The sequence below is a fragment of the Maylandia zebra genome, linkage group LG13 (genome assembly GCF_041146795.1).
Source record: "Maylandia zebra isolate NMK-2024a linkage group LG13, Mzebra_GT3a, whole genome shotgun sequence".
Classification (NCBI taxonomy): Eukaryota; Metazoa; Chordata; class Actinopteri; order Cichliformes; family Cichlidae; genus Maylandia; species Maylandia zebra.
In genome coordinates, this window is record NC_135179.1 from 35,841,038 (window position 1) to 35,985,216 (window position 144,179).

A 144,179-nucleotide genomic window follows, 5' to 3' on the forward strand; every position below is an offset into this window, starting at 1 on the left:
CATTCCGGAACTCTGAACATTCCGGAATTCCGAACATTCCGGAACCTTGGTGCATTCCGGAACCTTGGTGCATTCCGGAACTCTGAACATTCCGGAATTCCGAACATTACAGAATTCCGAACATTCCGGAACCTTGGTGCATTCCGGAACCTTGGTGCATTCCGGAACTCTGAACATTCCGGAACCTTGGTGCATTCCGGAACTCTGAACATTCCGGAATTCCGAACATTCCGGAACCTTGGTGCATTCCGGAACCTTGGTGCATTCCGGAACTCTGAACATTCCGGAATTCCGAACATTCCGGAACCTTGGTGCATTCCCGAACCTTGGTGCATTCCGGAACTCTGAACATTCCGGAACCTTGGTGCATTCCGGAACTCTGAACATTCCGGAATTCCGAACATTCCGGAACCTTGGTGCATTCCCGAACCTTGGTGCATTCCGGAACTCTGAACATTCCGGAACCTTGGTGCATTCCGGAACTCTGAACATTCCGGAACTCTGAACATTCCGGAACTCTGAACATTCCGGAATTCCGAACATTCCGGAACCTTGGTGCATTCCGGAACTCTGAACATTCCGGAATTCCGAACATTCCGGAACCTTGGTGCATTCCGGAACCTTGGTGCATTCCGGAACTCTGAACATTCCGGAATTCCGAACATTCCGGAACCTTGGTGCATTCCGGAACCTTGGTGCATTCCGGAACTCTGAACATTCCGGAATTCCGAACATTCCGGAATTCCGAACATTCCGGAACCTTGGTGCATTCCGGAACCTTGGTGCATTCCGGAACTCTGAACATTCCGGAACCTTGGTGCATTCCGGAACTCTGAACATTCCGGAATTCCGAACATTCCGGAACCTTGGTGCATTCCGGAACCTTGGTGCATTCCGGAACTCTGAACATTCCGGAATTCCGAACATTCCGGAACCTTGGTGCATTCCGGAACTCTGAACATTCCGGAATTCCGAACATTCCGGAACCTTGGTGCATTCCGGAACCTTGGTGCATTCCGGAACTCTGAACATTCCGGAATTCCGAACATTCCGGAATTCCGAACATTCCGGAACGTTGGTGCATTCCGGAACTCTGAACATTAAGGAATTCCGAACATTCCGGAACCTTGGTGCATTCCGGAACCTTGGTGCATTCCGGAACTCTGAACATTCCGGAACTCTGAACATTCCGGAATGTTCGGAATTCCGGAATGTTCGGAATTCCGGAATGTTCAGAGTTCCGGAATGCATCAAGGTTCCGGAATGCACCAAGGTTCCGGAATGTTCGGAATTCCGGAATGTTCAGAGTTCCGGAATGCACCAAGGTTCCGGAATGTTCGGAATTCCGTAATGTACCAAGGTTCCGGAATGTTCTGAATTCTGGAATGCACCAAGGTTCCGGAATGCACCAAGGTTCCGGAATGTTCGGAATTCCGGAATGTTCAGAGTTCCGGAATGCACCAAGGTTCCGGAATGTTCGGAATTCCGGAATGTACCAAGGTTCCGGAATGTTCGGAATTCTGGAATGTTCGGAATTCCGGAATGTTCAGAGTTCCGGAATGCACCAAGGTTCCGGAATGCACCAAGGGTCCGGAATGTTCGGAATTCCGGAATGTTCAGAGTTCCGGAATGCACCAAGGTTCCGGAATATACCAAGGTTCCGGAATGTTCGGAATTCCGGAATGTTCAGAGTTCCGGAATGCACCAACGTTCCGGAAAGTTCGGAATTCCGGAATGTTCAGAGTTCCGGAATGTTCAGAGTTCCGGAATGCACCAAGGTTCCGGAATGTTCGGAATTCCGGAATGTTCAGAGTTCCGGAATGCACCAAGGTTCCGGAATGTTCAGAGTTCCGGAATGCACCAAGGTTCCGGAATGCACCAAGGTTCCGGAATGTTCGGAATTCCGGAATGTTCAGAGTTCCGGAATGCACCAAGGTTCCGGAATGTTCGGAATTCCGGAATGTTCAGAGTTCCGGAATGTTCAGAGTTCCGGAATGTTCAGAGTTCCGGAATGCACCAAGGTTCCGGAATGTTCAGAGTTCCGGAATGCACCAAGGTTCCGGAATGCACCAAGGTTCCGGAATGTTCGGAATTCCGGAATGTTCAGAGTTCCGGAATGCAGCAAGGTTCCGGAATGCACCAAGGTTCCGGAATGTTCGGAATTCCGGAATGTTCAGAGTTCCGGAATGCAGCAAGTTTCCGGAATGCACCAAGGTTCCGGAATGTTCGGAATTCCGGAGTGTTCACAGTTCCGGAATGCACCAAGGTTCCGGAATGTTCGGAATTCCGGAATGCACCAAGGTTCTGGAATGTTCGGAATTCCGGAATGTTCAGAGTTCCGGAATGTTCAGAGTTCCGGAATGTTCAGAGTTCCAGAATGCACCAAGGTTCCGGAATGTTCGGAATTCCGGAATGTTCAGAGTTCCAGAATGCAGCAAGGTTCCGGAATGCACCAAGGTTCCGGAATGTTCGGAATTCCGGAATGTTCAGAGTTCCGGAATGTTCAGAGTTCCGGAATGTTCAGAGTTCCGGAATGCACCAAGGTTCGGGAATGCACCAAGGTTCCGGAATGTTCGGAATTCCGGAATGTTCAGAGTTCCGGAATGCACCAAGGTTCCGGAATGTTCAGACTTCCGGAATGTTCGGAATTCCGGAATGTTCAGAGTTCCGGAATGCACCAAGGTTCCGGAATGTTCGGAATTCCGGAATGTTCGGAATTCCGGAATGTTCAGAGTTCCGGAATGCACCAAGGTTCCGGAATGTTCGGAATTCCGGAATGTTCGGAATTCCGGAATGTTCAGAGTTCCGGAATGCACCAAGGTTCCGGAATGTTCGGAATTCCGGAATGTTCAGAGTTCCGGAATGCACCAAGGTTCCGGAATGTTCGGAATTCTGGAATGTTCGGAATTCCGGAATGTTCGAAATTCCGGAATGTTCAGAGTTCCGGAATGCACCAAGGTTCCGGAATGTTCGGAATTCCGGAATGTTCGGAATTCTGGAATGTTCAGAGTTCCGGAATGCACCAAGGTTCCGGAATGTTCGGAATTCCGGAATGTTCAGAGTTCCGGAATGCACCAAGGTTCCGGAATGTTCGGAATTCCGGAATGCACCAAGGTTCCGGAATGCACCAAGGTTCCGGAATGTTCGGAATTCCGGAATGTTCAGAGTTCCGGAATGTTCAGAGTTCCGGAATGCACCAAGGTTCCGGAATGCACCAAGGTTCCGGAATGTTCGGAATTCCGGAATGTTCAGAGTTCCGGAATGCACCAAGGTTCCGGAATGCACCAAGGTTCCGGAATGTTCGGAATTCCGGAATGTTCAGAGTTCCGGAATGCACCAAGGTTCCGGAATGTTCGGAATTCCGGAATGTTCAGAGTTCTTGGTGCATTCCAGAACTCTGAACATTCCGGAATTCCGAACATTCCGGAATTCCGAACATTCCGGAACCTTGGTGCATTCCGGAACTCTGAACATTCCGGAATTCCGAACATTCCGGAATTCCGAACATTCCGGAACCTTGGTGCATTCCGGAACTCTGAATATTCCGGAACCTTGGTACATTCCGGAATTCCGAACATTCCGGAACCTTGGTGCATTCCGGAACTCTGAACATTCCGGAACTCTGAACATTCCGGAATTCCGAACATTCCGGAACCTTGGTGCATTCCGGAACCTTGGTGCATTCCGGAACTCTGAACATTCCGGAATTCCGAACATTCCGGAATTCCGAACATTCCGGAACCTTGGTGCATTCCGGAACTCTGAACATTCCGGAATTCCGAATATTCCGGAACCTTGGTGCATTCCGGAACTCTGAACATTCCGGAATTCCGAACATTCCGGAATTCCGAACATTCCGGAACCTTGGTGCATTCCGGAACTCTGAACATTCCGGAATTCCGAACATTCCGGAACCTCGGTGCATTCCGGAACTCTGAACATTCCGGAACTCTGAACATTCCGGAACTCTGAACATTCCGGAACCTTGGTGCATTCCGGAACTCTGAACATTCCGGAATTCCGAACATTCCGGAACCTTGGTGCATTCCGGAATTCCGAACATTCCGGAATTCCGAACATTCCGGAATTCCGAACATTCCGGAACCTTGGTACATTCCGGAATTCCGAACATTCCGGAACCTTGGTGCATTCCGGAACTCTGAACATTCCGGAATTCCGAACATTCCGGAATTCCGAACATTCCGGAACCTTGGTGCATTCCGGAACCTTGGTGCATTCCAGGATTCTGAACATTCAGGAACCTTGGTACATTCCGGAATTCCGAACATTCCGGAACCTTGGTGCATTCCGGAACTCTGAACATCCCGGAATTCCGAACATTCCGGAATTCCGAACATTCCGGAACCTTGGTGCATTCCGGAACCTTGGTACATTCCGGAATTCCGAACATTCCGGAACCTTGGTGCATTCCGGAACTCTGAACATTCCGGAATTCCGAACATTCCGGAACCTTGGTGCATTCCGGAACCTTGGTGCATTCCGGAACTCTGAACATTCCGGAATTCCGAACATTCCGGAATTCCGAACATTCCGGAACCTTGGTGCATTCCGGAACTCTGAACATTCCGGAACTCCGAACATTCCGGAATTCCGAACATTCCGGAACCTTGGTGCATTCCGGAACCTTGGTGCATTCCGGAACTCTGAACATTCCGGAATTCCGAACATTCCGGAATTCCGAACATTCCGGAACCTTGGTGCATTCCGGAACGCTGAACATTCCGGAACTCCGAACATTCCGGAATTCCGAACATTCCGGAACCTTGGTGCATTCCGGAACTCTGAACATTCCGGAATTCCGAACATTCCGGAACCTTGGCGCATTCCCGAACCTTGGTGCATTCCAGAACTCTGAACATTCCGGAATTCCGAACATTCCGGAATTCCGAACATTCCGGAACCTTGGTGCATTCCGGAACTGAACATTCCGGAATTCCGAACATTCCGGAATTCCAGAGTTCCGGAATGCATCAAGGTTCCGGAATATTCGGAATTCCGGAATGTTCAGAGTTCCGGAATGCACCAAGGTTCCGGAATGTTCGGAATTCTGGAATGTTCGGAATTCCGGAATGTTCGAAATTCCGGAATGTTCAGAGTTCCGGAATGCACCAAGGTTCCGGAATGTTCGGAATTCCGGAATGTTCGGAATTCCGGAATGTTCAGAGTTCCGGAATGCACCAAGGTTCCGGAATGTTCGGAATTCCGGAATGTTCAGAGTTCCGGAATGCACCAAGGTTCCGGAATGTTCGGAATTCCGGAATGCACCAAGGTTCCGGAATGCACCAAGGTTCCGGAATGTTCGGAATTCCGGAATGTTCAGAGTTCCGGAATGTTCAGAGTTCCGGAATGCACCAAGGTTCCGGAATGCACCAAGGTTCCGGAATGTTCGGAATTCCGGAATGTTCAGAGTTCCGGAATGCACCAAGGTTCCGGAATGCACCAAGATTCCGGAATGTTCGGAATTCCGGAATGTTCAGAGTTCCGGAATGCACCAAGGTTCCGGAATGTTCGGAATTCCGGAATGTTCAGAGTTCCGGAATGCACCAAGGTTCCGGAATGTTCGGAATTCCGGAATGTTCAGAGTTCCGGAATGCACCAAGGTTCCGGAATGTTCGGAATTCCGGAATGCACCAAGGTTCCGGAATGTTCGGAATTCCGGAATGTTCAGAGTTCCAGAATGCACCAAGGTTCCGGAATGTTCAGAGTCGTCATCATACACGGGCAAGCGCGGCAAACAGGCGTCATCTTACACAGGCAGGCGCGGGAAACAGTGGTAATCTTACACGGGCAGGCGCAGGAAACAGGCATTATCTTACACGGGCAGGCGCAGGAAACAGGCGTTTTCTTACACGGAAACAGGCGTTATCTTACACGGGCAGGCGCGGCAAACAGGCGTTATCTTACACGGGCAGGCGCGGGAAACAGGCGCTGTCTTGCACGGGCAGGCGCGGGAAACAGGCGTTGTCGTACACGGGCAGGCGCACCAAAAAGGCGTTATCTGACACCGGCAGGAGCGGGAAACAGTCGTTATCTTACACGGAAACAGTCGTTATGTTACACGGGCAGGCGCGGGAAACAGGCGTTATCTTACATGGCCAGGCACGGGAAACAGGCGTTTTCTTACACGGAAACAGGCGTTATCTTACACGGGCAGGCGCGGCAAACAGGCGTTATCTTACACGGGCAGGCGCGGGAAACAGGCGCTGTCTTGCACGGGCAGGCGCGGGAAACAGGCGTTGTCGTACACGGGCAGGCGCACCAAAAAGGCGTTATCTGACACCGGCAGGAGTGGGAAACAGTCGTTATCATACACGGAAACAGTCGTTATGTTACACGGGCAGGCGCGGGAAACAGGCGTTATCTTACATGGCCAGGCACGGGAAACAGGCGTTAACTTGCATGGAAACAGGCGTTATCTTACACGGAAACAGGCGTTATCTTACACGGGCAGGCACGGGAAACAGGCGTTATCGTACACGGGCAGTCGCAGCAAAAGAGTGTTATCTGAAAAGGGCAGGCGCGGGAAACAGGCGTTATCTTATAAGGGCAGGCGCGGGAAACAGCCGTTATCTTACACGGAAACAGGCGTTATCTTACACGGAAACAGTCGTCATCATACACGGGCAGGCGCGGGAAACAGGCGTTATCTTGCACGGGCAGGCGCGGCAAACAGGCGTTATCTGACACAGGCAGGCGCGGGAAACAGTCGTTATCTTACACGGAAACAGTCGTCATCATACACGGGCAGGCGCGGGAAACAGGCGTTATCTTGCACGGGCAGGCGCGGCAAACAGGCGTTATCTGACACAGGCAGGCGCGGGAAACAGTCGTTATCTTACACGGAAAAAGGCGTCATCTTACACGGGCAGGCGCGGGAAACAGTCGTTAACTTACACGGGCAGGCGCGTCAAACAGGCGTTAACTTACACGGGCAGGCGCGGGAAACAGGCTTTATCTTACACGGGCAGGCGCGGGAAACAGGCGTTATCTTACACGGAAACAGGCGTTATCTTTCACGGGCAGGCGCGGGAAGCAGGCGTTATCTTACAAGGCCAGGCGCCGGAAACAGGCGTTATCTTACACGGAAACAGTTGTTATCTTACACGGGCAGGCGCAGCAAAAAGGCGTTATCCGACAAGGGCAGGCGCGGGAAGCAGGCTTTATCTTACACGGAAACAGGCTTTATCTTACACCGGCAGGCGCGGGAAACAGTAATGTGGATGGCATGAGCCAGCAACGCAGGGCCTGGTGAAATGAGGATGGTATCAGCCAGCAGCACAGGCCCTGTTGTGGTGAATATGGCCTCACAGGGAGCTGAAACTGGAAACCTAAACTGGGTAAACTAATAAGACAAACCAGAAACGAGGATGCAGGGAGGTCCGGGGAAATACATACGGTGAGACGCAGGGAGACCGAGGGCAAACAACACAGACGAACCAGCAACTACCATGACAGAAGACACAACTTAAATACACTCAGAGAACACAGGGAGATTACACACAGGTGGGGAACACAGCTGGGAATGATTACGTGACGAGAGTAGGGAGACAAACTGAAAACACTCACATAAGACGCAGACCTTCACAATAAAACAGGAAAGACATACACGCATTGACACAACACACCAACTTAACACAGACTGGGGGACACAGAACATAGGAACATGAACCATGAAACAGAAGAGTACAAACACCCAAGGTAACCAAAACCACAGAATACTAATAAACTAAACATAAACACGGAGTCGCAGACTCCGGATCATGACAGGACCCCCCCCCCCCCCCCCCACCTCAAATGCTGGCTCCAGACAGCACAACAAGAAACAAAACAGCAAGAAAAAAACAGAAAACAACCCGACCAGGGCGGGCGGCGGGGGTCCAGGACGGAGGGCTCGAGGCAAAACAAAACAGGAGCACCAGAAGGTCAAAAGACAAAAAGAAAAACAAAACACGAGTCCAAAACCAAAAAAACCAATGAAACGAAACACACCATAGCCCAAGAGTCCAAAACAGAAGAGTTCAGGGGGCCGGCCAGGGGGCCGACAGCACAGGAGTCCAAGACAGAAGAGCTCAACGGCGGCGACGTGGACACAGTTCGGGAGGCCGACCGTGCGGAAGGCAACGGCGACAGCGCTGGTCCGGGGGCTGGCCGTGCGGAAGGCAACGGCGGCTGCTCAGGCGAAGAGGGTCCGGGGGCCGCCCACGACGGCGATGGCGCCCGGCCAGTGGCCTAGCCAGCGGTCTAGAAAACGGCCGTTTAGCTCCAGACCCAAACGAAGCTGGGCCAGGCGAGGCTGAAGGCACGGAGGCTGGGCCAGATTCGGCGGAAGACTCTGCGGCTGGACCAGACTCGGCGGAAGACTCTGCAGCTGGACCAGACAAGGCGGAAGACTCTGCGGCTGGACCAGACGAGGCGGAAGATTCTGCGGCTGGACCAGGCGAGGATGATGAAGCTGCAGCAGGCGAGGAGGATGATGAAGCTGCAGCAGGCGAGGATGATGATGAAGCTGCAGCAGGCGAGGTTGATGAAGCCGCAGCCGGCGGCTGGACGGGCTCCTCGGGCCCCCCAGCTGATGAGGCAGGAAGCTGGACAGACTCCTCGAGCCCTCCAGCTGACGAGGCAGGAAGCAAGGGCCGGAGCGGTCCCTCGGACCCTCCAGCGGAGACAGGAGACGAAGGCCGGAGCGGTCCCTCGGACCCTCCAGCGGAAACAGGAGACGAAGGCCGGAGCGGTCCCTCGGACCCTCCAGCGGAGACTAGAGACGAAGGCCGGAGCGGTCCCTCGGACCCTCCAGCGGAGACTAGAGACGAAGACCGGAGCGGTCCAACGGACCCTCCAGCAGAGGTCATCACTAAGCCAGCAGTCATGGAGGCCACTAGCTGACACAAAGGCGACTGGCGATGCACTGAGCACTGGCTCTGCCCAGGCAACGCTGACATGGTGCAGTTCTCAGGTGGCTGCTTAAACTTCAGGGGTCCAGAATTAGCTGGGGACTGAGACCTAGCCTCTGGGGAAGCCCTGGAGCAGCAAACTTTGCCAATGGTGGCTAAACTATGAAAAGCACCTTGAGTTGAAATTAGACTTTCTCCCTGCATGGAGTGAATGAGTGAAACTGGTAATACTGGAGCCAGAGCTACGGGTAGCGGGGGCACTGGAGCTACTGGGGCCTGAGCTACAGGCGGCACTGGAGCTACGGGGGCCTGAGCTACTGGCGGCACTGGAGCTACGGGGGCCTGCGCTACAGGCGGCACTGGAGCTACTGGAGACTGAACTGAAAGGGACACGGGTGGCTCTGGAGACTGAACTGAAAGGGACACGGGTGGCTCTGGAGACCGAACTGAAAGGGACACGGGTGGCTCTGGAGGCTGAACTGAGGGTGACTCTGGAGGCTGAACTGAGGGTGACTCTGGAGGCTGAGCTGAGGATGACTCTGGAGGCTGAGCTGAGGGTGACTCTGGAGGCTGAGCTGAGGGTGACACTGGAAACTGAACTGAGTTTCCAGTGTCACCTTCAGCTCAGGACAGCAAAAAAAAAAAAAAAGAAAAAAAAAAAAAGATGGCGCCGATTATGGCAGCCTCGTCACGAGCTCCCCCAAGCAACAGCTTTTTTCTGTGTTTAATTTTACTTTTCCTTCATTTTTTCGCGAGTAGCACATGTCTCCTTGTGTACGACCGACAAACCTTACTGGACATAAAAGACGGTCTTTCTTATATCTTTCCGGAGTTCAAGTTTTGCAACACAGACGCTCCGTTTGCAGACCCCCCATTCATATCACCTGAGACGCCTTTGTTCTCTGGCCCTGGAGGCCGCAAACGCCGATGCAGAGGGAGAAGATCTGGCGTTCTGGTTCGACTGAGACGGCGCACTAACAGACCACCATTACCCAGTTTATTACTGGCTAATGTGCAGTCTCTGGAGAACAAGCTGTGCGAGCTTCGGGCACGGATCTCATTCCAGCGAGAGATGCGGGACTGCTGCGTGATCTGCCTCACAGAAACCTGGCTATCGGACAAGGTACCAGACTCCGCAATACAACTACCGGGGTTCTCCGTGCATCGCGCGGACAGGTCACAGGATCTTACTGGGAAAAGCAGAGGCGGTGGTGTGTGTTTCATGATCAACAACAGCTGGTGTGATTATGCGAACGTGCACCCGGTCAAATCCTTCTGCTCACCGGACCTGGAGTACCTGATGATTAAGTGCCGGCCATTCTGGCTACCGAGGGAATTTACAGCAGTGATTATTACAGCTGTTTACATTCCCCCACAAGCCGACACTGACCGAGCACTCAGGGAACTGTACAGCGCGATCAGCAGCGAGGAAACCGCACACCCAGAGGCAGCATTTATCACAGCCGGAGACTTTAATAAGGGAAACCTGAAGAAAGTCTCACCCAAACTCCACCAACACATCCATTTTAACACTCGTGGAGATGTCGTCCCATCCAGAACAGTTAAATCCTTCCCAAATCAAAAACCCTGGATTAACAGAGATGTTCGCGCGGCACTGGCGGCACGGAGCACCGCCTTTGCCTCCGCGAACACATTGGACTACAAACACACACATTACCAACTCCGGAAGAGGATCAAAGCAGCCAAACGTGAGTACAGGGACAGGGTGGAGCAACAGTTTGACAACCCTCAGAGTATGTGGCAGGGACTAAACACGATCACAGACTTTAGAGGGAAAACCAGCACACCGCAGACCACGGCCTCTCTGTGTGAGGATCTAAACGTATTCTACGCTAGATTCGACACAGCGAACACCATGAGACCGGACAGTGTGCGCACCGCGGATGACGTCAGTGCGCACACTGTGTCTGAGGAGGATGTGCGGAAGTGCTTCAGGAAGGTGAACGCACGCAAAGCTACAGGTCCGGACGGGATTCCCGGCCGCGTCCTCAAGTCATGCGCGGCTCAGCTGGCTGGAGTGTTCACACACATCTTCAACCTTTCCCTCTCTCTGTCTGTAGTCCCAGCCTGCTTCAAAATGGCCACCGTCGTCCCTGTACCCAAATCCTCCACCATCTCCTCATTGAACGACTGGCGACCTGTAGCCCTGACTCCCATCATTAGCAAATGTTTCGAGAAGCTGGTCAGGGACTTCATCTGCTCTGCACTACCCGACTCACTGGACCCTCTACAGTTCGCATACTGCCACAACAGGTCCACTGATGATGCCATAGCCCTGACACTACACACTGCCCTGTCACACCTGGAGAAGAGAGACACGTATGTGAGAATGCTGTTTGTAGATTACAGCTCAGCATTCAATACCATCGTTCCCTCGAAGCTGGACAGGAAACTGCAGGATCTAGGACTGAGTAGCTCCCTCTGCAGCTGGATCCTTAGCTTCCTCTCTGACAGATGCCAAGTGGTCAGACTGGGCAGTATCACCTCATCCCCCATCACACTGAACACTGGTGCTCCACAGGGGTGTGTACTGAGCCCTCTCCTATACTCACTCTACACCTACGACTGCACAGCCACTAACAACTCCAACATCATTGTGAAGTTTGCGGACGACACTACAGTGGTGGGTCTTATCACCAATGGTGATGAGACGGCTTACAGGGAGGAGGTCAGCGCCCTGACCCACTGGTGTCAAGACAACCATCTCACCCTCAACGTCGCAAAGACAAAGGAGTTGATAGTGGACTTCCGGAGGTGCAGAGAAGTACACACCCCCATCACCATCAACGGCGCTGCTGTGGAGAGAGTGAGCAGCTTCCGGTTCCTTGGTGTACATCTGGCTGAGGATCTTACGTGGTCAGTACACACAAACAAAGCAGTGAAGAAGGCGCAGCAGCGCCTCTTCTTTCTCAGGAGACTGAAAAGATTCGGCATGAGCCCCCGCATCCTCAGGACCTTCTATCACTGTGCCATTGAGAGCATCCTCACTGGATGCATCACCACCTGGTATGGCAACAGCACCGCCTACAACTGCAAAGCTCTCCAGAGAGTAGTGCGGTGCTCTGAACGGATAATTGGAGGTGAGCTTCCCTCCCTCCAAGACATCTACAGGAAGCGGTGCCTGAGGAAAGCGGGGAGGATCATCAAGGACTCCAGTCACCCCAGCCATAAACTGTTCAGACTACTTCCATCAGGAAGGAGGTTCTGCAGCATCCGGTCCCGTACCAGCAGACTGAGAGATAGCTTCTTCCACCAGGCCATCAGACTGCTGAACACGTCATAGACACCTCACCTTCACTACTGGAACTTTAACATTATGCACTCCATACTGTACAGTAATGCCACTGTTTTGCACATGTCTCAACTCTGTATATTTTTATATATTTTATTTATTGTTTACTCTATTTAATTTGTAAAATATGTGTACACACACACACACACGTAGAAAAATATTTAGTATACACATCCAGAAATGCATATACTATTATATATTATACATATATTTATTAGTTTCAGATGTAGCCATTCTTGTATTTTGCTTGTTTACATTATTGTATTCTGCACAACTCTGTTGCTTGTGAAGCTCGCACACAAGAATTTCACTCACATGTGCTGTACCAATGTACCTGAGAGTGGCTGCGGGGGAGCTAACCGAGCTGAGAGTGGCTGCGGGGGAGCTAACCGAGCTGAGAGAACAGAGTGTGTCTGAGGGGCGGGTAACTGGGCTGCCGGTAGCTGCACAGGCGATAAGCAGGTCGCGTTGACATCCGCCACACAAAACACAGCCCCTGAATGAACAGTCACAAAGTCTGGAAAAGACACAGAGTCCTCACTCACCACAGCCGTGGAAATTAGAAGTCCGAACATCCGGCTGTGGGGTGGCGCACCGGCGGCGTGATTTGCGTTTCCTCCCCGCAGACAGCTCCGACGGGCCGGGCAAGATCACATCCGGCGAGTCGGGCAGCGAGGCAGGAGCGGCTGAGAGAAGGTGGGGTGTGTGCCGGAGAAAAGCCTGAACGGTCGGAAGAAGAGAAGTTAGAAGCTTTTGCAGGCCGGAAAAGAGCCATTGTAGCCGACTTTCCACGGCGCGGCGAAGCTCCTCTGGAGGGTACTCAAGCCACAGCCCGAGGAGAATCTCCACGTTATATGTAACGTCGTCCCGGAGCTCCTCGGACGGATTTACTGCCGCTGGGTACATGGTGGCTGGTTCGTGAAGTAGGCATCACAGGCCCTGATGTAATGCGGATGGCCTCAGCCAAAAGCACAGTCCCTGGTTTGGTTAAGGTGGCCTCACAGGAAACACTGGCAGTGGTGTAAGCTGGATGGCCTCAGCCAACACCACTGGCCCCGGTGTAATGTGGATGGTTTCGGACAGCAAAACAGGCCCGGGTGTGGTGATTATGGTCTCACAGGGAGCACTAGCCGTGGTGTAATGTGGATGGCATCAGCCAGTAGCACAGGCCTTTGTATATTGTGGATGGGATCAGCCTCCAAGACAGGCACTGGTGAAATGTAGTTGGCCTCAGCCAGTAGAAAAGGCCCTGTTTTAATGTTGATGGCCTCATCTAATAACACTGTCCTTGGTGAAATATGGATGGTATTGGTCAGCATCACACACCCTGGTGTAGTGTGAATGGCCTTTGCCAACACCACTGGCACTGGTGAAATGTGCATGATATCCAGCACCACACGCCCAGGTTTAATGTGGTTGGCATCAACGAGAAGAAGAGGTCCTGGTGGCGTGAAGATTCTCTCAAGGGAAGCACTGTCCCTGGTGTAACTTATCCACATTACACCAGGCTTCTACCGGCCTGTGATACCGGTAGAAGCCGGCATCAAAGGCCCAGGTGTAATGTGGATTGCATCAACAAGCAGCAGAGGCCCTGGTTGGGTGAAGATGGCCTCACAGGATGCACTGTCCCTGGTGTAATGTGGATGGTAGAAGCCGTCATCACAAGCCCTGGTGTAATGTGTATGGCCTCAGCCCACAGCAAAAGCCCTGGTGTGGTGAAGATGGCCTCACTGTCCCTGGTGAAATGTGGATGTATAAGCCGGCATCACAGGCCCTTGTGTAATGTGGATGTCCTCGGCCAACACAACTATTGAATGGCCCTGGTGTAATGTGGATGGTAGAAGTCGGCATCACAGGCCCTGATGTAATGCGTATGGCCTCAGCCAAAAGCACAGTCCCTGGTTTGGTTAAGATGGCCTCACAGGAAGCGCTGTCTCTGGTGTAATGTGAATGGCCTTAGCCAACATCACTGGCCCGGGGAAATGTGCATGATATCGGTCAGCACCACAGGCACAGGTGTAATGTGGATGGCATGACCAAGCAACGCAGGCCCTGGTGAAATGAGGATGGCCTCAGCCAGAAACAAAGGCCCTGGTGTTGTGAAGATGGCCTGACAGGGAGCACTGGCCCTGGTTTAATGTGGATGGCATCAGGCAGTAGCACAGGCCTTGTATATTGTCGATGGGATCAGGCACCAATACAGGCCCTGGTGATATGTAGTCGGCCTCAGCAATAACCACACCCTGGTGTAATGTAAATGTCCTAAGCCAGTAGCAATGGCCCTGGTGTAATGTGAATGACCTTAGCCAACACCACTGGCCCTGGTGAAATGTGCATGATATCGGTCAGCACCACAGGCCCAGGCGTAATGTGGATGGCATCAATGAGCAGCAGAGGCCCTGGTGGGGTGAAGATGGCCTCAGCCAGTAGCACAGGCCCTGTTGTTATGTGGATGGCATGAGCCAGCAATGCAGGCCCTTGTGAAATGTGGATGGCCTCATCTAACAACACTGTCCCTGGTGAAATATGGATGGTATTGGTCAGCACCACTGGCCCTGGTGTAATGTGAATGGCCTTAGCCAAATCCACTGCCCCTGGTGTAATGTGGATGGCATCAGCCAGTATCACATGCCCTTGTGTATTGTGGATATCGTCAGCCAGCAAAACAAGCACTGGTGAAATGTAGTTGGCCTCAACCAGTAGCACAGTCCCTGGTTTAATGTGGATGGCATGACCAAGCAACGCAGGCCCTGGTGAAATGAGGATGGCCTCAGCCAGCAACAGAGGCCCTGGTTTTGTGAAGATGGCCTCACAGGGAGCACTGGCCCTGGTTTAATGTGGATGGCATCAGGCAGTAGCACAGGCCTTTGTATATTGTCGATGGGATCAGGCACCAATACAGGCCCTGGTGATATGTAGTTGGCCTCAGCCATGACCACACCTGGTGTAATGTAAATGTCCTAAGCCAGTAGCAAAGGCCCTGGTGTAATGTGAATGACCTTAGCCAACACCACTGGCCCTGGTGAAATGTGCATGATATCGGTCAGCACCACAGGCCCAGGCGTAATGTGGATGGCATCAACGAGCAGCAGAGGCCCTGGTGGTTTGAAGATGGCCTCAAAGCAAGCACTGTCCCTGGTGTAATGTGGATGGTAGAAGTCGGCATCACAGGCCCTGATGTAATGCGGATGGCCTCAGCCAAAAGCACAGTCCCTGGTTTGGTTAAGATGGCCTCACAGGAAGCACTGTCTCTGGTGTAATGTGAATGGCCTTAGCCAACACCACTGGCCCTGGGAAATGTGCATGATATCGATCAGCACCACAGGCCCAGGTGTAATGTGGATTGCCTCATCCAACAACACTGGCCCTGGTGAAATGTGGATGGTTTTGGACAGCACCACATGCGCTGGTATAATGTGGATGGCATCAACGACTAGCACAGGCCCTGGTGAAATGTATTTGGCCTGAGCCAGTAGCACAGGCCCTGTTGTTATGTGGATGGCATGAGCCAGCAATGCAGGCCCTTGTGAAATGTGGATGGCCTCATCTAACAACACTGTCCCTGGTGAAATATGGATGGTATTGGTCAGCACCACTGGCCCTGGTGAAATGTGAATGGCCTTAGCCAACACCACTGGCCCTGGTTTAATGTGGATGGCATCAGGCAGTAGCACATGCCCTTGTGTATTGTGGATGTCGTCAGCCAGCAACACAAGCACTGGTGAAATGTAGTTGGCCTCACCCAGTAGCACAGGCCTTGGTGTAATGTGGATGGCCTCATCTAACAACACTGTCCCTGGTGAAATATGGATGGTATTGGTCAGCACCACTGGCCCTGGTGAAATGTGAATGGCCTTAGCCAACACCACTGGCCCTGGTTCAATGTGGATGGCATCAGGCAGTAGCACAGGCCTTTGTATATTGTCGATGGGATCAGGCACCAATACAGGCCCTGGTGATATGTAGTTGGCCTCAGCCATGACCACACCCTGGTGTAATGTAAATGTCCTAAGCCAGTAGCAAAGGCCCTGGTGTAATGTGAATGACCTTAGCCAACACCACTGGCCCTGGTGAAATGTGCAAGATATTGGTCAGCACCACAGGCCCAGGCGTAATGTGGATGGCATCAACGAGCAGCAGAGGCCCTGGTGGGGTGAAGATGGCCCCAAAGCAAGCACTCTCCCTGGTGTAATGTGGATGGTAGAAGTCGGCATCACAGGCCCTGATGTAATGCGGATGGCCTCAGCCAAAAGCACAGTCCCTGGTTTGGTTAAGATGGCCTCACAGGAAGCACTGTCTCTGGTGTAATGTGAATGGCCTTAGCCAACACCACTGGCCATGGGAAATGTGCATGATATCGATCAGCACCACAGGCCCAGGTGTAATGTGGATGGCCTCATCCAACAACACTGACCGTGGTGAAACGTGGATGGTTTTGGACAGCACCACTTGCGCTGGTATAATGTGGATGGCATCAACGACTAGCACAGGCCCTGGTGAAATGTAGTTGGCCTCAGCCAGTAGCACAGGCCCTGTTGTTATGTGGATGGCATGAGCCAGCAATGCAGGCCCTTGTGAAATGTGGATGGCCTCATCTAACAACACTGTCCCTGGTGAAATATGGATGGTATTGGTCAGCACCACTGGCCCTGGTGTAATGTGAATGGCCTTAGCCAACACCACTGCCCCTGGTGTAATGTGGATGGCATCAGCCAGTATCACATGCCCTTGTGTATTGTGGATATCGTCAGCCAGCAACACAAGCACTGGTGAAATGTAGTTGGCCTCAACCAGTAGCACAGTCCCTGGTGTAATGTGGATGGCATGACCAAGCAACGCAGGCCCTGGTGAAATGAGGATGGCCTCAGCCAGCAACAAAGGCCCTGGTGTGGTGAAGATGTCCTCACAGGGAGCACTGGCCCTGGTTTAATGTGGATGGCATCAGCCAGTAGCACAGGCCTTTGTATATTGTCGATGGGATCAGGCACCAATACAGGCCCTGGTGATATGTAGTTGGCCTCAGCCATGACCACACCCTGGTGTAATGTAAATGTCCTAAGCCAGTAGCAAAGGCCCTGGTGTAATGTGAATGACCTTAGCCAACACCACTGGCCCTGGTGAAATGTGCATGATATCGGTCAGCACCACAGGCCCAGGCGTAATGTGGATGGCATCAACGAGCAGCAGAGGCCCTGGTGGTTTGAAGATGGCCTCAAAGCAAGCACTGTCCCTGGTGTAATGTGGATGGTAGAAGTCGGCATCACAGGCCCTGATGTAATGCGGATGGCCTCAGCCAAAAGCACAGTCCCTGGTTTGGTTAAGATGGCCTCACAGGAAGCACTGTCTCTGGTGTAATGTGAATGGCCTTAGCCAACACCACTGGCCCTGGGAAATGTGCATGATATCGATCAGCACCACAGGCCCAGGTGTAATGTGGATTGCCTCATCCAACAACACTGGCCGTGGTGAAATGTGGATGGTTTTGGACAGCACCACTTGCGCTGGTATAATGTGGATGGCATCAACGACTAGCACAGGCCCTGGTGAAATGTATTTGGCCTCAGCCAGTAGCACAGGCCCTGTTGTTATGTGGATGGCATGAGCCAGCAATGCAGGCACTTGTGAAATGTGGATGGCCTCATCTAACAACACTGTCCCTGGTGAAATATGGATGGTATTGGTCAGCACCACTGGCCCTGGTGTAATGTGGATGGCATCAGCCAGTATCACATGCCCTTGTGTATTGTGGATGTCGTCAGCCAGCAACACAAGCCCTGGTGAAATGTAGTTGGCCTCACCCAGTAGCACAGGCCCTGGTGTAATGTGGATGGCCTCATCTAACAACACTGTCCCTGGTGAAATATGGATGGTATTGGTCAGCACCACTGGCCCTGGTGAAATGTGAATGGCCTTAGCCAACACCACTGGCCCTGGGAAATGTGCATGATATCGGTCAGCACCACATGCCCAGGCGTAATGTGGATGGCATCAACGAGCAGCAGAGGCCCTGGTGGGGTGAAGATGGCCTCAAAGGAAGCACTGTCCCTGGTGTAATGTGGATGGTAGAAGTCGGCATCACAGGCCCTGATGTAATGCGGATGGCCTCAGCCAAAAGCACAGTCCCTGGTTTGGTTAAGATGGCCTCACAGGAAGCGCTGTCTCTGGCGTAATGTGAATGGCCTTAGCCAACATCACTGGCCCAGGGAAATGTGCATGATATCGGTCAGCACCACAGGCCCAGGTGTAATGTGGATGGCATGACCAAGCAACGCAGGCCCTGGTGTAATGTGGATGGCATCAGCAAGTATCACATGCCCTTGTGTATTGTGGATGTCGTCAGCCAGCAGCACAAGCACTGGTGAAATGTAGTTGGCCTCACCCAGTAGCACAGGCCCAGGTGTAATGTGGATGGCATGACCAAGCAACGCAAGCCCTGGTGAAATAAGGATGGCCTCAGCCAGCAACAAAGGCCCTGGTTTTTTGAAGATGGCCTCATAGGGAGCACTGGCCCTGGTTTAATGTGGATGGCATCAGCCAGTAGCACAGGCCTTGGTTTGGTTAAGATGGCCTCACAGGAAGCACTGTCTCTGGTGTAATGTGAATGGCCTTAGCCAACACCACTGGCACTGGGAAATGTGCATGATATCGGTCAGCACCACAGGCCCAGGTGTAATGTGGATGGCCTCATCCAACAACACTGGCCGTGGTGAAATGTGGATGGTTTTGGACAGCACCACTTGTGCTGGTATAATGTGGATGGCATCAACGACTAGCACAGGCCCTGGTGAAATGTAGTTGGCCTCAGCCAGTAGCACAGGCCCTGTTGTTATGTGGATGGCATGAGCCAGCAATGCAGGCCCTTGTGAAATGTGGATGGCCTCATCTAACAACACTCTCCCTGGTGAAATATGGATTGGTCAGCACCACGGACCCTGGTGTAATGTGAATGGCCTTAGGCAACACCACTGCCCCTGGTGTAATGTTGATGGCATCAGCCAGTATCACATGCCCTTGTGTATTGTGGATGTCGTCAGCCAGCAACACAAGCACTGGTGAAATGTAGTTGGCCTCACCCAGTAGCACAGTCCCTGGTGTAATGTGGATGGCATGACCAAGCAACGCAGGCCGTGGTGAAATGAGGATGGCCTCAGCCAGCAACAAAGGCCCTGGTGTGGTTAAGATGGCCTCACAGGAAGCACTGTCTCTGGTGTAATGTGGATGGCCTCATCTAACAACACTTTCCCTGGTGAAATATGGATGGTATTGGTCAGCACCACTGGCCCTGGGAAATGTGCATGATATCGTTCAGCACCACAGGCCCACGTGTAATGTGGATGGCATGACCAAGCAACGCAGGCCCTGGTGAAATGAGGATGGCCTCAGCCAGCAACAAAGGCCCTGGTGTTGTGAAGATGGCCTGACAGGGAGCACTGGCCCTGGTTTAATGTGGATGGCATCAGGCAGTAGCACAGGCCCTGTTGTTAGGTGGATGGCATGAGCCAGCAATGCAGGCCCTTGTGAAATGTGGATGGCCTCATCTAACAACACTGTCCCTGGTTAAATATGGATGGTATTGATCAGCACCACTGGCCATGTTGTAATGTGGATGGCATCAGCCAGTATCACATGCCCTTGTGTATTGTGGATGTCGTCAGCCAGCAACACAAGCCCTGGTGAAATGTAGTTGGCCTCACCCAGTAGCACAGGCCCTGGTGTAATGTGGATGGCCTCATCTAACAACCCTGTCCCTGGTGAAATATGGATGGTATTGGTCAGCACCACTGGCCCTGGTGAAATGTGAATGGCCTTAGCCAACACCACTGGCCCTGGGAAATGTGCATGATATCGGTCAGCACCACAGGCCCAGGTGTAATGTGGATGGCATGACCAAGCAACGCAGGCCCTGGTGAAATGAGGATGGCCTCAGCCAGCAACAAAGGCCCTGGTTTTGTGAAGATGGCTGGGAAAACAGGTTTTGCAGCTGTTTGAGCTAAGATTTCCAAGTTATTCACATAATGAAAACCTATACTTTGTTTCGGTCGAGTTCCCCATTCAAATGCATGTAACAGTGAGAAACGCACTGTCTTGGCGAAAGAAAGCGTTTTTGTATAACTTCATATAAATAGCTGTAACTTTTGATAGAAGACTCAGACAAACATGTTTATGGCTTTATCTTATAGAACTCAAGGTCTCCGTGCTGGGAAAACAGGTTTTGCAGCTGTTTGAGCTAAGATTTCCAAGTTATTCACATAATGAAAACCTATACTTTATTTCGGTCGAGTTCCCCATTCAAATGCATGTAACAGTGAGAAACGCACTGTCTTGGCAAAAGAAAGCGTTTTTGTACAACTTCATAGAAATAGCTGTAACTTTTGATAGAAGACTCAGACAAACATGTTTATGGCTTTATCTTATAGAACTCAAGGTCTCCGTGCTGGGAAAACAGGTTTTGCAGCTGTTTGAGCTAAGATTTCCAAGTTATTCACATAATGAAAACCTATACTTTGTTTCGGTCGACTTCCCCATTCAAAATGCATGTAACAGTGAGAAACGCACTGTCTTGGCGAAAGAAAACGTTTTTGTACAACTTCATAGAAATAGCTGTAACTTTTGATAGAAGACTCGGATACACATGTTTATGGCTTTATCTTATAGAACTCAAGGTCTCCGTGCTGGGCAAACAGGTTTTGCAGCTGTTTGAGCTAAGATTTCCAAGTTATTCACATAATGAAAACCTATACTTTGTTTCGGTCGAGTTTCCAATGTAACAGTGAGAAACGCACTGTCTTGGCGAAAGAAAGCGTTTTTGTACAACTTCATATGAATAGCTGTAACTTTTGATAGAAGACTCGGATACACATGTTTATGGCTTTATCTTATAGAACTCAAGGTCTCCGTGCTGGGCAAACAGGTTTTGCAGCTGTTTGAGCTAAGATTTCCAAGTTATTCACATAATGAAAACCTATACTTTGTTTCGGTCGAGTTTCCAATGTAACAGTGAGAAACGCACTGTCTTGGCGAAAGAAAGCGTTTTTGTACAACTTCATATGAATAGCTGTAACTTTTGATAGAAGACTCGGATACACATGTTTATGGCTTTATCTTATAGAGCTCAAGGTTCCCGTGCTGGGAAAACAGGTTTTGCAGCTGTTTGAGCTAAGATTTCCAAGTTATTCACATAATGAAAACCTATACTTTGTTTCGGTCGAGTTCCCCATTCAAATGCATGTAACAGTGAGAAACGCACTGTCTTGGCGAAAGAAAACGTTTTTGTACAACTTCATAGAAATAGCTGTAACTTTTGATAGAAGACTCAGACAAACATGTTTATGGCTTATATATTATAGAACTCAAGGTCTCCGTGCTGGGAAAACAGGTTTTGCAGCTGTTTGAGCTAAGATTTCCAAGTCATTCACATAATGAAAACCTATACTTTGTTTCGGTCGAGTTCCCCATTCAAAATGCATGTAACAGTGAGAAACGCACTGTCTTGGCGAAAGAAAACGTTTTTGTACAACTTCATAGAAATAGCTGTAACTTTTGATAGAAGACTCAGACAAACATGTTTATGGCTTATATATTATAGAACTCAAGGTCTCCGTGCTGGGAAAACAGGTTTTGCAGCTGTTTGAGCTAAGATTTCCAAGTTATTCACATAATGAAAACCTATACTTTGTTTCGGTCGAGTTCCCCATTCAAATGCATGTAACAGTGAGAAACGCACTGTCTTGGCGAAAGAAAGCGTTTTTGTACAACTTCATATGAATAGCTGTAACTTTTGATAGAAGACTCGGATACACATGTTTATGGCTTTATCTTATAGAGCTCAAGGTTCCCGTGCTGGGAAAACAGGTTTTGCAGCTGTTTGAGCTAAGATTTCCAAGTTATTCACATAATGAAAACCTATACTTTGTTTCGGTCGAGTTCCCCATTCAAATGCATGTAACAGTGAGAAACGCACTGTCTTGGCGAAAGAAAACGTTTTTGTACAACTTCATATAAATAGCTGTAACTTTTGATAGAAGACTCAGACAAACATGTTTATGGCTTTATCTTATAGAACTCAAGGTTCCCGTGCTGGGAAAACAGGTTTTGCAGCTGTTTGAGCTAAGATTTCCAAGTTATTCACATAATGAAAACCTATACTTTGTTTCGGTCGAGTTCCCCATTCAAATGCATGTAACAGTGAGAAACGCACTGTCTTGGCGAAAGAAAGCGTTTTTGTACAACTTCATTTAAATAGCTGTAACTTTTGATAGAAGACTCAGACAAACATGTTTATGGCTTATATATTATAGAACTCAAGGTCTCCGTGCTGGGAAAACAGGTTTTGCAGCTGTTTGAGCTAAGATTTCCAAGTTATTCACATAATGAAAACCTATACTTTGTTTCGGTCGAGTTCCCCATTCAAAATGCATGTAACAGTGAGAAACGCACTGTCTTGGCGAAAGAAAACGTTTTTGTACAACTTCATATAAATAGCTGTAACTTTTGATAGAAGACTCAGACAAACATGTTTATGGCTTTATCTTATAGAACTCAAGGTCTCCGTGCTGGGAAAACAGGTTTTGCAGCTGTTTGAGCTAAGATTTCCAAGTTATTCACATAATGAAAACCTATACTTTGTTTCGGTCGAGTTCCCCATTCAAATGCATGTAACAGTGAGAAACGCACTGTCTTGGCGAAAGAAAGCGTTTTTGTACAACTTCATATGAATAGCTGTAACTTTTGATAGAAGACTCGGATACACATGTTTATGGCTTTATCTTATAGAGCTCAAGGTTCCCGTGCTGGGAAAACAGGTTTTGCAGCTGTTTGAGCTAAGATTTCCAAGTTATTCACATAATGAAAACCTATACTTTGTTTCGGTCGAGTTCCCCATTCAAATGCATGTAACAGTGAGAAACGCACTGTCTTGGCGAAAGAAAACGTTTTTGTACAACTTCATATAAATAGCTGTAACTTTTGATAGAAGACTCGGATACACATGTTTATGGCTTTATCTTATAGAACTCAAGGTTCCCGTGCTGGGAAAACAGGTTTTGCAGCTGTTTGAGCTAAGATTTCCAAGTTATTCACATAATGAAAACCTATACTTTGTTTCGGTCGAGTTCCCCATTCAAATGCATGTAACAGTGAGAAACGCACTGTCTTGGCGAAAGAAAGCGTTTTTGTACAACTTCATATAAATAGCTGTAACTTTTGATAGAAGACTCGGATACACATGTTTATGGCTTTATCTTATAGAACTCAAGGTCTCCGTGCTGGGAAAACAGGTTTTGCAGCTGTTTGAGCTAAGATTTCCAAGTTATTCACATAATGAAAACCTATACTTTGTTTCGGTGGAGTTCCCCATTCAAATGCATGTAACAGTGAGAAACGCACTGTCTTGGCGAAAGAAAGCGTTTTTGTACAACTTCATATGAATAGCTGTAACTTTTGATAGAAGACTCGGATACACATGTTTATGGCTTTATCTTATAGAGCTCAAGGTTCCCGTGCTGGGAAAACAGGTTTTGCAGCTGTTTGAGCTAAGATTTCCAAGTTATTCACATAATGAAAACCTATACTTTGTTTCGGTCGAGTTCCCCATTCAAATGCATGTAACAGTGAGAAACGCACTGTCTTGGCGAAAGAAAGCTTTTTTGTACAACTTCATATAAATAGCTGTAACTTTTGATAGAAGACTCAGACAAACATGTTTATGGCTTTATCTTATAGAACTCAAGGTTCCCGTGCTGGGAAAACAGGTTTTGCAGCTGTTTGAGCTAAGATTTCCAAGTTATTCACATAATGAAAACCTATACTTTGTTTCGGTGGAGTTCCCCATTCAAATGCATGTAACAGTGAGAAACGCACTGTCTTGGCGAAAGAAAGCGTTTTTGTACAACTTCATATAAATAGCTGTAACTTTTGATAGAAGACTCGGATACACATGTTTATGGCTTTATCTTATAGAACTCAAGGTTCCCGTGCTGGGAAAACAGGTTTTGCAGCTGTTTGAGCTAAGATTTCCAAGTTATTCACATAATGAAAACCTATACTTTGTTTCGGTCGAGTTCCCCATTCAAATGCATGTAACAGTGAGAAACGCACTGTCTTGGCGAAAGAAAGCTATTTTGTACAACTTCATATAAATAGCTGTAACTTTTGATAGAAGACTCGGATACACATGTTTATGGCTTTATCTTATAGAACTCAAGGTTCCCGTGCTGGGAAAACAGGTTTTGCAGCTGTTTGAGCTAAGATTTCCAAGTTATTCACATAGTGAAAACCTATACTTTGTTTCGGTCGAGTTCCCCATTCAAATGCATGTAACAGTGAGAAACGCACTGTCTTGGCGAAAGAAAGCGTTTTTGTACAACTTCATATAAATAGCTGTAACTTTTGATAGAAGACTCAGACAAACATGTTTATGGCTTTATCTTATAGAACTCAAGGTCTCCGTGCTGGGAAAACAGGTTTTGCAGCTGTTTGAGCTAAGATTTCCAAGTTATTCACATAATGAAAACCTATACTTTGTTTCGGTCGAGTTCCCCATTCAAATGCATGTAACAGTGAGAAACGCACTGTCTTGGCGAAAGAAAGCGTTTTTGTACAACTTCATATGAATAGCTGTAACTTTTGATAGAAGACTCGGATACACATGTTTATGGCTTTATCTTATAGAGCTCAAGGTTCCCGTGCTGGGAAAACAGGTTTTGCAGCTGTTTGAGCTAAGATTTCCAAGTTATTCACATAATGAAAACCTATACTTTGTTTCGGTCGAGTTCCCCATTCAAATGCATGTAACAGTGAGAAACGCACTGTCTTGGCGAAAGAAAGCGTTTTTGTACAACTTCATTTAAATAGCTGTAACTTTTGATAGAAGACTCGGATACACATGTTTATGGCTTTATCTTATAGAACTCAAGGTCTCCGTGCTGGGCAAACAGGTTTTGCAGCTGTTTGAGCTAAGATTTCCAAGTTATTCACATAATGAAAACCTATACTTTGTTTCGGTCGAGTTTCCAATGTAACAGTGAGAAACGCACTGTCTTGGCGAAAGAAAGCGTTTTTGTACAACTTCATATAAATAGCTGTAACTTTTGATAGAAGACTCAGACAAACATGTTTATGGCTTTATCTTATAGAACTCAAGGTCTCCGTGCTGGGAAAACAGGTTTTGCAGCTGTTTGAGCTAAGATTTCCAAGTTATTCACATAATGAAAACCTATACTTTGTTTCGGTCGAGTTCCCCATTCAAATGCATGTAACAGTGAGAAACGCACTGTCTTGGCGAAAGAAAGCGTTTTTGTACAACTTCATATAAATAGCTGTAACTTTTGATAGAAGACTCAGACAAACATGTTTATGGCTTTATCTTATAGAACTCAAGGTCTCCGTGCTGGGAAAACAGGTTTTGCAGCTGTTTGAGCTAAGATTTCCAAGTTATTCACATAATGAAAACCTATACTTTGTTTCGGTCGAGTTCCCCATTCAAATGCATGTAACAGTGAGAAACGCACTGTCTTGGCGAAAGAAAGCGTTTTTGTACAACTTCATATAAATAGCTGTAACTTTTGATAGAAGACTCAGACAAACATGTTTATGGCTTTATCTTATAGAACTCAAGGTCTCCGTGCTGGGAAAACAGGTTTTGCAGCTGTTTGAGCTAAGATTTCCAAGTTATTCACATAATGAAAACCTATACTTTGTTTCGGTCGAGTTCCCCATTCAAATGTAACAGTGAGAAACGCACTGTCTTGGCGAAAGAAAGCGTTTTTGTACAACTTCATATAAATAGCTGTAACTTTTGATAGAAGACTCAGATACACATGTTTATGGCTTTATCTTATAGAACTCAAGGTCTCCGTGCTGGGAAAACAGGTTTTGCAGCTGTTTGAGCTAAGATTTCCAAGTTATTCACATAATGAAAACCTATACTTTGTTTCGGTGGAGTTCCCCATTCAAATGCATGTAACAGTGAGAAACGCACTGTCTTGGCGAAAGAAAGCGTTTTTGTACAACTTCATATAAATAGCTGTAACTTTTGATAGAAGACTCAGACAAACATGTTTATGGCTTTATCTTATAGAACTCAAGGTTCCCGTGCTGGGAAAACAGGTTTTGCAGCTGTTTGAGCTAAGATTTCCAAGTTATTCACATAATGAAAACCTATACTTTGTTTCGGTCGAGTTCCCCATTCAAATGCATGTAACAGTGAGAAACGCACTGTCTTGGCGAAAGAAAGCGTTTTTGTACAACTTCATTTAAATAGCTGTAACTTTTGATAGAAGACTCGGATACACATGTTTATGGCTTTATCTTATAGAACTCAAGGTTCCCGTGCTGGGAAAACAGGTTTTGCAGCTGTTTGAGCTAAGATTTCCAAGTTATTCACATAATGAAAACCTATACTTTGTTTCGGTCGAGTTCCCCATTCAAATGCATGTAACAGTGAGAAACGCACTGTCTTGGCGAAAGAAAGCGTTTTTGTACAACTTCATATAAATAGCTGTAACTTTTGATAGAAGACTCGGATACACATGTTTATGGCTTTATCTTATAGAACTCAAGGTTCCCGTGCTGGGAAAACAGGTTTTGCAGCTGTTTGAGCTAAGATTTCCAAGTTATTCACATAATGAAAACCTATACTTTGTTTCGGTCGAGTTCCCCATTCAAATGCATGTAACAGTGAGAAACGCACTGTCTTGGCGAAAGAAAGCGTTTTTGTACAACTTCATATAAATAGCTGTAACTTTTGATAGAAGACTCAGACAAACATGTTTATGGCTTTATCTTATAGAACTCAAGGTTCCCGTGCTGGGAAAACAGGTTTTGCAGCTGTTTGAGCTAAGATTTCCAAGTTATTCACATAATGAAAACCTATACTTTGTTTCGGTCGAGTTCCCCATTCAAATGCATGTAACAGTGAGAAACGCACTGTCTTGGCGAAAGAAAGCGTTTTTGTACAACTTCATATAAATAGCTGTAACTTTTGATAGAAGACTCAGACAAACATGTTTATGGCTTTATCTTATAGAACTCAAGGTTCCCGTGCTGGGAAAACAGGTTTTGCAGCTGTTTGAGCTAAGATTTCCAAGTTATTCACATAATGAAAACCTATACTTTGTTTCGGTCGAGTTCCCCATTCAAATGCATGTAACAGTGAGAAACGCACTGTCTTGGCGAAAGAAAGCGTTTTTGTACAACTTCATTTAAATAGGTGTAACTTTTGATAGAAGACTCGGATACACATGTTTATGGCTTTATCTTATAGAACTCAAGGTCTCCGTGCTGGGCAAACAGGTTTTGCAGCTGTTTGAGCTAAGATTTCCAAGTTATTCACATAATGAAAACCTATACTTTGTTTCGGTGGAGTTCCCCATTCAAATGAATGTAACAGTGAGAAACGCACTGTCTTGGCGAAAGAAAGCGTTTTTGTACAACTTCATATAAATAGCTGTAACTTTTGATAGAAGACTCAGACAAACATGTTTATGGCTTTATCTTATAGAACTCAAGGTCTCCGTGCTGGGAAAACAGGTTTTGCAGCTGTTTGAGCTAAGATTTCCAAGTTATTCACATAATGAAAACCTATACTTTGTTTCGGTGGAGTTCCCCATTCAAATGCATGTAACAGTGAGAAACGCACTGTCTTGGCGAAAGAAAGCGTTTTTGTACAACTTCATATGAATAGCTGTAACTTTTGATAGAAGACTCGGATACACATGTTTATGGCTTTATCTTATAGAGCTCAAGGTTCCCGTGCTGGGAAAACAGGTTTTGCAGCTGTTTGAGCTAAGATTTCCAAGTTATTCACATAATGAAAACCTATACTTTGTTTCGGTCGAGTTCCCCATTCAAATGCATGTAACAGTGAGAAACGCACTGTCTTGGCGAAAGAAAGCGTTTTTGTACAACTTCATATAAATAGCTGTAACTTTTGATAGAAGACTCAGACAAACATGTTTATGGCTTTATCTTATAGAACTCAAGGTCTCCGTGCTGGGAAAACAGGTTTTGCAGCTGTTTGAGCTAAGATTTCCAAGTTATTCACATAATGAAAACCTATACTTTGTTTCGGTCGAGTTCCCCATTCAAATGCATGTAACAGTGAGAAACGCACTGTCTTGGCGAAAGAAAGCGTTTTTGTACAACTTCATATGAATAGCTGTAACTTTTGATAGAAGACTCGGATACACATGTTTATGGCTTTATCTTATAGAGCTCAAGGTTCCCGTGCTGGGAAAACAGGTTTTGCAGCTGTTTGAGCTAAGATTTCCAAGTTATTCACATAATGAAAACCTATACTTTGTTTCGGTCGAGTTCCCCATTCAAATGCATGTAACAGTGAGAAACGCACTGTCTTGGCGAAAGAAAGCGTTTTTGTACAACTTCATTTAAATAGCTGTAACTTTTGATAGAAGACTCGGATACACATGTTTATGGCTTTATCTTATAGAACTCAAGGTCTCCGTGCTGGGCAAACAGGTTTTGCAGCTGTTTGAGCTAAGATTTCCAAGTTATTCACATAATGAAAACCTATACTTTGTTTCGGTCGAGTTCCCCATTCAAATGCATGTAACAGTGAGAAACGCACTGTCTTGGCGAAAGAAAACGTTTTTGTACAACTTCATATAAATAGCTGTAACTTTTGATAGAAGACTCAGACAAACATGTTTATGGCTTTATCTTATAGAACTCAAGGTTCCCGTGCTGGGAAAACAGGTTTTGCAGCTGTTTGAGCTAAGATTTCCAAGTTATTCACATAATGAAAACCTATACTTTGTTTCGGTCGAGTTCCCCATTCAAATGCATGTAACAGTGAGAAACGCACTGTCTTGGCGAAAGAAAGCGTTTTTGTACAACTTCATATGAATAGCTGTAACTTTTGATAGAAGACTCGGATACACATGTTTATGGCTTTATCTTATAGAGCTCAAGGTTCCCGTGCTGGGAAAACAGGTTTTGCAGCTGTTTGAGCTAAGATTTCCAAGTTATTCACATAATGAAAACCTATACTTTGTTTCGGTCGAGTTCCCCATTCAAATGCATGTAACAGTGAGAAACGCACTGTCTTGGCGAAAGAAAGCGTTTTTGTACAACTTCATATAAATAGCTGTAACTTTTGATAGAAGACTCGGATACACATGTTTATGGCTTTATCTTATAGAACTCAAGGTTCCCGTGCTGGGAAACCAGGTTTTGCAGCTGTTTGAGCTAAGATTTCCAAGTTATTCACATAATGAAAACCTATACTTTGTTTCGGTGGAGTTCCCCATTCAAATGCATGTAACAGTGAGAAACGCACTGTCTTGGCGAAAGAAAGCGTTTTTGTACAACTTCATATAAATAGCTGTAACTTTTGATAGAAGACTCGGATACACATGTTTATGGCTTTATCTTATAGAACTCAAGGTTCCCGTGCTGGGAAAACAGGTTTTGCAGCTGTTTGAGCTAAGATTTCCAAGTTATTCACATAATGAAAACCTATACTTTGTTTCGGTCGAGTTCCCCATTCAAATGCATGTAACAGTGAGAAACGCACTGTCTTGGCGAAAGAAAGCGTTTTTGTACAACTTCATATAAATAGCTGTAACTTTTGATAGAAGACTCGGATACACATGTTTATGGCTTTATCTTATAGAACTCAAGGTTCCCGTGCTGGGAAACCAGGTTTTGCAGCTGTTTGAGCTAAGATTTCCAAGTTATTCACATAATGAAAACCTATACTTTGTTTCGGTGGAGTTCCCCATTCAAATGAATGTAACAGTGAGAAACGCACTGTCTTGGCGAAAGAAAACGTTTTTGTACAACTTCATATAAATAGCTGTAACTTTTGATAGAAGACTCAGACAAACATGTTTATGGCTTTATCTTATAGAACTCAAGGTTCCCGTGCTGGGAAAACAGGTTTTGCAGCTGTTTGAGCTAAGATTTCCAAGTTATTCACATAATGAAAACCTATACTTTGTTTCGGTCGAGTTCCCCATTCAAATGCATGTAACAGTGAGAAACGCACTGTCTTGGCGAAAGAAAGCGTTTTTGTACAACTTCATATAAATAGCTGTAACTTTTGATAGAAGACTCAGACAAACATGTTTATGGCTTTATCTTATAGAACTCAAGGTCTCCATGCTGGGAAAACAGGTTTTGCAGCTGTTTGAGCTAAGATTTCCAAGTTATTCACATAATGAAAACCTATACTTTGTTTCGGTCGAGTTCCCCATTCAAATGCATGTAACAGTGAGAAACGCACTGTCTTGGCGAAAGAAAGCGTTTTTGTACAACTTCATTTAAATAGCTGTAACTTTTGATAGAAGACTCGGATACACATGTTTATGGCTTTATCTTATAGAGCTCAAGGTTCCCGTGCTGGGAAAACAGGTTTTGCAGCTGTTTGAGCTAAGATTTCCAAGTTATTCACATAATGAAAACCTATACTTTGTTTCGGTCGAGTTCCCCATTCAAATGCATGTAACAGTGAGAAACGCACTGTCTTGGCGAAAGAAAGCGTTTTTGTACAACTTCATATGAATAGCTGTAACTTTTGATAGAAGACTCGGATACACATGTTTATGGCTTTATCTTATAGAGCTCAAGGTTCCCGTGCTGGGAAAACAGGTTTTGCAGCTGTTTGAGCTAAGATTTCCAAGTTATTCACATAATGAAAACCTATACTTTGTTTCGGTCGAGTTCCCCATTCAAATGCATGTAACAGTGAGAAACGCACTGTCTTGGCGAAAGAAAGCGTTTTTGTACAACTTCATATAAATAGCTGTAACTTTTGATAGAAGACTCGGATACACATGTTTATGGCTTTATCTTATAGAACTCAAGGTTCCCGTGCTGGGAAAACAGGTTTTGCAGCTGTTTGAGCTAAGATTTCCAAGTTATTCACATAATGAAAACCTATACTTTGTTTCGGTGGAGTTCCCCATTCAAATGCATGTAACAGTGAGAAACGCACTGTCTTGGCGAAAGAAAACGTTTTTGTACAACTTCATATAAATAGCTGTAACTTTTGATAGAAGACTCAGACAAACATGTTTATGGCTTTATCTTATAGAACTCAAGGTCTCCGTGCTGGGCAAACAGGTTTTGCAGCTGTTTGAGCTAAGATTTCCAAGTTATTCACATAATGAAAACCTATACTTTGTTTCGGTGGAGTTCCCCATTCAAATGCATGTAACAGTGAGAAACGCACTGTCTTGGCGAAAGAAAGCGTTTTTGTACAACTTCATTTAAATAGCTGTAACTTTTGATAGAAGACTCGGATACACATGTTTATGGCTTTATCTTATAGAACTCAAGGTTCCTGTGCTGGGAAAACAGGTTTTGCAGCTGTTTGAGCTAAGATTTCCAAGTTATTCACATAATGAAAACCTATACTTTGTTTCGGTCGAGTTCCCCATTCAAATGCATGTAACAGTGAGAAACGCACTGTCTTGGCGAAAGAAAGCGTTTTTGTACAACTTCATATGAATAGCTGTAACTTTTGATAGAAGACTCGGATACACATGTTTATGGCTTTATCTTATAGAGCTCAAGGTTCCCGTGCTGGGAAAACAGGTTTTGCAGCTGTTTGAGCTAAGATTTCCAAGTTATTCACATAATGAAAACCTATACTTTGTTTCGGTCGAGTTCCCCATTCAAATGCATGTAACAGTGAGAAACGCACTGTCTTGGCGAAAGAAAACGTTTTTGTACAACTTCATATAAATAGCTGTAACTTTTGATAGAAGACTCAGACAAACATGTTTATGGCTTTATCTTATAGAACTCAAGGTTCCCGTGCTGGGAAAACAGGTTTTGCAGCTGTTTGAGCTAAGATTTCCAAGTTATTCACATAATGAAAACCTATACTTTGTTTCGGTCGAGTTCCCCATTCAAATGCATGTAACAGTGAGAAACGCACTGTCTTGGCGAAAGAAAGCGTTTTTGTACAACTTCATTTAAATAGGTGTAACTTTTGATAGAAGACTCGGATACACATGTTTATGGCTTTATCTTATAGAACTCAAGGTCTCCGTGCTGGGAAAACAGGTTTTGCAGCTGTTTGAGCTAAGATTTCCAAGTTATTCACATAATGAAAACCTATACTTTGTTTCGGTCGAGTTCCCCATTCAAATGCATGTAACAGTGAGAAACGCACTGTCTTGGCGAAAGAAAGCGTTTTTGTACAACTTCATATGAATAGCTGTAACTTTTGATAGAAGACTCGGATACACATGTTTATGGCTTTATCTTATAGAGCTCAAGGTTCCCGTGCTGGGAAAACAGGTTTTGCAGCTGTTTGAGCTAAGATTTCCAAGTTATTCACATAATGAAAACCTATACTTTGTTTCAGTCGAGTTCCCCATTCAAATGCATGTAACAGTGAGAAACGCACTGTCTTGGCGAAAGAAAGCGTTTTTGTACAACTTCATATAAATAGCTGTAACTTTTGATAGAAGACTCGGATACACATGTTTATGGCTTTATCTTATAGAACTCAAGGTTCCCGTGCTGGGAAACCAGGTTTTGCAGCTGTTTGAGCTAAGATTTCCAAGTTATTCACATAATGAAAACCTATACTTTGTTTCGGTGGAGTTCCCCATTCAAATGCATGTAACAGTGAGAAACGCACTGTCTTGGCGAAAGAAAACGTTTTTGTACAACTTCATATAAATAGCTGTAACTTTTGATAGAAGACTCAGACAAACATGTTTATGGCTTTATCTTATAGAACTCAAGGTCTCCGTGCTGGGCAAACAGGTTTTGCAGCTGTTTGAGCTAAGATTTCCAAGTTATTCACATAATGAAAACCTATACTTTGTTTCGGTGGAGTTCCCCATTCAAATGCATGTAACAGTGAGAAACGCACTGTCTTGGCGAAAGAAAGCGTTTTTGTACAACTTCATTTAAATAGCTGTAACTTTTGATAGAAGACTCGGATACACATGTTTATGGCTTTATCTTATAGAACTCAAGGTTCCCGTGCTGGGAAAACAGGTTTTGCAGCTGTTTGAGCTAAGATTTCCAAGTTATTCACATAATGAAAACCTATACTTTGTTTCGGTCGAGTTCCCCATTCAAATGCATGTAACAGTGAGAAACGCACTGTCTTGGCGAAAGAAAGCGTTTTTGTACAACTTCATATGAATAGCTGTAACTTTTGATAGAAGACTCGGATACACATGTTTATGGCTTTATCTTATAGAGCTCAAGGTTCCCGTGCTGGGAAAACAGGTTTTGCAGCTGTTTGAGCTAAGATTTCCAAGTTATTCACATAATGAAAACCTATACTTTGTTTCGGTGGAGTTCCCCATTCAAATGCATGTAACAGTGAGAAACGCACTGTCTTGGCGAAAGAAAACGTTTTTGTACAACTTCATATAAATAGCTGTAACTTTTGATAGAAGACTCAGACAAACATGTTTATGGCTTTATCTTATAGAACTCAAGGTTCCCGTGCTGGGAAAACAGGTTTTGCAGCTGTTTGAGCTAAGATTTCCAAGTTATTCACATAATGAAAACCTATACTTTGTTTCGGTCGAGTTCCCCATTCAAATGCATGTAACAGTGAGAAACGCACTGTCTTGGCGAAAGAAAGCGTTTTTGTACAACTTCATATAAATAGCTGTAACTTTTGATAGAAGACTCGGATACACATGTTTATGGCTTTATCTTATAGAACTCAAGGTTCCCGTGCTGGGAAAACAGGTTTTGCAGCTGTTTGAGCTAAGATTTCCAAGTTATTCACATAGTGAAAACCTATACTTTGTTTCGGTCGAGTTCCCCATTCAAATGCATGTAACAGTGAGAAACGCACTGTCTTGGCGAAAGAAAGCGTTTTTGTACAACTTCATATAAATAGCTGTAACTTTTGATAGAAGACTCGGATACACATGTTTATGGCTTTATCTTATAGAACTCAAGGTTCCCGTGCTGGGAAACCAGGTTTTGCAGCTGTTTGAGCTAAGATTTCCAAGTTATTCACATAATGAAAACCTATACTTTGTTTCGGTGGAGTTCCCCATTCAAATGCATGTAACAGTGAGAAACGCACTGTCTTGGCGAAAGAAAGCGTTTTTGTACAACTTCATATGAATAGCTGTAACTTTTGATAGAAGACTCGGATACACATGTTTATGGCTTTATCTTATAGAGCTCAAGGTTCCCGTGCTGGGAAAACAGGTTTTGCAGCTGTTTGAGCTAAGATTTCCAAGTTATTCACATAATGAAAACCTATACTTTGTTTCAGTCGAGTTCCCCATTCAAATGCATGTAACAGTGAGAAACGCACTGTCTTGGCGAAAGAAAGCGTTTTTGTACAACTTCATATAAATAGCTGTAACTTTTGATAGAAGACTCGGATACACATGTTTATGGCTTTATCTTATAGAACTCAAGGTTCCCGTGCTGGGAAAACAGGTTTTGCAGCTGTTTGAGCTAAGATTTCCAAGTTATTCACATAATGAAAACCTATACTTTGTTTCGGTCGAGTTCCCCATTCAAATGCATGTAACAATGAGAAACGCACTGTCTTGGCGAAAGAAAGCGTTTTTGTACAACTTCATATAAATAGCTGTAACTTTTGATAGAAGACTCAGACAAACATGTTTATGGCTTTATCTTATAGAACTCAAGGTCTCCGTGCTGGGCAAACAGGTTTTGCAGCTGTTTGAGCTAAGATTTCCAAGTTATTCACATAATGAAAACCTATACTTTGTTTCGGTGGAGTTCCCCATTCAAATGCATGTAACAGTGAGAAACGCACTGTCTTGGCGAAAGAAAGCGTTTTTGTACAACTTCATTTAAATAGCTGTAACTTTTGATAGAAGACTCGGATACACATGTTTATGGCTTTATCTTATAGAACTCAAGGTTCCCGTGCTGGGAAAACAGGTTTTGCAGCTGTTTGAGCTAAGATTTCCAAGTTATTCACATAATGAAAACCTATACTTTGTTTCGGTCGAGTTCCCCATTCAAATGCATGTAACAGTGAGAAACGCACTGTCTTGGCGAAAGAAAGCGTTTTTGTACAACTTCATATGAATAGCTGTAACTTTTGATAGAAGACTCGGATACACATGTTTATGGCTTTATCTTATAGAGCTCAAGGTTCCCGTGCTGGGAAAACAGGTTTTGCAGCTGTTTGAGCTAAGATTTCCAAGTTATTCACATAATGAAAACCTATACTTTGTTTCGGTCGAGTTCCCCATTCAAATGCATGTAACAGTGAGAAACGCACTGTCTTGGCGAAAGAAAACGTTTTTGTACAACTTCATATAAATAGCTGTAACTTTTGATAGAAGACTCAGACAAACATGTTTATGGCTTTATCTTATAGAACTCAAGGTTCCCGTGCTGGGAAAACAGGTTTTGCAGCTGTTTGAGCTAAGATTTCCAAGTTATTCACATAATGAAAACCTATACTTTGTTTCGGTCGAGTTCCCCATTCAAATGCATGTAACAGTGAGAAACGCACTGTCTTGGCGAAAGAAAGCGTTTTTGTACAACTTCATATAAATAGCTGTAACTTTTGATAGAAGACTCGGATACACATGTTTATGGCTTTATCTTATAGAACTCAAGGTTCCCGTGCTGGGAAAACAGGTTTTGCAGCTGTTTGAGCTAAGATTTCCAAGTTATTCACATAGTGAAAACCTATACTTTGTTTCGGTCGAGTTCCCCATTCAAATGCATGTAACAGTGAGAAACGCACTGTCTTGGCGAAAGAAAGCGTTTTTGTACAACTTCATATAAATAGCTGTAACTTTTGATAGAAGACTCGGATACACATGTTTATGGCTTTATCTTATAGAACTCAAGGTTCCCGTGCTGGGAAACCAGGTTTTGCAGCTGTTTGAGCTAAGATTTCCAAGTTATTCACATAATGAAAACCTATACTTTGTTTCGGTGGAGTTCCCCATTCAAATGCATGTAACAGTGAGAAACGCACTGTCTTGGCGAAAGAAAGCGTTTTTGTACAACTTCATATGAATAGCTGTAACTTTTGATAGAAGACTCGGATACACATGTTTATGGCTTTATCTTATAGAGCTCAAGGTTCCCGTGCTGGGAAAACAGGTTTTGCAGCTGTTTGAGCTAAGATTTCCAAGTTATTCACATAATGAAAACCTATACTTTGTTTCAGTCGAGTTCCCCATTCAAATGCATGTAACAGTGAGAAACGCACTGTCTTGGCGAAAGAAAGCGTTTTTGTACAACTTCATATAAATAGCTGTAACTTTTGATAGAAGACTCGGATACACATGTTTATGGCTTTATCTTATAGAACTCAAGGTTCCCGTGCTGGGAAACCAGGTTTTGCAGCTGTTTGAGCTAAGATTTCCAAGTTATTCACATAATGAAAACCTATACTTTGTTTCGGTGGAGTTCCCCATTCAAATGAATGTAACAGTGAGAAACGCACTGTCTTGGCGAAAGAAAGCGTTTTTGTACAACTTCATATAAATAGCTGTAACTTTTGATAGAAGACTCAGACAAACATGTTTATGGCTTTATCTTATAGAACTCAAGGTCTCCGTGCTGGGAAAACAGGTTTTGCAGCTGTTTGAGCTAAGATTTCCAAGTTATTCACATAATGAAAACCTATACTTTGTTTCGGTGGAGTTCCCCATTCAAATGCATGTAACAGTGAGAAACGCACTGTCTTGGCGAAAGAAAGCGTTTTTGTACAACTTCATTTAAATAGCTGTAACTTTTGATAGAAGACTCGGATACACATGTTTATGGCTTTATCTTATAGAACTCAAGGTTCCCGTGCTGGGAAAACAGGTTTTGCAGCTGTTTGAGCTAAGATTTCCAAGTTATTCACATAATGAAAACCTATACTTTGTTTCGGTCGAGTTCCCCATTCAAATGCATGTAACAGTGAGAAACGCACTGTCTTGGCGAAAGAAAGCGTTTTTGTACAACTTCATATGAATAGCTGTAACTTTTGATAGAAGACTCAGACAAACATGTTTATGGCTTTATCTTATAGAACTCAAGGTTCCCGTGCTGGGAAAACAGGTTTTGCAGCTGTTTGAGCTAAGATTTCCAAGTTATTCACATAATGAAAACCTATACTTTGTTTCGGTCGAGTTCCCCATTCAAATGCATGTAACAGTGAGAAACGCACTGTCTTGGCGAAAGAAAGCGTTTTTGTACAACTTCATATAAATAGCTGTAACTTTTGATAGAAGACTCGGATACACATGTTTATGGCTTTATCTTATAGAACTCAAGGTTCCCGTGCTGGGAAAACAGGTTTTGCAGCTGTTTGAGCTAAGATTTCCAAGTTATTCACATAATGAAAACCTATACTTTGTTTCGGTCGAGTTCCCCATTCAAATGCATGTAACAGTGAGAAACGCACTGTCTTGGCGAAAGAAAGCGTTTTTGTACAACTTCATATAAATAGCTGTAACTTTTGATAGAAGACTCGGATACACATGTTTATGGCTTTATCTTATAGAACTCAAGGTTCCCGTGCTGGGAAACCAGGTTTTGCAGCTGTTTGAGCTAAGATTTCCAAGTTATTCACATAATGAAAACCTATACTTTGTTTCGGTGGAGTTCCCCATTCAAATGCATGTAACAGTGAGAAACGCACTGTCTTGGCGAAAGAAAGCGTTTTTGTACAACTTCATATGAATAGCTGTAACTTTTGATAGAAGACTCGGATACACATGTTTATGGCTTTATCTTATAGAGCTCAAGGTTCCCGTGCTGGGAAAACAGGTTTTGCAGCTGTTTGAGCTAAGATTTCCAAGTTATTCACATAATGAAAACCTATACTTTGTTTCAGTCGAGTTCCCCATTCAAATGCATGTAACAGTGAGAAACGCACTGTCTTGGCGAAAGAAAGCGTTTTTGTACAACTTCATATAAATAGCTGTAACTTTTGATAGAAGACTCGGATACACATGTTTATGGCTTTATCTTATAGAACTCAAGGTTCCCGTGCTGGGAAAACAGGTTTTGCAGCTGTTTGAGCTAAGATTTCCAAGTTATTCACATAGTGAAAACCTATACTTTGTTTCGGTCGAGTTCCCCATTCAAATGCATGTAACAGTGAGAAACGCACTGTCTTGGCGAAAGAAAGCGTTTTTGTACAACTTCATATAAATAGCTGTAACTTTTGATAGAAGACTCGGATACACATGTTTATGGCTTTATCTTATAGAACTCAAGGTTCCCGTGCTGGGAAACCAGGTTTTGCAGCTGTTTGAGCTAAGATTTCCAAGTTATTCACATAATGAAAACCTATACTTTGTTTCGGTGGAGTTCCCCATTCAAATGCATGTAACAGTGAGAAACGCACTGTCTTGGCGAAAGAAAGCGTTTTTGTACAACTTCATATGAATAGCTGTAACTTTTGATAGAAGACTCGGATACACATGTTTATGGCTTTATCTTATAGAGCTCAAGGTTCCCGTGCTGGGAAAACAGGTTTTGCAGCTGTTTGAGCTAAGATTTCCAAGTTATTCACATAATGAAAACCTATACTTTGTTTCAGTCGAGTTCCCCATTCAAATGCATGTAACAGTGAGAAACGCACTGTCTTGGCGAAAGAAAGCGTTTTTGTACAACTTCATATAAATAGCTGTAACTTTTGATAGAAGACTCGGATACACATGTTTATGGCTTTATCTTATAGAACTCAAGGTTCCCGTGCTGGGAAACCAGGTTTTGCAGCTGTTTGAGCTAAGATTTCCAAGTTATTCACATAATGAAAACCTATACTTTGTTTCGGTGGAGTTCCCCATTCAAATGAATGTAACAGTGAGAAACGCACTGTCTTGGCGAAAGAAAACGTTTTTGTACAACTTCATATAAATAGCTGTAACTTTTGATAGAAGACTCAGACAAACATGTTTATGGCTTTATCTTATAGAACTCAAGGTCTCCGTGCTGGGAAAACAGGTTTTGCAGCTGTTTGAGCTAAGATTTCCAAGTTATTCACATAATGAAAACCTATACTTTGTTTCGGTGGAGTTCCCCATTCAAATGCATGTAACAGTGAGAAACGCACTGTCTTGGCGAAAGAAAGCGTTTTTGTACAACTTCATTTAAATAGCTGTAACTTTTGATAGAAGACTCGGATACACATGTTTATGGCTTTATCTTATAGAACTCAAGGTTCCCGTGCTGGGAAAACAGGTTTTGCAGCTGTTTGAGCTAAGATTTCCAAGTTATTCACATAATGAAAACCTATACTTTGTTTCGGTCGAGTTCCCCATTCAAATGCATGTAACAGTGAGAAACGCACTGTCTTGGCGAAAGAAAGCGTTTTTGTACAACTTCATATGAATAGCTGTAACTTTTGATAGAAGACTCAGACAAACATGTTTATGGCTTTATCTTATAGAACTCAAGGTTCCCGTGCTGGGAAAACAGGTTTTGCAGCTGTTTGAGCTAAGATTTCCAAGTTATTCACATAATGAAAACCTATACTTTGTTTCGGTCGAGTTCCCCATTCAAATGCATGTAACAGTGAGAAACGCACTGTCTTGGCGAAAGAAAGCGTTTTTGTACAACTTCATATAAATAGCTGTAACTTTTGATAGAAGACTCGGATACACATGTTTATGGCTTTATCTTATAGAACTCAAGGTTCCCGTGCTGGGAAAACAGGTTTTGCAGCTGTTTGAGCTAAGATTTCCAAGTTATTCACATAATGAAAACCTATACTTTGTTTCGGTCGAGTTCCCCATTCAAATGCATGTAACAGTGAGAAACGCACTGTCTTGGCGAAAGAAAGCGTTTTTGTACAACTTCATATAAATAGCTGTAACTTTTGATAGAAGACTCGGATACACATGTTTATGGCTTTATCTTATAGAACTCAAGGTTCCCGTGCTGGGAAACCAGGTTTTGCAGCTGTTTGAGCTAAGATTTCCAAGTTATTCACATAATGAAAACCTATACTTTGTTTCGGTGGAGTTCCCCATTCAAATGCATGTAACAGTGAGAAACGCACTGTCTTGGCGAAAGAAAGCGTTTTTGTACAACTTCATATGAATAGCTGTAACTTTTGATAGAAGACTCGGATACACATGTTTATGGCTTTATCTTATAGAGCTCAAGGTTCCCGTGCTGGGAAAACAGGTTTTGCAGCTGTTTGAGCTAAGATTTCCAAGTTATTCACATAATGAAAACCTATACTTTGTTTCAGTCGAGTTCCCCATTCAAATGCATGTAACAGTGAGAAACGCACTGTCTTGGCGAAAGAAAGCGTTTTTGTACAACTTCATATAAATAGCTGTAACTTTTGATAGAAGACTCGGATACACATGTTTATGGCTTTATCTTATAGAACTCAAGGTTCCCGTGCTGGGAAACCAGGTTTTGCAGCTGTTTGAGCTAAGATTTCCAAGTTATTCACATAATGAAAACCTATACTTTGTTTCGGTGGAGTTCCCCATTCAAATGAATGTAACAGTGAGAAACGCACTGTCTTGGCGAAAGAAAACGTTTTTGTACAACTTCATATAAATAGCTGTAACTTTTGATAGAAGACTCAGACAAACATGTTTATGGCTTTATCTTATAGAACTCAAGGTCTCCGTGCTGGGAAAACAGGTTTTGCAGCTGTTTGAGCTAAGATTTCCAAGTTATTCACATAATGAAAACCTATACTTTGTTTCGGTGGAGTTCCCCATTCAAATGCATGTAACAGTGAGAAACGCACTGTCTTGGCGAAAGAAAGCGTTTTTGTACAACTTCATTTAAATAGCTGTAACTTTTGATAGAAGACTCGGATACACATGTTTATGGCTTTATCTTATAGAACTCAAGGTTCCCGTGCTGGGAAAACAGGTTTTGCAGCTGTTTGAGCTAAGATTTCCAAGTTATTCACATAATGAAAACCTATACTTTGTTTCGGTCGAGTTCCCCATTCAAATGCATGTAACAATGAGAAACGCACTGTCTTGGCGAAAGAAAGCGTTTTTGTACAACTTCATATAAATAGCTGTAACTTTTGATAGAAGACTCAGACAAACATGTTTATGGCTTTATCTTATAGAACTCAAGGTCTCCGTGCTGGGAAAACAGGTTTTGCAGCTGTTTGAGCTAAGATTTCCAAGTTATTCACATAATGAAAACCTATACTTTGTTTCGGTCGAGTTCCCCATTCAAATGCATGTAACAGTGAGAAACGCACTGTCTTGGCGAAAGAAAGCGTTTTTGTACAACTTCATTTAAATAGCTGTAACTTTTGATAGAAGACTCGGATACACATGTTTATGGCTTTATCTTATAGAACTCAAGGTTCCCGTGCTGGGAAAACAGGTTTTGCAGCTGTTTGAGCTAAGATTTCCAAGTTATTCACATAATGAAAACCTATACTTTGTTTCGGTCGAGTTCCCCATTCAAATGCATGTAACAGTGAGAAACGCACTGTCTTGGCGAAAGAAAGCGTTTTTGTACAACTTCATATGAATAGCTGTAACTTTTGATAGAAGACTCGGATACACATGTTTATGGCTTTATCTTATAGAGCTCAAGGTTCCCGTGCTGGGAAAACAGGTTTTGCAGCTGTTTGAGCTAAGATTTCCAAGTTATTCACATAATGAAAACCTATACTTTGTTTCGGTCGAGTTCCCCATTCAAATGCATGTAACAGTGAGAAACGCACTGTCTTGGCGAAAGAAAGCGTTTTTGTACAACTTCATATAAATAGCTGTAACTTTTGATAGAAGACTCAGACAAACATGTTTATGGCTTTATCTTATAGAACTCAAGGTTCCCGTGCTGGGAAAACAGGTTTTGCAGCTGTTTGAGCTAAGATTTCCAAGTTATTCACATAATGAAAACCTATACTTTGTTTCGGTCGAGTTCCCCATTCAAATGCATGTAACAGTGAGAAACGCACTGTCTTGGCGAAAGAAAGCGTTTTTGTACAACTTCATATAAATAGCTGTAACTTTTGATAGAAGACTCGGATACACATGTTTATGGCTTTATCTTATAGAACTCAAGGTTCCCGTGCTGGGAAAACAGGTTTTGCAGCTGTTTGAGCTAAGATTTCCAAGTTATTCACATAATGAAAACCTATACTTTGTTTCGGTCGAGTTCCCCATTCAAATGCATGTAACAGTGAGAAACGCACTGTCTTGGCGAAAGAAAGCGTTTTTGTACAACTTCATATAAATAGCTGTAACTTTTGATAGAAGACTCGGATACACATGTTTATGGCTTTATCTTATAGAACTCAAGGTTCCCGTGCTGGGAAACCAGGTTTTGCAGCTGTTTGAGCTAAGATTTCCAAGTTATTCACATAATGAAAACCTATACTTTGTTTCGGTGGAGTTCCCCATTCAAATGCATGTAACAGTGAGAAACGCACTGTCTTGGCGAAAGAAAGCGTTTTTGTACAACTTCATATGAATAGCTGTAACTTTTGATAGAAGACTCGGATACACATGTTTATGGCTTTATCTTATAGAGCTCAAGGTTCCCGTGCTGGGAAAACAGGTTTTGCAGCTGTTTGAGCTAAGATTTCCAAGTTATTCACATAATGAAAACCTATACTTTGTTTCAGTCGAGTTCCCCATTCAAATGCATGTAACAGTGAGAAACGCACTGTCTTGGCGAAAGAAAGCGTTTTTGTACAACTTCATATAAATAGCTGTAACTTTTGATAGAAGACTCGGATACACATGTTTATGGCTTTATCTTATAGAACTCAAGGTTCCCGTGCTGGGAAACCAGGTTTTGCAGCTGTTTGAGCTAAGATTTCCAAGTTATTCACATAATGAAAACCTATACTTTGTTTCGGTGGAGTTCCCCATTCAAATGAATGTAACAGTGAGAAACGCACTGTCTTGGCGAAAGAAAACGTTTTTGTACAACTTCATATAAATAGCTGTAACTTTTGATAGAAGACTCAGACAAACATGTTTATGGCTTTATCTTATAGAACTCAAGGTCTCCGTGCTGGGAAAACAGGTTTTGCAGCTGTTTGAGCTAAGATTTCCAAGTTATTCACATAATGAAAACCTATACTTTGTTTCGGTGGAGTTCCCCATTCAAATGCATGTAACAGTGAGAAACGCACTGTCTTGGCGAAAGAAAGCGTTTTTGTACAACTTCATTTAAATAGCTGTAACTTTTGATAGAAGACTCGGATACACATGTTTATGGCTTTATCTTATAGAACTCAAGGTTCCCGTGCTGGGAAAACAGGTTTTGCAGCTGTTTGAGCTAAGATTTCCAAGTTATTCACATAATGAAAACCTATACTTTGTTTCGGTCGAGTTCCCCATTCAAATGCATGTAACAGTGAGAAACGCACTGTCTTGGCGAAAGAAAGCGTTTTTGTACAACTTCATATGAATAGCTGTAACTTTTGATAGAAGACTCAGACAAACATGTTTATGGCTTTATCTTATAGAACTCAAGGTTCCCGTGCTGGGAAAACAGGTTTTGCAGCTGTTTGAGCTAAGATTTCCAAGTTATTCACATAATGAAAACCTATACTTTGTTTCGGTCGAGTTCCCCATTCAAATGCATGTAACAGTGAGAAACGCACTGTCTTGGCGAAAGAAAGCGTTTTTGTACAACTTCATTTAAATAGGTGTAACTTTTGATAGAAGACTCGGATACACATGTTTATGGCTTTATCTTATAGAACTCAAGGTCTCCGTGCTGGGCAAACAGGTTTTGCAGCTGTTTGAGCTAAGATTTCCAAGTTATTCACATAATGAAAACCTATACTTTGTTTCGGTGGAGTTCCCCATTCAAATGCATGTAACAGTGAGAAACGCACTGTCTTGGCGAAAGAAAGCTATTTTGTACAACTTCATATAAATAGCTGTAACTTTTGATAGAAGACTCGGATACACATGTTTATGGCTTTATCTTATAGAACTCAAGGTTCCCGTGCTGGGAAAACAGGTTTTGCAGCTGTTTGAGCTAAGATTTCCAAGTTATTCACATAGTGAAAACCTATACTTTGTTTCGGTCGAGTTCCCCATTCAAATGCATGTAACAGTGAGAAACGCACTGTCTTGGCGAAAGAAAGCGTTTTTGTACAACTTCATATAAATAGCTGTAACTTTTGATAGAAGACTCGGATACACATGTTTATGGCTTTATCTTATAGAACTCAAGGTCTCCGTGCTGGGAAAACAGGTTTTGCAGCTGTTTGAGCTAAGATTTCCAAGTTATTCACATAATGAAAACCTATACTTTGTTTCGGTGGAGTTCCCCATTCAAATGCATGTAACAGTGAGAAACGCACTGTCTTGGCGAAAGAAAGCGTTTTTGTACAACTTCATATGAATAGCTGTAACTTTTGATAGAAGACTCGGATACACATGTTTATGGCTTTATCTTATAGAGCTCAAGGTTCCCGTGCTGGGAAAACAGGTTTTGCAGCTGTTTGAGCTAAGATTTCCAAGTTATTCACATAATGAAAACCTATACTTTGTTTCGGTCGAGTTCCCCATTCAAATGCATGTAACAGTGAGAAACGCACTGTCTTGGCGAAAGAAAGCGTTTTTGTACAACTTCATATAAATAGCTGTAACTTTTGATAGAAGACTCAGACAAACATGTTTATGGCTTTATCTTATAGAACTCAAGGTTCCCGTGCTGGGAAAACAGGTTTTGCAGCTGTTTGAGCTAAGATTTCCAAGTTATTCACATAATGAAAACCTATACTTTGTTTCGGTCGAGTTCCCCATTCAAATGCATGTAACAGTGAGAAACGCACTGTCTTGGCGAAAGAAAGCGTTTTTGTACAACTTCATATAAATAGCTGTAACTTTTGATAGAAGACTCGGATACACATGTTTATGGCTTTATCTTATAGAACTCAAGGTTCCCGTGCTGGGAAAACAGGTTTTGCAGCTGTTTGAGCTAAGATTTCCAAGTTATTCACATAATGAAAACCTATACTTTGTTTCGGTGGAGTTCCCCATTCAAATGCATGTAACAGTGAGAAACGCACTGTCTTGGCGAAAGAAAGCGTTTTTGTACAACTTCATATAAATAGCTGTAACTTTTGATAGAAGACTCGGATACACATGTTTATGGCTTTATCTTATAGAACTCAAGGTTCCCGTGCTGGGAAAACAGGTTTTGCAGCTGTTTGAGCTAAGATTTCCAAGTTATTCACATAATGAAAACCTATACTTTGTTTCGGTCGAGTTCCCCATTCAAATGCATGTAACAGTGAGAAACGCACTGTCTTGGCGAAAGAAAGCGTTTTTGTACAACTTCATATAAATAGCTGTAACTTTTGATAGAAGACTCAGACAAACATGTTTATGGCTTTATCTTATAGAACTCAAGGTCTCCGTGCTGGGAAAACAGGTTTTGCAGCTGTTTGAGCTAAGATTTCCAAGTTATTCACATAATGAAAACCTATACTTTGTTTCGGTCGAGTTCCCCATTCAAATGCATGTAACAGTGAGAAACGCACTGTCTTGGCGAAAGAAAGCGTTTTTGTACAACTTCATATGAATAGCTGTAACTTTTGATAGAAGACTCGGATACACATGTTTATGGCTTTATCTTATAGAGCTCAAGGTCTCCGTGCTGGGCAAACAGGTTTTGCAGCTGTTTGAGCTAAGATTTCCAAGTTATTCACATAATGAAAACCTATACTTTGTTTCGGTGGAGTTCCCCATTCAAATGCATGTAACAGTGAGAAACGCACTGTCTTGGCGAAAGAAAGCGTTTTTGTACAACTTCATATAAATAGCTGTAACTTTTGATAGAAGACTCGGATACACATGTTTATGGCTTTATCTTATAGAACTCAAGGTTCCCGTGCTGGGAAAACAGGTTTTGCAGCTGTTTGAGCTAAGATTTCCAAGTTATTCACATAATGAAAACCTATACTTTGTTTCGGTGGAGTTCCCCATTCAAATGAATGTAACAGTGAGAAACGCACTGTCTTGGCGAAAGAAAGCGTTTTTGTACAACTTCATATGAATAGCTGTAACTTTTGATAGAAGACTCGGATACACATGTTTATGGCTTTATCTTATAGAACTCAAGGTTCCCGTGCTGGGAAAACAGGTTTTGCAGCTGTTTGAGCTAAGATTTCCAAGTTATTCACATAATGAAAACCTATACTTTGTTTCGGTGGAGTTCCCCATTCAAATGCATGTAACAGTGAGAAACGCACTGTCTTGGCGAAAGAAAGCGTTTTTGTACAACTTCATATAAATAGCTGTAACTTTTGATAGAAGACTCGGATACACATGTTTATGGCTTTATCTTATAGAACTCAAGGTTCCCGTGCTGGGAAAACAGGTTTTGCAGCTGTTTGAGCTAAGATTTCCAAGTTATTCACATAATGAAAACCTATACTTTGTTTCGGTCGAGTTCCCCATTCAAATGCATGTAACAGTGAGAAACGCACTGTCTTGGCGAAAGAAAGCGTTTTTGTACAACTTCATATAAATAGCTGTAACTTTTGATAGAAGACTCAGACAAACATGTTTATGGCTTTATCTTATAGAACTCAAGGTCTCCGTGCTGGGAAAACAGGTTTTGCAGCTGTTTGAGCTAAGATTTCCAAGTTATTCACATAATGAAAACCTATACTTTGTTTCGGTCGAGTTCCCCATTCAAATGCATGTAACAGTGAGAAACGCACTGTCTTGGCGAAAGAAAGCGTTTTTGTACAACTTCATATGAATAGCTGTAACTTTTGATAGAAGACTCGGATACACATGTTTATGGCTTTATCTTATAGAGCTCAAGGTCTCCGTGCTGGGAAAACAGGTTTTGCAGCTGTTTGAGCTAAGATTTCCAAGTTATTCACATAATGAAAACCTATACTTTGTTTCGGTGGAGTTCCCCATTCAAATGCATGTAACAGTGAGAAACGCACTGTCTTGGCGAAAGAAAGCGTTTTTGTACAACTTCATATAAATAGCTGTAACTTTTGATAGAAGACTCGGATACACATGTTTATGGCTTTATCTTATAGAACTCAAGGTTCCCGTGCTGGGAAAACAGGTTTTGCAGCTGTTTGAGCTAAGATTTCCAAGTTATTCACATAATGAAAACCTATACTTTGTTTCGGTGGAGTTCCCCATTCAAATGAATGTAACAGTGAGAAACGCACTGTCTTGGCGAAAGAAAGCGTTTTTGTACAACTTCATATGAATAGCTGTAACTTTTGATAGAAGACTCGGATACACATGTTTATGGCTTTATCTTATAGAGCTCAAGGTTCCCGTGCTGGGAAAACAGGTTTTGCAGCTGTTTGAGCTAAGATTTCCAAGTTATTCACATAATGAAAACCTATACTTTGTTTCGGTCGAGTTCCCCATTCAAATGCATGTAACAGTGAGAAACGCACTGTCTTGGCGAAAGAAAGCTATTTTGTACAACTTCATTTAAATAGCTGTAACTTTTGATAGAAGACTCGGATACACATGTTTATGGCTTTATCTTATAGAACTCAAGGTTCCCGTGCTGGGAAACCAGGTTTTGCAGCTGTTTGAGCTAAGATTTCCAAGTTATTCACATAATGAAAACCTATACTTTGTTTCGGTCGAGTTCCCCATTCAAATGCATGTAACAGTGAGAAACGCACTGTCTTGGCGAAAGAAAACGTTTTTGTACAACTTCATATAAATAGCTGTAACTTTTGATAGAAGACTCAGACAAACATGTTTATGGCTTTATCTTATAGAACTCAAGGTTCCCGTGCTGGGAAAACAGGTTTTGCAGCTGTTTGAGCTAAGATTTCCAAGTTATTCACATAATGAAAACCTATACTTTGTTTCGGTCGAGTTCCCCATTCAAATGCATGTAACAGTGAGAAACGCACTGTCTTGGCGAAAGAAAGCGTTTTTGTACAACTTCATATGAATAGCTGTAACTTTTGATAGAAGACTCGGATACACATGTTTATGGCTTTATCTTATAGAGCTCAAGGTTCCCGTGCTGGGAAAACAGGTTTTGCAGCTGTTTGAGCTAAGATTTCCAAGTTATTCACATAATGAAAACCTATACTTTGTTTCAGTCGAGTTCCCCATTCAAATGCATGTAACAGTGAGAAACGCACTGTCTTGGCGAAAGAAAGCGTTTTTGTACAACTTCATATAAATAGCTGTAACTTTTGATAGAAGACTCGGATACACATGTTTATGGCTTTATCTTATAGAACTCAAGGTTCCCGTGCTGGGAAACCAGGTTTTGCAGCTGTTTGAGCTAAGATTTCCAAGTTATTCACATAATGAAAACCTATACTTTGTTTCGGTGGAGTTCCCCATTCAAATGCATGTAACAGTGAGAAACGCACTGTCTTGGCGAAAGAAAGCGTTTTTGTACAACTTCATATGAATAGCTGTAACTTTTGATAGAAGACTCGGATACACATGTTTATGGCTTTATCTTATAGAGCTCAAGGTTCCCGTGCTGGGAAAACAGGTTTTGCAGCTGTTTGAGCTAAGATTTCCAAGTTATTCACATAATGAAAACCTATACTTTGTTTCAGTCGAGTTCCCCATTCAAATGCATGTAACAGTGAGAAACGCACTGTCTTGGCGAAAGAAAGCGTTTTTGTACAACTTCATATAAATAGCTGTAACTTTTGATAGAAGACTCGGATACACATGTTTATGGCTTTATCTTATAGAACTCAAGGTTCCCGTGCTGGGAAACCAGGTTTTGCAGCTGTTTGAGCTAAGATTTCCAAGTTATTCACATAATGAAAACCTATACTTTGTTTCGGTGGAGTTCCCCATTCAAATGAATGTAACAGTGAGAAACGCACTGTCTTGGCGAAAGAAAACGTTTTTGTACAACTTCATATAAATAGCTGTAACTTTTGATAGAAGACTCAGACAAACATGTTTATGGCTTTATCTTATAGAACTCAAGGTTCCCGTGCTGGGAAAACAGGTTTTGCAGCTGTTTGAGCTAAGATTTCCAAGTTATTCACATAATGAAAACCTATACTTTGTTTCGGTCGAGTTCCCCATTCAAATGCATGTAACAATGAGAAACGCACTGTCTTGGCGAAAGAAAGCGTTTTTGTACAACTTCATATAAATAGCTGTAACTTTTGATAGAAGACTCAGACAAACATGTTTATGGCTTTATCTTATAGAACTCAAGGTCTCCATGCTGGGAAAACAGGTTTTGCAGCTGGTTGAGCTAAGATTTCCAAGTTATTCACATAATGAAAACCTATACTTTGTTTCGGTCGAGTTCCCCATTCAAATGCATGTAACAGTGAGAAACGCACTGTCTTGGCGAAAGAAAGCGTTTTTGTACAACTTCATTTAAATAGCTGTAACTTTTGATAGAAGACTCGGATACACATGTTTATGGATTTATCTTATAGAGCTCAAGGTTCCCGTGCTGGGAAAACAGGTTTTGCAGCTGTTTGAGCTAAGATTTCCAAGTTATTCACATAATGAAAACCTATACTTTGTTTCGGTCGAGTTCCCCATTCAAATGCATGTAACAGTGAGAAACGCACTGTCTTGGCGAAAGAAAGCGTTTTTGTACAACTTCATATGAATAGCTGTAACTTTTGATAGAAGACTCGGATACACATGTTTATGGCTTTATCTTATAGAGCTCAAGGTTCCCGTGCTGGGAAAACAGGTTTTGCAGCTGTTTGAGCTAAGATTTCCAAGTTATTCACATAATGAAAACCTATACTTTGTTTCAGTCGAGTTCCCCATTCAAATGCATGTAACAGTGAGAAACGCACTGTCTTGGCGAAAGAAAGCGTTTTTGTACAACTTCATATAAATAGCTGTAACTTTTGATAGAAGACTCGGATACACATGTTTATGGCTTTATCTTATAGAACTCAAGGTTCCCGTGCTGGGAAACCAGGTTTTGCAGCTGTTTGAGCTAAGATTTCCAAGTTATTCACATAATGAAAACCTATACTTTGTTTCGGTGGAGTTCCCCATTCAAATGCATGTAACAGTGAGAAACGCACTGTCTTGGCGAAAGAAAGCGTTTTTGTACAACTTCATATGAATAGCTGTAACTTTTGATAGAAGACTCGGATACACATGTTTATGGCTTTATCTTATAGAGCTCAAGGTTCCCGTGCTGGGAAAACAGGTTTTGCAGCTGTTTGAGCTAAGATTTCCAAGTTATTCACATAATGAAAACCTATACTTTGTTTCAGTCGAGTTCCCCATTCAAATGCATGTAACAGTGAGAAACGCACTGTCTTGGCGAAAGAAAGCGTTTTTGTACAACTTCATATAAATAGCTGTAACTTTTGATAGAAGACTCGGATACACATGTTTATGGCTTTATCTTATAGAACTCAAGGTTCCCGTGCTGGGAAACCAGGTTTTGCAGCTGTTTGAGCTAAGATTTCCAAGTTATTCACATAATGAAAACCTATACTTTGTTTCGGTGGAGTTCCCCATTCAAATGAATGTAACAGTGAGAAACGCACTGTCTTGGCGAAAGAAAACGTTTTTGTACAACTTCATATAAATAGCTGTAACTTTTGATAGAAGACTCAGACAAACATGTTTATGGCTTTATCTTATAGAACTCAAGGTTCCCGTGCTGGGAAAACAGGTTTTGCAGCTGTTTGAGCTAAGATTTCCAAGTTATTCACATAATGAAAACCTATACTTTGTTTCGGTGGAGTTCCCCATTCAAATGCATGTAACAGTGAGAAACGCACTGTCTTGGCGAAAGAAAGCGTTTTTGTACAACTTCATATGAATAGCTGTAACTTTTGATAGAAGACTCGGATACACATGTTTATGGCTTTATCTTATAGAGCTCAAGGTTCCCGTGCTGGGAAAACAGGTTTTGCAGCTGTTTGAGCTAAGATTTCCAAGTTATTCACATAATGAAAACCTATACTTTGTTTCGGTGGAGTTCCCCATTCAAATGCATGTAACAGTGAGAAACGCACTGTCTTGGCGAAAGAAAGCGTTTTTGTACAACTTCATATGAATAGCTGTAACTTTTGATAGAAGACTCGGATACACATGTTTATGGCTTTATCTTATAGAACTCAAGGTTCCCGTGCTGGGAAACCAGGTTTTGCAGCTGTTTGAGCTAAGATTTCCAAGTTATTCACATAATGAAAACCTATACTTTGTTTCGGTGGAGTTCCCCATTCAAATGCATGTAACAGTGAGAAACGCACTGTCTTGGCGAAAGAAAGCGTTTTTGTACAACTTCATATGAATAGCTGTAACTTTTGATAGAAGACTCGGATACACATGTTTATGGCTTTATCTTATAGAGCTCAAGGTTCCCGTGCTGGGAAAACAGGTTTTGCAGCTGTTTGAGCTAAGATTTCCAAGTTATTCACATAATGAAAACCTATACTTTGTTTCAGTCGAGTTCCCCATTCAAATGCATGTAACAGTGAGAAACGCACTGTCTTGGCGAAAGAAAGCGTTTTTGTACAACTTCATATAAATAGCTGTAACTTTTGATAGAAGACTCGGATACACATGTTTATGGCTTTATCTTATAGAACTCAAGGTTCCCGTGCTGGGAAACCAGGTTTTGCAGCTGTTTGAGCTAAGATTTCCAAGTTATTCACATAATGAAAACCTATACTTTGTTTCGGTGGAGTTCCCCATTCAAATGAATGTAACAGTGAGAAACGCACTGTCTTGGCGAAAGAAAACGTTTTTGTACAACTTCATATAAATAGCTGTAACTTTTGATAGAAGACTCAGACAAACATGTTTATGGCTTTATCTTATAGAACTCAAGGTTCCCGTGCTGGGAAAACAGGTTTTGCAGCTGTTTGAGCTAAGATTTCCAAGTTATTCACATAATGAAAACCTATACTTTGTTTCGGTCGAGTTCCCCATTCAAATGCATGTAACAATGAGAAACGCACTGTCTTGGCGAAAGAAAGCGTTTTTGTACAACTTCATATAAATAGCTGTAACTTTTGATAGAAGACTCAGACAAACATGTTTATGGCTTTATCTTATAGAACTCAAGGTCTCCATGCTGGGAAAACAGGTTTTGCAGCTGGTTGAGCTAAGATTTCCAAGTTATTCACATAATGAAAACCTATACTTTGTTTCGGTCGAGTTCCCCATTCAAATGCATGTAACAGTGAGAAACGCACTGTCTTGGCGAAAGAAAGCGTTTTTGTACAACTTCATTTAAATAGCTGTAACTTTTGATAGAAGACTCGGATACACATGTTTATGGCTTTATCTTATAGAGCTCAAGGTTCCCGTGCTGGGAAAACAGGTTTTGCAGCTGTTTGAGCTAAGATTTCCAAGTTATTCACATAATGAAAACCTATACTTTGTTTCGGTCGAGTTCCCCATTCAAATGCATGTAACAGTGAGAAACGCACTGTCTTGGCGAAAGAAAGCGTTTTTGTACAACTTCATATGAATAGCTGTAACTTTTGATAGAAGACTCGGATACACATGTTTATGGCTTTATCTTATAGAGCTCAAGGTTCCCGTGCTGGGAAAACAGGTTTTGCAGCTGTTTGAGCTAAGATTTCCAAGTTATTCACATAATGAAAACCTATACTTTGTTTCAGTCGAGTTCCCCATTCAAATGCATGTAACAGTGAGAAACGCACTGTCTTGGCGAAAGAAAGCGTTTTTGTACAACTTCATATAAATAGCTGTAACTTTTGATAGAAGACTCGGATACACATGTTTATGGCTTTATCTTATAGAACTCAAGGTTCCCGTGCTGGGAAACCAGGTTTTGCAGCTGTTTGAGCTAAGATTTCCAAGTTATTCACATAATGAAAACCTATACTTTGTTTCGGTGGAGTTCCCCATTCAAATGCATGTAACAGTGAGAAACGCACTGTCTTGGCGAAAGAAAGCGTTTTTGTACAACTTCATATGAATAGCTGTAACTTTTGATAGAAGACTCGGATACACATGTTTATGGCTTTATCTTATAGAGCTCAAGGTTCCCGTGCTGGGAAAACAGGTTTTGCAGCTGTTTGAGCTAAGATTTCCAAGTTATTCACATAATGAAAACCTATACTTTGTTTCAGTCGAGTTCCCCATTCAAATGCATGTAACAGTGAGAAACGCACTGTCTTGGCGAAAGAAAGCGTTTTTGTACAACTTCATATAAATAGCTGTAACTTTTGATAGAAGACTCGGATACACATGTTTATGGCTTTATCTTATAGAACTCAAGGTTCCCGTGCTGGGAAACCAGGTTTTGCAGCTGTTTGAGCTAAGATTTCCAAGTTATTCACATAATGAAAACCTATACTTTGTTTCGGTGGAGTTCCCCATTCAAATGAATGTAACAGTGAGAAACGCACTGTCTTGGCGAAAGAAAACGTTTTTGTACAACTTCATATAAATAGCTGTAACTTTTGATAGAAGACTCAGACAAACATGTTTATGGCTTTATCTTATAGAACTCAAGGTCTCCATGCTGGGAAAACAGGTTTTGCAGCTGGTTGAGCTAAGATTTCCAAGTTATTCACATAATGAAAACCTATACTTTGTTTCGGTGGAGTTCCCCATTCAAATGCATGTAACAGTGAGAAACGCACTGTCTTGGCGAAAGAAAGCGTTTTTGTACAACTTCATATGAATAGCTGTAACTTTTGATAGAAGACTCGGATACACATGTTTATGGCTTTATCTTATAGAGCTCAAGGTTCCCGTGCTGGGAAAACAGGTTTTGCAGCTGTTTGAGCTAAGATTTCCAAGTTATTCACATAATGAAAACCTATACTTTGTTTCGGTGGAGTTCCCCATTCAAATGCATGTAACAGTGAGAAACGCACTGTCTTGGCGAAAGAAAGCGTTTTTGTACAACTTCATATGAATAGCTGTAACTTTTGATAGAAGACTCGGATACACATGTTTATGGCTTTATCTTATAGAGCTCAAGGTCTCCGTGCTGGGCAAACAGGTTTTGCAGCTGTTTGAGCTAAGATTTCCAAGTTATTCACATAATGAAAACCTATACTTTGTTTCGGTCGAGTTCCCCATTCAAATGCATGTAACAGTGAGAAACGCACTGTCTTGGCGAAAGAAAGCGTTTTTGTACAACTTCATATAAATAGCTGTAACTTTTGATAGAAGACTCGGATACACATGTTTATGGCTTTATCTTATAGAACTCAAGGTCTCCGTGCTGGGAAAACAGGTTTTGCAGCTGTTTGAGCTAAGATTTCCAAGTTATTCACATAATGAAAACCTATACTTTGTTTCGGTGGAGTTCCCCATTCAAATGCATGTAACAGTGAGAAACGCACTGTCTTGGCGAAAGAAAGCGTTTTTGTACAACTTCATATAAATAGCTGTAACTTTTGATAGAAGACTCGGATACACATGTTTATGGCTTTATCTTATAGAACTCAAGGTTCCCGTGCTGGGAAAACAGGTTTTGCAGCTGTTTGAGCTAAGATTTCCAAGTTATTCACATAATGAAAACCTATACTTTGTTTCGGTGGAGTTCCCCATTCAAATGAATGTAACAGTGAGAAACGCACTGTCTTGGCGAAAGAAAGCGTTTTTGTACAACTTCATATAAATAGCTGTAACTTTTGATAGAAGACTCAGACAAACATGTTTATGGCTTTATCTTATAGAACTCAAGGTCTCCGTGCTGGGAAAACAGGTTTTGCAGCTGTTTGAGCTAAGATTTCCAAGTTATTCACATAATGAAAACCTATACTTTGTTTCGGTGGAGTTCCCCATTCAAATGCATGTAACAGTGAGAAACGCACTGTCTTGGCGAAAGAAAGCGTTTTTGTACAACTTCATTTAAATAGCTGTAACTTTTGATAGAAGACTCGGATACACATGTTTATGGCTTTATCTTATAGAACTCAAGGTCTCCGTGCTGGGCAAACAGGTTTTGCAGCTGTTTGAGCTAAGATTTCCAAGTTATTCACATAATGAAAACCTATACTTTGTTTCGGTCGAGTTCCCCATTCAAATGCATGTAACAGTGAGAAACGCACTGTCTTGGCGAAAGAAAGCTATTTTGTACAACTTCATATAAATAGCTGTAACTTTTGATAGAAGACTCGGATACACATGTTTATGGCTTTATCTTATAGAACTCAAGGTTCCCGTGCTGGGCAAACAGGTTTTGCAGCTGTTTGAGCTAAGATTTCCAAGTTATTCACATAATGAAAACCTATACTTTGTTTCGGTGGAGTTCCCCATTCAAATGAATGTAACAGTGAGAAACGCACTGTCTTGGCGAAAGAAAGCGTTTTTGTACAACTTCATATGAATAGCTGTAACTTTTGATAGAAGACTCGGATACACATGTTTATGGCTTTATCTTATAGAACTCAAGGTTCCCGTGCTGGGAAAACAGGTTTTGCAGCTGTTTGAGCTAAGATTTCCAAGTTATTCACATAATGAAAACCTATACTTTGTTTCGGTCGAGTTCCCCATTCAAATGAATGTAACAGTGAGAAACGCACTGTCTTGGCGAAAGAAAGCGTTTTTGTACAACTTCATATGAATAGCTGTAACTTTTGATAGAAGACTCGGATACACATGTTTATGGCTTTATCTTATAGAGCTCAAGGTTCCCGTGCTGGGAAAACAGGTTTTGCAGCTGTTTGAGCTAAGATTTCCAAGTTATTCACATAATGAAAACCTATACTTTGTTTCGGTCGAGTTCCCCATTCAAATGCATGTAACAGTGAGAAACGCACTGTCTTGGCGAAAGAAAGCGTTTTTGTACAACTTCATTTAAATAGCTGTAACTTTTGATAGAAGACTCGGATACACATGTTTATGGCTTTATCTTATAGAACTCAAGGTCTCCGTGCTGGGAAAACAGGTTTTGCAGCTGTTTGAGCTAAGATTTCCAAGTTATTCACATAATGAAAACCTATACTTTGTTTCGGTCGAGTTCCCCATTCAAATGCATGTAACAGTGAGAAACGCACTGTCTTGGCGAAAGAAAGCTATTTTGTACAACTTCATATAAATAGCTGTAACTTTTGATAGAAGACTCGGATACACATGTTTATGGCTTTATCTTATAGAACTCAAGGTCTCCGTGCTGGGAAAACAGGTTTTGCAGCTGTTTGAGCTAAGATTTCCAAGTTATTCACATAATGAAAACCTATACTTTGTTTCGGTGGAGTTCCCCATTCAAATGCATGTAACAGTGAGAAACGCACTGTCTTGGCGAAAGAAAGCGTTTTTGTACAACTTCATATAAATAGCTGTAACTTTTGATAGAAGACTCGGATACACATGTTTATGGCTTTATCTTATAGAACTCAAGGTTCCCGTGCTGGGAAAACAGGTTTTGCAGCTGTTTGAGCTAAGATTTCCAAGTTATTCACATAATGAAAACCTATACTTTGTTTCGGTGGAGTTCCCCATTCAAATGAATGTAACAGTGAGAAACGCACTGTCTTGGCGAAAGAAAGCGTTTTTGTACAACTTCATATAAATAGCTGTAACTTTTGATAGAAGACTCAGACAAACATGTTTATGGCTTTATCTTATAGAACTCAAGGTCTCCGTGCTGGGAAAACAGGTTTTGCAGCTGTTTGAGCTAAGATTTCCAAGTTATTCACATAATGAAAACCTATACTTTGTTTCGGTCGAGTTCCCCATTCAAATGCATGTAACAGTGAGAAACACAGTGTCTTGGCGAAAGAAAGCTATTTTGTACAACTTCATATAAATAGCTGTAACTTTTGATAGAAGACTCAGACAAACATGTTTATGGCTTTATCTTATAGAACTCAAGGTTCCCGTGCTGGGAAAACAGGTTTTGCAGCTGTTTGAGCTAAGATTTCCAAGTTATTCACATAATGAAAACCTATACTTTGTTTCGGTCGAGTTCCCCATTCAAATGCATGTAACAGTGAGAAACGCACTGTCTTGGCGAAAGAAAGCGTTTTTGTACAACTTCATATAAATAGCTGTAACTTTTGATAGAAGACTCGGATACACATGTTTATGGCTTTATCTTATAGAACTCAAGGTTCCCGTGCTGGGAAAACAGGTTTTGCAGCTGTTTGAGCTAAGATTTCCAAGTTATTCACATAATGAAAACCTATACTTTGTTTCGGTGGAGTTCCCCATTCAAATGCATGTAACAGTGAGAAACGCACTGTCTTGGCGAAAGAAAGCGTTTTTGTACAACTTCATATAAATAGCTGTAACTTTTGATAGAAGACTCAGACAAACATGTTTATGGCTTTATCTTATAGAACTCAATGTTCCCGTGCTGGGAAAACAGGTTTTGCAGCTGTTTGAGCTAAGATTTCCAAGTTATTCACATAATGAAAACCTATACTTTGTTTCGGTGGAGTTCCCCATTCAAATGCATGTAACAGTGAGAAACGCACTGTCTTGGCGAAAGAAAGCGTTTTTGTATAACTTCATATAAACAGCTGTAACTTTTGATAGAAGACTCACACAAACATGTTTATGGCTTTATCTTATAGAACTCAAGGTCTCCGTGCTGGGAAAACAGGTTTTGCAGCTGTTTGAGCTAAGATTTCCAAGTTATTCACATAATGAAAACCTATACTTTGTTTCGGTGGAGTTCCCCATTCAAATGCATGTAACAGTGAGAAACGCACTGTCTTGGCGAAAGAAAGCGTTTTTGTACAACTTCATATAAATAGCTGTAACTTTTGATAGAAGACTCGGATACACATGTTTATGGCTTTATCTTATAGAACTCAAGGTCTCCGTGCTGGGCAAACAGGTTTTGCAGCTGTTTGAGCTAAGATTTCCAAGTTATTCACATAATGAAAACCTATACTTTGTTTCGGTGGAGTTCCCCATTCAAATGCATGTAACAGTGAGAAACGCACTGTCTTGGCGAAAGAAAGCGTTTTTGTACAACTTCATATAAATAGCTGTAACTTTTGATAGAAGACTCAGACAAACATGTTTATGGCTTTATCTTATAGAACTCAAGGTCTCCGTGCTGGGAAAACAGGTTTTGCAGCTGTTTGAGCTAAGATTTCCAAGTTATTCACATAATGAAAACCTATACTTTGTTTTGGTGGAGTTCCCCATTCAAATGCATGTAACAGTGAGAAACGCACTGTCTTGGCGAAAGAAAGCGTTTTTGTACAACTTCATATAAATAGCTGTAACTTTTGATAGAAGACTCAGACAAACATGTTTATGGCTTTATCTTATAGAACTCAAGGTCTCCGTGCTGGGAAAACAGGTTTTGCAGCTGTTTGAGCTAAGATTTCCAAGTTATTCACATAATGAAAACCTATACTTTGTTTCGGTCGAGTTCCCCATTCAAATGCATGTAACAGTGAGAAACGCACTGTCTTGGCGAAAGAAAGCGTTTTTGTACAACTTCATATGAATAGCTGTAACTTTTGATAGAAGACTCGGATACACATGTTTATGGCTTTATCTTATAGAGCTCAAGGTTCCCGTGCTGGGAAAACAGGTTTTGCAGCTGTTTGAGCTAAGATTTCCAAGTTATTCACATAATGAAAACCTATACTTTGTTTCGGTCGAGTTCCCCATTCAAATGCATGTAACAGTGAGAAACGCACTGTCTTGGCGAAAGAAAGCGTTTTTGTACAACTTCATTTAAATAGCTGTAACTTTTGATAGAAGACTCGGATACACATGTTTATGGCTTTATCTTATAGAACTCAAGGTTCCCGTGCTGGGAAAACAGGTTTTGCAGCTGTTTGAGCTAAGATTTCCAAGTTATTCACATAATGAAAACCTATACTTTGTTTCGGTCGAGTTCCCCATTCAAATGAATGTAACAGTGAGAAACGCACTGTCTTGGCGAAAGAAAGCGTTTTTGTACAACTTCATATGAATAGCTGTAACTTTTGATAGAAGACTCGGATACACATGTTTATGGCTTTATCTTATAGAGCTCAAGGTTCCCGTGCTGGGAAAACAGGTTTTGCAGCTGTTTGAGCTAAGATTTCCAAGTTATTCACATAATGAAAACCTATACTTTGTTTCGGTCGAGTTCCCCATTCAAATGCATGTAACAGTGAGAAACGCACTGTCTTGGCGAAAGAAAGCGTTTTTGTACAACTTCATTTAAATAGCTGTAACTTTTGATAGAAGACTCGGATACACATGTTTATGGCTTTATCTTATAGAACTCAAGGTCTCCGTGCTGGGAAAACAGGTTTTGCAGCTGTTTGAGCTAAGATTTCCAAGTTATTCACATAATGAAAACCTATACTTTGTTTCGGTCGAGTTCCCCATTCAAATGCATGTAACAGTGAGAAACGCACTGTCTTGGCGAAAGAAAGCTATTTTGTACAACTTCATATAAATAGCTGTAACTTTTGATAGAAGACTCGGATACACATGTTTATGGCTTTATCTTATAGAACTCAAGGTCTCCGTGCTGGGAAAACAGGTTTTGCAGCTGTTTGAGCTAAGATTTCCAAGTTATTCACATAATGAAAACCTATACTTTGTTTCGGTGGAGTTCCCCATTCAAATGCATGTAACAGTGAGAAACGCACTGTCTTGGCGAAAGAAAGCGTTTTTGTACAACTTCATATAAATAGCTGTAACTTTTGATAGAAGACTCGGATACACATGTTTATGGCTTTATCTTATAGAACTCAAGGTTCCCGTGCTGGGAAAACAGGTTTTGCAGCTGTTTGAGCTAAGATTTCCAAGTTATTCACATAATGAAAACCTATACTTTGTTTCGGTGGAGTTCCCCATTCAAATGAATGTAACAGTGAGAAACGCACTGTCTTGGCGAAAGAAAGCGTTTTTGTACAACTTCATATAAATAGCTGTAACTTTTGATAGAAGACTCAGACAAACATGTTTATGGCTTTATCTTATAGAACTCAAGGTCTCCGTGCTGGGAAAACAGGTTTTGCAGCTGTTTGAGCTAAGATTTCCAAGTTATTCACATAATGAAAACCTATACTTTGTTTCGGTCGAGTTCCCCATTCAAATGCATGTAACAGTGAGAAACGCACTGTCTTGGCGAAAGAAAGCTATTTTGTACAACTTCATATAAATAGCTGTAACTTTTGATAGAAGACTCGGATACACATGTTTATGGCTTTATCTTATAGAACTCAAGGTTCCCGTGCTGGGCAAACAGGTTTTGCAGCTGTTTGAGCTAAGATTTCCAAGTTATTCACATAATGAAAACCTATACTTTGTTTTGGTGGAGTTCCCCATTCAAATGCATGTAACAGTGAGAAACGCACTGTCTTGGCGAAAGAAAGCGTTTTTGTACAACTTCATATGAATAGCTGTAACTTTTGATAGAAGACTCAGACAAACATGTTTATGGCTTTATCTTATAGAACTCAAGGTCTCCGTGCTGGGAAAACAGGTTTTGCAGCTGTTTGAGCTAAGATTTCCAAGTTATTCACATAATGAAAACCTATACTTTGTTTCGGTCGAGTTCCCCTTTCAAATGCATGTAACAGTGAGAAACGCACTGTCTTGGCGAAAGAAAGCGTTTTTGTACAACTTCATATAAATAGCTGTAACTTTTGATAGAAGACTCGGATACACATGTTTATGGCTTTATCTTATAGAGCTCAAGGTTCCCGTGCTGGGCAAACAGGTTTTGCAGCTGTTTGAGCTAAGATTTCCAAGTTATTCACATAATGAAAACCTATACTTTGTTTCGGTCGAGTTCCCCATTCAAATGCATGTAACAGTGAGAAACACAGTGTCTTGGCGAAAGAAAGCTATTTTGTACAACTTCATATAAATAGCTGTAACTTTTGATAGAAGACTCAGACAAACATGTTTATGGCTTTATCTTATAGAACTCAAGGTTCCCGTGCTGGGAAAACAGGTTTTGCAGCTGTTTGAGCTAAGATTTCCAAGTTATTCACATAATGAAAACCTATACTTTGTTTCGGTCGAGTTCCCCATTCAAATGCATGTAACAGTGAGAAACGCACTGTCTTGGCGAAAGAAAGCGTTTTTGTACAACTTCATATAAATAGCTGTAACTTTTGATAGAAGACTCGGATACACATGTTTATGGCTTTATCTTATAGAACTCAAGGTTCCCGTGCTGGGAAAACAGGTTTTGCAGCTGTTTGAGCTAAGATTTCCAAGTTATTCACATAATGAAAACCTATACTTTGTTTCGGTGGAGTTCCCCATTCAAATGCATGTAACAGTGAGAAACGCACTGTCTTGGCGAAAGAAAGCGTTTTTGTACAACTTCATATAAATAGCTGTAACTTTTGATAGAAGACTCAGACAAACATGTTTATGGCTTTATCTTATAGAACTCAATGTTCCCGTGCTGGGAAAACAGGTTTTGCAGCTGTTTGAGCTAAGATTTCCAAGTTATTCACATAATGAAAACCTATACTTTGTTTCGGTGGAGTTCCCCATTCAAATGCATGTAACAGTGAGAAACGCACTGTCTTGGCGAAAGAAAGCGTTTTTGTATAACTTCATATAAACAGCTGTAACTTTTGATAGAAGACTCACACAAACATGTTTATGGCTTTATCTTATAGAACTCAAGGTCTCCGTGCTGGGAAAACAGGTTTTGCAGCTGTTTGAGCTAAGATTTCCAAGTTATTCACATAATGAAAACCTATACTTTGTTTCGGTGGAGTTCCCCATTCAAATGCATGTAACAGTGAGAAACGCACTGTCTTGGCGAAAGAAAGCGTTTTTGTACAACTTCATATAAATAGCTGTAACTTTTGATAGAAGACTCGGATACACATGTTTATGGCTTTATCTTATAGAACTCAAGGTCTCCGTGCTGGGCAAACAGGTTTTGCAGCTGTTTGAGCTAAGATTTCCAAGTTATTCACATAATGAAAACCTATACTTTGTTTCGGTGGAGTTCCCCATTCAAATGCATGTAACAGTGAGAAACGCACTGTCTTGGCGAAAGAAAGCGTTTTTGTACAACTTCATATGAATAGCTGTAACTTTTGATAGAAGACTCGGATACACATGTTTATGGCTTTATCTTATAGAGCTCAAGGTACCCGTGCTGGGAAAACAGGTTTTGCAGCTGTTTGAGCTAAGATTTCCAAGTTATTCACATAATGAAAACCTATACTTTGTTTCGGTCGAGTTCCCCATTCAAATGCATGTAACAGTGAGAAACGCACTGTCTTGGCGAAAGAAAGCGTTTTTGTACAACTTCATATAAATAGCTGTAACTTTTGATAGAAGACTCAGACAAACACGTTTATGGCTTTATCTTATAGAACTCAATGTTCCCGTGCTGGGAAAACAGGTTTTGCAGCTGTTTGAGCTAAGATTTCCAAGTTATTCACATAATGAAAACCTATACTTTGTTTCGGTCGAGTTCCCCATTCAAATGCATGTAACAGTGAGAAACGCACTGTCTTGGCGAAAGAAAGCGTTTTTGTATAACTTCATATAAATAGCTGTAACTTTTGATAGAAGACTCACACAAACATGTTTATGGCTTTATCTTATAGAACTCAAGGTCTCCGTGCTGGGAAAACAGGTTTTGCAGCTGTTTGAGCTAAGATTTCCAAGTTATTCACATAATGAAAACCTATACTTTGTTTTGGTGGAGTTCCCCATTCAAATGCATGTAACAGTGAGAAACGCACTGTCTTGGCGAAAGAAAGCGTTTTTGTACAACTTCATATAAATAGCTGTAACTTTTGATAGAAGACTCAGACAAACATGTTTATGGCTTTATCTTATAGAACTCAAAGTCTCCGTGCTGGGAAAACAGGTTTTGCAGCTGTTTGAGCTAAGATTTCCAAGTTATTCACATAATGAAAACCTACACTTTGTTTCGGTCGAGTTCCCCATTCAAATGCATGTAACAGTGAGAAACGCACTGTCTTGGCGAAAGAAAGCGTTTTTGTACAACTTCATATGAATAGCTGTAACTTTTGATAGAAGACTCGGATACACATGTTTATGGCTTTATCTTATAGAACTCAAGGTTCCCGTGCTGGGAAAACAGGTTTTGCAGCTGTTTGAGCTAAGATTTCCAAGTTATTCACATAATGAAAACCTATACTTTGTTTCGGTCGAGTTCCCCATTCAAATGCATGTAACAGTGAGAAACGCACTGTCTTGGCGAAAGAAAGCGTTTTTGTACAACTTCATTTAAATAGCTGTAACTTTTGATAGAAGACTCGGATACACATGTTTATGGCTTTATCTTATAGAACTCAAGGTCTCCGTGCTGGGCAAACAGGTTTTGCAGCTGTTTGAGCTAAGATTTCCAAGTTATTCACATAATGAAAACCTATACTTTGTTTCGGTCGAGTTCCCCATTCAAATGCATGCAACAGTGAGAAACGCACTGTCTTGGCGAAAGAAAGCTATTTTGTACAACTTCATATAAATAGCTGTAACTTTTGATAGAAGACTCGGATACACATGTTTATGGCTTTATCTTATAGAACTCAAGGTTCCCGTGCTGGGCAAACAGGTTTTGCAGCTGTTTGAGCTAAGATTTCCAAGTTATTCACATAATGAAAACCTATACTTTGTTTCGGTGGAGTTCCCCATTCAAATGAATGTAACAGTGAGAAACGCACTGTCTTGGCGAAAGAAAGCGTTTTTGTACAACTTCATATGAATAGCTGTAACTTTTGATAGAAGACTCGGATACACATGTTTATGGCTTTATCTTATAGAACTCAAGGTTCCCGTGCTGGGAAAACAGGTTTTGCAGCTGTTTGAGCTAAGATTTCCAAGTTATTCACATAATGAAAACCTATACTTTGTTTCGGTCGAGTTCCCCATTCAAATGAATGTAACAGTGAGAAACGCACTGTCTTGGCGAAAGAAAGCGTTTTTGTACAACTTCATATGAATAGCTGTAACTTTTGATAGAAGACTCGGATACACATGTTTATGGCTTTATCTTATAGAGCTCAAGGTTCCCGTGCTGGGAAAACAGGTTTTGCAGCTGTTTGAGCTAAGATTTCCAAGTTATTCACATAATGAAAACCTATACTTTGTTTCGGTCGAGTTCCCCATTCAAATGCATGTAACAGTGAGAAACGCACTGTCTTGGCGAAAGAAAGCGTTTTTGTACAACTTCATTTAAATAGCTGTAACTTTTGATAGAAGACTCGGATACACATGTTTATGGCTTTATCTTATAGAACTCAAGGTCTCCGTGCTGGGAAAACAGGTTTTGCAGCTGTTTGAGCTAAGATTTCCAAGTTATTCACATAATGAAAACCTATACTTTGTTTCGGTCGAGTTCCCCATTCAAATGCATGTAACAGTGAGAAACGCACTGTCTTGGCGAAAGAAAGCTATTTTGTACAACTTCATATAAATAGCTGTAACTTTTGATAGAAGACTCGGATACACATGTTTATGGCTTTATCTTATAGAACTCAAGGTCTCCGTGCTGGGAAAACAGGTTTTGCAGCTGTTTGAGCTAAGATTTCCAAGTTATTCACATAATGAAAACCTATACTTTGTTTCGGTGGAGTTCCCCATTCAAATGCATGTAACAGTGAGAAACGCACTGTCTTGGCGAAAGAAAGCGTTTTTGTACAACTTCATATAAATAGCTGTAACTTTTGATAGAAGACTCGGATACACATGTTTATGGCTTTATCTTATAGAACTCAAGGTTCCCGTGCTGGGAAAACAGGTTTTGCAGCTGTTTGAGCTAAGATTTCCAAGTTATTCACATAATGAAAACCTATACTTTGTTTCGGTGGAGTTCCCCATTCAAATGAATGTAACAGTGAGAAACGCACTGTCTTGGCGAAAGAAAGCGTTTTTGTACAACTTCATATAAATAGCTGTAACTTTTGATAGAAGACTCAGACAAACATGTTTATGGCTTTATCTTATAGAACTCAAGGTCTCCGTGCTGGGAAAACAGGTTTTGCAGCTGTTTGAGCTAAGATTTCCAAGTTATTCACATAATGAAAACCTATACTTTGTTTCGGTCGAGTTCCCCATTCAAATGCATGTAACAGTGAGAAACGCACTGTCTTGGCGAAAGAAAGCTATTTTGTACAACTTCATATAAATAGCTGTAACTTTTGATAGAAGACTCGGATACACATGTTTATGGCTTTATCTTATAGAACTCAAGGTCTCCGTGCTGGGAAAACAGGTTTTGCAGCTGTTTGAGCTAAGATTTCCAAGTTATTCACATAATGAAAACCTATACTTTGTTTCGGTGGAGTTCCCCATTCAAATGCATGTAACAGTGAGAAACGCACTGTCTTGGCGAAAGAAAGCGTTTTTGTACAACTTCATATAAATAGCTGTAACTTTTGATAGAAGACTCGGATACACATGTTTATGGCTTTATCTTATAGAACTCAAGGTTCCCGTGCTGGGAAAACAGGTTTTGCAGCTGTTTGAGCTAAGATTTCCAAGTTATTCACATAATGAAAACCTATACTTTGTTTCGGTGGAGTTCCCCATTCAAATGAATGTAACAGTGAGAAACGCACTGTCTTGGCGAAAGAAAGCGTTTTTGTACAACTTCATATAAATAGCTGTAACTTTTGATAGAAGACTCAGACAAACATGTTTATGGCTTTATCTTATAGAACTCAAGGTCTCCGTGCTGGGAAAACAGGTTTTGCAGCTGTTTGAGCTAAGATTTCCAAGTTATTCACATAATGAAAACCTATACTTTGTTTCGGTCGAGTTCCCCATTCAAATGCATGTAACAGTGAGAAACGCACTGTCTTGGCGAAAGAAAGCTATTTTGTACAACTTCATATAAATAGCTGTAACTTTTGATAGAAGACTCGGATACACATGTTTATGGCTTTATCTTATAGAACTCAAGGTTCCCGTGCTGGGCAAACAGGTTTTGCAGCTGTTTGAGCTAAGATTTCCAAGTTATTCACATAATGAAAACCTATACTTTGTTTTGGTGGAGTTCCCCATTCAAATGCATGTAACAGTGAGAAACGCACTGTCTTGGCGAAAGAAAGCGTTTTTGTACAACTTCATATGAATAGCTGTAACTTTTGATAGAAGACTCAGACAAACATGTTTATGGCTTTATCTTATAGAACTCAAGGTCTCCGTGCTGGGAAAACAGGTTTTGCAGCTGTTTGAGCTAAGATTTCCAAGTTATTCACATAATGAAAACCTATACTTTGTTTCGGTCGAGTTCCCCTTTCAAATGCATGTAACAGTGAGAAACGCACTGTCTTGGCGAAAGAAAGCGTTTTTGTACAACTTCATATAAATAGCTGTAACTTTTGATAGAAGACTCGGATACACATGTTTATGGCTTTATCTTATAGAGCTCAAGGTTCCCGTGCTGGGCAAACAGGTTTTGCAGCTGTTTGAGCTAAGATTTCCAAGTTATTCACATAATGAAAACCTATACTTTGTTTCGGTCGAGTTCCCCATTCAAATGCATGTAACAGTGAGAAACACAGTGTCTTGGCGAAAGAAAGCTATTTTGTACAACTTCATATAAATAGCTGTAACTTTTGATAGAAGACTCAGACAAACATGTTTATGGCTTTATCTTATAGAACTCAAGGTTCCCGTGCTGGGAAAACAGGTTTTGCAGCTGTTTGAGCTAAGATTTCCAAGTTATTCACATAATGAAAACCTATACTTTGTTTCGGTCGAGTTCCCCATTCAAATGCATGTAACAGTGAGAAACGCACTGTCTTGGCGAAAGAAAGCGTTTTTGTACAACTTCATATAAATAGCTGTAACTTTTGATAGAAGACTCGGATACACATGTTTATGGCTTTATCTTATAGAACTCAAGGTTCCCGTGCTGGGAAAACAGGTTTTGCAGCTGTTTGAGCTAAGATTTCCAAGTTATTCACATAATGAAAACCTATACTTTGTTTCGGTGGAGTTCCCCATTCAAATGCATGTAACAGTGAGAAACGCACTGTCTTGGCGAAAGAAAGCGTTTTTGTACAACTTCATATAAATAGCTGTAACTTTTGATAGAAGACTCAGACAAACATGTTTATGGCTTTATCTTATAGAACTCAATGTTCCCGTGCTGGGAAAACAGGTTTTGCAGCTGTTTGAGCTAAGATTTCCAAGTTATTCACATAATGAAAACCTATACTTTGTTTCGGTGGAGTTCCCCATTCAAATGCATGTAACAGTGAGAAACGCACTGTCTTGGCGAAAGAAAGCGTTTTTGTATAACTTCATATAAACAGCTGTAACTTTTGATAGAAGACTCACACAAACATGTTTATGGCTTTATCTTATAGAACTCAAGGTCTCCGTGCTGGGAAAACAGGTTTTGCAGCTGTTTGAGCTAAGATTTCCAAGTTATTCACATAATGAAAACCTATACTTTGTTTCGGTGGAGTTCCCCATTCAAATGCATGTAACAGTGAGAAACGCACTGTCTTGGCGAAAGAAAGCGTTTTTGTACAACTTCATATAAATAGCTGTAACTTTTGATAGAAGACTCGGATACACATGTTTATGGCTTTATCTTATAGAACTCAAGGTCTCCGTGCTGGGCAAACAGGTTTTGCAGCTGTTTGAGCTAAGATTTCCAAGTTATTCACATAATGAAAACCTATACTTTGTTTCGGTGGAGTTCCCCATTCAAATGCATGTAACAGTGAGAAACGCACTGTCTTGGCGAAAGAAAGCGTTTTTGTACAACTTCATATAAATAGCTGTAACTTTTGATAGAAGACTCAGACAAACATGTTTATGGCTTTATCTTATAGAACTCAAGGTCTCCGTGCTGGGAAAACAGGTTTTGCAGCTGTTTGAGCTAAGATTTCCAAGTTATTCACATAATGAAAACCTATACTTTGTTTTGGTGGAGTTCCCCATTCAAATGCATGTAACAGTGAGAAACGCACTGTCTTGGCGAAAGAAAGCGTTTTTGTACAACTTCATATAAATAGCTGTAACTTTTGATAGAAGACTCAGACAAACATGTTTATGGCTTTATCTTATAGAACTCAAGGTCTCCGTGCTGGGAAAACAGGTTTTGCAGCTGTTTGAGCTAAGATTTCCAAGTTATTCACATAATGAAAACCTATACTTTGTTTCGGTCGAGTTCCCCATTCAAATGCATGTAACAGTGAGAAACGCACTGTCTTGGCGAAAGAAAGCGTTTTTGTACAACTTCATATGAATAGCTGTAACTTTTGATAGAAGACTCGGATACACATGTTTATGGCTTTATCTTATAGAGCTCAAGGTACCCGTGCTGGGAAAACAGGTTTTGCAGCTGTTTGAGCTAAGATTTCCAAGTTATTCACATAATGAAAACCTATACTTTGTTTCGGTCGAGTTCCCCATTCAAATGCATGTAACAGTGAGAAACGCACTGTCTTGGCGAAAGAAAGCGTTTTTGTACAACTTCATATAAATAGCTGTAACTTTTGATAGAAGACTCAGACAAACACGTTTATGGCTTTATCTTATAGAACTCAATGTTCCCGTGCTGGGAAAACAGGTTTTGCAGCTGTTTGAGCTAAGATTTCCAAGTTATTCACATAATGAAAACCTATACTTTGTTTCGGTCGAGTTCCCCATTCAAATGCATGTAACAGTGAGAAACGCACTGTCTTGGCGAAAGAAAGCGTTTTTGTATAACTTCATATAAATAGCTGTAACTTTTGATAGAAGACTCACACAAACATGTTTATGGCTTTATCTTATAGAACTCAAGGTCTCCGTGCTGGGAAAACAGGTTTTGCAGCTGTTTGAGCTAAGATTTCCAAGTTATTCACATAATGAAAACCTATACTTTGTTTTGGTGGAGTTCCCCATTCAAATGCATGTAACAGTGAGAAACGCACTGTCTTGGCGAAAGAAAGCGTTTTTGTACAACTTCATATAAATAGCTGTAACTTTTGATAGAAGACTCAGACAAACATGTTTATGGCTTTATCTTATAGAACTCAAAGTCTCCGTGCTGGGAAAACAGGTTTTGCAGCTGTTTGAGCTAAGATTTCCAAGTTATTCACATAATGAAAACCTACACTTTGTTTCGGTCGAGTTCCCCATTCAAATGCATGTAACAGTGAGAAACGCACTGTCTTGGCGAAAGAAAGCGTTTTTGTACAACTTCATATGAATAGCTGTAACTTTTGATAGAAGACTCGGATACACATGTTTATGGCTTTATCTTATAGAACTCAAGGTTCCCGTGCTGGGAAAACAGGTTTTGCAGCTGTTTGAGCTAAGATTTCCAAGTTATTCACATAATGAAAACCTATACTTTGTTTCGGTGGAGTTCCCCATTCAAGTGAATGTAACAGTGAGAAACGCACTGTCTTGGCGAAAGAAAGCGTTTTTGTACAACTTCATATAAATAGCTGTAACTTTTGATAGAAGACTCAGACAAACATGTTTATGGCTTTATCTTATAGAACTCAAGGTCTCCGTGCTGGGAAAACAGGTTTTGCAGCTGTTTGAGCTAAGATTTCCAAGTTATTCACATAATGAAAACCTATACTTTGTTTCGGTGGAGTTCCCCATTCAAATGCATGTAACAGTGAGAAACGCACTGTCTTGGCGAAAGAAAGCGTTTTTGTACAACTTCATATGAATAGCTGTAACTTTTGATAGAAGACTCGGATACACATGTTTATGGCTTTATCTTATAGAGCTCAAGGTTCCCGTGCTGGGAAAACAGGTTTTGCAGCTGTTTGAGCTAAGATTTCCAAGTTATTCACATAATGAAAACCTATACTTTGTTTCGGTCGAGTTCCCCATTCAAATGCATGTAACAGTGAGAAACGCACTGTCTTGGCGAAAGAAAGCGTTTTTGTACAACTTCATATAAATAGCTGTAACTTTTGATAGAAGACTCAGACAAACATGTTTATGGCTTTATCTTATAGAACTCAAGGTCTCCGTGCTGGGAAAACAGGTTTTGCAGCTGTTTGAGCTAAGATTTCCAAGTTATTCACATAATGAAAACCTATACTTTGTTTTGGTGGAGTTCCCCATTCAAATGCATGTAACAGTGAGAAACGCACTGTCTTGGCGAAAGAAAGCGTTTTTGTACAACTTCATATAAATAGCTGTAACTTTTGATAGAAGACTCAGACAAACATGTTTATGGCTTTATCTTATAGAACTCAAAGTCTCCGTGCTGGGAAAACAGGTTTTGCAGCTGTTTGAGCTAAGATTTCCAAGTTATTCACATAATGAAAACCTATACTTTGTTTCGGTCGAGTTCCCCATTCAAATGCATGTAACAGTGAGAAACGCACTGTCTTGGCGAAAGAAAGCGTTTTTGTACAACTTCATATGAATAGCTCTAACTTTTGATAGAAGACTCGGATACACATGTTTATGGCTTTATCTTATAGAACTCAAGGTTCCCGTGCTGGGAAAACAGGTTTTGCAGCTGTTTGAGCTAAGATTTCCAAGTTATTCACATAATGAAAACCTATACTTTGTTTCGGTGGAGTTCCCCATTCAAGTGAATGTAACAGTGAGAAACGCACTGTCTTGGCGAAAGAAAGCGTTTTTGTACAACTTCATATAAATAGCTGTAACTTTTGATAGAAGACTCAGACAAACATGTTTATGGCTTTATCTTATAGAACTCAAGGTCTCCGTGCTGGGAAAACAGGTTTTGCAGCTGTTTGAGCTAAGATTTCCAAGTTATTCACATAATGAAAACCTATACTTTGTTTCGGTCGAGTTCCCCATTCAAATGCATGTAACAGTGAGAAACGCACTGTCTTGGCGAAAGAAAGCGTTTTTGTACAACTTCATATGAATAGCTGTAACTTTTGATAGAAGACTCGGATACACATGTTTATGGCTTTATCTTATAGAGCTCAAGGTTCCCGTGCTGGGAAAACAGGTTTTGCAGCTGTTTGAGCTAAGATTTCCAAGTTATTCACATAATGAAAACTTATACTTTGTTTCGGTGGAGTTCCCCATTCAAATGCATGTAACAGTGAGAAACGCACTGTCTTGGCGAAAGAAAGCGTTTTTGTACAACTTCATATAAATAGCTGTAACTTTTGATAGAAGACTCAGACAAACATGTTTATGGCTTTATCTTATAGAACTCAAGGTCTCCGTGCTGGGAAAACAGGTTTTGCAGCTGTTTGAGCTAAGATTTCCAAGTTATTCACATAATGAAAACCTATACTTTGTTTCGGTCGAGTTCCCCATTCAAATGCATGTAACAGTGAGAAACACACTGTCTTGGCGAAAGAAAGCTATTTTGTACAACTTCATATAAATAGCTGTAACTTTTGATAGAAGACTCAGACAAACATGTTTATGGCTTTATCTTATAGAACTCAAGGTTCCCGTGCTGGGAAAACAGGTTTTGCAGCTGTTTGAGCTAAGATTTCCAAGTTATTCACATAATGAAAACCTATACTTTGTTTCGGTCGAGTTCCCCATTCAAATGCATGTAACAGTGAGAAACGCACTGTCTTGGCGAAAGAAAGCGTTTTTGTACAACTTCATATAAATAGCTGTAACTTTTGATAGAAGACTCGGATACACATGTTTATGGCTTTATCTTATAGAGCTCAAGGTTCCCGTGCTGGGAAAACAGGTTTTGCAGCTGTTTGAGCTAAGATTTCCAAGTTATTCACATAATGAAAACCTATACTTTGTTTCGGTCGAGTTCCCCATTCAAATGCATGTAACAGTGAGAAACACACTGTCTTGGCGAAAGAAAGCTATTTTGTACAACTTCATATAAATAGCTGTAACTTTTGATAGAAGACTCAGACAAACATGTTTATGGCTTTATCTTATAGAACTCAATGTTCCCGTGCTGGGAAAACAGGTTTTGCAGCTGTTTGAGCTAAGATTTCCAAGTTATTCACATAATGAAAACCTATACTTTGTTTCGGTGGAGTTCCCCATTCAAATGCATGTAACAGTGAGAAACGCACTGTCTTGGCGAAAGAAAGCGTTTTTGTATAACTTCATATAAATAGCTGTAACTTTTGATAGAAGACTCACACAAACATGTTTATGGCTTTATCTTATAGAACTCAAGGTCTCCGTGCTGGGAAAACAGGTTTTGCAGCTGTTTGAGCTAAGATTTCCAAGTTATTCACATAATGAAAACCTATACTTTGTTTCGGTGGAGTTCCCCATTCAAATGCATGTAACAGTGAGAAACGCACTGTCTTGGCGAAAGAAAGCGTTTTTGTACAACTTCATATAAATAGCTGTAACTTTTGATAGAAGACTCGGATACACATGTTTATGGCTTTATCTTATAGAACTCAAGGTCTCCGTGCTGGGCAAACAGGTTTTGCAGCTGTTTGAGCTAAGATTTCCAAGTTATTCACATAATGAAAACCTATACTTTGTTTCGGTGGAGTTCCCCATTCAAATGCATGTAACAGTGAGAAACGCACTGTCTTGGCGAAAGAAAGCGTTTTTGTACAACTTCATATAAATAGCTGTAACTTTTGATAGAAGACTCAGACAAACATGTTTATGGCTTTATCTTATAGAACTCAAGGTCTCCGTGCTGGGAAAACAGGTTTTGCAGCTGTTTGAGCTAAGATTTCCAAGTTATTCACATAATGAAAACCTATACTTTGTTTTGGTGGAGTTCCCCATTCAAATGCATGTAACAGTGAGAAACGCACTGTCTTGGCGAAAGAAAGCGTTTTTGTACAACTTCATATAAATAGCTGTAACTTTTGATAGAAGACTCAGACAAACATGTTTATGGCTTTATCTTATAGAACTCAAAGTCTCCGTGCTGGGAAAACAGGTTTTGCAGCTGTTTGAGCTAAGATTTCCAAGTTATTCACATAATGAAAACCTATACTTTGTTTCGGTCGAGTTCCCCATTCAAATGCATGTAACAGTGAGAAACGCACTGTCTTGGCGAAAGAAAGCGTTTTTGTACAACTTCATATGAATAGCTCTAACTTTTGATAGAAGACTCGGATACACATGTTTATGGCTTTATCTTATAGAACTCAAGGTTCCCGTGCTGGGAAAACAGGTTTTGCAGCTGTTTGAGCTAAGATTTCCAAGTTATTCACATAATGAAAACCTATACTTTGTTTCGGTGGAGTTCCCCATTCAAGTGAATGTAACAGTGAGAAACGCACTGTCTTGGCGAAAGAAAGCGTTTTTGTACAACTTCATATAAATAGCTGTAACTTTTGATAGAAGACTCAGACAAACATGTTTATGGCTTTATCTTATAGAACTCAAGGTCTCCGTGCTGGGAAAACAGGTTTTGCAGCTGTTTGAGCTAAGATTTCCAAGTTATTCACATAATGAAAACCTATACTTTGTTTCGGTCGAGTTCCCCATTCAAATGCATGTAACAGTGAGAAACGCACTGTCTTGGCGAAAGAAAGCGTTTTTGTACAACTTCATATGAATAGCTGTAACTTTTGATAGAAGACTCGGATACACATGTTTATGGCTTTATCTTATAGAGCTCAAGGTTCCCGTGCTGGGAAAACAGGTTTTGCAGCTGTTTGAGCTAAGATTTCCAAGTTATTCACATAATGAAAACTTATACTTTGTTTCGGTGGAGTTCCCCATTCAAATGCATGTAACAGTGAGAAACGCACTGTCTTGGCAAAAGAAAGCGTTTTTGTACAACTTCATATAAATAGCTGTAACTTTTGATAGAAGACTCAGACAAACATGTTTATGGCTTTATCTTATAGAACTCAAGGTCTCCGTGCTGGGAAAACAGGTTTTGCAGCTGTTTGAGCTAAGATTTCCAAGTTATTCACATAATGAAAACCTATACTTTGTTTCGGTGGAGTTCCCCATTCAAATGCATGTAACAGTGAGAAACGCACTGTCTTGGCGAAAGAAAGCGTTTTTGTACAACTTCATATGAATAGCTGTAACTTTTGATAGAAGACTCGGATACACATGTTTATGGCTTTATCTTATAGAGCTCAAGGTACCCGTGCTGGGAAAACAGGTTTTGCAGCTGTTTGAGCTAAGATTTCCAAGTTATTCACATAATGAAAACCTATACTTTGTTTCGGTCGAGTTCCCCATTCAAATGCATGTAACAGTGAGAAACGCACTGTCTTGGCGAAAGAAAGCGTTTTTGTACAACTTCATATAAATAGCTGTAACTTTTGATAGAAGACTCAGACAAACACGTTTATGGCTTTATCTTATAGAACTCAATGTTCCCGTGCTGGGAAAACAGGTTTTGCAGCTGTTTGAGCTAAGATTTCCAAGTTATTCACATAATGAAAACCTATACTTTGTTTCGGTCGAGTTCCCCATTCAAATGCATGTAACAGTGAGAAACGCACTGTCTTGGCGAAAGAAAGCGTTTTTGTATAACTTCATATAAATAGCTGTAACTTTTGATAGAAGACTCACACAAACATGTTTATGGCTTTATCTTATAGAACTCAAGGTCTCCGTGCTGGGAAAACAGGTTTTGCAGCTGTTTGAGCTAAGATTTCCAAGTTATTCACATAATGAAAACCTATACTTTGTTTTGGTGGAGTTCCCCATTCAAATGCATGTAACAGTGAGAAACGCACTGTCTTGGCGAAAGAAAGCGTTTTTGTACAACTTCATATGAATAGCTGTAACTTTTGATAGAAGACTCGGATACACATGTTTATGGCTTTATCTTATAGAACTCAAGGTTCCCGTGCTGGGAAAACAGGTTTTGCAGCTGTTTGAGCTAAGATTTCCAAGTTATTCACATAGTGAAAACCTATACTTTGTTTCGGTCAAGTTCCCCATTCAAATGCATGTAACAGTGAGAAACGCACTGTCTTGGCGAAAGAAAGCGTTTTTGTACAACTTCATATGAATAGCTGTAACTTTTGATAGAAGACTCAGACAAACATGTTTATGGCTTTATCTTATAGAACTCAAGGTCTCCGTGCTGGGAAAACAGGTTTTGCAGCTGTTTGAGCTAAGATTTCCAAGTTATTCACATAATGAAAACCTATACTTTGTTTCGGTCGAGTTCCCCATTCAAATGCATGTAACAGTGAGAAACGCACTGTCTTGGCGAAAGAAAGCGTTTTTGTACAACTTCATATAAATAGCTGTAACTTTTGATAGAAGACTCGGATACACATGTTTATGGCTTTATCTTATAGAGCTCAAGGTTCCCGTGCTGGGCAAACAGGTTTTGCAGCTGTTTGAGCTAAGATTTCCAAGTTATTCACATAATGAAAACCTATACTTTGTTTCGGTCGAGTTCCCCATTCAAATGCATGTAACAGTGAGAAACACACTGTCTTGGCGAAAGAAAGCTATTTTGTACAACTTCATATAAATAGCTGTAACTTTTGATAGAAGACTCAGACAAACATGTTTATGGCTTTATCTTATAGAACTCAAGGTTCCCGTGCTGGGAAAACAGGTTTTGCAGCTGTTTGAGCTAAGATTTCCAAGTTATTCACATAATGAAAACCTATACTTTGTTTCGGTCGAGTTCCCCATTCAAATGCATGTAACAGTGAGAAACGCACTGTCTTGGCGAAAGAAAGCGTTTTTGTACAACTTCATATAAATAGCTGTAACTTTTGATAGAAGACTCGGATACACATGTTTATGGCTTTATCTTATAGAACTCAAGGTTCCCGTGCTGGGAAAACAGGTTTTGCAGCTGTTTGAGCTAAGATTTCCAAGTTATTCACATAATGAAAACCTATACTTTGTTTCGGTGGAGTTCCCCATTCAAATGCATGTAACAGTGAGAAACGCACTGTCTTGGCGAAAGAAAGCGTTTTTGTACAACTTCATATAAATAGCTGTAACTTTTGATAGAAGACTCAGACAAACATGTTTATGGCTTTATCTTATAGAACTCAATGTTCCCGTGCTGGGAAAACAGGTTTTGCAGCTGTTTGAGCTAAGATTTCCAAGTTATTCACATAATGAAAACCTATACTTTGTTTCGGTGGAGTTCCCCATTCAAATGCATGTAACAGTGAGAAACGCACTGTCTTGGCGAAAGAAAGCGTTTTTGTATAACTTCATATAAATAGCTGTAACTTTTGATAGAAGACTCACACAAACATGTTTATGGCTTTATCTTATAGAACTCAAGGTCTCCGTGCTGGGAAAACATGTTTTGCAGCTGTTTGAGCTAAGATTTCCAAGTTATTCACATAATGAAAACCTATACTTTGTTTCGGTGGAGTTCCCCATTCAAATGCATGTAACAGTGAGAAACGCACTGTCTTGGCGAAAGAAAGCGTTTTTGTACAACTTCATATAAATAGCTGTAACTTTTGATAGAAGACTCGGATACACATGTTTATGGCTTTATCTTATAGAACTCAAGGTCTCCGTGCTGGGCAAACAGGTTTTGCAGCTGTTTGAGCTAAGATTTCCAAGTTATTCACATAATGAAAACCTATACTTTGTTTCGGTGGAGTTCCCCATTCAAATGCATGTAACAGTGAGAAACGCACTGTCTTGGCGAAAGAAAGCGTTTTTGTACAACTTCATATAAATAGCTGTAACTTTTGATAGAAGACTCAGACAAACATGTTTATGGCTTTATCTTATAGAACTCAAGGTCTCCGTGCTGGGAAAACAGGTTTTGCAGCTGTTTGAGCTAAGATTTCCAAGTTATTCACATAATGAAAACCTATACTTTGTTTTGGTGGAGTTCCCCATTCAAATGCATGTAACAGTGAGAAACGCACTGTCTTGGCGAAAGAAAGCGTTTTTGTACAACTTCATATAAATAGCTGTAACTTTTGATAGAAGACTCAGACAAACATGTTTATGGCTTTATCTTATAGAACTCAAAGTCTCCGTGCTGGGAAAACAGGTTTTGCAGCTGTTTGAGCTAAGATTTCCAAGTTATTCACATAATGAAAACCTATACTTTGTTTCGGTCGAGTTCCCCATTCAAATGCATGTAACAGTGAGAAACGCACTGTCTTGGCGAAAGAAAGCGTTTTTGTACAACTTCATATGAATAGCTCTAACTTTTGATAGAAGACTCGGATACACATGTTTATGGCTTTATCTTATAGAACTCAAGGTTCCCGTGCTGGGAAAACAGGTTTTGCAGCTGTTTGAGCTAAGATTTCCAAGTTATTCACATAATGAAAACCTATACTTTGTTTCGGTGGAGTTCCCCATTCAAGTGAATGTAACAGTGAGAAACGCACTGTCTTGGCGAAAGAAAGCGTTTTTGTACAACTTCATATAAATAGCTGTAACTTTTGATAGAAGACTCAGACAAACATGTTTATGGCTTTATCTTATAGAACTCAAGGTCTCCGTGCTGGGAAAACAGGTTTTGCAGCTGTTTGAGCTAAGATTTCCAAGTTATTCACATAATGAAAACCTATACTTTGTTTCGGTCGAGTTCCCCATTCAAATGCATGTAACAGTGAGAAACGCACTGTCTTGGCGAAAGAAAGCGTTTTTGTACAACTTCATATGAATAGCTGTAACTTTTGATAGAAGACTCGGATACACATGTTTATGGCTTTATCTTATAGAGCTCAAGGTTCCCGTGCTGGGAAAACAGGTTTTGCAGCTGTTTGAGCTAAGATTTCCAAGTTATTCACATAATGAAAACTTATACTTTGTTTCGGTGGAGTTCCCCATTCAAATGCATGTAACAGTGAGAAACGCACTGTCTTGGCAAAAGAAAGCGTTTTTGTACAACTTCATATAAATAGCTGTAACTTTTGATAGAAGACTCAGACAAACATGTTTATGGCTTTATCTTATAGAACTCAAGGTCTCCGTGCTGGGAAAACAGGTTTTGCAGCTGTTTGAGCTAAGATTTCCAAGTTATTCACATAATGAAAACCTATACTTTGTTTCGGTCGAGTTCCCCATTCAAATGCATGTAACAGTGAGAAACGCACTGTCTTGGCGAAAGAAAGCGTTTTTGTACAACTTCATATGAATAGCTGTAACTTTTGATAGAAGACTCGGATACACATGTTTATGGCTTTATCTTATAGAGCTCAAGGTACCCGTGCTGGGAAAACAGGTTTTGCAGCTGTTTGAGCTAAGATTTCCAAGTTATTCACATAATGAAAACCTATACTTTGTTTCGGTCGAGTTCCCCATTCAAATGCATGTAACAGTGAGAAACGCACTGTCTTGGCGAAAGAAAGCGTTTTTGTACAACTTCATATAAATAGCTGTAACTTTTGATAGAAGACTCAGACAAACACGTTTATGGCTTTATCTTATAGAACTCAATGTTCCCGTGCTGGGAAAACAGGTTTTGCAGCTGTTTGAGCTAAGATTTCCAAGTTATTCACATAATGAAAACCTATACTTTGTTTCGGTCGAGTTCCCCATTCAAATGCATGTAACAGTGAGAAACGCACTGTCTTGGCGAAAGAAAGCGTTTTTGTATAACTTCATATAAATAGCTGTAACTTTTGATAGAAGACTCACACAAACATGTTTATGGCTTTATCTTATAGAACTCAAGGTCTCCGTGCTGGGAAAACAGGTTTTGCAGCTGTTTGAGCTAAGATTTCCAAGTTATTCACATAATGAAAACCTATACTTTGTTTTGGTGGAGTTCCCCATTCAAATGCATGTAACAGTGAGAAACGCACTGTCTTGGCGAAAGAAAGCGTTTTTGTACAACTTCATATGAATAGCTGTAACTTTTGATAGAAGACTCGGATACACATGTTTATGGCTTTATCTTATAGAACTCAAGGTTCCCGTGCTGGGAAAACAGGTTTTGCAGCTGTTTGAGCTAAGATTTCCAAGTTATTCACATAGTGAAAACCTATACTTTGTTTCGGTCAAGTTCCCCATTCAAATGCATGTAACAGTGAGAAACGCACTGTCTTGGCGAAAGAAAGCGTTTTTGTACAACTTCATATGAATAGCTGTAACTTTTGATAGAAGACTCAGACAAACATGTTTATGGCTTTATCTTATAGAACTCAAGGTCTCCGTGCTGGGAAAACAGGTTTTGCAGCTGTTTGAGCTAAGATTTCCAAGTTATTCACATAATGAAAACCTATACTTTGTTTCGGTCGAGTTCCCCATTCAAATGCATGTAACAGTGAGAAACGCACTGTCTTGGCGAAAGAAAGCGTTTTTGTACAACTTCATATAAATAGCTGTAACTTTTGATAGAAGACTCGGATACACATGTTTATGGCTTTATCTTATAGAGCTCAAGGTTCCCGTGCTGGGCAAACAGGTTTTGCAGCTGTTTGAGCTAAGATTTCCAAGTTATTCACATAATGAAAACCTATACTTTGTTTCGGTCGAGTTCCCCATTCAAATGCATGTAACAGTGAGAAACACACTGTCTTGGCGAAAGAAAGCTATTTTGTACAACTTCATATAAATAGCTGTAACTTTTGATAGAAGACTCAGACAAACATGTTTATGGCTTTATCTTATAGAACTCAAGGTTCCCGTGCTGGGAAAACAGGTTTTGCAGCTGTTTGAGCTAAGATTTCCAAGTTATTCACATAATGAAAACCTATACTTTGTTTCGGTCGAGTTCCCCATTCAAATGCATGTAACAGTGAGAAACGCACTGTCTTGGCGAAAGAAAGCGTTTTTGTACAACTTCATATAAATAGCTGTAACTTTTGATAGAAGACTCGGATACACATGTTTATGGCTTTATCTTATAGAACTCAAGGTTCCCGTGCTGGGAAAACAGGTTTTGCAGCTGTTTGAGCTAAGATTTCCAAGTTATTCACATAATGAAAACCTATACTTTGTTTCGGTGGAGTTCCCCATTCAAATGCATGTAACAGTGAGAAACGCACTGTCTTGGCGAAAGAAAGCGTTTTTGTACAACTTCATATAAATAGCTGTAACTTTTGATAGAAGACTCAGACAAACATGTTTATGGCTTTATCTTATAGAACTCAATGTTCCCGTGCTGGGAAAACAGGTTTTGCAGCTGTTTGAGCTAAGATTTCCAAGTTATTCACATAATGAAAACCTATACTTTGTTTCGGTGGAGTTCCCCATTCAAATGCATGTAACAGTGAGAAACGCACTGTCTTGGCGAAAGAAAGCGTTTTTGTATAACTTCATATAAATAGCTGTAACTTTTGATAGAAGACTCACACAAACATGTTTATGGCTTTATCTTATAGAACTCAAGGTCTCCGTGCTGGGAAAACAGGTTTTGCAGCTGTTTGAGCTAAGATTTCCAAGTTATTCACATAATGAAAACCTATACTTTGTTTCGGTGGAGTTCCCCATTCAAATGCATGTAACAGTGAGAAACGCACTGTCTTGGCGAAAGAAAGCGTTTTTGTACAACTTCATATAAATAGCTGTAACTTTTGATAGAAGACTCGGATACACATGTTTATGGCTTTATCTTATAGAACTCAAGGTCTCCGTGCTGGGCAAACAGGTTTTGCAGCTGTTTGAGCTAAGATTTCCAAGTTATTCACATAATGAAAACCTATACTTTGTTTCGGTGGAGTTCCCCATTCAAATGCATGTAACAGTGAGAAACGCACTGTCTTGGCGAAAGAAAGCGTTTTTGTACAACTTCATATAAATAGCTGTAACTTTTGATAGAAGACTCAGACAAACATGTTTATGGCTTTATCTTATAGAACTCAAGGTCTCCGTGCTGGGAAAACAGGTTTTGCAGCTGTTTGAGCTAAGATTTCCAAGTTATTCACATAATGAAAACCTATACTTTGTTTTGGTGGAGTTCCCCATTCAAATGCATGTAACAGTGAGAAACGCACTGTCTTGGCGAAAGAAAGCGTTTTTGTACAACTTCATATAAATAGCTGTAACTTTTGATAGAAGACTCAGACAAACATGTTTATGGCTTTATCTTATAGAACTCAAAGTCTCCGTGCTGGGAAAACAGGTTTTGCAGCTGTTTGAGCTAAGATTTCCAAGTTATTCACATAATGAAAACCTATACTTTGTTTCGGTCGAGTTCCCCATTCAAATGCATGTAACAGTGAGAAACGCACTGTCTTGGCGAAAGAAAGCGTTTTTGTACAACTTCATATGAATAGCTCTAACTTTTGATAGAAGACTCGGATACACATGTTTATGGCTTTATCTTATAGAACTCAAGGTTCCCGTGCTGGGAAAACAGGTTTTGCAGCTGTTTGAGCTAAGATTTCCAAGTTATTCACATAATGAAAACCTATACTTTGTTTCGGTGGAGTTCCCCATTCAAGTGAATGTAACAGTGAGAAACGCACTGTCTTGGCGAAAGAAAGCGTTTTTGTACAACTTCATATAAATAGCTGTAACTTTTGATAGAAGACTCAGACAAACATGTTTATGGCTTTATCTTATAGAACTCAAGGTCTCCGTGCTGGGAAAACAGGTTTTGCAGCTGTTTGAGCTAAGATTTCCAAGTTATTCACATAATGAAAACCTATACTTTGTTTCGGTCGAGTTCCCCATTCAAATGCATGTAACAGTGAGAAACGCACTGTCTTGGCGAAAGAAAGCGTTTTTGTACAACTTCATATGAATAGCTGTAACTTTTGATAGAAGACTCGGATACACATGTTTATGGCTTTATCTTATAGAGCTCAAGGTTCCCGTGCTGGGAAAACAGGTTTTGCAGCTGTTTGAGCTAAGATTTCCAAGTTATTCACATAATGAAAACTTATACTTTGTTTCGGTGGAGTTCCCCATTCAAATGCATGTAACAGTGAGAAACGCACTGTCTTGGCAAAAGAAAGCGTTTTTGTACAACTTCATATAAATAGCTGTAACTTTTGATAGAAGACTCAGACAAACATGTTTATGGCTTTATCTTATAGAACTCAAGGTCTCCGTGCTGGGAAAACAGGTTTTGCAGCTGTTTGAGCTAAGATTTCCAAGTTATTCACATAATGAAAACCTATACTTTGTTTCGGTCGAGTTCCCCATTCAAATGCATGTAACAGTGAGAAACGCACTGTCTTGGCGAAAGAAAGCGTTTTTGTACAACTTCATATGAATAGCTGTAACTTTTGATAGAAGACTCGGATACACATGTTTATGGCTTTATCTTATAGAGCTCAAGGTACCCGTGCTGGGAAAACAGGTTTTGCAGCTGTTTGAGCTAAGATTTCCAAGTTATTCACATAATGAAAACCTATACTTTGTTTCGGTCGAGTTCCCCATTCAAATGCATGTAACAGTGAGAAACGCACTGTCTTGGCGAAAGAAAGCGTTTTTGTACAACTTCATATAAATAGCTGTAACTTTTGATAGAAGACTCAGACAAACACGTTTATGGCTTTATCTTATAGAACTCAATGTTCCCGTGCTGGGAAAACAGGTTTTGCAGCTGTTTGAGCTAAGATTTCCAAGTTATTCACATAATGAAAACCTATACTTTGTTTCGGTCGAGTTCCCCATTCAAATGCATGTAACAGTGAGAAACGCACTGTCTTGGCGAAAGAAAGCGTTTTTGTATAACTTCATATAAATAGCTGTAACTTTTGATAGAAGACTCACACAAACATGTTTATGGCTTTATCTTATAGAACTCAAGGTCTCCGTGCTGGGAAAACAGGTTTTGCAGCTGTTTGAGCTAAGATTTCCAAGTTATTCACATAATGAAAACCTACACTTTGTTTCGGTCGAGTTCCCCATTCAAATGCATGTAACAGTGAGAAACGCACTGTCTTGGCGAAAGAAAGCGTTTTTGTACAACTTCATATGAATAGCTGTAACTTTTGATAGAAGACTCGGATACACATGTTTATGGCTTTATCTTATAGAACTCAAGGTTCCCGTGCTGGGAAAACAGGTTTTGCAGCTGTTTGAGCTAAGATTTCCAAGTTATTCACATAATGAAAACCTATACTTTGTTTCGGTGGAGTTCCCCATTCAAGTGAATGTAACAGTGAGAAACGCACTGTCTTGGCGAAAGAAAGCGTTTTTGTACAACTTCATATAAATAGCTGTAACTTTTGATAGAAGACTCAGACAAACATGTTTATGGCTTTATCTTATAGAACTCAAGGTCTCCGTGCTGGGAAAACAGGTTTTGCAGCTGTTTGAGCTAAGATTTCCAAGTTATTCACATAATGAAAACCTATACTTTGTTTCGGTGGAGTTCCCAATTCAAATGCATGTAACAGTGAGAAACGCACTGTCTTGGCGAAAGAAAGCGTTTTTGTACAACTTCATATGAATAGCTGTAACTTTTGATAGAAGACTCGGATACACATGTTTATGGCTTTATCTTATAGAGCTCAAGGTTCCCGTGCTGGGAAAACAGGTTTTGCAGCTGTTTGAGCTAAGATTTCCAAGTTATTCACATAATGAAAACCTATACTTTGTTTCGGTCGAGTTCCCCATTCAAATGCATGTAACAGTGAGAAACGCACTGTCTTGGCGAAAGAAAGCGTTTTTGTACAACTTCATATAAATAGCTGTAACTTTTGATAGAAGACTCAGACAAACATGTTTATGGCTTTATCTTATAGAACTCAAGGTCTCCGTGCTGGGAAAACAGGTTTTGCAGCTGTTTGAGCTAAGATTTCCAAGTTATTCACATAATGAAAACCTATACTTTGTTTTGGTGGAGTTCCCCATTCAAATGCATGTAACAGTGAGAAACGCACTGTCTTGGCGAAAGAAAGCGTTTTTGTACAACTTCATATAAATAGCTGTAACTTTTGATAGAAGACTCAGACAAACATGTTTATGGCTTTATCTTATAGAACTCAAAGTCTCCGTGCTGGGAAAACAGGTTTTGCAGCTGTTTGAGCTAAGATTTCCAAGTTATTCACATAATGAAAACCTATACTTTGTTTCGGTGGAGTTCCCCATTCAAATGCATGTAACAGTGAGAAACGCACTGTCTTGGCGAAAGAAAGCGTTTTTGTACAACTTCATATGAATAGCTCTAACTTTTGATAGAAGACTCGGATACACATGTTTATGGCTTTATCTTATAGAACTCAAGGTTCCCGTGCTGGGAAAACAGGTTTTGCAGCTGTTTGAGCTAAGATTTCCAAGTTATTCACATAATGAAAACCTATACTTTGTTTCGGTGGAGTTCCCCATTCAAATGCATGTAACAGTGAGAAACGCACTGTCTTGGCGAAAGAAAGCGTTTTTGTACAACTTCATATAAATAGCTGTAACTTTTGATAGAAGACTCAGACAAACATGTTTATGGCTTTATCTTATAGAACTCAAGGTCTCCGTGCTGGGAAAACAGGTTTTGCAGCTGTTTGAGCTAAGATTTCCAAGTTATTCACATAATGAAAACCTATACTTTGTTTCGGTCGAGTTCCCCATTCAAATGCATGTAACAGTGAGAAACACACTGTCTTGGCGAAAGAAAGCTATTTTGTACAACTTCATATAAATAGCTGTAACTTTTGATAGAAGACTCAGACAAACATGTTTATGGCTTTATCTTATAGAACTCAAGGTTCCCGTGCTGGGAAAACAGGTTTTGCAGCTGTTTGAGCTAAGATTTCCAAGTTATTCACATAATGAAAACCTATACTTTGTTTCGGTCGAGTTCCCCATTCAAATGCATGTAACAGTGAGAAACGCACTGTCTTGGCGAAAGAAAGCGTTTTTGTACAACTTCATATAAATAGCTGTAACTTTTGATAGAAGACTCGGATACACATGTTTATGGCTTTATCTTATAGAACTCAAGGTTCCCGTGCTGGGAAAACAGGTTTTGCAGCTGTTTGAGCTAAGATTTCCAAGTTATTCACATAATGAAAACCTATACTTTGTTTCGGTGGAGTTCCCCATTCAAATGCATGTAACAGTGAGAAACGCACTGTCTTGGCGAAAGAAAGCGTTTTTGTACAACTTCATATAAATAGCTGTAACTTTTGATAGAAGACTCAGACAAACATGTTTATGGCTTTATCTTATAGAACTCAATGTTCCCGTGCTGGGAAAACAGGTTTTGCAGCTGTTTGAGCTAAGATTTCCAAGTTATTCACATAATGAAAACCTATACTTTGTTTCGGTGGAGTTCCCCATTCAAATGCATGTAACAGTGAGAAACGCACTGTCTTGGCGAAAGAAAGCGTTTTTGTACAACTTCATATAAATAGCTGTAACTTTTGATAGAAGACTCAGACAAACATGTTTATGGCTTTATCTTATAGAACTCAAGGTCTCCGTGCTGGGAAAACAGGTTTTGCAGCTGTTTGAGCTAAGATTTCCAAGTTATTCACATAATGAAAACCTATACTTTGTTTTGGTGGAGTTCCCCATTCAAATGCATGTAACAGTGAGAAACGCACTGTCTTGGCGAAAGAAAGCGTTTTTGTACAACTTCATATAAATAGCTGTAACTTTTGATAGAAGACTCAGACAAACATGTTTATGGCTTTATCTTATAGAACTCAAAGTCTCCGTGCTGGGAAAACAGGTTTTGCAGCTGTTTGAGCTAAGATTTCCAAGTTATTCACATAATGAAAACCTATACTTTGTTTCGGTCGAGTTCCCCATTCAAATGCATGTAACAGTGAGAAACGCACTGTCTTGGCGAAAGAAAGCGTTTTTGTACAACTTCATATGAATAGCTCTAACTTTTGATAGAAGACTCGGATACACATGTTTATGGCTTTATCTTATAGAACTCAAGGTTCCCGTGCTGGGAAAACAGGTTTTGCAGCTGTTTGAGCTAAGATTTCCAAGTTATTCACATAATGAAAACCTATACTTTGTTTCGGTGGAGTTCCCCATTCAAGTGAATGTAACAGTGAGAAACGCACTGTCTTGGCGAAAGAAAGCGTTTTTGTACAACTTCATATAAATAGCTGTAACTTTTGATAGAAGACTCAGACAAACATGTTTATGGCTTTATCTTATAGAACTCAAGGTCTCCGTGCTGGGAAAACAGGTTTTGCAGCTGTTTGAGCTAAGATTTCCAAGTTATTCACATAATGAAAACCTATACTTTGTTTCGGTCGAGTTCCCCATTCAAATGCATGTAACAGTGAGAAACGCACTGTCTTGGCGAAAGAAAGCGTTTTTGTACAACTTCATATAAATAGCTGTAACTTTTGATAGAAGACTCAGACAAACATGTTTATGGCTTTATCTTATAGAACTCAAGGTCTCCGTGCTCGGAAAAAAGGTTTTGCAGCTGTTTGAGCTAAGATTTCCAAGTTATTCACATAATGAAAACCTATACTTTGTTTCGGTGGAGTTCCCCATTCAAGTGAATGTAACAGTGAGAAACGCACTGTCTTGGCGAAAGAAAGCGTTTTTGTACAACTTCATATAAATAGCTGTAACTTTTGATAGAAGACTCAGACAAACATGTTTATGGCTTTATCTTATAGAACTCAAGGTCTCCGTGCTGGGAAAACAGGTTTTGCAGCTGTTTGAGCTAAGATTTCCAAGTTATTCACATAATGAAAACCTATACTTTGTTTCGGTGGAGTTCCCCATTCAAATGCATGTAACAGTGAGAAACGCACTGTCTTGGCGAAAGAAAGCGTTTTTGTACAACTTCATATGAATAGCTGTAACTTTTGATAGAAGACTCGGATACACATGTTTATGGCTTTATCTTATAGAGCTCAAGGTTCCCGTGCTGGGAAAACAGGTTTTGCAGCTGTTTGAGCTAAGATTTCCAAGTTATTCACATAATGAAAACCTATACTTTGTTTCGGTCGAGTTCCCCATTCAAATGCATGTAACAGTGAGAAACGCACTGTCTTGGCGAAAGAAAGCGTTTTTGTACAACTTCATATAAATAGCTGTAACTTTTGATAGAAGACTCAGACAAACATGTTTATGGCTTTATCTTATAGAACTCAAGGTCTCCGTGCTGGGAAAACAGGTTTTGCAGCTGTTTGAGCTAAGATTTCCAAGTTATTCACATAATGAAAACCTATACTTTGTTTTGGTGGAGTTCCCCATTCAAATGCATGTAACAGTGAGAAACGCACTGTCTTGGCGAAAGAAAGCGTTTTTGTACAACTTCATATAAATAGCTGTAACTTTTGATAGAAGACTCAGACAAACATGTTTATGGCTTTATCTTATAGAACTCAAAGTCTCCGTGCTGGGAAAACAGGTTTTGCAGCTGTTTGAGCTAAGATTTCCAAGTTATTCACATAATGAAAACCTATACTTTGTTTCGGTCGAGTTCCCCATTCAAATGCATGTAACAGTGAGAAACGCACTGTCTTGGCGAAAGAAAGCGTTTTTGTACAACTTCATATGAATAGCTCTAACTTTTGATAGAAGACTCGGATACACATGTTTATGGCTTTATCTTATAGAACTCAAGGTTCCCGTGCTGGGAAAACAGGTTTTGCAGCTGTTTGAGCTAAGATTTCCAAGTTATTCACATAATGAAAACCTATACTTTGTTTCGGTGGAGTTCCCCATTCAAGTGAATGTAACAGTGAGAAACGCACTGTCTTGGCGAAAGAAAGCGTTTTTGTACAACTTCATATAAATAGCTGTAACTTTTGATAGAAGACTCAGACAAACATGTTTATGGCTTTATCTTATAGAACTCAAGGTCTCCGTGCTGGGAAAACAGGTTTTGCAGCTGTTTGAGCTAAGATTTCCAAGTTATTCACATAATGAAAACCTATACTTTGTTTCGGTCGAGTTCCCCATTCAAATGCATGTAACAGTGAGAAACGCACTGTCTTGGCGAAAGAAAGCGTTTTTGTACAACTTCATATAAATAGCTGTAACTTTTGATAGAAGACTCAGACAAACATGTTTATGGCTTTATCTTATAGAACTCAAGGTCTCCGTGCTGGGAAAAAAGGTTTTGCAGCTGTTTGAGCTAAGATTTCCAAGTTATTCACATAATGAAAACCTATACTTTGTTTCGGTCGAGTTCCCCATTCAAATGCATGTAACAGTGAGAAACGCACTGTCTTGGCGAAAGAAAGCGTTTTTGTACAACTTCATATAAATAGCTGTAACTTTTGATAGAAGACTCAGACAAACACGTTTATGGCTTTATCTTATAGAACTCAATGTTCCCGTGCTGGGAAAACAGGTTTTGCAGCTGTTTGAGCTAAGATTTCCAAGTTATTCACATAATGAAAACCTATACTTTGTTTCGGTCGAGTTCCCCATTCAAATGCATGTAACAGTGAGAAACGCACTGTCTTGGCGAAAGAAAGCGTTTTTGTATAACTTCATATAAATAGCTGTAACTTTTGATAGAAGACTCACACAAACATGTTTATGGCTTTATCTTATAGAACTCAAGGTCTCCGTGCTGGGAAAACAGGTTTTGCAGCTGTTTGAGCTAAGATTTCCAAGTTATTCACATAATGAAAACCTATACTTTGTTTTGGTGGAGTTCCCCATTCAAATGCATGTAACAGTGAGAAACGCACTGTCTTGGCGAAAGAAAGCGTTTTTGTACAACTTCATATAAATAGCTGTAACTTTTGATAGAAGACTCAGACAAACATGTTTATGGCTTTATCTTATAGAACTCAAAGTCTCCGTGCTGGGAAAACAGGTTTTGCAGCTGTTTGAGCTAAGATTTCCAAGTTATTCACATAATGAAAACCTACACTTTGTTTCGGTCGAGTTCCCCATTCAAATGCATGTAACAGTGAGAAACGCACTGTCTTGGCGAAAGAAAGCGTTTTTGTACAACTTCATATGAATAGCTGTAACTTTTGATAGAAGACTCGGATACACATGTTTATGGCTTTATCTTATAGAACTCAAGGTTCCCGTGCTGGGAAAACAGGTTTTGCAGCTGTTTGAGCTAAGATTTCCAAGTTATTCACATAATGAAAACCTATACTTTGTTTCGGTGGAGTTCCCCATTCAAGTGAATGTAACAGTGAGAAACGCACTGTCTTGGCGAAAGAAAGCGTTTTTGTACAACTTCATATAAATAGCTGTAACTTTTGATAGAAGACTCAGACAAACATGTTTATGGCTTTATCTTATAGAACTCAAGGTCTCCGTGCTGGGAAAACAGGTTTTGCAGCTGTTTGAGCTAAGATTTCCAAGTTATTCACATAATGAAAACCTATACTTTGTTTCGGTGGAGTTCCCCATTCAAATGCATGTAACAGTGAGAAACGCACTGTCTTGGCGAAAGAAAGCGTTTTTGTACAACTTCATATGAATAGCTGTAACTTTTGATAGAAGACTCGGATACACATGTTTATGGCTTTATCTTATAGAGCTCAAGGTTCCCGTGCTGGGAAAACAGGTTTTGCAGCTGTTTGAGCTAAGATTTCCAAGTTATTCACATAATGAAAACCTATACTTTGTTTCGGTCGAGTTCCCCATTCAAATGCATGTAACAGTGAGAAACGCACTGTCTTGGCGAAAGAAAGCGTTTTTGTACAACTTCATATAAATAGCTGTAACTTTTGATAGAAGACTCAGACAAACATGTTTATGGCTTTATCTTATAGAACTCAAGGTCTCCGTGCTGGGAAAACAGGTTTTGCAGCTGTTTGAGCTAAGATTTCCAAGTTATTCACATAATGAAAACCTATACTTTGTTTTGGTGGAGTTCCCCATTCAAATGCATGTAACAGTGAGAAACGCACTGTCTTGGCGAAAGAAAGCGTTTTTGTACAACTTCATATAAATAGCTGTAACTTTTGATAGAAGACTCAGACAAACATGTTTATGGCTTTATCTTATAGAACTCAAAGTCTCCGTGCTGGGAAAACAGGTTTTGCAGCTGTTTGAGCTAAGATTTCCAAGTTATTCACATAATGAAAACCTATACTTTGTTTCGGTCGAGTTCCCCATTCAAATGCATGTAACAGTGAGAAACGCACTGTCTTGGCGAAAGAAAGCGTTTTTGTACAACTTCATATGAATAGCTCTAACTTTTGATAGAAGACTCGGATACACATGTTTATGGCTTTATCTTATAGAACTCAAGGTTCCCGTGCTGGGAAAACAGGTTTTGCAGCTGTTTGAGCTAAGATTTCCAAGTTATTCACATAATGAAAACCTATACTTTGTTTCGGTGGAGTTCCCCATTCAAGTGAATGTAACAGTGAGAAACGCACTGTCTTGGCGAAAGAAAGCGTTTTTGTACAACTTCATATAAATAGCTGTAACTTTTGATAGAAGACTCAGACAAACATGTTTATGGCTTTATCTTATAGAACTCAAGGTCTCCGTGCTGGGAAAACAGGTTTTGCAGCTGTTTGAGCTAAGATTTCCAAGTTATTCACATAATGAAAACCTATACTTTGTTTCGGTCGAGTTCCCCATTCAAATGCATGTAACAGTGAGAAACGCACTGTCTTGGCGAAAGAAAGCGTTTTTGTACAACTTCATATGAATAGCTGTAACTTTTGATAGAAGACTCGGATACACATGTTTATGGCTTTATCTTATAGAGCTCAAGGTTCCCGTGCTGGGAAAACAGGTTTTGCAGCTGTTTGAGCTAAGATTTCCAAGTTATTCACATAATGAAAACCTATACTTTGTTTCGGTCGAGTTCCCCATTCAAATGCATGTAACAGTGAGAAACGCACTGTCTTGGCGAAAGAAAGCGTTTTTGTACAACTTCATATAAATAGCTGTAACTTTTGATAGAAGACTCAGACAAACATGTTTATGGCTTTATCTTATAGAACTCAAGGTCTCCGTGCTGGGAAAACAGGTTTTGCAGCTGTTTGAGCTAAGATTTCCAAGTTATTCACATAATGAAAACCTATACTTTGTTTTGGTGGAGTTCCCCATTCAAATGCATGTAACAGTGAGAAACGCACTGTCTTGGCGAAAGAAAGCGTTTTTGTACAACTTCATATAAATAGCTGTAACTTTTGATAGAAGACTCAGACAAACATGTTTATGGCTTTATCTTATAGAACTCAAAGTCTCCGTGCTGGGAAAACAGGTTTTGCAGCTGTTTGAGCTAAGATTTCCAAGTTATTCACATAATGAAAACCTATACTTTGTTTCGGTCGAGTTCCCCATTCAAATGCATGTAACAGTGAGAAACGCACTGTCTTGGCGAAAGAAAGCGTTTTTGTACAACTTCATATGAATAGCTCTAACTTTTGATAGAAGACTCGGATACACATGTTTATGGCTTTATCTTATAGAACTCAAGGTTCCCGTGCTGGGAAAACAGGTTTTGCAGCTGTTTGAGCTAAGATTTCCAAGTTATTCACATAATGAAAACCTATACTTTGTTTCGGTGGAGTTCCCCATTCAAGTGAATGTAACAGTGAGAAACGCACTGTCTTGGCGAAAGAAAGCGTTTTTGTACAACTTCATATAAATAGCTGTAACTTTTGATAGAAGACTCAGACAAACATGTTTATGGCTTTATCTTATAGAACTCAAGGTCTCCGTGCTGGGAAAACAGGTTTTGCAGCTGTTTGAGCTAAGATTTCCAAGTTATTCACATAATGAAAACCTATACTTTGTTTCGGTCGAGTTCCCCATTCAAATGCATGTAACAGTGAGAAACGCACTGTCTTGGCGAAAGAAAGCGTTTTTGTACAACTTCATATGAATAGCTGTAACTTTTGATAGAAGACTCGGATACACATGTTTATGGCTTTATCTTATAGAGCTCAAGGTTCCCGTGCTGGGAAAACAGGTTTTGCAGCTGTTTGAGCTAAGATTTCCAAGTTATTCACATAATGAAAACTTATACTTTGTTTCGGTGGAGTTCCCCATTCAAATGCATGTAACAGTGAGAAACGCACTGTCTTGGCGAAAGAAAGCGTTTTTGTACAACTTCATATAAATAGCTGTAACTTTTGATAGAAGACTCAGACAAACATGTTTATGGCTTTATCTTATAGAACTCAAGGTCTCCGTGCTGGGAAAACAGGTTTTGCAGCTGTTTGAGCTAAGATTTCCAAGTTATTCACATAATGAAAACCTATACTTTGTTTCGGTCGAGTTCCCCATTCAAATGCATGTAACAGTGAGAAACGCACTGTCTTGGCGAAAGAAAGCGTTTTTGTACAACTTCATATAAATAGCTGTAACTTTTGATAGAAGACTCAGACAAACACGTTTATGGCTTTATCTTATAGAGCTCAAGGTTCCCGTGCTGGGAAAACAGGTTTTGCAGCTGTTTGAGCTAAGATTTCCAAGTTATTCACATAATGAAAACCTATACTTTGTTTTGGTGGAGTTCCCCATTCAAATGCATGTAACAGTGAGAAACGCACTGTCTTGGCGAAAGAAAGCGTTTTTGTACAACTTCATATAAATAGCTGTAACTTTTGATAGAAGACTCAGACAAACATGTTTATGGCTTTATCTTATAGAACTCAAAGTCTCCGTGCTGGGAAAACAGGTTTTGCAGCTGTTTGAGCTAAGATTTCCAAGTTATTCACATAATGAAAACCTACACTTTGTTTCGGTCGAGTTCCCCATTCAAATGCATGTAACAGTGAGAAACGCACTGTCTTGGCGAAAGAAAGCGTTTTTGTACAACTTCATATGAATAGCTGTAACTTTTGATAGAAGACTCGGATACACATGTTTATGGCTTTATCTTATAGAACTCAAGGTTCCCGTGCTGGGAAAACAGGTTTTGCAGCTGTTTGAGCTAAGATTTCCAAGTTATTCACATAATGAAAACCTATACTTTGTTTCGGTGGAGTTCCCCATTCAAGTGAATGTAACAGTGAGAAACGCACTGTCTTGGCGAAAGAAAGCGTTTTTGTACAACTTCATATAAATAGCTGTAACTTTTGATAGAAGACTCAGACAAACATGTTTATGGCTTTATCTTATAGAACTCAAGGTCTCCGTGCTGGGAAAACAGGTTTTGCAGCTGTTTGAGCTAAGATTTCCAAGTTATTCACATAATGAAAACCTATACTTTGTTTCGGTGGAGTTCCCCATTCAAATGCATGTAACAGTGAGAAACGCACTGTCTTGGCGAAAGAAAGCGTTTTTGTACAACTTCATATGAATAGCTGTAACTTTTGATAGAAGACTCGGATACACATGTTTATGGCTTTATCTTATAGAGCTCAAGGTTCCCGTGCTGGGAAAACAGGTTTTGCAGCTGTTTGAGCTAAGATTTCCAAGTTATTCACATAATGAAAACCTATACTTTGTTTCGGTCGAGTTCCCCATTCAAATGCATGTAACAGTGAGAAACGCACTGTCTTGGCGAAAGAAAGCGTTTTTGTACAACTTCATATAAATAGCTGTAACTTTTGATAGAAGACTCAGACAAACATGTTTATGGCTTTATCTTATAGAACTCAAGGTCTCCGTGCTGGGAAAACAGGTTTTGCAGCTGTTTGAGCTAAGATTTCCAAGTTATTCACATAATGAAAACCTATACTTTGTTTTGGTGGAGTTCCCCATTCAAATGCATGTAACAGTGAGAAACGCACTGTCTTGGCGAAAGAAAGCGTTTTTGTACAACTTCATATAAATAGCTGTAACTTTTGATAGAAGACTCAGACAAACATGTTTATGGCTTTATCTTATAGAACTCAAAGTCTCCGTGCTGGGAAAACAGGTTTTGCAGCTGTTTGAGCTAAGATTTCCAAGTTATTCACATAATGAAAACCTATACTTTGTTTCGGTCGAGTTCCCCATTCAAATGCATGTAACAGTGAGAAACGCACTGTCTTGGCGAAAGAAAGCGTTTTTGTACAACTTCATATGAATAGCTCTAACTTTTGATAGAAGACTCGGATACACATGTTTATGGCTTTATCTTATAGAACTCAAGGTTCCCGTGCTGGGAAAACAGGTTTTGCAGCTGTTTGAGCTAAGATTTCCAAGTTATTCACATAATGAAAACCTATACTTTGTTTCGGTGGAGTTCCCCATTCAAGTGAATGTAACAGTGAGAAACGCACTGTCTTGGCGAAAGAAAGCGTTTTTGTACAACTTCATATAAATAGCTGTAACTTTTGATAGAAGACTCAGACAAACATGTTTATGGCTTTATCTTATAGAACTCAAGGTCTCCGTGCTGGGAAAACAGGTTTTGCAGCTGTTTGAGCTAAGATTTCCAAGTTATTCACATAATGAAAACCTATACTTTGTTTCGGTCGAGTTCCCCATTCAAATGCATGTAACAGTGAGAAACGCACTGTCTTGGCGAAAGAAAGCGTTTTTGTACAACTTCATATGAATAGCTGTAACTTTTGATAGAAGACTCGGATACACATGTTTATGGCTTTATCTTATAGAGCTCAAGGTTCCCGTGCTGGGAAAACAGGTTTTGCAGCTGTTTGAGCTAAGATTTCCAAGTTATTCACATAATGAAAACCTATACTTTGTTTCGGTCGAGTTCCCCATTCAAATGCATGTAACAGTGAGAAACGCACTGTCTTGGCGAAAGAAAGCGTTTTTGTACAACTTCATATAAATAGCTGTAACTTTTGATAGAAGACTCAGACAAACATGTTTATGGCTTTATCTTATAGAACTCAAGGTCTCCGTGCTGGGAAAACAGGTTTTGCAGCTGTTTGAGCTAAGATTTCCAAGTTATTCACATAATGAAAACCTATACTTTGTTTTGGTGGAGTTCCCCATTCAAATGCATGTAACAGTGAGAAACGCACTGTCTTGGCGAAAGAAAGCGTTTTTGTACAACTTCATATAAATAGCTGTAACTTTTGATAGAAGACTCAGACAAACATGTTTATGGCTTTATCTTATAGAACTCAAAGTCTCCGTGCTGGGAAAACAGGTTTTGCAGCTGTTTGAGCTAAGATTTCCAAGTTATTCACATAATGAAAACCTATACTTTGTTTCGGTCGAGTTCCCCATTCAAATGCATGTAACAGTGAGAAACGCACTGTCTTGGCGAAAGAAAGCGTTTTTGTACAACTTCATATGAATAGCTCTAACTTTTGATAGAAGACTCGGATACACATGTTTATGGCTTTATCTTATAGAACTCAAGGTTCCCGTGCTGGGAAAACAGGTTTTGCAGCTGTTTGAGCTAAGATTTCCAAGTTATTCACATAATGAAAACCTATACTTTGTTTCGGTGGAGTTCCCCATTCAAGTGAATGTAACAGTGAGAAACGCACTGTCTTGGCGAAAGAAAGCGTTTTTGTACAACTTCATATAAATAGCTGTAACTTTTGATAGAAGACTCAGACAAACATGTTTATGGCTTTATCTTATAGAACTCAAGGTCTCCGTGCTGGGAAAACAGGTTTTGCAGCTGTTTGAGCTAAGATTTCCAAGTTATTCACATAATGAAAACCTATACTTTGTTTCGGTCGAGTTCCCCATTCAAATGCATGTAACAGTGAGAAACGCACTGTCTTGGCGAAAGAAAGCGTTTTTGTACAACTTCATATGAATAGCTGTAACTTTTGATAGAAGACTCGGATACACATGTTTATGGCTTTATCTTATAGAGCTCAAGGTTCCCGTGCTGGGAAAACAGGTTTTGCAGCTGTTTGAGCTAAGATTTCCAAGTTATTCACATAATGAAAACTTATACTTTGTTTCGGTGGAGTTCCCCATTCAAATGCATGTAACAGTGAGAAACGCACTGTCTTGGCGAAAGAAAGCGTTTTTGTACAACTTCATATAAATAGCTGTAACTTTTGATAGAAGACTCAGACAAACATGTTTATGGCTTTATCTTATAGAACTCAAGGTCTCCGTGCTGGGAAAACAGGTTTTGCAGCTGTTTGAGCTAAGATTTCCAAGTTATTCACATAATGAAAACCTATACTTTGTTTCGGTCGAGTTCCCCATTCAAATGCATGTAACAGTGAGAAACGCACTGTCTTGGCGAAAGAAAGCGTTTTTGTACAACTTCATATGAATAGCTGTAACTTTTGATAGAAGACTCGGATACACATGTTTATGGCTTTATCTTATAGAGCTCAAGGTACCCGTGCTGGGAAAACAGGTTTTGCAGCTGTTTGAGCTAAGATTTCCAAGTTATTCACATAATGAAAACCTATACTTTGTTTCGGTCGAGTTCCCCATTCAAATGCATGTAACAGTGAGAAACGCACTGTCTTGGCGAAAGAAAGCGTTTTTGTACAACTTCATATAAATAGCTGTAACTTTTGATAGAAGACTCAGACAAACACGTTTATGGCTTTATCTTATAGAACTCAATGTTCCCGTGCTGGGAAAACAGGTTTTGCAGCTGTTTGAGCTAAGATTTCCAAGTTATTCACATAATGAAAACCTATACTTTGTTTCGGTCGAGTTCCCCATTCAAATGCATGTAACAGTGAGAAACGCACTGTCTTGGCGAAAGAAAGCGTTTTTGTATAACTTCATATAAATAGCTGTAACTTTTGATAGAAGACTCACACAAACATGTTTATGGCTTTATCTTATAGAACTCAAGGTCTCCGTGCTGGGAAAACAGGTTTTGCAGCTGTTTGAGCTAAGATTTCCAAGTTATTCACATAATGAAAACCTATACTTTGTTTTGGTGGAGTTCCCCATTCAAATGCATGTAACAGTGAGAAACGCACTGTCTTGGCGAAAGAAAGCGTTTTTGTACAACTTCATATAAATAGCTGTAACTTTTGATAGAAGACTCAGACAAACATGTTTATGGCTTTATCTTATAGAACTCAAAGTCTCCGTGCTGGGAAAACAGGTTTTGCAGCTGTTTGAGCTAAGATTTCCAAGTTATTCACATAATGAAAACCTACACTTTGTTTCGGTCGAGTTCCCCATTCAAATGCATGTAACAGTGAGAAACGCACTGTCTTGGCGAAAGAAAGCGTTTTTGTACAACTTCATATGAATAGCTGTAACTTTTGATAGAAGACTCGGATACACATGTTTATGGCTTTATCTTATAGAACTCAAGGTTCCCGTGCTGGGAAAACAGGTTTTGCAGCTGTTTGAGCTAAGATTTCCAAGTTATTCACATAATGAAAACCTATACTTTGTTTCGGTGGAGTTCCCCATTCAAGTGAATGTAACAGTGAGAAACGCACTGTCTTGGCGAAAGAAAGCGTTTTTGTACAACTTCATATAAATAGCTGTAACTTTTGATAGAAGACTCAGACAAACATGTTTATGGCTTTATCTTATAGAACTCAAGGTCTCCGTGCTGGGAAAACAGGTTTTGCAGCTGTTTGAGCTAAGATTTCCAAGTTATTCACATAATGAAAACCTATACTTTGTTTCGGTGGAGTTCCCCATTCAAATGCATGTAACAGTGAGAAACGCACTGTCTTGGCGAAAGAAAGCGTTTTTGTACAACTTCATATGAATAGCTGTAACTTTTGATAGAAGACTCGGATACACATGTTTATGGCTTTATCTTATAGAGCTCAAGGTTCCCGTGCTGGGAAAACAGGTTTTGCAGCTGTTTGAGCTAAGATTTCCAAGTTATTCACATAATGAAAACCTATACTTTGTTTCGGTGGAGTTCCCCATTCAAATGCATGTAACAGTGAGAAACGCACTGTCTTGGCGAAAGAAAGCGTTTTTGTACAACTTCATATAAATAGCTGTAACTTTTGATAGAAGACTCAGACAAACATGTTTATGGCTTTATCTTATAGAACTCAAGGTCTCCGTGCTGGGAAAACAGGTTTTGCAGCTGTTTGAGCTAAGATTTCCAAGTTATTCACATAATGAAAACCTATACTTTGTTTTGGTGGAGTTCCCCATTCAAATGCATGTAACAGTGAGAAACGCACTGTCTTGGCGAAAGAAAGCGTTTTTGTACAACTTCATATAAATAGCTGTAACTTTTGATAGAAGACTCAGACAAACATGTTTATGGCTTTATCTTATAGAACTCAAAGTCTCCGTGCTGGGAAAACAGGTTTTGCAGCTGTTTGAGCTAAGATTTCCAAGTTATTCACATAATGAAAACCTATACTTTGTTTCGGTCGAGTTCCCCATTCAAATGCATGTAACAGTGAGAAACGCACTGTCTTGGCGAAAGAAAGCGTTTTTGTACAACTTCATATGAATAGCTCTAACTTTTGATAGAAGACTCGGATACACATGTTTATGGCTTTATCTTATAGAACTCAAGGTTCCCGTGCTGGGAAAACAGGTTTTGCAGCTGTTTGAGCTAAGATTTCCAAGTTATTCACATAATGAAAACCTATACTTTGTTTCGGTGGAGTTCCCCATTCAAGTGAATGTAACAGTGAGAAACGCACTGTCTTGGCGAAAGAAAGCGTTTTTGTACAACTTCATATAAATAGCTGTAACTTTTGATAGAAGACTCAGACAAACATGTTTATGGCTTTATCTTATAGAACTCAAGGTCTCCGTGCTGGGAAAACAGGTTTTGCAGCTGTTTGAGCTAAGATTTCCAAGTTATTCACATAATGAAAACCTATACTTTGTTTCGGTCGAGTTCCCCATTCAAATGCATGTAACAGTGAGAAACGCACTGTCTTGGCGAAAGAAAGCGTTTTTGTACAACTTCATATGAATAGCTGTAACTTTTGATAGAAGACTCGGATACACATGTTTATGGCTTTATCTTATAGAGCTCAAGGTTCCCGTGCTGGGAAAACAGGTTTTGCAGCTGTTTGAGCTAAGATTTCCAAGTTATTCACATAATGAAAACTTATACTTTGTTTCGGTGGAGTTCCCCATTCAAATGCATGTAACAGTGAGAAACGCACTGTCTTGGCGAAAGAAAGCGTTTTTGTACAACTTCATATAAATAGCTGTAACTTTTGATAGAAGACTCAGACAAACATGTTTATGGCTTTATCTTATAGAACTCAAGGTCTCCGTGCTGGGAAAACAGGTTTTGCAGCTGTTTGAGCTAAGATTTCCAAGTTATTCACATAATGAAAACCTATACTTTGTTTCGGTCGAGTTCCCCATTCAAATGCATGTAACAGTGAGAAACGCACTGTCTTGGCGAAAGAAAGCGTTTTTGTACAACTTCATATGAATAGCTGTAACTTTTGATAGAAGACTCGGATACACATGTTTATGGCTTTATCTTATAGAGCTCAAGGTACCCGTGCTGGGAAAACAGGTTTTGCAGCTGTTTGAGCTAAGATTTCCAAGTTATTCACATAATGAAAACCTATACTTTGTTTCGGTCGAGTTCCCCATTCAAATGCATGTAACAGTGAGAAACGCACTGTCTTGGCGAAAGAAAGCGTTTTTGTACAACTTCATATAAATAGCTGTAACTTTTGATAGAAGACTCAGACAAACACGTTTATGGCTTTATCTTATAGAACTCAATGTTCCCGTGCTGGGAAAACAGGTTTTGCAGCTGTTTGAGCTAAGATTTCCAAGTTATTCACATAATGAAAACCTATACTTTGTTTCGGTCGAGTTCCCCATTCAAATGCATGTAACAGTGAGAAACGCACTGTCTTGGCGAAAGAAAGCGTTTTTGTATAACTTCATATAAATAGCTGTAACTTTTGATAGAAGACTCACACAAACATGTTTATGGCTTTATCTTATAGAACTCAAGGTCTCCGTGCTGGGAAAACAGGTTTTGCAGCTGTTTGAGCTAAGATTTCCAAGTTATTCACATAATGAAAACCTATACTTTGTTTTGGTGGAGTTCCCCATTCAAATGCATGTAACAGTGAGAAACGCACTGTCTTGGCGAAAGAAAGCGTTTTTGTACAACTTCATATAAATAGCTGTAACTTTTGATAGAAGACTCAGACAAACATGTTTATGGCTTTATCTTATAGAACTCAAAGTCTCCGTGCTGGGAAAACAGGTTTTGCAGCTGTTTGAGCTAAGATTTCCAAGTTATTCACATAATGAAAACCTACACTTTGTTTCGGTCGAGTTCCCCATTCAAATGCATGTAACAGTGAGAAACGCACTGTCTTGGCGAAAGAAAGCGTTTTTGTACAACTTCATATGAATAGCTCTAACTTTTGATAGAAGACTCGGATACACATGTTTATGGCTTTATCTTATAGAACTCAAGGTTCCCGTGCTGGGAAAACAGGTTTTGCAGCTGTTTGAGCTAAGATTTCCAAGTTATTCACATAATGAAAACCTATACTTTGTTTCGGTCGAGTTCCCCATTCAAGTGAATGTAACAGTGAGAAACGCACTGTCTTGGCGAAAGAAAGCGTTTTTGTACAACTTCATATAAATAGCTGTAACTTTTGATAGAAGACTCAGACAAACATGTTTATGGCTTTATCTTATAGAACTCAAGGTCTCCGTGCTGGGAAAACAGGTTTTGCAGCTGTTTGAGCTAAGATTTCCAAGTTATTCACATAATGAAAACCTATACTTTGTTTCGGTGGAGTTCCCCATTCAAATGCATGTAACAGTGAGAAACGCACTGTCTTGGCGAAAGAAAGCGTTTTTGTACAACTTCATATGAATAGCTGTAACTTTTGATAGAAGACTCGGATACACATGTTTATGGCTTTATCTTATAGAGCTCAAGGTTCCCGTGCTGGGAAAACAGGTTTTGCAGCTGTTTGAGCTAAGATTTCCAAGTTATTCACATAATGAAAACCTATACTTTGTTTCGGTCGAGTTCCCCATTCAAATGCATGTAACAGTGAGAAACGCACTGTCTTGGCGAAAGAAAGCGTTTTTGTACAACTTCATATAAATAGCTGTAACTTTTGATAGAAGACTCAGACAAACATGTTTATGGCTTTATCTTATAGAACTCAAGGTCTCCGTGCTGGGAAAACAGGTTTTGCAGCTGTTTGAGCTAAGATTTCCAAGTTATTCACATAATGAAAACCTATACTTTGTTTCGGTTGAGTTCCCCATTCAAATGCATGTAACAGTGAGAAACGCACTGTCTTGGCGAAAGAAAGCGTTTTTGTACAACTTCATATGAATAGCTGTAACTTTTGATAGAAGACTCGGATACACATGTTTATGGCTTTATCTTATAGAACTCAAGGTCTCCGTGCTGGGCAAACAGGTTTTGCAGCTGTTTGAGCTAAGATTTCCAAGTTATTCACATAATGAAAACCTATACTTTGTTTCGGTGGAGTTCCCCATTCAAATGCATGTAACAGTGAGAAACGCACTGTCTTGGCGAAAGAAAGCGTTTTTGTACAACTTCATATAAATAGCTGTAACTTTTGATAGAAGACTCAGACAAACATGTTTATGGCTTTATCTTATAGAACTCAAGGTCTCCGTGCTGGGAAAACAGGTTTTGCAGCTGTTTGAGCTAAGATTTCCAAGTTATTCACATAATGAAAACCTATACTTTGTTTCGGTCGAGTTCCCCATTCAAATGCATGTAACAGTGAGAAACGCACTGTCTTGGCGAAAGAAAGCGTTTTTGTACAACTTCATATGAATAGCTGTAACTTTTGATAGAAGACTCGGATACACATGTTTATGGCTTTATCTTATAGAGCTCAAGGTTCCCGTGCTGGGAAAACAGGTTTTGCAGCTGTTTGAGCTAAGATTTCCAAGTTATTCACATAATGAAAACCTATACTTTGTTTCGGTCGAGTTCCCCATTCAAATGCATGTAACAGTGAGAAACGCACTGTCTTGGCGAAAGAAAGCGTTTTTGTACAACTTCATATAAATAGCTGTAACTTTTGATAGAAGACTCAGACAAACATGTTTATGGCTTTATCTTATAGAACTCAAGGTCTCCGTGCTGGGAAAACAGGTTTTGCAGCTGTTTGAGCTAAGATTTCCAAGTTATTCACATAATGAAAACCTATACTTTGTTTCGGTCGAGTTCCCCATTCAAATGCATGTAACAGTGAGAAACGCACTGTCTTGGCGAAAGAAAGCGTTTTTGTACAACTTCATATAAATAGCTGTAACTTTTGATAGAAGACTCGGATACACATGTTTATGGCTTTATCTTATAGAGCTCAAGGTTCCCGTGCTGGGAAAACAGGTTTTGCAGCTGTTTGAGCTAAGATTTCCAAGTTATTCACATAATGAAAACCTATACTTTGTTTCGGTGGAGTTCCCCATTCAAATGAATGTAACAGTGAGAAACGCACTGTCTTGGCGAAAGAAAGCGTTTTTGTACAACTTCATATAAATAGCTGTAACTTTTGATAGAAGACTCGGATACACATGTTTATGGCTTTATCTTATAGAACTCAAGGTCTCCGTGCTGGGCAAACAGGTTTTGCAGCTGTTTGAGCTAAGATTTCCAAGTTATTCACATAATGAAAACCTATACTTTGTTTCGGTGGAGTTCCCCATTCAAATGCATGTAACAGTGAGAAACGCACTGTCTTGGCGAAAGAAAGCGTTTTTGTACAACTTCATATAAATAGCTGTAACTTTTGATAGAAGACTCAGACAAACATGTTTATGGCTTTATCTTATAGAACTCAAGGTCTCCGTGCTGGGAAAACAGGTTTTGCAGCTGTTTGAGCTAAGATTTCCAAGTTATTCACATAATGAAAACCTATACTTTGTTTCGGTCGAGTTCCCCATTCAAATGCATGTAACAGTGAGAAACGCACTGTCTTGGCGAAAGAAAGCGTTTTTGTACAACTTCATATGAATAGCTGTAACTTTTGATAGAAGACTCGGATACACATGTTTATGGCTTTATCTTATAGAGCTCAAGGTTCCCGTGCTGGGAAAACAGGTTTTGCAGCTGTTTGAGCTAAGATTTCCAAGTTATTCACATAATGAAAACCTATACTTTGTTTCGGTCGAGTTCCCCATTCAAATGCATGTAACAGTGAGAAATGCACTGTCTTGGCGAAAGAAAGCGTTTTTGTACAACTTCATATAAATAGCTGTAACTTTTGATAGAAGACTCAGACAAACATGTTTATGGCTTTATCTTATAGAACTCAATGTTCCCGTGCTGGGAAAACAGGTTTTGCAGCTGTTTGAGCTAAGATTTCCAAGTTATTCACATAATGAAAACCTATACTTTGTTTTGGTGGAGTTCCCCATTCAAATGCATGTAACAGTGAGAAACGCACTGTCTTGGCGAAAGAAAGCGTTTTTGTACAACTTCATATGAATAGCTGTAACTTTTGATAGAAGACTCGGATACACATGTTTATGGCTTTATCTTATAGAGCTCAAGGTTCCCGTGCTGGGAAAACAGGTTTTGCAGCTGTTTGAGCTAAGATTTCCAAGTTATTCACATAATGAAAACCTATACTTTGTTTCGGTCGAGTTCCCCATTCAAATGCATGTAACAGTGAGAAACGCACTGTCTTGGCGAAAGAAAGCGTTTTTGTACAACTTCATATAAATAGCTGTAACTTTTGATAGAAGACTCAGACAAACATGTTTATGGCTTTATCTTATAGAACTCAAGGTCTCCGTGCTGGGAAAACAGGTTTTGCAGCTGTTTGAGCTAAGATTTCCAAGTTATTCACATAATGAAAACCTATACTTTGTTTCGGTTGAGTTCCCCATTCAAATGCATGTAACAGTGAGAAACGCACTGTCTTGGCGAAAGAAAGCGTTTTTGTACAACTTCATATGAATAGCTGTAACTTTTGATAGAAGACTCGGATACACATGTTTATGGCTTTATCTTATAGAACTCAAGGTCTCCGTGCTGGGCAAACAGGTTTTGCAGCTGTTTGAGCTAAGATTTCCAAGTTATTCACATAATGAAAACCTATACTTTGTTTCGGTGGAGTTCCCCATTCAAATGCATGTAACAGTGAGAAACGCACTGTCTTGGCGAAAGAAAGCGTTTTTGTACAACTTCATATAAATAGCTGTAACTTTTGATAGAAGACTCAGACAAACATGTTTATGGCTTTATCTTATAGAACTCAAGGTCTCCGTGCTGGGAAAACAGGTTTTGCAGCTGTTTGAGCTAAGATTTCCAAGTTATTCACATAATGAAAACCTATACTTTGTTTCGGTCGAGTTCCCCATTCAAATGCATGTAACAGTGAGAAACGCACTGTCTTGGCGAAAGAAAGCGTTTTTGTACAACTTCATATGAATAGCTGTAACTTTTGATAGAAGACTCGGATACACATGTTTATGGCTTTATCTTATAGAGCTCAAGGTTCCCGTGCTGGGAAAACAGGTTTTGCAGCTGTTTGAGCTAAGATTTCCAAGTTATTCACATAATGAAAACCTATACTTTGTTTCGGTCGAGTTCCCCATTCAAATGCATGTAACAGTGAGAAACGCACTGTCTTGGCGAAAGAAAGCGTTTTTGTACAACTTCATATAAATAGCTGTAACTTTTGATAGAAGACTCAGACAAACATGTTTATGGCTTTATCTTATAGAACTCAAGGTCTCCGTGCTGGGAAAACAGGTTTTGCAGCTGTTTGAGCTAAGATTTCCAAGTTATTCACATAATGAAAACCTATACTTTGTTTCGGTCGAGTTCCCCATTCAAATGCATGTAACAGTGAGAAACGCACTGTCTTGGCGAAAGAAAGCGTTTTTGTACAACTTCATATAAATAGCTGTAACTTTTGATAGAAGACTCGGATACACATGTTTATGGCTTTATCTTATAGAGCTCAAGGTTCCCGTGCTGGGAAAACAGGTTTTGCAGCTGTTTGAGCTAAGATTTCCAAGTTATTCACATAATGAAAACCTATACTTTGTTTCGGTGGAGTTCCCCATTCAAATGAATGTAACAGTGAGAAACGCACTGTCTTGGCGAAAGAAAGCGTTTTTGTACAACTTCATATAAATAGCTGTAACTTTTGATAGAAGACTCGGATACACATGTTTATGGCTTTATCTTATAGAACTCAAGGTCTCCGTGCTGGGCAAACAGGTTTTGCAGCTGTTTGAGCTAAGATTTCCAAGTTATTCACATAATGAAAACCTATACTTTGTTTCGGTGGAGTTCCCCATTCAAATGCATGTAACAGTGAGAAACGCACTGTCTTGGCGAAAGAAAGCGTTTTTGTACAACTTCATATAAATAGCTGTAACTTTTGATAGAAGACTCAGACAAACATGTTTATGGCTTTATCTTATAGAACTCAAGGTCTCCGTGCTGGGAAAACAGGTTTTGCAGCTGTTTGAGCTAAGATTTCCAAGTTATTCACATAATGAAAACCTATACTTTGTTTCGGTCGAGTTCCCCATTCAAATGCATGTAACAGTGAGAAACGCACTGTCTTGGCGAAAGAAAGCGTTTTTGTACAACTTCATATGAATAGCTGTAACTTTTGATAGAAGACTCGGATACACATGTTTATGGCTTTATCTTATAGAGCTCAAGGTTCCCGTGCTGGGAAAACAGGTTTTGCAGCTGTTTGAGCTAAGATTTCCAAGTTATTCACATAATGAAAACCTATACTTTGTTTCGGTCGAGTTCCCCATTCAAATGCATGTAACAGTGAGAAACGCACTGTCTTGGCGAAAGAAAGCGTTTTTGTACAACTTCATATAAATAGCTGTAACTTTTGATAGAAGACTCAGACAAACATGTTTATGGCTTTATCTTATAGAACTCAAGGTCTCCGTGCTGGGAAAACAGGTTTTGCAGCTGTTTGAGCTAAGATTTCCAAGTTATTCACATAATGAAAACCTATACTTTGTTTCGGTCGAGTTCCCCATTCAAATGCATGTAACAGTGAGAAACGCACTGTCTTGGCGAAAGAAAGCGTTTTTGTACAACTTCATATAAATAGCTGTAACTTTTGATAGAAGACTCGGATACACATGTTTATGGCTTTATCTTATAGAGCTCAAGGTTCCCGTGCTGGGAAAACAGGTTTTGCAGCTGTTTGAGCTAAGATTTCCAAGTTATTCACATAATGAAAACCTATACTTTGTTTCGGTGGAGTTCCCCATTCAAATGAATGTAACAGTGAGAAACGCACTGTCTTGGCGAAAGAAAGCGTTTTTGTACAACTTCATATATATAGCTGTAACTTTTGATAGAAGACTCAGACAAACATGTTTATGGCTTTATCTTATAGAACTCAAGGTCTCCGTGCTGGGAAAACAGGTTTTGCAGCTGTTTGAGCTAAGATTTCCAAGTTATTCACATAATGAAAACCTATACTTTGTTTAGGTCGAGTTCCCCATTCAAATGCATGTAACAGTGAGAAACGCACTGTCTTGGCGAAAGAAAGCGTTTTTGTACAACTTCATATGAATAGCTGTAACTTTTGATAGAAGACTCGGATACACATGTTTATGGCTTTATCTTATAGAGCTCAAGGTTCCCGTGCTGGGAAAACAGGTTTTGCAGCTGTTTGAGCTAAGATTTCCAAGTTATTCACATAATGAAAACCTATACTTTGTTTCGGTCGAGTTCCCCATTCAAAATGCATGTAACAGTGAGAAACGCACTGTCTTGGCGAAAGAAAACGTTTTTGTACAACTTCATAGAAATAGCTGTAACTTTTGATAGAAGACTCAGACAAACACGTTTATGGCTTTATCTTATAGAACTCAAGGTCTCCGTGCTGGGAAAACAGGTTTTGCAGCTGTTTGAGCTAAGATTTCCAAGTTATTCACATAATGAAAACCTATACTTTGTTTCGGTCGAGTTCCCCATTCAAATGCATGTAACAGTGAGAAACGCACTGTCTTGGCGAAAGAAAGCGTTTTTGTACAACTTCATATGAATAGCTGTAACTTTTGATAGAAGACTCGGATACACATGTTTATGGCTTTATCTTATAGAGCTCAAGGTTCCCGTGCTGGGAAAACAGGTTTTGCAGCTGTTTGAGCTAAGATTTCCAAGTTATTCACATAATGAAAACCTATACTTTGTTTCGGTCGAGTTCCCCATTCAAATGCATGTAACAGTGAGAAACGCACTGTCTTGGCGAAAGAAAGCATTTTTGTACAACTTCATATAAATAGCTGTAACTTTTGATAGAAGACTCAGACAAACATGTTTATGGCTTTATCTTATAGAACTCAAGGTCTCCGTGCTGGGAAAACAGGTTTTGCAGCTGTTTGAGCTAAGATTTCCAAGTTATTCACATAATGAAAACCTATACTTTGTTTCGGTCGAGTTCCCCATTCAAATGCATGTAACAGTGAGAAACGCACTGTCTTGGCGAAAGAAAGCGTTTTTGTACAACTTCATATAAATAGCTGTAACTTTTGATAGAAGACTCGGATACACATGTTTATGGCTTTATCTTATAGAACTCAAGGTCCCCGTGCTGGGAAAACAGGTTTTGCAGCTGTTTGAGCTAAGATTTCCAAGTTATTCACATAATGAAAACCTATACTTTGTTTCGGTGGAGTTCCCCATTCAAATGAATGTAACAGTGAGAAACGCACTGTCTTGGCGAAAGAAAGCGTTTTTGTACAACTTCATATAAATAGCTGTAACTTTTGATAGAAGACTCAGACAAACATGTTTATGGCTTTATCTTATAGAACTCAAGGTACCCGTGCTGGGAAAACAGGTTTTGCAGCTGTTTGAGCTAAGATTTCCAAGTTATTCACATAATGAAAACCTATACTTTGTTTCGGTCGAGTTCCCCATTCAAATGCATGTAACAGTGAGAAACGCACTGTCTTGGCGAAAGAAAGCGTTTTTGTACAACTTCATATGAATAGCTGTAACTTTTGATAGAAGACTCGGATACACATGTTTATGGCTTTATCTTATAGAGCTCAAGGTTCCCGTGCTGGGAAAACAGGTTTTGCAGCTGTTTGAGCTAAGATTTCACAGGTTATTCACATAATGAAAACCTATACTTTGTTTCGGTCGAGTTCCCCATTCAAAATGCATGTAACAGTGAGAAACGCACTGTCTTGGCGAAAGAAAACGTTTTTGTACAACTTCATAGAAATAGCTGTAACTTTTGATAGAAGACTCAGACAAACATGTTTATGGCCTTATCTTATAGAACTCAAGGTCCCCGTGCTGGGAAAACAGGTTTTGCAGCTGTTTGAGCTAAGATTTCCAAGTTATTCACATAATGAAAACCTATACTTTTTTTCGGTCGAGTTCCCCATTCAAATGCATGTAACAGTGAGAAACGCACTGTCTTGGCGAAAGAAAGCGTTTTTGTACAACTTCATATGAATAGCTGTAACTTTTGATAGAAGACTCGGATACACATGTTTATGGCTTTATCTTATAGAGCTCAAGGTTCCCGTGCTGGGAAAACAGGTTTTGCAGCTGTTTGAGCTAAGATTTCCAAGTTATTCACATAATGAAAACCTATACTTTGTTTCGGTCGAGTTCCCCATTCAAATGCATGTAACAGTGAGAAACGCACTGTCTTGGCGAAAGAAAGCGTTTTTGTACAACTTCATATAAATAGCTGTAACTTTTGATAGAAGACTCAGACAAACATGTTTATGGCTTTATCTTATAGAACTCAAGGTCTCCGTGCTGGGAAAACAGGTTTTGCAGCTGTTTGAGCTAAGATTTCCAAGTTATTCACATAATGAAAACCTATACTTTGTTTCGGTCGAGTTCCCCATTCAAATGCATGTAACAGTGAGAAACGCACTGTCTTGGCGAAAGAAAGCGTTTTTGTACAACTTCATATAAATAGCTGTAACTTTTGATAGAAGACTCGGATACACATGTTTATGGCTTTATCTTATAGAGCTCAAGGTTCCCGTGCTGGGAAAACAGGTTTTGCAGCTGTTTGAGCTAAGATTTCCAAGTTATTCACATAATGAAAACCTATACTTTGTTTCGGTGGAGTTCCCCATTCAAATGAATGTAACAGTGAGAAACGCACTGTCTTGGCGAAAGAAAGCGTTTTTGTACAACTTCATATAAATAGCTGTAACTTTTGATAGAAGACTCAGACAAACATGTTTATGGCTTTATCTTATAGAACTCAAGGTCTCCGTGCTGGGAAAACAGGTTTTGCAGCTGTTTGAGCTAAGATTTCCAAGTTATTCACATAATGAAAACCTATACTTTGTTTCGGTCGAGTTCCCCATTCAAATGCATGTAACAGTGAGAAACGCACTGTCTTGGCGAAAGAAAGCGTTTTTGTACAACTTCATATGAATAGCTGTAACTTTTGATAGAAGACTCGGATACACATGTTTATGGCTTTATCTTATAGAGCTCAAGGTTCCCGTGCTGGGAAAACAGGTTTTGCAGCTGTTTGAGCTAAGATTTCCAAGTTATTCACATAATGAAAACCTATACTTTGTTTCGGTCGAGTTCCCCATTCAAAATGCATGTAACAGTGAGAAACGCACTGTCTTGGCGAAAGAAAACGTTTTTGTACAACTTCATAGAAATAGCTGTAACTTTTGATAGAAGACTCAGACAAACACGTTTATGGCTTTATCTTATAGAACTCAAGGTCTCCGTGCTGGGAAAACAGGTTTTGCAGCTGTTTGAGCTAAGATTTCCAAGTTATTCACATAATGAAAACCTATACTTTGTTTCGGTCGAGTTCCCCATTCAAATGCATGTAACAGTGAGAAACGCACTGTCTTGGCGAAAGAAAGCGTTTTTGTACAACTTCATATGAATAGCTGTAACTTTTGATAGAAGACTCGGATACACATGTTTATGGCTTTATCTTATAGAGCTCAAGGTTCCCGTGCTGGGAAAACAGGTTTTGCAGCTGTTTGAGCTAAGATTTCCAAGTTATTCACATAATGAAAACCTATACTTTGTTTCGGTCGAGTTCCCCATTCAAATGCATGTAACAGTGAGAAACGCACTGTCTTGGCGAAAGAAAGCATTTTTGTACAACTTCATATAAATAGCTGTAACTTTTGATAGAAGACTCAGACAAACATGTTTATGGCTTTATCTTATAGAACTCAAGGTCTCCGTGCTGGGAAAACAGGTTTTGCAGCTGTTTGAGCTAAGATTTCCAAGTTATTCACATAATGAAAACCTATACTTTGTTTCGGTCGAGTTCCCCATTCAAATGCATGTAACAGTGAGAAACGCACTGTCTTGGCGAAAGAAAGCGTTTTTGTACAACTTCATATGAATAGCTGTAACTTTTGATAGAAGACTCGGATACACATGTTTATGGCTTTATCTTATAGAGCTCAAGGTTCCCGTGCTGGGAAAACAGGTTTTGCAGCTGTTTGAGCTAAGATTTCCAAGTTATTCACATAATGAAAACCTATACTTTGTTTCGGTTGAGTTCCCCATTCAAATGCATGTAACAGTGAGAAACGCACTGTCTTGGCGAAAGAAAGCGTTTTTGTACAACTTCATATGAATAGCTGTAACTTTTGATAGAAGACTCGGATACACATGTTTATGGCTTTATCTTATAGAACTCAAGGTCTCCGTGCTGGGCAAACAGGTTTTGCAGCTGTTTGAGCTAAGATTTCCAAGTTATTCACATAATGAAAACCTATACTTTGTTTCGGTGGAGTTCCCCATTCAAATGCATGTAACAGTGAGAAACGCACTGTCTTGGCGAAAGAAAGCGTTTTTGTACAACTTCATATAAATAGCTGTAACTTTTGATAGAAGACTCAGACAAACATGTTTATGGCTTTATCTTATAGAACTCAAGGTCTCCGTGCTGGGAAAACAGGTTTTGCAGCTGTTTGATCTAAGATTTCCAAGTTATTCACATAATGAAAACCTATACTTTGTTTCGGTCGAGTTCCCCATTCAAATGCATGTAACAGTGAGAAACGCACTGTCTTGGCGAAAGAAAGCGTTTTTGTACAACTTCATATGAATAGCTGTAACTTTTGATAGAAGACTCGGATACACATGTTTATGGCTTTATCTTATAGAGCTCAAGGTTCCCGTGCTGGGAAAACAGGTTTTGCAGCTGTTTGAGCTAAGATTTCCAAGTTATTCACATAATGAAAACCTATACTTTGTTTCGGTGGAGTTCCCCATTCAAGTGAATGTAACAGTGAGAAACGCACTGTCTTGGCGAAAGAAAGCGTTTTTGTACAACTTCATATAAATAGCTGTAACTTTTGATAGAAGACTCAGACAAACATGTTTATGGCTTTATCTTATAGAACTCAAGGTCTCCGTGCTGGGAAAACAGGTTTTGCAGCTGTTTGAGCTAAGATTTCCAAGTTATTCACATAATGAAAACCTATACTTTGTTTCGGTCGAGTTCCCCATTCAAATGCATGTAACAGTGAGAAACGCACTGTCTTGGCGAAAGAAAGCGTTTTTGTACAACTTCATATAAATAGCTGTAACTTTTGATAGAAGACTCGGATACACATGTTTATGGCTTTATCTTATAGAGCTCAAGGTTCCCGTGCTGGGAAAACAGGTTTTGCAGCTGTTTGAGCTAAGATTTCCAAGTTATTCACATAATGAAAACCTATACTTTGTTTCGGTGGAGTTCCCCATTCAAATGAATGTAACAGTGAGAAACGCACTGTCTTGGCGAAAGAAAGCGTTTTTGTACAACTTCATATAAATAGCTGTAACTTTTGATAGAAGACTCAGACAAACATGTTTATGGCTTTATCTTATAGAACTCAAGGTCTCCGTGCTGGGAAAACAGGTTTTGCAGCTGTTTGAGCTAAGATTTCCAAGTTATTCACATAATGAAAACCTATACTTTGTTTCGGTCGAGTTCCCCATTCAAATGCATGTAACAGTGAGAAACGCACTGTCTTGGCGAAAGAAAGCGTTTTTGTACAACTTCATATGAATAGCTGTAACTTTTGATAGAAGACTCGGATACACATGTTTATGGCTTTATCTTATAGAGCTCAAGGTTCCCGTGCTGGGAAAACAGGTTTTGCAGCTGTTTGAGCTAAGATTTCCAAGTTATTCACATAATGAAAACCTATACTTTGTTTCGGTCGAGTTCCCCATTCAAAATGCATGTAACAGTGAGAAACGCACTGTCTTGGCGAAAGAAAACGTTTTTGTACAACTTCATAGAAATAGCTGTAACTTTTGATAGAAGACTCAGACAAACACGTTTATGGCTTTATCTTATAGAACTCAAGGTCTCCGTGCTGGGAAAACAGGTTTTGCAGCTGTTTGAGCTAAGATTTCCAAGTTATTCACATAATGAAAACCTATACTTTGTTTCGGTCGAGTTCCCCATTCAAATGCATGTAACAGTGAGAAACGCACTGTCTTGGCGAAAGAAAGCGTTTTTGTACAACTTCATATGAATAGCTGTAACTTTTGATAGAAGACTCGGATACACATGTTTATGGCTTTATCTTATAGAGCTCAAGGTTCCCGTGCTGGGAAAACAGGTTTTGCAGCTGTTTGAGCTAAGATTTCCAAGTTATTCACATAATGAAAACCTATACTTTGTTTCGGTCGAGTTCCCCATTCAAATGCATGTAACAGTGAGAAACGCACTGTCTTGGCGAAAGAAAGCATTTTTGTACAACTTCATATAAATAGCTGTAACTTTTGATAGAAGACTCAGACAAACATGTTTATGGCTTTATCTTATAGAACTCAAGGTCTCCGTGCTGGGAAAACAGGTTTTGCAGCTGTTTGAGCTAAGATTTCCAAGTTATTCACATAATGAAAACCTATACTTTGTTTCGGTCGAGTTCCCCATTCAAATGCATGTAACAGTGAGAAACGCACTGTCTTGGCGAAAGAAAGCGTTTTTGTACAACTTCATATGAATAGCTGTAACTTTTGATAGAAGACTCGGATACACATGTTTATGGCTTTATCTTATAGAGCTCAAGGTTCCCGTGCTGGGAAAACAGGTTTTGCAGCTGTTTGAGCTAAGATTTCCAAGTTATTCACATAATGAAAACCTATACTTTGTTTCGGTTGAGTTCCCCATTCAAATGCATGTAACAGTGAGAAACGCACTGTCTTGGCGAAAGAAAGCGTTTTTGTACAACTTCATATGAATAGCTGTAACTTTTGATAGAAGACTCGGATACACATGTTTATGGCTTTATCTTATAGAACTCAAGGTCTCCGTGCTGGGCAAACAGGTTTTGCAGCTGTTTGAGCTAAGATTTCCAAGTTATTCACATAATGAAAACCTATACTTTGTTTCGGTGGAGTTCCCCATTCAAATGCATGTAACAGTGAGAAACGCACTGTCTTGGCGAAAGAAAGCGTTTTTGTACAACTTCATATAAATAGCTGTAACTTTTGATAGAAGACTCAGACAAACATGTTTATGGCTTTATCTTATAGAACTCAAGGTCTCCGTGCTGGGAAAACAGGTTTTGCAGCTGTTTGATCTAAGATTTCCAAGTTATTCACATAATGAAAACCTATACTTTGTTTCGGTCGAGTTCCCCATTCAAATGCATGTAACAGTGAGAAACGCACTGTCTTGGCGAAAGAAAGCGTTTTTGTACAACTTCATATGAATAGCTGTAACTTTTGATAGAAGACTCGGATACACATGTTTATGGCTTTATCTTATAGAGCTCAAGGTTCCCGTGCTGGGAAAACAGGTTTTGCAGCTGTTTGAGCTAAGATTTCCAAGTTATTCACATAATGAAAACCTATACTTTGTTTCGGTCGAGTTCCCCATTCAAATGCATGTAACAGTGAGAAACGCACTGTCTTGGCGAAAGAAAGCGTTTTTGTACAACTTCATATAAATAGCTGTAACTTTTGATAGAAGACTCAGACAAACATGTTTATGGCTTTATCTTATAGAACTCAAGGTCTCCGTGCTGGGAAAACAGGTTTTGCAGCTGTTTGAGCTAAGATTTCCAAGTTATTCACATAATGAAAACCTATACTTTGTTTCGGTCGAGTTCCCCATTCAAATGCATGTAACAGTGAGAAACGCACTGTCTTGGCGAAAGAAAGCGTTTTTGTACAACTTCATATGAATAGCTGTAACTTTTGATAGAAGACTCGGATACACATGTTTATGGCTTTATCTTATAGAGCTCAAGGTTCCCGTGCTGGGAAAACAGGTTTTGCAGCTGTTTGAGCTAAGATTTCCAAGTTATTCACATAATGAAAACCTATACTTTGTTTCGGTCGAGTTCCCCATTCAAAATGCATGTAACAGTGAGAAACGCACTGTCTTGGCGAAAGAAAACGTTTTTGTACAACTTCATAGAAATAGCTGTAACTTTTGATAGAAGACTCAGACAAACACGTTTATGGCTTTATCTTATAGAACTCAAGGTCTCCGTGCTGGGAAAACAGGTTTTGCAGCTGTTTGAGCTAAGATTTCCAAGTTATTCACATAATGAAAACCTATACTTTGTTTCGGTCGAGTTCCCCATTCAAATGCATGTAACAGTGAGAAACGCACTGTCTTGGCGAAAGAAAGCGTTTTTGTACAACTTCATATGAATAGCTGTAACTTTTGATAGAAGACTCGGATACACATGTTTATGGCTTTATCTTATAGAACTCAAGGTTCCCGTGCTGGGAAAACAGGTTTTGCAGCTGTTTGAACTAAGATTTCCAAGTTATTCACATAATGAAAACCTATACTTTGTTTCGGTGGAGTTCCCCATTCAAATGAATGTAACAGTGAGAAACGCACTGTCTTGGCGAAAGAAAGCGTTTTTGTACAACTTCATATAAATAGCTGTAACTTTTGATAGAAGACTCAGACAAACATGTTTATGGCTTTATCTTATAGAACTCAAGGTCTCCGTGCTGGGAAAACAGGTTTTGCAGCTGTTTGAGCTAAGATTTCCAAGTTATTCACATAATGAAAACCTATACTTTGTTTCGGTCGAGTTCCCCATTCAAATGCATGTAACAGTGAGAAACGCACTGTCTTGGCGAAAGAAAGCGTTTTTGTACAACTTCATATGAATAGCTGTAACTTTTGATAGAAGACTCGGATACACATGTTTATGGCTTTATCTTATAGAGCTCAAGGTTCCCGTGCTGGGAAAACAGGTTTTGCAGCTGTTTGAGCTAAGATTTCCAAGTTATTCACATAATGAAAACCTATACTTTGTTTCGGTCGAGTTCCCCATTCAAAATGCATGTAACAGTGAGAAACGCACTGTCTTGGCGAAAGAAAACGTTTTTGTACAACTTCATAGAAATAGCTGTAACTTTTGATAGAAGACTCAGACAAACATGTTTATGGCCTTATCTTATAGAACTCAAGGTTCCCGTGCTGGGAAAACAGGTTTTGCAGCTGTTTGAGCTAAGATTTCCAAGTTATTCACATAATGAAAACCTATACATTGTTTCGGTCGAGTTCCCCATTCAAATGCATGTAACAGTGAGAAACGCACTGTCTTGGCGAAAGAAAGCGTTTTTGTACAACTTCATATGAATAGCTGTAACTTTTGATAGAAGACTCGGATACACATGTTTATGGCTTTATCTTATAGAGCTCAAGGTTCCCGTGCTGGGAAAACAGGTTTTGCAGCTGTTTGAGCTAAGATTTCCAAGTTATTCACATAATGAAAACCTATACTTTGTTTCGGTCGAGTTCCCCATTCAAATGCATGTAACAGTGAGAAACGCACTGTCTTGGCGAAAGAAAGCGTTTTTGTACAACTTCATATGAATAGCTGTAACTTTTGATAGAAGACTCAGACAAACATGTTTATGGCTTTATCTTATAGAACTCAAGGTCTCCGTGCTGGGAAAACAGGTTTTGCAGCTGTTTGAGCTAAGGTTTCCAAGTTATTCACATAATGAAAACCTATACTTTGTTTCGGTCGAGTTCCCCATTCAAATACATGTAACAGTGAGAAACGCACTGTCTTGGCGAAAGAAAGCATTTTTGTACAACTTCATATAAATAGCTGTAACTTTTGATAGAAGACTCAGACAAACATGTTTATGGCTTTATCTTATAGAACTCAAGGTCTCCGTGCTGGGAAAACAGGTTTTGCAGCTGTTTGAGCTAAGATTTCCAAGTTATTCACATAATGAAAACCTATACTTTGTTTCGGTCGAGTTCCCCATTCAAATGCATGTAACAGTGAGAAACGCACTGTCTTGGCGAAAGAAAGCGTTTTTGTACAACTTCATATAAATAGCTGTAACTTTTGATAGAAGACTCGGATACACATGTTTATGGCTTTATCTTATAGAACTCAAGGTTCCCGTGCTGGGAAAACAGGTTTTGCAGCTGTTTGAGCTAAGATTTCCAAGTTATTCACATAATGAAAACCTATACTTTGTTTCGGTGGAGTTCCCCATTCAAATGAATGTAACAGTGAGAAACGCACTGTCTTGGCGAAAGAAAGCGTTTTTGTACAACTTCATATAAATAGCTGTAACTTTTGATAGAAGACTCAGACAAACATGTTTATGGCTTTATCTTATAGAACTCAATGTTCCCGTGCTGGGAAAACAGGTTTTGCAGCTGTTTGAGCTAAGATTTCCAAGTTATTCACATAATGAAAACCTATACTTTGTTTTGGTGGAGTTCCCCATTCAAATGCATGTAACAGTGAGAAACGCACTGTCTTGGCGAAAGAAAGCGTTTTTGTACAACTTCATATAAATAGCTGTAACTTTTGATAGAAGACTCAGACAAACATGTTTATGGCTTTATCTTATAGAACTCAAAGTCTCCGTGCTGGGAAAACAGGTTTTGCAGCTGTTTGAGCTAAGATTTCCAAGTTATTCACATAATGAAAACCTATACTTTGTTTCGGTCTAGTTCCCCATTCAAATGCATGTAACAGTGAGAAACGCACTGTCTTGGCGAAAGAAAACGTTTTTGTACAACTTCATATGAATAGCTGTAACTTTTGATAGAAGACTCGGATACACATGTTTATGGCTTTATCTTATAGAACTCAAGGTTCCCGTGCTGGGAAAACAGGTTTTGCAGCTGTTTGAGCTAAGATTTCCAAGTTATTCACATAATGAAAACCTATACTTTGTTTCGGTCGAGTTCCCCATTCAAGTGAATGTAACAGTGAGAAACGCACTGTCTTGGCGAAAGAAAGCGTTTTTGTACAACTTCATATAAATAGCTGTAACTTTTGATAGAAGACTCAGACAAACATGTTTATGGCTTTATCTTATAGAACTCAAGGTCTCCGTGCTGGGAAAACAGGTTTTGCAGCTGTTTGAGCTAAGATTTCCAAGTTATTCACATAATGAAAACCTATACTTTGTTTCGGTCGAGTTCCCCATTCAAATGCATGTAACAGTGAGAAACGCACTGTCTTGGCGAAAGAAAGCGTTTTTGTACAACTTCATATGAATAGCTGTAACTTTTGATAGAAGACTCGGATACACATGTTTATGGCTTTATCTTATAGAGCTCAAGGTTCCCGTGCTGGGAAAACAGGTTTTGCAGCTGTTTGAGCTAAGATTTCCAAGTTATTCACATAATGAAAACCTATACTTTGTTTCGGTCGAGTTCCCCATTCAAATGCATGTAACAGTGAGAAACGCACTGTCTTGGCGAAAGAAAGCGTTTTTGTACAACTTCATATGAATAGCTGTAACTTTTGATAGAAGACTCAGACAAACATGTTTATGGCTTTATCTTATAGAACTCAAGGTCTCCGTGCTGGGAAAACAGGTTTTGCAGCTGTTTGAGCTAAGATTTCCAAGTTATTCACATAATGAAAACCTATACTTTGTTTCGGTCGAGTTCCCCATTCAAATGCATGTAACAGTGAGAAACGCACTGTCTTGGCGAAAGAAAGCATTTTTGTACAACTTCATATAAATAGCTGTAACTTTTGATAGAAGACTCAGACAAACATGTTTATGGCTTTATCTTATAGAACTCAAGGTCTCCGTGCTGGGAAAACAGGTTTTGCAGCTGTTTGAGCTAAGATTTCCAAGTTATTCACATAATGAAAACCTATACTTTGTTTCGGTCGAGTTCCCCATTCAAATGCATGTAACAGTGAGAAACGCACTGTCTTGGCGAAAGAAAGCGTTTTTGTACAACTTCATATAAATAGCTGTAACTTTTGATAGAAGACTCGGATACACATGTTTATGGCTTTATCTTATAGAACTCAAGGTTCCCGTGCTGGGAAAACAGGTTTTGCAGCTGTTTGAGCTAAGATTTCCAAGTTATTCACATAATGAAAACCTATACTTTGTTTCGGTGGAGTTCCCCATTCAAATGAATGTAACAGTGAGAAACGCACTGTCTTGGCGAAAGAAAGCGTTTTTGTACAACTTCATATAAATAGCTGTAACTTTTGATAGAAGACTCAGACAAACATGTTTATGGCTTTATCTTATAGAACTCAATGTTCCCGTGCTGGGAAAACAGGTTTTGCAGCTGTTTGAGCTAAGATTTCCAAGTTATTCACATAATGAAAACCTATACTTTGTTTTGGTGGAGTTCCCCATTCAAATGCATGTAACAGTGAGAAACGCACTGTCTTGGCGAAAGAAAGCGTTTTTGTACAACTTCATATAAATAGCTGTAACTTTTGATAGAAGACTCAGACAAACATGTTTATGGCTTTATCTTATAGAACTCAAAGTCTCCGTGCTGGGAAAACAGGTTTTGCAGCTGTTTGAGCTAAGATTTCCAAGTTATTCACATAATGAAAACCTATACTTTGTTTCGGTCTAGTTCCCCATTCAAATGCATGTAACAGTGAGAAACGCACTGTCTTGGCGAAAGAAAACGTTTTTGTACAACTTCATATGAATAGCTGTAACTTTTGATAGAAGACTCGGATACACATGTTTATGGCTTTATCTTATAGAACTCAAGGTTCCCGTGCTGGGAAAACAGGTTTTGCAGCTGTTTGAGCTAAGATTTCCAAGTTATTCACATAATGAAAACCTATACTTTGTTTCGGTCGAGTTCCCCATTCAAGTGAATGTAACAGTGAGAAACGCACTGTCTTGGCGAAAGAAAGCGTTTTTGTACAACTTCATATAAATAGCTGTAACTTTTGATAGAAGACTCAGACAAACATGTTTATGGCTTTATCTTATAGAACTCAAGGTCTCCGTGCTGGGAAAACAGGTTTTGCAGCTGTTTGAGCTAAGATTTCCAAGTTATTCACATAATGAAAACCTATACTTTGTTTCGGTCGAGTTCCCCATTCAAATGCATGTAACAGTGAGAAACGCACTGTCTTGGCGAAAGAAAGCGTTTTTGTACAACTTCATATGAATAGCTGTAACTTTTGATAGAAGACTCGGATACACATGTTTATGGCTTTATCTTATAGAGCTCAAGGTTCCCGTGCTGGGAAAACAGGTTTTGCAGCTGTTTGAGCTAAGATTTCCAAGTTATTCACATAATGAAAACCTATACTTTGTTTCGGTCGAGTTCCCCATTCAAATGCATGTAACAGTGAGAAACGCACTGTCTTGGCGAAAGAAAGCGTTTTTGTACAACTTCATTTAAATAGCTGTAACTTTTGATAGAAGACTCGGATACACATGTTTATGGCTTTATCTTATAGAGCTCAAGGTTCCCGTGCTGGGAAAACAGGTTTTGCAGCTGTTTGAGCTAAGATTTCCAAGTTATTCACATAATGAAAACCTATACTTTGTTTCGGTCGAGTTCCCCATTCAAAATGCATGTAACAGTGAGAAACGCACTGTCTTGGCGAAAGAAAACGTTTTTGTACAACTTCATAGAAATAGCTGTAACTTTTGATAGAAGACTCAGACAAACACGTTTATGGCTTTATCTTATAGAACTCAAGGTCTCCGTGCTGGGAAAACAGGTTTTGCAGCTGTTTGAGCTAAGATTTCCAAGTTATTCACATAATGAAAACCTATACTTTGTTTCGGTCGAGTTCCCCATTCAAATGCATGTAACAGTGAGAAACGCACTGTCTTGGCGAAAGAAAGCGTTTTTGTACAACTTCATATGAATAGCTGTAACTTTTGATAGAAGACTCGGATACACATGTTTATGGCTTTATCTTATAGAGCTCAAGGTTCCCGTGCTGGGAAAACAGGTTTTGCAGCTGTTTGAGCTAAGATTTCCAAGTTATTCACATAATGAAAACCTATACTTTGTTTCGGTCGAGTTCCCCATTCAAATGCATGTAACAGTGAGAAACGCACTGTCTTGGCGAAAGAAAGCATTTTTGTACAACTTCATATAAATAGCTGTAACTTTTGATAGAAGACTCAGACAAACATGTTTATGGCTTTATCTTATAGAACTCAAGGTCTCCGTGCTGGGAAAACAGGTTTTGCAGCTGTTTGAGCTAAGATTTCCAAGTTATTCACATAATGAAAACCTATACTTTGTTTCGGTCGAGTTCCCCATTCAAATGCATGTAACAGTGAGAAACGCACTGTCTTGGCGAAAGAAAGCGTTTTTGTACAACTTCATATAAATAGCTGTAACTTTTGATAGAAGACTCGGATACACATGTTTATGGCTTTATCTTATAGAACTCAAGGTTCCCGTGCTGGGAAAACAGGTTTTGCAGCTGTTTGAGCTAAGATTTCCAAGTTATTCACATAATGAAAACCTATACTTTGTTTCGGTGGAGTTCCCCATTCAAATGAATGTAACAGTGAGAAACGCACTGTCTTGGCAAAAGAAAGCGTTTTTGTACAACTTCATATAAATAGCTGTAACTTTTGATAGAAGACTCAGACAAACATGTTTATGGCTTTATCTTATAGAACTCAAGGTCTCCGTGCTGGGAAAACAGGTTTTGCAGCTGTTTGAGCTAAGATTTCCAAGTTATTCACATAATGAAAACCTATACTTTGTTTCGGTCGAGTTCCCCATTCAAATGCATGTAACAGTGAGAAACGCACTGTCTTGGCGAAAGAAAGCGTTTTTGTACAACTTCATATGAATAGCTGTAACTTTTGATAGAAGACTCGGATACACATGTTTATGGCTTTATCTTATAGAGCTCAAGGTTCCCGTGCTGGGAAAACAGGTTTTGCAGCTGTTTGAGCTAAGATTTCCAAGTTATTCACATAATGAAAACCTATACTTTGTTTCGGTCGAGTTCCCCATTCAAAATGCATGTAACAGTGAGAAACGCACTGTCTTGGCGAAAGAAAACGTTTTTGTACAACTTCATAGAAATAGCTGTAACTTTTGATAGAAGACTCAGACAAACATGTTTATGGCCTTATCTTATAGAACTCAAGGTCCCCGTGCTGGGAAAACAGGTTTTGCAGCTGTTTGAGCTAAGATTTCCAAGTTATTCACATAATGAAAACCTATACTTTGTTTCGGTCGAGTTCCCCATTCAAATGCATGTAACAGTGAGAAACGCACTGTCTTGGCGAAAGAAAGCGTTTTTGTACAACTTCATATGAATAGCTGTAACTTTTGATAGAAGACTCGGATACACATGTTTATGGCTTTATCTTATAGAGCTCAAGGTACCCGTGCTGGGAAAACAGGTTTTGCAGCTGTTTGAGCTAAGATTTCCAAGTTATTCACATAATGAAAACCTATACTTTGTTTCGGTCGAGTTCCCCATTCAAATGCATGTAACAGTGAGAAACGCACTGTCTTGGCGAAAGAAAGCGTTTTTGTACAACTTCATATAAATAGCTGTAACTTTTGATAGAAGACTTGGATTCACATGTTTATGGCTTTATCTTATAGAACTCAAGGTTCCCGTGCTGGGAAACCAGGTTTTGCAGCTGTTTGAGCTAAGATTTCCAAGTTATTCACATAATGAAAACCTATACTTTGTTTCGGTCTAGTTCCCCATTCAAATGCATGTAACAGTGAGAAACGCACTGTCTTGGCGAAAGAAGACGTTTTTGTACAACTTCATATGAATAGCTGTAACTTTTGATAGAAGACTCGGATACACATGTTTATGGCTTTATCTTATAGAACTCAAGGTTCCCGTGCTGGGAAAACAGGTTTTGCAGCTGTTTGAGCTAAGATTTCCAAGTTATTCACATAACGAAAACCTATACTTTGTTTCGGTCGAGTTCCCCATTCAAGTGAATGTAACAGTGAGAAACGCACTGTCTTGGCGAAAGAAAGCGTTTTTGTACAACTTCATATAAATAGCTGTAACTTTTGATAGAAGACTCAGACAAACATGTTTATGGCTTTATCTTATAGAACTCAAGGTCTCCGTGCTGGGAAAACAGGTTTTGCAGCTGTTTGAGCTAAGATTTCCAAGTTATTCACATAATGAAAACCTATACTTTGTTTCGGTCGAGTTCCCCATTCAAATGCATGTAACAGTGAGAAACGCACTGTCTTGGCGAAAGAAAGCGTTTTTGTACAACTTCATATGAATAGCTGTAACTTTTGATAGAAGACTCGGATACACATGTTTATGGTTTTATCTTATAGAGCTCAAGGTTCCCGTGCTGGGAAAACAGGTTTTGCAGCTGTTTGAGCTAAGATTTCCAAGTTATTCACATAATGAAAACCTATACTTTGTTTCGGTCGAGTTCCCCATTCAAATGCATGTAACAGTGAGAAACGCACTGTCTTGGCGAAAGAAAGCGTTTTTGTACAACTTCATTTAAATAGCTGTAACTTTTGATAGAAGACTCGGATACACATGTTTATGGCTTTATCTTATAGAGCTCAAGGTTCCCGTGCTGGGAAAACAGGTTTTGCAGCTGTTTGAGCTAAGATTTCCAAGTTATTCACATAATGAAAACCTATACTTTGTTTCGGTGGAGTTCCCCATTCAAAATGCATGTAACAGTGAGAAACGCACTGTCTTGGCGAAAGAAAACGTTTTTGTACAACTTCATAGAAATAGCTGTAACTTTTGATAGAAGACTCAGACAAACACGTTTATGGCTTTATCTTATAGAACTCAAGGTCTCCGTGCTGGGAAAACAGGTTTTGCAGCTGTTTGAGCTAAGATTTCCAAGTTATTCACATAATGAAAACCTATACTTTGTTTCGGTCGAGTTCCCCATTCAAATGCATGTAACAGTGAGAAACGCACTGTCTTGGCGAAAGAAAGCGTTTTTGTACAACTTCATATGAATAGCTGTAACTTTTGATAGAAGACTCGGATACACATGTTTATGGCTTTATCTTATAGAGCTCAAGGTTCCCGTGCTGGGAAAACAGGTTTTGCAGCTGTTTGAGCTAAGATTTCCAAGTTATTCACATAATGAAAACCTATACTTTGTTTCGGTCGAGTTCCCCATTCAAATGCATGTAACAGTGAGAAACGCACTGTCTTGGCGAAAGAAAGCATTTTTGTACAACTTCATATAAATAGCTGTAACTTTTGATAGAAGACTCAGACAAACATGTTTATGGCTTTATCTTATAGAACTCAAGGTCTCCGTGCTGGGAAAACAGGTTTTGCAGCTGTTTGAGCTAAGATTTCCAAGTTATTCACATAATGAAAACCTATACTTTGTTTCGGTCGAGTTCCCCATTCAAATGCATGTAACAGTGAGAAACGCACTGTCTTGGCGAAAGAAAGCGTTTTTGTACAACTTCATATAAATAGCTGTAACTTTTGATAGAAGACTCGGATACACATGTTTATGGCTTTATCTTATAGAACTCAAGGTTCCCGTGCTGGGAAAACAGGTTTTGCAGCTGTTTGAGCTAAGATTTCCAAGTTATTCACATAATGAAAACCTATACTTTGTTTCGGTGGAGTTCCCCATTCAAATGAATGTAACAGTGAGAAACGCACTGTCTTGGCGAAAGAAAGCGTTTTTGTACAACTTCATATAAATAGCTGTAACTTTTGATAGAAGACTCAGACAAACATGTTTATGGCCTTATCTTATAGAACTCAAGGTCCCCGTGCTGGGAAAACAGGTTTTGCAGCTGTTTGAGCTAAGATTTCCAAGTTATTCACATAATGAAAACCTATACTTTGTTTCGGTCGAGTTCCCCATTCAAATGCATGTAACAGTGAGAAACGCACTGTCTTGGCGAAAGAAAGCGTTTTTGTACAACTTCATATGAATAGCTGTAACTTTTGATAGAAGACTCGGATACACATGTTTATGGCTTTATCTTATAGAGCTCAAGGTACCCGTGCTGGGAAAACAGGTTTTGCAGCTGTTTGAGCTAAGATTTCCAAGTTATTCACATAATGAAAACCTATACTTTGTTTCGGTCGAGTTCCCCATTCAAATGCATGTAACAGTGAGAAATGCACTGTCTTGGCGAAAGAAAGCGTTTTTGTACAACTTCATATAAATAGCTGTAACTTTTGATAGAAGACTCAGACAAACATGTTTATGGCTTTATCTTATAGAACTCAATGTTCCCGTGCTGGGAAAACAGGTTTTGCAGCTGTTTGAGCTAAGATTTCCAAGTTATTCACATAATGAAAACCTATACTTTGTTTTGGTGGAGTTCCCCATTCAAATGCATGTAACAGTGAGAAACGCACTGTCTTGGCGAAAGAAAGCGTTTTTGTACAACTTCATATAAATAGCTGTAACTTTTGATAGAAGACTCAGACAAACATGTTTATGGCTTTATCTTATAGAACTCAAAGTCTCCGTGCTGGGAAAACAGGTTTTGCAGCTGTTTGAGCTAAGATTTCCAAGTTATTCACATAATGAAAACCTATACTTTGTTTCGGTCGAGTTCCCCATTCAAATGCATGTAACAGTGAGAAACGCACTGTCTTGGCGAAAGAAAGCTATTTTGTACAACTTCATATAAATAGCTGTAACTTTTGATAGAAGACTCGGATACACATGTTTATGGCTTTATCTTATAGAACTCAAGGTCTCCGTGCTGGGAAAACAGGTTTTGCAGCTGTTTGAGCTAAGATTTCCAAGTTATTCACATAATGAAAACCTATACTTTGTTTCGGTGGAGTTCCCCATTCAAATGCATGTAACAGTGAGAAACGCACTGTCTTGGCGAAAGAAAGCGTTTTTGTACAACTTCATATAAATAGCTGTAACTTTTGATAGAAGACTCGGATACACATGTTTATGGCTTTATCTTATAGAACTCAAGGTTCCCGTGCTGGGAAAACAGGTTTTGCAGCTGTTTGAGCTAAGATTTCCAAGTTATTCACATAATGAAAACCTATACTTTGTTTCGGTGGAGTTCCCCATTCAAATGAATGTAACAGTGAGAAACGCACTGTCTTGGCGAAAGAAAGCGTTTTTGTACAACTTCATATAAATAGCTGTAACTTTTGATAGAAGACTCAGACAAACATGTTTATGGCTTTATCTTATAGAACTCAAGGTCTCCATGCTGGGAAAACAGGTTTTGCAGCTGTTTGAGCTAAGATTTCCAAGTTATTCACATAATGAAAACCTATACTTTGTTTCGGTGGAGTTCCCCATTCAAATGCATGTAACAGTGAGAAACGCACTGTCTTGGCGAAAGAAAGCGTTTTTGTACAACTTCATATAAATAGCTGTAACTTTTGATAGAAGACTCAGACAAACATGTTTATGGCTTTATCTTATAGAACTCAAGGTTCCCGTGCTGGGAAAACAGGTTTTGCAGCTGTTTGAGCTAAGATTTCCAAGTTATTCACATAATGAAAACCTATACTTTGTTTCGGTCGAGTTCCCCATTCAAATGCATGTAACAGTGAGAAACGCACTGTCTTGGCGAAAGAAAGCTATTTTGTACAACTTCATATAAATAGCTGTAACTTTTGATAGAAGACTCGGATACACATGTTTATGGCTTTATCTTATAGAACTCAAGGTTCCCGTGCTGGGCATACAGGTTTTGCAGCTGTTTGAGCTAAGATTTCCAAGTTATTCACATAATGAAAACCTATACTTTGTTTCGGTGGAGTTCCCCATTCAAATGCATGTAACAGTGAGAAACGCACTGTCTTGGCGAAAGAAAGCGTTTTTGTACAACTTCATAGAAATAGCTGTAACTTTTGATAGAAGACTCGGATACACATGTTTATGGCTTTATCTTATAGAACTCAAGGTTCCCGTGCTGGGAAAACAGGTTTTGCAGCTGTTTGAGCTAAGATTTCCAAGTTATTCACATAATGAAAACCTATACTTTGTTTCGGTCGAGTTCCCCATTCAAATGCATGTAACAGTGAGAAACGCACTGTCTTGGCGAAAGAAAGCGTTTTTGTACAACTTCATATAAATAGCTGTAACTTTTGATAGAAGACTCACACAAACATGTTTATGGCTTTATCTTATAGAACTCAAGGTCTCCGTGCTGGGAAAACAGGTTTTGCAGCTGTTTGAGCTAAGATTTCCAAGTTATTCACATAATGAAAACCTATACTTTGTTTCGGTCGAGTTCCCCATTCAAATGCATGTAACAGTGAGAAACGCACTGTCTTGGCGAAAGAAAGCGTTTTTGTACAACTTCATATGAATAGCTGTAACTTTTGATAGAAGACTCGGATACACATGTTTATGGCTTTATCTTATAGAGCTCAAGGTACCCGTGCTGGGAAAACAGGTTTTGCAGCTGTTTGAGCTAAGATTTCCAAGTTATTCACATAATGAAAACCTATACTTTGTTTCGGTCGAGTTCCCCATTCAAATGCATGTAACAGTGAGAAACGCACTGTCTTGGCGAAAGAAAGCGTTTTTGTACAACTTCATATAAATAGCTGTAACTTTTGATAGAAGACTTGGATACACATGTTTATGGCTTTATCTTATAGAACTCATGGTTCCCGTGCTGGGAAACCAGGTTTTGCAGCTGTTTGAGCTAAGATTTCCAAGTTATTCACATAATGAAAACCTATACTTTGTTTCGGTCTAGTTCCCCATTCAAATGCATGTAACAGTGAGAAACGCACTGTCTTGGCGAAAGAAAACGTTTTTGTACAACTTCATATGAATAGCTGTAACTTTTGATAGAAGACTCGGATACACATTTTTATGGCTTTATCTTATAGAACTCAAGGTTCCCGTGCTGGGAAAACAGGTTTTGCAGCTGTTTGAGCTAAGATTTCCAAGTTATTCACATAATGAAAACCTATACTTTGTTTCGGTCGAGTTCCCCATTCAAGTGAATGTAACAGTGAGAAACGCACTGTCTTGGCGAAAGAAAGCGTTTTTGTACAACTTCATATAAATAGCTGTAACTTTTGATAGAAGACTCAGACAAACATGTTTATGGCTTTATCTTATAGAACTCAAGGTCTCCGTGCTGGGAAAACAGGTTTTGCAGCTGTTTGAGCTAAGATTTCCAAGTTATTCACATAATGAAAACCTATACTTTGTTTCGGTCGAGTTCCCCATTCAAATGCATGTAACAGTGAGAAACGCACTGTCTTGGCGAAAGAAAGCGTTTTTGTACAACTTCATATGAATAGCTGTAACTTTTGATAGAAGACTCGGATACACATGTTTATGGCTTTATCTTATAGAGCTCAAGGTTCCCGTGCTGGGAAAACAGGTTTTGCAGCTGTTTGAGCTAAGATTTCCAAGTTATTCACATAATGAAAACCTATACTTTGTTTCGGTCGAGTTCCCCATTCAAATGCATGTAACAGTGAGAAACGCACTGTCTTGGCGAAAGAAAGCGTTTTTGTACAACTTCATTTAAATAGCTGTAACTTTTGATAGAAGACTCGGATACACATGTTTATGGCTTTATCTTATAGAGCTCAAGGTTCCCGTGCTGGGAAAACAGGTTTTGCAGCTGTTTGAGCTAAGATTTCCAAGTTATTCACATAATGAAAACCTATACTTTGTTTCGGTCGAGTTCCCCATTCAAAATGCATGTAACAGTGAGAAACGCACTGTCTTGGCGAAAGAAAACGTTTTTGTACAACTTCATAGAAATAGCTGTAACTTTTGATAGAAGACTCAGACAAACACGTTTATGGCTTTATCTTATAGAACTCAAGGTCTCCGTGCTGGGAAAACAGGTTTTGCAGCTGTTTGAGCTAAGATTTCCAAGTTATTCACATAATGAAAACCTATACTTTGTTTCGGTCGAGTTCCCCATTCAAATGCATGTAACAGTGAGAAACGCACTGTCTTGGCGAAAGAAAGCGTTTTTGTACAACTTCATATAAATAGCTGTAACTTTTGATAGAAGACTCAGACAAACATGTTTGTGGCTTTATCTTATAGAACTCAAGGTCTCCGTGCTGGGAAAACAGGTTTTGCAGCTGTTTGAGCTAAGATTTCCAAGTTATTCACATAATGAAAACCTATACTTTGTTTCGGTCGAGTTCCCCATTCAAATGCATGTAACAGTGAGAAACGCACTGTCTTGGCGAAAGAAAGCGTTTTTGTACAACTTCATATGAATAGCTGTAACTTTTGATAGAAGACTCGGATACACATGTTTATGGCTTTATCTTATAGAGCTCAAGGTTCCTGTGCTGGGAAAACAGGTTTTGCAGCTGTTTGAGCTAAGATTTCCAAGTTATTCACATAATGAAAACCTATACTTTGTTTCGGTCGAGTTCCCCATTCAAGTGAATGTAACAGTGAGAAATGCACTGTCTTGGCGAAAGAAAGCGTTTTTGTACAACTTCATATAAATAGCTGTAACTTTTGATAGAAGACTCAGACAAACATGTTTATGGCTTTATCTTATAGAACTCAAGGTCTCCGTGCTGGGAAAACAGGTTTTGCAGCTGTTTGAGCTAAGATTTCCAAGTTATTCACATAATGAAAACCTATACTTTGTTTCGGTGGAGTTCCCCATTCAAATGCATGTAACAGTGAGAAACGCACTGTCTTGGCGAAAGAAAGCGTTTTTGTACAACTTCATATGAATAGCTGTAACTTTTGATAGAAGACTCGGATACACATGTTTATGGCTTTATCTTATAGAGCTCAAGGTTCCCGTGCTGGGAAAACAGGTTTTGCAGCTGTTTGAGCTAAGATTTCCAAGTTATTCACATAATGAAAACCTATACTTTGTTTCGGTCGAGTTCCCCATTCAAATGCATGTAACAGTGAGAAACGCACTGTCTTGGCGAAAGAAAGCGTTTTTGTACAACTTCATTTAAATAGCTGTAACTTTTGATAGAAGACTCGGATACACATGTTTATGGCTTTATCTTATAGAACTCAAGGTCTCCGTGCTGGGAAAACAGGTTTTGCAGCTGTTTGAGCTAAGATTTCCAAGTTATTCACATAATGAAAACCTATACTTTGTTTCGGTCGAGTTCCCCATTCAAATGCATGTAACAGTGAGAAACGCACTGTCTTGGCGAAAGAAAGCTATTTTGTACAACTTCATATAAATAGCTGTAACTTTTGATAGAAGACTCGGATACACATGTTTATGGCTTTATCTTATAGAACTCAAGGTTCCCGTGCTGGGAAAACAGGTTTTGCAGCTGTTTGAGCTAAGATTTCCAAGTTATTCACATAATGAAAACCTATACTTTGTTTCGGTGGAGTTCCCCATTCAAATGAATGTAACAGTGAGAAACGCACTGTCTTGGCGAAAGAAAGCGTTTTTGTACAACTTCATATAAATAGCTGTAACTTTTGATAGAAGACTCAGACAAACATGTTTATGGCTTTATCTTATAGAACTCAAGGTCTCCATGCTGGGAAAACAGGTTTTGCAGCTGTTTGAGCTAAGATTTCCAAGTTATTCACATAATGAAAACCTATACTTTGTTTCGGTGGAGTTCCCCATTCAAATGCATGTAACAGTGAGAAACGCACTGTCTTGGCGAAAGAAAGCGTTTTTGTACAACTTCATATAAATAGCTGTAACTTTTGATAGAAGACTCAGACAAACATGTTTATGGCTTTATCTTATAGAACTCAAGGTTCCCGTGCTGGGAAAACAGGTTTTGCAGCTGTTTGAGCTAAGATTTCCAAGTTATTCACATAATGAAAACCTATACTTTGTTTCGGTCGAGTTCCCCATTCAAATGCATGTAACAGTGAGAAACGCACTGTCTTGGCGAAAGAAAGCTATTTTGTACAACTTCATATAAATAGCTGTAACTTTTGATAGAAGACTCGGATACACATGTTTATGGCTTTATCTTATAGAACTCAAGGTTCCCGTGCTGGGCATACAGGTTTTGCAGCTGTTTGAGCTAAGATTTCCAAGTTATTCACATAATGAAAACCTATACTTTGTTTCGGTGGAGTTCCCCATTCAAATGCATGTAACAGTGAGAAACGCACTGTCTTGGCGAAAGAAAGCGTTTTTGTACAACTTCATATAAATAGCTGTAACTTTTGATAGAAGACTCAGACAAACATGTTTATGGCTTTATCTTATAGAACTCAAGGTCTCCGTGCTGGGAAAACAGGTTTTGCAGCTGTTTGAGCTAAGATTTCCAAGTTATTCACATAATGAAAACCTATACTTTGTTTCAGTCGAGTTCCCCATTCAAATGCATGTAACAGTGAGAAACGCACTGTCTTGGCGAAAGAAAGCGTTTTTGTACAACTTCATATGAATAGCTGTAACTTTTGATAGAAGACTCGGATACACATGTTTATGGCTTTATCTTATAGAGCTCAAGGTACCCGTGCTGGGAAAACAGGTTTTGCAGCTGTTTGAGCTAAGATTTCCAAGTTATTCACATAATGAAAACCTATACTTTGTTTCGGTGGAGTTCCCCATTCAAATGCATGTAACAGTGAGAAACGCACTGTCTTGGCGAAAGAAAGCGTTTTTGTACAACTTCATATAAATAGCTGTAACTTTTGATAGAAGACTCAGACAAACATGTTTATGGCTTTATCTTATAGAACTCAATGTTCCCGTGCTGGGAAAACAGGTTTTGCAGCTGTTTGAGCTAAGATTTCCAAGTTATTCACATAATGAAAACCTATACTTTGTTTCGGTCGAGTTCCCCATTCAAATGCATGTAACAGTGAGAAACGCACTGTCTTGGCGAAAGAAAGCGTTTTTGTACAACTTCATATGAATAGCTGTAACTTTTGATAGAAGACTCGGATACACATGTTTATGGCTTTATCTTATAGAGCTCAAGGTTCCCGTGCTGGGAAAACAGGTTTTGCAGCTGTTTGAGCTAAGATTTCCAAGTTATTCACATAATGAAAACCTATACTTTGTTTCGGTCGAGTTCCCCATTCAAATGCATGTAACAGTGAGAAACGCACTGTCTTGGCGAAAGAAAGCGTTTTTGTACAACTTCATATAAATAGCTGTAACTTTTGATAGAAGACTCAGACAAACATGTTTATGGCTTTATCTTATAGAACTCAAGGTCTCCGTGCTGGGAAAACAGGTTTTGCAGCTGTTTGAGCTAAGATTTCCAAGTTATTCACATAATGAAAACCTATACTTTGTTTCGGTCGAGTTCCCCATTCAAATGCATGTAACAGTGAGAAACGCACTGTCTTGGCGAAAGAAAGCGTTTTTGTACAACTTCATATGAATAGCTGTAACTTTTGATAGAAGACTCGGATACACATGTTTATGGCTTTATCTTATAGAGCTCAAGGTACCCGTGCTGGGAAAACAGGTGTTGCAGCTGTTTGAGCTAAGATTTCCAAGTTATTCACATAATGAAAACCTATACTTTGTTTCGGTCGAGTTCCCCATTCAAATGCATGTAACAGTGAGAAACGCACTGTCTTGGCGAAAGAAAGCGTTTTTGTACAACTTCATATAAATAGCTGTAACTTTTGATAGAAGACTCAGACAAACACGTTTATGGCTTTATCTTATAGAACTCAATGTTCCCGTGCTGGGAAAACAGGTTTTGCAGCTGTTTGAGCTAAGATTTCCAAGTTATTCACATAATGAAAACCTATACTTTGTTTCGGTCGAGTTCCCCATTCAAATGCATGTAACAGTGAGAAACGCACTGTCTTGGCGAAAGAAAGCGTTTTTGTACAACTTCATATGAATAGCTGTAACTTTTGATAGAAGACTCGGATACACATGTTTATGGCTTTATCTTATAGAGCTCAAGGTTCCCGTGCTGGGAAAACAGGTTTTGCAGCTGTTTGAGCTAAGATTTCCAAGTTATTCACATAATGAAAACCTATACTTTGTTTCGGTCGAGTTCACCATTCAAATGCATGTAACAGTGAGAAACGCACTGTCTTGGCGAAAGAAAGCGTTTTTGTACAACTTCATATAAATAGCTGTAACTTTTGATAGAAGACTCAGACAAACATGTTTATGGCTTTATCTTATAGAACTCAAGGTCTCCGTGCTGGGAAAACAGGTTTTGCAGCTGTTTGAGCTAAGATTTCCAAGTTATTCACATAATGAAAACCTATACTTTGTTTCGGTCGAGTTCCCCATTCAAATGAATGTAACAGTGAGAAACGCACTGTCTTGGCGAAAGAAAGCGTTTTTGTACAACTTCATATAAATAGCTGTAACTTTTGATAGAAGACTCAGACAAACATGTTTATGGCTTTATCTTATAGAACTCAAGGTCTCCGTGCTGGGAAAACAGGTTTTGCAGCTGTTTGAGCTAAGATTTCCAAGTTATTCACATAATGAAAACCTATACTTTGTTTCGGTCGAGTTCCCCATTCAAATGCATGTAACAGTGAGAAACGCACTGTCTTGGCGAAAGAAAGCGTTTTTGTACAACTTCATATGAATAGCTGTAACTTTTGATAGAAGACTCGGATACACATGTTTATGGCTTTATCTTATAGAGCTCAAGGTTCCCGTGCTGGGAAAACAGGTTTTGCAGCTGTTTGAGCTAAGATTTCCAAGTTATTCACATAATGAAAACCTATACTTTGTTTCGGTCGAGTTCCCCATTCAAAATGCATGTAACAGTGAGAAACGCACTGTCTTGGCGAAAGAAAACGTTTTTGTACAACTTCATAGAAATAGCTGTAACTTTTGATAGAAGACTCAGACAAACATGTTTATGGCTTTATCTTATAGAACTCAAGGTCTCCGTGCTGGGAAAACAGGTTTTGCAGCTGTTTGAGCTAAGATTTCCAAGTTATTCACATAATGAAAACCTATACTTTGTTTCGGTCGAGTTCCCCATTCAAATGCATGTAACAGTGAGAAACGCACTGTCTTGGCGAAAGAAAGCGTTTTTGTACAACTTCATATGAATAGCTGTAACTTTTGATAGAAGACTCGGATACACATGTTTATGGCTTTATCTTATAGAGCTCAAGGTTCCCGTGCTGGGAAAACAGGTTTTGCAGCTGTTTGAGCTAAGATTTCCAAGTTATTCACATAATGAAAACCTATACTTTGTTTCGGTCGAGTTCCCCATTCAAATGCATGTAACAGTGAGAAACGCACTGTCTTGGCGAAAGAAAGCGTTTTTGTACAACTTCATATAAATAGCTGTAACTTTTGATAGAAGACTCGGATACACATGTTTATGGCTTTATCTTATAGAACTCAAGGTTCCCGTGCTGGGAAAACAGGTTTTGCAGCTGTTTGAGCTAAGATTTCCAAGTTATTCACATAATGAAAACCTATACTTTGTTTCGGTGGAGTTCCCCATTCAAATGAATGTAACAGTGAGAAACGCACTGTCTTGGCGAAAGAAAGCGTTTTTGTACAACTTCATATAAATAGCTGTAACTTTTGATAGAAGACTCAGACAAACATGTTTATGGCTTTATCTTATAGAACTCAAGGTCTCCGTGCTGGGAAAACAGGTTTTGCAGCTGTTTGAGCTAAGATTTCCAAGTTATTCACATAATGAAAACCTATACTTTGTTTCGGTCGAGTTCCCCATTCAAATGCATGTAACAGTGAGAAACGCACTGTCTTGGCGAAAGAAAGCGTTTTTGTACAACTTCATATGAATAGCTGTAACTTTTGATAGAAGACTCGGATACACATGTTTATGGCTTTATCTTATAGAGCTCAAGGTTCCCGTGCTGGGAAAACAGGTTTTGCAGCTGTTTGAGCTAAGATTTCCAAGTTATTCACATAATGAAAACCTATACTTTGTTTCGGTGGAGTTCCCCATTCAAAATGCATGTAACAGTGAGAAACGCACTGTCTTGGCGAAAGAAAGCGTTTTTGTACAACTTCATATGAATAGCTGTAACTTTTGATAGAAGACTCGGATACACATGTTTATGGCTTTATCTTATAGAGCTCAAGGTTCCCGTGCTGGGAAAACAGGTTTTGCAGCTGTTTGAGCTAAGATTTCCAAGTTATTCACATAATGAAAACCTATACTTTGTTTCGGTCGAGTTCCCCATTCAAATGCATGTAACAGTGAGAAACGCACTGTCTTGGCGAAAGAAAGCGTTTTTGTACAACTTCATATAAATAGCTGTAACTTTTGATAGAAGACTCGGATACACATGTTTATGGCTTTATCTTATAGAACTCAAGGTTCCCGTGCTGGGAAACCAGGTTTTGCAGCTGTTTGAGCTAAGATTTCCAAGTTATTCACATAATGAAAACCTATACTTTGTTTCGGTCGAGTTCCCCATTCAAATGCATGTAACAGTGAGAAACGCACTGTCTTGGCGAAAGAAAGCGTTTTTGTACAACTTCATATGAGTAGCTGTAACTTTTGATAGAAGACTCGGATACACATGTTTATGGCTTTATCTTATAGAGCTCAAGGTTCCCGTGCTGGGAAAACAGGTTTTGCAGCTGTTTGAGCTAAGATTTCCAAGTTATTCACATAATGAAAACCTATACTTTGTTTCGGTCGAGTTCCCCATTCAAATGCATGTAACAGTGAGAAACGCACTGTCTTGGCGAAAGAAAGCGTTTTTGTACAACTTCATATAAATAGCTGTAACTTTTGATAGAAGACTCGGATACACATGTTTATGGCTTTATCTTATAGAACTCAAGGTTCCCGTGCTGGGAAACCAGGTTTTGCAGCTGTTTGAGCTAAGATTTCCAAGTTATTCACATAATGAAAACCTATACTTTGTTTCGGTCGAGTTCCCCATTCAAATGCATGTAACAGTGAGAAACGCACTGTCTTGGCGAAAGAAAGCGTTTTTGTACAACTTCATATGAATAGCTGTAACTTTTTATAGAAGACTCGGATACACATGTTTATGGCTTTATCTTATAGAACTCAAGGTCTCCGTGCTGGGCAAACAGGTTTTGCAGCTGTTTGAGCTAAGATTTCCAAGTTATTCACATAATGAAAACCTATACTTTGTTTCGGTCGAGTTCCCCATTCAAATGCATGTAACAGTGAGAAACGCACTGTCTTGGCGAAAGAAAGCGTTTTTGTACAACTTCATATGAATAGCTGTAACTTTTGATAGAAGACTCGGATACACATGTTTATGGCTTTATCTTATAGAGCTCAAGGTTCCCGTGCTGGGAAAACAGGTTTTGCAGCTGTTTGAGCTAAGATTTCCAAGTTATTCACATAATGAAAACCTATACTTTGTTTCGGTCGAGTTCCCCATTCAAATGCATGTAACAGTGAGAAACGCACTGTCTTGGCGAAAGAAAGCGTTTTTGTACAACTTCATATAAATAGCTGTAACTTTTGATAGAAGACTCGGATACACATGTTTATGGCTTTATCTTATAGAACTCAAGGTTCCCGTGCTGGGAAACCAGGTTTTGCAGCTGTTTGAGCTAAGATTTCCAAGTTATTCACATAATGAAAACCTATACTTTGTTTCGGTCGAGTTCCCCATTCAAATGCATGTAACAGTGAGAAACGCACTGTCTTGGCGAAAGAAAGCGTTTTTGTACAACTTCATATGAATAGCTGTAACTTTTTATAGAAGACTCGGATACACATGTTTATGGCTTTATCTTATAGAACTCAAGGTCTCCGTGCTGGGCAAACAGGTTTTGCAGCTGTTTGAGCTAAGATTTCCAAGTTATTCACATAATGAAAACCTATACTTTGTTTCGGTCGAGTTCCCCATTCAAATGCATGTAACAGTGAGAAACGCACTGTCTTGGCGAAAGAAAGCGTTTTTGTACAACTTCATATAAATAGCTGTAACTTTTGATAGAAGACTCGGATACACATGTTTATGGCTTTATCTTATAGAACTCAAGGTTCCCGTGCTGGGAAACCAGGTTTTGCAGCTGTTTGAGCTAAGATTTCCAAGTTATTCACATAATGAAAACCTATACTTTGTTTCGGTCGAGTTCCCCATTCAAATGCATGTAACAGTGAGAAACGCACTGTCTTGGCGAAAGAAAGCGTTTTTGTACAACTTCATATGAATAGCTGTAACTTTTGATAGAAGACTCGGATACACATGTTTATGGCTTTATCTTATAGAGCTCAAGGTTCCCGTGCTGGGAAAACAGGTTTTGCAGCTGTTTGAGCTAAGATTTCCAAGTTATTCACATAATGAAAACCTATACTTTGTTTCGGTCGAGTTCCCCATTCAAATGCATGTAACAGTGAGAAACGCACTGTCTTGGCGAAAGAAAGCGTTTTTGTACAACTTCATATAAATAGCTGTAACTTTTGATAGAAGACTCGGATACACATGTTTATGGCTTTATCTTATAGAACTCAAGGTCTCCGTGCTGGGCAAACAGGTTTTGCAGCTGTTTGAGCTAAGATTTCCAAGTTATTCACATAATGAAAACCTATACTTTGTTTCGGTCGAGTTCCCCATTCAAATGCATGTAACAGTGAGAAACGCACTGTCTTGGCGAAAGAAAGCTATTTTGTACAACTTCATATAAATAGCTGTAACTTTTGATAGAAGACTCGGATACACATGTTTATGGCTTTATCTTATAGAACTCAAGGTTCCCGTGCTGGGAAAACAGGTTTTGCAGCTGTTTGAGCTAAGATTTCCAAGTTATTCACATAATGAAAACCTATACTTTGTTTCGGTCGAGTTCCCCATTCAAATGCATGTAACAGTGAGAAACGCACTGTCTTGGCGAAAGAAAGCTATTTTGTACAACTTCATATAAATAGCTGTAACTTTTGATAGAAGACTCAGACAAACATGTTTATGGCTTTATCTTATAGAACTCAAGGTTCCCGTGCTGGGAAAACAGGTTTTGCAGCTGTTTGAGCTAAGATTTCCAAGTTATTCACATAATGAAAACCTATACTTTGTTTCGGTGGAGTTCCCCATTCAAATGCATGTAACAGTGAGAAACGCACTGTCTTGGCGAAAGAAAGCGTTTTTGTACAACTTCATATAAATAGCTGTAACTTTTGATAGAAGACTCAGACAAACATGTTTATGGCTTTATCTTATAGAACTCAAGGTTTCCGTGCTGGGCAAACAGGTTTTGCAGCTGTTTGAGCTAAGATTTCCAAGTTATTCACATAATGAAAACCTATACTTTGTTTCGGTCGAGTTCCCCATTCAAATGCATGTAACAGTGAGAAACGCACTGTCTTGGCGAAAGAAAGCGTTTTTGTACAACTTCATATGAATAGCTGTAACTTTTGATAGAAGACTCGGATACACATGTTTATGGCTTTATCTTATAGAGCTCAAGGTTCCCGGTGCTGGGAAAACAGGTTTTGCAGCTGTTTGAGCTAAGATTTCCAAGTTATTCACATAATGAAAACCTATACTTTGTTTCGGTCGAGTTCCCCATTCAAATGCATGTAACAGTGAGAAACGCACTGTCTTGGCGAAAGAAAGCGTTTTTGTACAACTTCATATAAATAGCTGTAACTTTTGATAGAAGACTCAGACAAACATGTTTATGGCTTTATCTTATAGAACTCAAGGTTCCCGTGCTGGGAAAACAGGTTTTGCAGCTGTTTGAGCTAAGATTTCCAAGTTATTCACATAATGAAAACCTATACTTTGTTTCGGTGGAGTTCCCCATTCAAATGCATGTAACAGTGAGAAACGCACTGTCTTGGCGAAAGAAAGCTATTTTGTACAACTTCATATAAATAGCTGTAACTTTTGATAGAAGACTCGGATACACATGTTTATGGCTTTATCTTATAGAACTCAAGGTTCCCGTGCTGGGCAAACAGGTTTTGCAGCTGTTTGAGCTAAGATTTCCAAGTTATTCACATAATGAAAACCTATACTTTGTTTCGGTCGAGTTCCCCATTCAAATGCATGTAACAGTGAGAAACGCACTGTCTTGGCGAAAGAAAGCGTTTTTGTACAACTTCATTTAAATAGCTGTAACTTTTGATAGAAGACTCGGATACACATGTTTATGGCTTTATCTTATAGAACTCAAGGTCTCCGTGCTGGGCAAACAGGTTTTGCAGCTGTTTGAGCTAAGATTTCCAAGTTATTCACATAATGAAAACCTATACTTTGTTTCGGTCGAGTTCCCCATTCAAATGCATGTAACAGTGAGAAACGCACTGTCTTGGCGAAAGAAAGCGTTTTTGTACAACTTCATATAAATAGCTGTAACTTTTGATAGAAGACTCAGACAAACATGTTTATGGCTTTATCTTATAGAGCTCAAGGTTCCCGTGCTGGGAAAACAGGTTTTGCAGCTGTTTGAGCTAAGATTTCCAAGTTATTCACATAATGAAAACCTATACTTTGTTTCGGTCGAGTTCCCCATTCAAATGCATGTAACAGTGAGAAACGCACTGTCTTGGCGAAAGAAAGCGTTTTTGTACAACTTCATATAAATAGCTGTAACTTTTGATAGAAGACTCGGATACACATGTTTATGGCTTTATCTTATAGAACTCAAGGTCTCCGTGCTGGGCAAACAGGTTTTGCAGCTGTTTGAGCTAAGATTTCCAAGTTATTCACATAATGAAAACCTATACTTTGTTTCGGTCGAGTTCCCCATTCAAATGCATGTAACAGTGAGAAACGCACTGTCTTGGCGAAAGAAAGCGTTTTTGTACAACTTCATATAAATAGCTGTAACTTTTGATAGAAGACTCAGACAAACATGTTTATGGCTTTATCTTATAGAACTCAAGGTTCCCGTGCTGGGAAAACAGGTTTTGCAGCTGTTTGAGCTAAGATTTCCAAGTTATTCACATAATGAAAACCTATACTTTGTTTCGGTGGAGTTCCCCATTCAAATGCATGTAACAGTGAGAAACGCACTGTCTTGGCGAAAGAAAGCTATTTTGTACAACTTCATATAAATAGCTGTAACTTTTGATAGAAGACTCAGACAAACATGTTTATGGCTTTATCTTATAGAACTCAAGGTTCCCGTGCTGGGAAAACAGGTTTTGCAGCTGTTTGAGCTAAGATTTCCAAGTTATTCACATAATGAAAACCTATACTTTGTTTCGGTGGAGTTCCCCATTCAAATGCATGTAACAGTGAGAAACGCACTGTCTTGGCGAAAGAAAGCTATTTTGTACAACTTCATATAAATAGCTGTAACTTTTGATAGAAGACTCAGACAAACATGTTTATGGCTTTATCTTATAGAACTCAAGGTCTCCGTGCTGGGCAAACAGGTTTTGCAGCTGTTTGAGCTAAGATTTCCAAGTTATTCACATAATGAAAACCTATACTTTGTTTCGGTCGAGTTCCCCATTCAAATGCATGTAACAGTGAGAAACGCACTGTCTTGGCGAAAGAAATCGTTTTTGTACAACTTCATATGAATAGCTGTAACTTTTGATAGAAGACTCGGATACACATGTTTATGGCTTTATCTTATAGAGCTCAAGGTTCCCGGTGCTGGGAAAACAGGTTTTGCAGCTGTTTGAGCTAAGATTTCCAAGTTATTCACATAATGAAAACCTATACTTTGTTTCGGTCGAGTTCCCCATTCAAATGCATGTAACAGTGAGAAACGCACTGTCTTGGCGAAAGAAAGCGTTTTTGTACAACTTCATATAAATAGCTGTAACTTTTGATAGAAGACTCGGATACACATGTTTATGGCTTTATCTTATAGAACTCAAGGTCTCCGTGCTGGGCAAACAGGTTTTGCAGCTGTTTGAGCTAAGATTTCCAAGTTATTCACATAATGAAAACCTATACTTTGTTTCGGTCGAGTTCCCCATTCAAATGCATGTAACAGTGAGAAACGCACTGTCTTGGCGAAAGAAAGCGTTTTTGTACAACTTCATATAAATAGCTGTAACTTTTGATAGAAGACTCAGACAAACATGTTTATGGCTTTATCTTATAGAACTCAAGGTTCCCGTGCTGGGAAAACAGGTTTTGCAGCTGTTTGAGCTAAGATTTCCAAGTTATTCACATAATGAAAACCTATACTTTGTTTCGGTGGAGTTCCCCATTCAAATGCATGTAACAGTGAGAAACGCACTGTCTTGGCGAAAGAAAGCTATTTTGTACAACTTCATATAAATAGCTGTAACTTTTGATAGAAGACTCAGACAAACATGTTTATGGCTTTATCTTATAGAACTCAAGGTTCCCGTGCTGGGAAAACAGGTTTTGCAGCTGTTTGAGCTAAGATTTCCAAGTTATTCACATAATGAAAACCTATACTTTGTTTCGGTCGAGTTCCCCATTCAAATGCATGTAACAGTGAGAAACGCACTGTCTTGGCGAAAGAAATCGTTTTTGTACAACTTCATATGAATAGCTGTAACTTTTGATAGAAGACTCGGATACACATGTTTATGGCTTTATCTTATAGAGCTCAAGGTTCCCGGTGCTGGGAAAACAGGTTTTGCAGCTGTTTGAGCTAAGATTTCCAAGTTATTCACATAATGAAAACCTATACTTTGTTTCGGTCGAGTTCCCCATTCAAATGCATGTAACAGTGAGAAACGCACTGTCTTGGCGAAAGAAATCGTTTTTGTACAACTTCATATGAATAGCTGTAACTTTTGATAGAAGACTCGGATACACATGTTTATGGCTTTATCTTATAGAGCTCAAGGTTCCCGGTGCTGGGAAAACAGGTTTTGCAGCTGTTTGAGCTAAGATTTCCAAGTTATTCACATAATGAAAACCTATACTTTGTTTCGGTCGAGTTCCCCATTCAAATGCATGTAACAGTGAGAAACGCACTGTCTTGGCGAAAGAAAGCGTTTTTGTACAACTTCATATAAATAGCTCTAACTTTTGATAGAAGACTCAGACAAACATGTTTATGGCTTTATCTTATAGAACTCAAGGTTCCCGTGCTGGGAAAACAGGTTTTGCAGCTGTTTGAGCTAAGATTTCCAAGTTATTTACATAATGAAAACCTATACTTTGTTTCGGTCGAGTTTCCAATGTAACAGTGAGAAACGCACTGTCTTGGCGAAAGAAAGCTATTTTGTACAACTTCATATAAATAGCTGTAACTTTTGATAGAAGACTCAGACAAACATGTTTATGGCTTTATCTTATAGAGCTCAAGGTTCCCGTGCTGGGAAAACAGGTTTTGCAGCTGTTTGAGATAAGATTTCAAAGTTATTCACATAATGAAAACCTATACTTTGTTTCGGTCGAGTTCCCCATTCAAATGCATGTAACAGTGAGAAACGCACTGTCTTGGCGAAAGAAAGCGTTTTTGTACAACTTCATATAAATAGCTGTAACTTTTGATAGAAGACTCGGATACACATGTTTATGGCTTTATCTTATAGAACTCAAGGTCTCCGTGCTGGGCAAACAGGTTTTGCAGCTGTTTGAGCTAAGATTTCCAAGTTATTCACATAATGAAAACCTATACTTTGTTTCGGTCGAGTTCCCCATTCAAATGCATGTAACAGTGAGAAACGCACTGTCTTGGCGAAAGAAAGCGTTTTTGTACAACTTCATATAAATAGCTGTAACTTTTGATAGAAGACTCAGACAAACATGTTTATGGCTTTATCTTATAGAACTCAAGGTTCCCGTGCTGGGAAAACAGGTTTTGCAGCTGTTTGAGCTAAGATTTCCAAGTTATTCACATAATGAAAACCTATACTTTGTTTCGGTGGAGTTCCCCATTCAAATGCATGTAACAGTGAGAAACGCACTGTCTTGGCGAAAGAAAGCGTTTTTGTACAACTTCATATAAATAGCTGTAACTTTTGATAGAAGACTCAGACAAACATGTTTATGGCTTTATCTTATAGAACTCAAGGTTCCCGTGCTGGGAAAACAGGTTTTGCAGCTGTTTGAGCTAAGATTTCCAAGTTATTCACATAATGAAAACCTATACTTTGTTTCGGTCGAGTTCCCCATTCAAATGCATGTAACAGTGAGAAACGCACTGTCTTGGCGAAAGAAAGCTATTTTGTACAACTTCATATAAATAGCTGTAACTTTTGATAGAAGACTCAGACAAACATGTTTATGGCTTTATCTTATAGAACTCAAGGTCTCCGTGCTGGGAAAACAGGTTTTGCAGCTGTTTGAGCTAAGATTTCCAAGTTATTTACATAATGAAAACCTATACTTTGTTTCGGTCGAGTTTCCAATGTAACAGTGAGAAACGCACTGTCTTGGCGAAAGAAAGCTATTTTGTACAACTTCATATAAATAGCTGTAACTTTTGATAGAAGACTCAGACAAACATGTTTATGGCTTTATCTTATAGAGCTCAAGGTTCCCGTGCTGGGAAAACAGGTTTTGCAGCTGTTTGAGATAAGATTTCCAAGTTATTCACATAATGAAAACCTATACTTTGTTTCGGTCGAGTTCCCCATTCAAATGCATGTAACAGTGAGAAACGCACTGTCTTGGCGAAAGAAAGCGTTTTTGTACAACTTCATATAAATAGCTGTAACTTTTGATAGAAGACTCAGACAAACATGTTTATGGCTTTATCTTATAGAACTCAAGGTTCCCGTGCTGGGAAAACAGGTTTTGCAGCTGTTTGAGCTAAGATTTCCAAGTTATTTACATAATGAAAACCTATACTTTGTTTCGGTCGAGTTTCCAATGTAACAGTGAGAAACGCACTGTCTTGGCGAAAGAAAGCTATTTTGTACAACTTCATATAAATAGCTGTAACTTTTGATAGAAGACTCAGACAAACATGTTTATGGCTTTATCTTATAGAGCTCAAGGTTCCCGTGCTGGGAAAACAGGTTTTGCAGCTGTTTGAGCTAAGATTTCCAAGTTATTCACATAATGAAAACCTATACTTTGTTTCGGTCGAGTTCCCCATTCAAATGCATGTAACAGTGAGAAACGCACTGTCTTGGCGAAAGAAAGCGTTTTTGTACAACTTCATATAAATAGCTGTAACTTTTGATAGAAGACTCGGATACACATGTTTATGGCTTTATCTTATAGAACTCAAGGTCTCCGTGCTGGGCAAACAGGTTTTGCAGCTGTTTGAGCTAAGATTTCCAAGTTATTCACATAATGAAAACCTATACTTTGTTTCGGTGGAGTTCCCCATTCAAATGCATGTAACAGTGAGAAACGCACTGTCTTGGCGAAAGAAAGCGTTTTTGTACAACTTCATATAAATAGCTGTAACTTTTGATAGAAGACTCAGACAAACATGTTTATGGCTTTATCTTATAGAGCTCAAGGTTCCCGTGCTGGGAAAACAGGTTTTGCAGCTGTTTGAGATAAGATTTCAAAGTTATTCACATAATGAAAACCTATACTTTGTTTCGGTCGAGTTCCCCATTCAAATGCATGTAACAGTGAGAAACGCACTGTCTTGGCGAAAGAAAGCGTTTTTGTACAACTTCATATAAATAGCTGTAACTTTTGATAGAAGACTCGGATACACATGTTTATGGCTTTATCTTATAGAACTCAAGGTCTCCGTGCTGGGCAAACAGGTTTTGCAGCTGTTTGAGCTAAGATTTCCAAGTTATTCACATAATGAAAACCTATACTTTGTTTCGGTCGAGTTCCCCATTCAAATGCATGTAACAGTGAGAAACGCACTGTCTTGGCGAAAGAAAGCGTTTTTGTACAACTTCATATAAATAGCTGTAACTTTTGATAGAAGACTCAGACAAACATGTTTATGGCTTTATCTTATAGAACTCAAGGTTCCCGTGCTGGGAAAACAGGTTTTGCAGCTGTTTGAGCTAAGATTTCCAAGTTATTCACATAATGAAAACCTATACTTTGTTTCGGTGGAGTTCCCCATTCAAATGCATGTAACAGTGAGAAACGCACTGTCTTGGCGAAAGAAAGCGTTTTTGTACAACTTCATATAAATAGCTGTAACTTTTGATAGAAGACTCAGACAAACATGTTTATGGCTTTATCTTATAGAACTCAAGGTTCCCGTGCTGGGAAAACAGGTTTTGCAGCTGTTTGAGCTAAGATTTCCAAGTTATTCACATAATGAAAACCTATACTTTGTTTCGGTCGAGTTCCCCATTCAAATGCATGTAACAGTGAGAAACGCACTGTCTTGGCGAAAGAAAGCTATTTTGTACAACTTCATATAAATAGCTGTAACTTTTGATAGAAGACTCAGACAAACATGTTTATGGCTTTATCTTATAGAACTCAAGGTCTCCGTGCTGGGAAACCAGGTTTTGCAGCTGTTTGAGCTAAGATTTCCAAGTTATTTACATAATGAAAACCTATACTTTGTTTCGGTCGAGTTTCCAATGTAACAGTGAGAAACGCACTGTCTTGGCGAAAGAAAGCTATTTTGTACAACTTCATATAAATAGCTGTAACTTTTGATAGAAGACTCAGACAAACATGTTTATGGCTTTATCTTATAGAGCTCAAGGTTCCCGTGCTGGGAAACCAGGTTTTGCAGCTGTTTGAGCTAAGATTTCCAAGTTATTCACATAATGAAAACCTATACTTTGTTTCGGTCGAGTTCCCCATTCAAATGCATGTAACAGTGAGAAACGCACTGTCTTGGCGAAAGAAAGCGTTTTTGTACAACTTCATATGAATAGCTGTAACTTTTGATAGAAGACTCGGATACACATGTTTATGGCTTTATCTTATAGAACTCAAGGTCTCCGTGCTGGGCAAACAGGTTTTGCAGCTGTTTGAGCTAAGATTTCCAAGTTATTCACATAATGAAAACCTATACTTTGTTTCGGTGGAGTTCCCCATTC